The sequence below is a fragment of the Capricornis sumatraensis genome, chromosome 2 (assembly GCF_032405125.1).
Source record: "Capricornis sumatraensis isolate serow.1 chromosome 2, serow.2, whole genome shotgun sequence".
NCBI lineage: Eukaryota > Metazoa > Chordata > Mammalia > Artiodactyla > Bovidae > Capricornis > Capricornis sumatraensis.
The window spans coordinates 110,975,649-111,116,490 of record NC_091070.1 but is presented as its reverse complement, the minus strand read 5'-3'; the positions used below and the strand labels follow the sequence as shown (position 1 = coordinate 111,116,490).

Sequence of the window (140,842 nt, the reverse complement as noted above, 5' to 3'; positions counted from 1 at the left end):
GTCACCCGTGATGATAGAGCCAGCTCACTCCTAGCCCAGGGCCTATCCTAAGTGATCAGAGTAACTATCTGCCAAGTGGATAAATGTCCTATGGGAAAGTGACCCGCAGGTCGCAGGGTTATGGCTATGAGGTCCAGACACCCGTGCACACACAGAGCCTCTCCCTATGGTGACAGTGGTCAGTGGCTCAGGGGGTATTTTATTAAGGGAATTTTACCATCCTCTGCTTTTTCCCGGGCCCCGTGCTGGGCGCTGGAGCTTCTGAGACAAGTCTGGCCCCCTCTGTAACTGCCTGTCCTCTCTCCAGCTGTCCATCCACGAGCGAGAAGACAGCCCCCAGAGCCACGTGCTGGTGATGAAGGGGGCCCCTGAGCGCATCCTGGACCGCTGCTCCTCCATCCTGGTGCAGGGCAAGGAGATCCCGCTGGACAAGGAGATGCAAGATGCCTTCCAGAATGCCTACCTGGAGCTGGGAGGGCTCGGGGAGCGTGTCCTGGGTGAGGGGACAGCAGCAGGGAGCAGGGCTCAGGAAGGCCTCCCTGGGGTGAGAGGCGCGGGGGACACCCAGGTGACCACCAGCCTGCTCTCACTCTTCCCGTCTGCCCTTTTCAGGCTTCTGTCAACTGAATCTGCCCTCTGGAAAGTTTCCTCGGGGCTTCAAATTCGACACGGATGAGCTGAACTTTCCCACGGAGAAGCTCTGCTTCGTGGGGCTCATGTCCATGATTGACCCTCCACGGGCCGCCGTGCCCGACGCTGTGGGCAAGTGCCGGAGTGCAGGCATCAAGGTACCGGCCTCGCTTCACCCCTCCTCCCAAACACCAAAGGTCCAGGGGACGTGGGGGCTGCTGCCCTGGGGAGACCCGACCACTGGTGGCCTCCTTCCCACTGACCAAGAGGAGAAGTTGTCCATCTGCAAGGAAAGTTTCAGTCCTGCCTTAGACTCTCACTCTGGCCCTTCTGCTCAGAATAACCAGTCTCCCATGCCCATCCTCTCTCTCTCCGGGGCACAGCTCCTTCCACTCTGATTTCAAGCTGGTCAGGCACCGCTGTTTTGGAGATCTAGTTGTTTTCCCCTTCGCAGGCACTGCCCACTCCTTCTCTCTAGCTGTTTGGGATGAGATTAGGCCTTCTCAACAACCACTCCCGCTTCTGTGCTACGTGTGTGCTTCATTCAACAAATATTTATTGTTTACCAAGTATGTACTGTTGAAGGTGCTGGTGTTCAACAAACAAACAAAAGCCCCTTCCCTTTTGGTTACTTTCTTGTGTCCAAGATACAGCTCTTTATCACTCTTAGCCTGTCCAGTTGCCAGTTCTGAGGCCATCGTTTGCTCTTCCTTTTTCAACATCTCACCTACTCCCAAATCAGTTCAACTCGAGTCTGTCTGTTGAGGGCTGAACAAGGGCACTGGGGTTACAAAAACAAACAAGATACAGTGCCTGGCCTCCAGAGCTCATGATCCCTCTGGGGGAAAGATGCCTTGAAATTAATCACAGAACAATTTCAACAGCTAGGGTCTTTGCGCAGCTGCTAAGGGGCAGATACTCTAATAATAAAAAGAGCCCATTGTTTTGTGAGGCTTTATATTGGCGCCAGTGGTAAAGAATCTGCCTGCCAATGCAGGTGACTCAAGAGACGTGGGTTTGACCCTTAGGTCGGGAAGATCCCTGGAGTAGGAAATGGCAAGCCGCTCCAGTATTCTTGCCTGGAGAAACCCATGGACAGAAGAGGCTGGCGGGCTATAGTCCATGGGGTCACAAAGAGTTGAACACAGCTGAGCAACTAAACAGCAACCACCACCAGAATATGCATCAGGCACTATTCCAAGCACCAAATCTGTATGATCTCATTTGATCTTCACTACAACCCTAAAAGTAGGCACTACTATTTTCCCTCTTTTTACAGAAGGGAAACTGAGGCTTAAAGTAACATGCCCAAGGCCTCAGAGTTAGTAAGTGGTAGAGCTGGGATTTGAACCAAGGCATCTGCTATTTCTTAACCATCACACTCAAGCGCTTGTGTGCATATATGTACATATATGTGATTTCTGAACCCTGCCACCACTTTTTGTCTGTAGGCATCACTACTCCCATTTAAAAATAAAACAAGCTGAGACTCAGAGCGGTAGGTAGCTTTCCCAAAATAAAATTGCTATTAAGAGGGAGATTGGCTAGAGGAAGCCTGGCCAGCTCATCCGGAAAGCCCATGCTCCCCTTGTCACCAGGCAGCCGGTTGCCATGATCAGAACTGTCGCCAGGCCTGGGAAGGCATGTCCGGGAAACTCAGAGCAGCAGCGAGCAGTTAAGTCCACCTTGGAGAACTGGACAGTTTTACAGAGGGCATGATATTCGATCTGGTCTTCGAAGGGTGAAGAGCATTTGGAAAGGAGGGAGGGAGCGGAAGGCAGGAGCAGGGAACAGCGTGTACCCTGCTGTGGCTGGGCTGTTCAGGGCACGTGGGGGTGGCCGAGGAGCGGCTGGGATGGAGACTGGAGCCGGGGCCGGGGCCAGCTGGAAGGACTTTGCTTAAATGCCAGTCTTGGGCTTTACCCCACGAGCCACTGCGAGTCACAGGTATCACAGGACAGAGCTAGCTCCTAGGAGGCTAGACCTAGATGGAGGAGGGGCCGCACTTGGAGAAGAGTGACCTCGAGTCAGGGATACAGTGTGAGAAGGTAACACAGTGCACAGGCAAGGAAACGGCCCAAACGAGGGCAGCAACAAAGGGGGTGGAGGAGTTAACACTTGAGAGAGGTTTTGAGAACTTGGTGAGCAAACTCAAATCAAGAGGCAAGGAAGATCCAGAAGACAGAGGGACTGGATGAACAGAGGGATAGAATCTCAGGTGGGGAGCAGAGGGGCAGGCTCAGTGAGGGTGGTGGGAATAGATAACTAGTTCTATTTGCCCTGACATTGGAAGGGTCTGTAAGATGCCCAGGGGAGATGTTTCTGGGAAAGCAGGAATATGCCTACCAAGGGAGGACAGGGCTTCAAGGAGAGGGTGGCGGACAGTGCCAAACCCCTCAAGGGGTGAAGAAGATGAGGACTGCAAAGATGCTTCTGTCTTTCAGTTGGGAGGCCCGTATGGCCTTTGGGGATGGAAGAGAAGGCAGTGGGGCCCGAAGAAGCTTCTTTCTCAGATCTGTGGGTTTCACCCCCAAAACCCCCACATGCAAATGCTGTCCTAAGCCAGCTCTGATGTCCTGATGCTTATAAAAGCCTCTTATCCAGCCTCTCAGATGTTAACCACCCACCCCATCCAGCTGCATCCATTCTGCAACAGCAGCAATGAACGTCGTCGCTGTTGAGGCAGGGAACCCCCGGTGAAGGGATGGCAGAGGCAGAGCAGCATGAGATGGAAGGTAGAGGGAGGGACAGAGGAGGTCCCCTCCCATCCCTGCCCAGTCCAGTCGGGATGCCAGCAGCTGCCACATTGAGCAGTAAGAAAGCCACGTCCGTCCTGGCTCCTGGAACTTGCAGCAATGAAGGGGCTGCAACTGAAGGGGCTAAAACAAATGGCCGAAGCCTCTAGTTCCTCATCAGTGAAATGAAGGAGCTGTCAGGGGTCTTTCCAACTCTGACAACCTCGTATCCCATGAAATCCAAACTCCTAAACAACCTTAGAGGCTTCTCTTCCAGGGGACCCTCATTAACTCGTTACTCTATCAGAGAGGCTTTCCTGCATTTAGGCAAACGTTCTCTGTATCTCCTGAACATAACCTGCCATCTCTCCCTCTCACCCTCCCTCCCAAACACACACAGTTCAGTCATTTTGGCTGGGCCCACTTCCAGCCCCACTATCTAGTTGGAAGACTTTGGGGAAGGAATGAAAGGAGAAGAAAACGTAATGCTGCTTTCCTTTTCTCTTTTCTTCTTCCTGCCAGGTGATCATGGTGACCGGTGACCACCCCATCACAGCCAAGGCCATTGCCAAAGGTGTGGGCATCATCTCAGAAGGCAACGAGACAGTGGAGGACATTGCCGCCCGGCTCAACATTCCTGTTAGCCAAGTCAACCCCAGGTGAGGCTCTGCAGGACCCCTCACCATCAACTCAGCCTCTCCCACAGGACGCTCGAGCATCCCGGGCTCTCTGGTCCTAACCTGTGGTTCCCTGGTCCTGAGCGGGTGGCCAGGCTGTGCTGTGTAACCTTGAAGATGTCACTTTCCCTTCCTGAGCCTCCATTTCCTCAGCTACAAGATGAGGGTGGTCTCTGCCCTGCCAGGTTGCTATGGGAGCGAGATGCATGTCACCAGCACCTGGCCTAGCACACTGTGCAGATGACCACGATGATGCCACACGGGGAAGACTGAACACCATCCCCTCTAAGAGAGAAGTGGGAAAGGCAGGGCCCTGAGCTGTAGAAGGAGAGGAGGACTGACGCTGTGGGGGAGTCCCTGCAGCAGCGAGGAGGGGCAGGGGGTGCTCTCAGGCGCCAGGCAATCAGTGGGCTCTGCCCCTGCCTCCAGAGAAGCCAAGGCGTGTGTGGTGCACGGCTCTGACCTGAAAGATATGACGTCAGAGCAGCTGGACGAGATCCTCAAGAACCACACGGAGATCGTCTTTGCCCGGACGTCTCCTCAGCAGAAGCTCATCATCGTGGAGGGCTGCCAGAGGCAGGTGGGTGTTGGGGAAGGGGCTGGGGCCAGGCACGTGCAGGGGCTGCACCCCCAGCTCTGGCTGTACCCTCTCCCCAGGGAGCCATTGTGGCGGTGACAGGGGATGGGGTGAACGACTCCCCGGCGCTGAAGAAGGCGGACATCGGCATCGCCATGGGCATCGCCGGCTCCGACGTGTCTAAGCAGGCCGCCGACATGATCCTGCTGGATGACAACTTTGCCTCCATCGTCACCGGCGTGGAGGAGGGTGAGGGACTGCACAGGCTGGGGTGGCGCCCCGGATATCCGAGCTGGCACAGCTGCTTCCCTGCCTTTTACCTCAATTACAGACTCAACTAGGATTTCAGGCATCCACCTTCTGGTTTAGCTCCAATACAAAATCTCCCCCTACTGGGAAGACGGGCAGCCTTGCTTGCAGGAGCCAGGGATGGGCAGGGTCCCTCTGGCCTCCCTGAAGCCCTCAGGACCTCCCCACAGGCCGCCTGATCTTTGACAACCTGAAGAAATCCATCGCCTACACCCTGACCAGCAACATCCCCGAGATCACCCCCTTCCTGCTGTTCATCATCGCCAACATCCCCCTGCCTCTGGGCACCGTGACCATCCTCTGCATTGACCTGGGCACTGACATGGTGAGGCCAGGGGTTGAAGGAGGTCATGGGGCAAGGCAGTCATGGGGGTGCAGTGGGTAGGGATAGGCAGCAGAGGGAAGAGGAGGTGCAGCAGGGGCACCCGAGCAGGCTGGGAGGGTTGCCGAGAAGAGACGCACAGACAGGCCTGGAGGATGAGAGGGTTTGGGGAACTTACTAAGTGAATTGTGTCAAAGATTCTTCACTGCTGGTCATCCTCTGCTCCCACCCTCCCCCTTCAAACGCCCTCCCCCACCCACGGCCCCCTTGCACAGGTCCCTGCCATCTCCTTGGCCTACGAGGCAGCTGAGAGTGATATTATGAAGCGGCAGCCGCGAAATCCGCAGACGGACAAGCTGGTGAACGAGAGGCTCATCAGCATGGCCTATGGACAGATCGGTGCGGCCAGACCCCGGGTTCAGGAGGGAACCCCAAGAGGATGCCTTTCCTGGCTTTTAAAGGGATGATCCCCCTGCAAAATTCCAGAACAGGGGCCACCTCCCCAAGGCTCAGGGATGTCCATCTCTGGCCCAGAGGGGCTGGCTCCACCCTGCTACCTGCTCTGACCCAGGCCCTGCCCTTTGTCCTTTGCCCACCCACAGGGATGATCCAGGCTCTGGGTGGCTTCTTCACCTACTTTGTGATCCTGGCAGAGAATGGTTTTCTGCCTTCACGGCTTCTGGGAATCCGCCTGGACTGGGATGACCGGTCCATGAATGACTTGGAGGACAGCTACGGACAGGAGTGGGTGAGTGGGCCGCATAAGTGCGGATGCATGCGCATAGGGTGGGGCTGAAGGCCTGGCAGGAGTGGTCATTGGAGGCTAAGGGTGGTGTAGGTGCCCAGGGTTTAACGTCTGCCCCGGAGCACAATGAACTCTGGTCCTCCCCTTCTCTCTCACTCTCTCACCTCTCTCTGCCTGCCCTCCCCCAGACCTATGAACAGCGGAAGGTGGTGGAGTTCACGTGCCACACGGCCTTCTTTGCCAGCATTGTGGTTGTGCAATGGGCTGACCTCATCATCTGCAAGACCCGCCGCAACTCAGTCTTCCAGCAGGGCATGAAGTGAGCACCGCCCACCACCCGTCGGCCCCGCCCACCGGGCCGAGCACGCTCTGGGTGCACTCACTCAGCCACACAGGCCCAGATCTGTTGGAGTCTCAGACTGCAGTTGCCCAGCTGTATATCCGTAGCATTGTTGGAAATAGATGAGAGAAGAGGAAGGAGGGCTATGACCGTTTCTGATGAGTTTCAATTTGCTTCTAAAATCTCCTTCCCTATGGTCTTCCATCTTCCTTTTCATCTTCTCCCCATACCTCTTCTCTCCCTTCCTCCATTCCTTCCATCTTATACTCTAATCCTCACCCATCCTCACCCTTGGGCCAGCCCTAAATACAGCATCTTCTGTGCTCCCCTCCACTTGGCAGGTGGTACCAGTTTGTAGCACTTGCCTTGTGATGGTGGTGTTATTCTTGCAGGGCAGAGAGTTACTCGGAGTCAAGTTCAGGGCCTTGAGTTACAGGTGCCAGTCACTGTGCTAAGTGATTCACATACATCCTCTGACATGCCTGAGGTCACCCAGCTGGGAACGCCTGAGCCCGCAGCTGTTACACTGGGTGGCTCACCCATCCCAGAGCCTGGAATCCGGGGGGTACTCAGTGATTTCCTCTGCAATTCCAGCCTAGATAGTGGTCAGTGCTGAAGGTATCACCCTCATTTTCTTTCTTTTCTACTACTGCAAGCAATGGGCACAATCCCCATGAGTTTTGTCACAATTTCTTACTTTAAGAAGAAGAAGAAGAAAAAAAAGATGCCAAAACTCTGGTGAACTTAATAGCATTAAGATCCTAGGGAGAAGAAAGGGACGTGTCTGTTAGATAAAGAAAGGTAGCCCAAGAGAAGGAGATTCCACTGAGCTAAAATCACTCATGGGGACGAGGCAGGGAGGAGAGGACAAGGAGCAGAGTCCTTACTGTGCAGGGCACGGCAAGCAGGGAACATAACCATTCTTTATTGGATGTCTACGACCAGCAGCTACCAGGGGCTGCAGAAGACACTGAGACGGTATAAGACGTCCATGGGTTCTGAACTGAAGGGGAGACCACACTTTCAAAGGCCATGTGCCTGGAGCACTAACAAGATTATAAGATGCCTGAGGGCAGGCCCCCATTCTCTAGAAGGAAGCTTCTCCAGCACAGGGCTGTGTAGGCTGTGCATCACCCGACACATAGGAAGCATTTCATCAATGAATGAACCTATGTGTTATAGACAACAATCAGTGGTGAAACCAGCGAGAAGAAAACGTAAGACAATCTTTCTTTGGTTACATTTATCATCAGAAGAGGAGAAGGCAATGGCACCCCACTCCAGTTCTCTTGCCTGGAAAATCCCATGGATGGAGGAGCCTGGTGGGCTGCAGTCCATGGGGTCACTGAGGGTTGGACACGACTGAGTGACTTCACTTTCGCTTTTCACTTTCATGCATTGGAGCATGAGATGGCAACCCACTCCAGTGTTCTTGCCTGGAGAATCCCAGGGACGGCAGAGCCTGGTGGGCTGCCGTCTATGGGGTCGCACAGAGTCGGACACGACTAAAGCGACTTAGCAGCAGCAGCAACAGCAGCAGCAGAAGGCGTTTGAAGAAGGCATGGGAAGACATCGTTGGTAGTCTTTCCTCGGCATTTCTTCCCGCCTCTCTCCCTTCCACCACCAGGGGTCACCCTAGATCTCTGCCCCTACTTCTCGCCCTCCCCTCAAACCCTATTTACCCTCCTTTCTTTGCCTTTCAGGAACAAGATTCTGATTTTTGGGCTCCTGGAGGAGACAGCACTGGCCGCCTTTCTGTCTTACTGCCCGGGCATGGGTGTGGCTCTCCGAATGTACCCGCTCAAGTGAGTGTCCTCTCAGAAGGGCCCCCTGCTAGGAACCAAGTTCTGGACCCTCCTCGGAAGCAACTTCTGATGCTCCTGACACTCCTGTTTCCTTCAGGGTCACCTGGTGGTTCTGCGCCTTTCCCTACAGTCTCCTTATCTTCATCTACGATGAGGTCCGGAAGCTGATCCTGCGGCGATATCCCGGTGGTAAGCACCCCCGTGCCTCACCCCGACCCCCCAAAGTGCAGCCCCGCACTCCGGCTACCTACCCCGCCAGGGCTCTGAACGCGGACTCCATCCCCATTACGGATCGTTGCGCCTTTCGCTCCGGGCCCTCCATCCTGGGCTCCCTGGGCCTTGGAGCCCGGACTCCGCGGAACCTCTTCCTCTCAGATTCCGGTCCCACCTAACTGGTCTCTGAGGCCCTCCACCTTCCACCTGGAATCACAGTACATCGGAACTAGAAGGGCCCTCCGAGGCCATCTAGTCCCACCTCCACATTTTACAGACAAAGAGAGGGGCAGAGGTGAATTGATTCGTTCAGGGTCAAAAAGGGAGGAACGCAGAACTGGCCCTACGGCCCAGGCCTCCCAAGTCCCAGGCATCATCCAAGTGTTTTCTTTCCCCCACAACAAGCATTTTTGATCACTTAGTGGAGGTCGAAAATGGATGGCCTACAAGCCAAATACGGTCCGTGGATATTTGGTTTGGCTGCCCTGTATGGGCGGGTGTTTTTTGTTTGTTTGTTTTTCAATTGGCCTACTATCTAAAACTTAGAGGCCTTCACATAAAACCTGAATTTCTGACTTCTCCTGAAAAATCACAGGTGCTGTTGACCCCGGGCCCCATTTCTGCACAGCAGCCTTGGACAGCTGCCCTTCAGGAACTCATTTATTACTTGAACAGTCCCTGTTGGCATTTCTCTTTTCACCCCCATCCCAGTCTGGGCCCACCGGCCCCTGTGCTGAGAGCAGGTCTCTCCTCCCCCCTAACCCACGGCCCCACTCCCTGGAGTCTTCTTCTCCCCTTCCACCTTCCACAGCTGTTTTTCCCCTCCCCAGGCTTCTGTCCCACCTGGCCTCGGCCACCCACGCCCCTAGGACGTGTATCTCTTGCCTCTTTGTAAGCTCGTGCTGCAACCCCACCCCTCATCTCTCTAACAGGCTGGGTGGAGAAGGAGACCTACTACTGAGCCGGTCGGAAGAGAAGAGAAGACGGGGGCCCTGGCGGTGTCACCGGGGTGGCACTGGGTAGGGGTGGAAAACACTGGGGTGTGTTTGGCGGGGAGGCCGAGAGAATGAGGCAGCTCAGCAGGCCAAGTTGGGGGAGAGGGTAACTTAGCTTGGGGTGATTGTCCCAGAGTCCTAAGTAGGAGCAGTCAGCTTAGACATTACATGTCATGATCCCTCCCCAGATCCTGCTCCATTCCACGGGCTGCCTTTCTTATCCAAGGAACTGAGGGGTACCCCAGTCCTCCGCAGTCCCCGCCCCTTCACCCCCACCTCCCACTAGGACAGATCGACACTGAAAGGCAGGGGTCTGTCTAAAGCGGGGGAGGGGAGCTGTCTCCGATCACCAAGGTCCCTTTATCTCCCCAGCCTCATCCCACTTCCCACCTTTACCCCTCATTTGCTTCCTGCTCAACTCTGACCCCTGCTTCCCCTTCAGACCTGGAATCCACCTGGTGAGTGCTAGGACCTGAGGCCAGAAAGGGAACAGGTTGGAGAAGCTGGCCTGCCTGCCAGCCTAGGCTGTTCAGGAAACGCTAGAGGAGAGCTGCTTGGACAGATGGGAGGGTCGGGTATGGTGGAGGAGATGGGCAGGAAGGGAGAGGGGTCAATGACAGGACCTCTGACATAGACATCTGGGCCCCAGCTCTGAGTCCTGCCCTTTAAAGTACCCCGCCAGCAGACCAGATTCCAGGGCCACAGAGGCAGAGGCAGGACCAGGAAGCAATCTGGGAAGCTTCACTGAGGCTGCATGCTCAAAGTGCCTGTGGCGTTCCCCACAGACACTTGGTTTGTGGTCCGTTGGTCCCCAAGGCCCAGGTGTCACAGAAACTCCAGCTCTCTCTGTCAGCATCCTTGGTAATACCCTGGCCTTTTGAATGCCAAGTCCCTAGAAGTTCTGCGTGGTGCTGAGAGGGGGAGCTGCCATTCCCCATCATGCCCACCCTGAATGAACCTGCACCACTCCCAGGCACTGCCAAGCCAGCCCTGGAAAAGAAGGTCCCAGGCCATGAGCTGGAATTGAGGTGGAGAAGTTTCCAGAAACGTCCTGTCTTCCAGGGACACACAGAATGAGCTTAGGTCATGGACGTGGTTAGAACCTCTGGACAACAAGAAAGAAAGCATTAGGAGTCCTGCCTTGGTCTCTCAAGGGCTGTTCCGCCCAAACACCCTTCACACTATGATCATTGTGCCCACTTTCCCTTGAGACAGGGAGGTGGTTTCAGGTCCCTACAGGAAGATGCTGTTCCTCCTCAACCTCCTCCCTACCTGCACTCTGCTCTGTTGGCAGCACTGCCCGTTCTCTTAAGCCTGGCTTAGATTAGAAGGCATTGGGAATATCCTGTAGAGAGACACCTAGGTGAACCAAGAGTGTGAGAGAGACATCTAAGGAAAATGGAAGACCTAAGGCAGACAGGAAGGAAGCACAACAGGTAAACATCAGGCCTGCAAGCAACCTCCCAAGCGCTATTGCTTCAATACACTGGAAGGTACTTTATCCGAAGTACCTTGAAATAACGAGTCATTGTCTGGGGCTTAGAAAACCAAACGGGAAACCATATGAATTTGGACCTGATGAATCTGAGATTTATTGACCGTGGACAAAGGTTTACCTTGCTCAATGAATAAAATGGCATTTGTTTAGCAAATTAAGAGCATAAATGATACTGCTAGGGGTGGCACACATAGTCTCCTAAAACAGTACTTCTTGGACACTTTAGGAATATCCATTTAGAAATAGTGAATGCATGGGCTAATTATCATCTGCTGTGTTTGTTAAAGAAACATCTCCAAGACCTTTACTTGGTGACCTCTTGTAAGACATTAGTTTGAGGCAGTTTGTACGTACTTGAAAACAATAAAGTTGCATTTCTTTATGAAAGAAGTCCCTTCCACAAGTCTGATTTTTATACTTACCACTTGCCTCCCTCCCAGACTGTGGTGTTGAAGGGTGTGCTGTGGCAAGATTTGGCTTGTAGAGGAGGCAGTGGGGAGGGCAGGAGGTAAGAATCAGAGGGAAGAAACCTGGGAACAGATGATGTCAGTGGAGCAAGAGAAACAGGAAGAAGTTAGGTTGCAGGACAATGCGGAAGCGAGTAGAGTGCGGCCGTCCTTCCTGACGGCTGAACCCACCCCAAGAACCATCAAGGCTTTTCGAGGACAAGAAAGAGTCCATGAATCTACAGGCCCGAACCCTGAGGGCCACGCCTGCTTTTTCCATGCCAGACCACAAGCAGGCCACTCAATATGAGCAGCAGGGTCGGGATGGCGGGGAGGAGATGGTGGGCTGAAGAACCCTACTTGTCAACACCAGTCAACAGTCTGTACTGTTCTGGTTGCTGTCTTTGGAGGGGGAAGAATGGAGGGAGAAGCAGATGGAATCCTTGGAATCATCTAAGTAGTGGACATTGGAGGCTTCCCAGGTGGCTCAGTGGTAATCTGCCTGCTGGTGCAGGAGACACAGGCCAGGAAAATCCTCTGGAGGAGGGTATGGCAACCCACTCCAGTATTTATGCCTGGAGAATCCCACGGACAGAGGAGTCGAGTGGGCTGTAGTCCATGGGGTCACAAATAGTCGGACACAACTGAGTGACTGTGCCACAGCAGTAGACATCAGAAATCTTCTCGGACAGGGTGTGATGGGCAGTAAGGAGGGATGCTTCTGTGCTGGGGGTGGAGGGGTGGATGGGAGGGTGTGCGTTTTCCCACGAGTCCCTAACAACAGGACAGAGGAAGACGCCAAACTCATAGCCCTGTGCCAGGATCTTGGGAGGGAAGTCGGGAGTCAGCTCTTGGCCCCTTTATTACCACGTTAGCAGTGGTGGTGATGGTGATTATTGTGATAGAACTTGTAGGAGAATTAACTGCAGCTTTCTAGGTGCTGTAAGTATGTCACACTTTTAGTTGTATAGTCTCATTTAATCCTGCCTCAGGGCCTTTACTTTTGATGGTCCCTCTGCCAGGAATGGATTCCTCTAGTTCTTCACATGACTGGCTGCCTCACTTTCTACAGATTGCCCCTTAAACATGACCTCTTCACAAGGTCCTCACAGACCACAGCAAATAAATTAACACTTTTGGCACCTCTTTCCCCATTCTCTCTGTTTTCATTCATGAACACTACCTCAAATTTACACAGATAGGTGGATATAGGTAGTGTATAAACATATATAAATATAATTCACACACACATATATAGTTTTTTGCTTATACAAAAGCAAAAATGTTTGCCTGACTCCTCCAGAATTGTTTCCATGTACACAGAAGTATTTCTCTCTTCACCACCTTTATTTATCACCTAAAAAAATGATGCCTGACATGTATTGGGCAATTAATAAATATTGGTTGGATGATGAAAAAAATCCCCTTAATCCAGTGAAATGGAGACTATTGTTTAATTTTCAGATGGGAAAATTAGGGCTTGGAAAGGCAAAATTATGTACTCTGTCTCAAAGATGGTGAGCATCTGAATCAGGATTCAAACCCGAGACCAGCTCCCTTAACCAGCATGCCGTACTCATTGGCAATGGTGTGAACAGAAAACCCGTGGGCATGGAGGCAGCCTGATGAGTGCAATGGTTTAACAAACTGGGGAAGCTACAAAGGGAGCCAGGAATGCGTGGACAGTGAACGTTTGACCAGTAGAGGCTGGGCAGATCCAAGTGATTAGAGCCCGAGGAGGGGAGAGGGCATGACCTTAATGATGGGTAAGGGGTGAAGAGTCAACCATCTTAGGGGCTGTTACTGAGAAGATGAAAGACTCTTACTATGGGATGTAGTGTAAAAATCAAGGCCAACGTCTGACCCAGGCAGACAGGTTTTCCATGCCTTTTCCTTTTCCCCTGCAGAATAGTAAATATCAAGATTCATCACAGACAGAAAACAAGCTAAATACTCATAATGCTAAGAATGCAACATGACATAGGGCAAATGATTAGATCATTTGGTGCTGGTTTCATGGGATATCCTTTCTAGATTTTGAACGCAGCCCCTCCCCCAGACCTCTAGGGCACTTCATTAGGTGAAGCTGTGGGTCAACTGTGTCTCTGATCCCTGCTCCCACATTTATTTTAGGGATTAAAGAATGGGGGAAGTAGGAAATAAGGGACACTCAAAACATTTTCCTAGCTCTTTGGCCCCGGGTAGCATTAAAAACAACCGAATGCTGTACTGTCCATGGGACCTATGTCTATAAGCTTTCAACCATCAGCCTGCTCAGAGCACTGAGGAGCAGATAAAACTGCCAACAATTAGAACTCAAAGAACACCCTTATATTATTTCAACTCTACTAGAAGACAGAAAAAACTTTTATATTGCTCAGCCTATTTTATGAAACAAATAGTTTTGATAGAATTCAATAAAATAAGCAAATATATATATATTTGTTAATGTATCATCAAATAGTAGACCATTTGATTATCATCAAATAGTAGAATTCAAGGACAGTATATTATACAGAAACTAAACATTAACATTCACCAGAAAAATGATTAAGTAATTATTTCAAAAGATGTTAGAAGGTTATCAGTAAAATTTAACTGATTAAGATGTTTGATGAAAAAGCATTAAAGAAAATATAATTATGTTCAGAGAAGTGGGGAAGGATGTATAAGTCTAGAGAACTATAATGATAACAACTATAACAAAAGCAATAGCAGCAACATTTGAAATCTTGGATAAGAAGTTTGTATTTATATGGTCTAAATAAAGGGACAAGCTGGAAGAAATAAAAACATATTTTTTTGGTAGTGAATATGGTTAAATACCTAAAAGTATCCAAGTAAGCCAACCAAAAGAAAGCTACAGGAACAACAAAAAAGTCCTATAAGCAATGATTTCAAAATTACAGGCCCAAGACATCGTTTTTTTAAAAATAAAATTTATCTCTAAGTATTAGAAAATACAGTAAAAGAGCTTCTATTTACAACAGAACCAAAACACATTATACTCAAGATTTAGTGTTTGTGACATAAGGTACTTATTAAAGAAAATTTAAAAACACAATGAGAATAATTTTTAAAAAATGCATGTAAGACTAAACTTGACTGCTGTTTGGGAAGACAGAATATAGTAAAGATAAAAATAAGTTGCTATAAAGAGCCAATATAATACCAATTAAAAGCCTCACTGTGTTTTTATAAAACATGACATGTTGGTTGTGACATTCAGCTGCAAGAGTGATCAGGTAAGAATATCAGAGGGTTTTTTTAAAATAAGTGATTATGAAGCAAATGAGTAGACAACTGTAATTCTAGCGTATCAACCCTGACAGGTTTTAAAACATACCAGACCAAAATGATGGGTATGGAACCTTATAATATTAGGATAAAACCTGAACATTCATTGTCATCAACTTATTTTTAGGAACTGTCTGGGGATGAACCACTCTGTGCTATTCTAGGGCCTGGGTATAGAGCCCAAATAAGCCCAGAAAGGTCCTCACTGTCATGGAGAAACAGAAAACATAACAAGTCAATGGATAAGTGGCAGGATAATTTCAGAGGTCAAGAAGTGCAGTGAAGCCCACAAGTGATGGATTGAGGACTGCTTGTGAGAGCTGCTATTTTGGATTTGGCAATTAGAAAAGGCCTCTCAGAAGAGGTACACTTTTGAACTAAGATCTGTGGGACAGAATGGGGTTTTCGAAAATAAATTCACTTGATTTTATTGTCAATAAAGTTGCCTTGAAGGACCTCCTATGTGCAAAGCTGGGCTAAGTGCTATTGTCACATGGATGATGCATAGATTAACTTAACAGGTTTAACTTTAATTCTAACCTTGCTCTTTGGCATTTTATGATCTACATTAAACACAGAGACCGGGAGAAAATATTTGTAATGTATATGATAAGAGGTTGGAACCCTTTGGAACACATCAATAAGGAAAAGAACAATGGAAAATTGGGCAAATAATGACAATTCAGAAAAAGGAAAATGAAGCCCAGAAAGCCAATAAATATGAGAAAAAGCACTACCTAGAAAATAAAGAAATGGACATTAAAACTGTAAGATTATCAAAGTCTGCCAGTTATGATAGAAAAAATGAAAATGGTCAAGATCATCCGGTGTGGGAAGTGGACATTTCTATATCTTGGTGGTGGAATATGGGTAAGACAAGCCCTTTTGAAGAGCAATCTGTAGAAATTTTTTAAGATTTTAAACAAGAGTCTTATGATTCAGAACAGGAATCAGTTCTATGTAAACTGAAGCTCAAAGGCCTAAAAGTACTATATATAAGGATGTTGCTGCAGCAATGTTTTTAATAGTTAAAAAATTAAAAGGGAAATATCCTATAAATCAATTAGTAGTGGGAATGAGTGAAAGTGTCTGTAAAAAGTGAGAATCCACTTCCTTATAGATACTATCAGTATAAATGTAGAAAAAAGACTGGAGGGATGCACAGCACACTGCCAACAGCAGTAACATCAGTGGTGGGGAGTCTAAGTTTAGGGAGAGGGAAAGGGGACTTTCAGTTTCCATTTTGTATGCTTTTAGAAGAGAAGGAAAATTTCAGCCAATCTATTAAAGAAACAAACTATTACTTGTCCCAGCTGGGAAGGGAAATTTTCTATTTCTGAATACTAAAGGAATGTTACATCAGCCCCTAGGTGGATGTTTTCTGATCCAGTTATATTTTTGAAAAGCATGCCAAACCAAAACACAAAAATGTACGTGACATGAATAACTGAAAAAACGTACAAATAATATAAACATATAGCCACTTCAGATGTTTTTTTGGAAGGAGGCACAACATAATTTTCCATATAAAATATATATAAAGTTAATACAACCAAACAGCATACCGAGATGTCAATGAAGGTGAATAAAAGAGATAAATATGTCATGAGGAAATACAGGGTATTCCCATGGAAAGGGTATTTTCAGTCTCACTGAGAAGAGCTGTACATTAAGTGACAGATAAGACTCATAACATTTAATTCAAGCTATATGTTGAGCACAGGGCTTCCCTGGTGGCTCAGAGGGTAAAAAATCTGCTTGCAATGCAGAAGACCAGGGTTTGATCCCTGGGTTGGGAAGATCCCCTGGAGAAGGAAATGGCAACCCACTCCAGTATTCTTGCCTGGAGAATCTCTTGGACAGAGGAGCCTGGCAGGCTACAGCCCATGGGGTCGCAAAGAGTCAGACATGAGTAGGTGACTTTCACTTCATTTCATATGTTGAGCACATACTGTGTATATCAGATATGCTTTACATGAAGCACCCCACTTTAATCCTTACTCTTGCCAGCTTACAATGTAGATAGTATCCCCCTCTAGCGATGAGGAAAGAGAGGCACAAAGGGGTTAGGTAACTTAACCAAAGCTACACTCCTCTGGTAAGCAGAGGAGAAAGGATTCAAAGCCAGGACTGATTCAAAAGTCCAAAATCTGACCTAACCTGCTATCTGATCTCCTATAACCAAAAGCTCAAAATCAAAGTCGGTGGGAAGTGCACTTCTGGAAAAGCACCCTCATATACAGACTGCCTACTCTATTTTTTGAGTCAGCTATCTGGGGTACCTCTGGGTCTCAGCAGCTGGCAGGACCAGGCTGGGACCTTGCGCTAGTCTTGCTTTCAGACTACAATTGTCTCTGCGGCAGAACCTGCTCCAATTGTTGCCAAACCCAGGGACTAAGACTTGTGTATTCTGGGTTAGAACTTGGCAGAGGCCTTTGTGACCACAGGCCTGGGCGTTGCCTTGGAGCCACGGGGGCTGGGGCCGGGGGGCTTCCAGCATACCCTGAAGCCCACTGCACTTCCCACCTGCTCAGGGTCCTGTAGCATCTTCAGCACTGAGGCACATAACACCCTCCACGCTTCATTTCCCGGCTCCCTCTCCTTACCCCTTCTCCTTCCTGTAACTTAGGCCACAGGCTCCTCTCGCCCCTCCACGCCTCCCCTGACCCCATCCAGGGCTTCCATGCCGCTGCCCTTCCTGCCTGCCTCCCTTGGCCCCCCTTCCATGAGCCGCTCTCCCCAGTCTCCTCCTTCCTCTGTCCCCCCACACTCCTCACTCTCTTTGCTTTCTTCCCACCAGTTGATCTGGGGCAGCCATATCCAGGGAAAACCATGGGGCTTGGAGGGAAAAAAGGGACCGTGACACCTCATGAGCGGAATCCAAACCCAGGACCCACAAACAGTCCTAAGATGAGTAAAAAAAAAATGAAGAGGAAAAAAAAGAAGAAAGATATGGAGGAGCTGAAGAAGGAAGTAGTCATGGTGAGAACAGCTGAAGAGGGTGCTGGCAAACTGCCCTCCAAAGTCTCTGCCAGCCCTCAGCCTTCTCACATCTCACCCTGAGAATTCATCACGCAGGCCAGCGCCCCCTCTCTTCCCCAGAAACGTCTCCCCTGGAAATGACGTGTCACCACCCGTCCCTCAGTGGCTCTACTGTCTCCTCAGGATGACCACAAGTTAACCTTGGATGAGCTGAGCGCCAAGTACTCTGTGGACCTGACCAGGGTGAGTGGAGGAGTTCCCTGAGGGAGGCAGAGGCTCTCCATCCCCGACCCTGAGGCTCCCGGACAAAGGCAGAGCTGGAAATCTAGCCCCTGACTTGAAGGTCAATGTTCTGACCCTTAACCTGCACCTCGCCAAGGACACACATTCCAAAAAAGATGATAATGGTAACTACTCCAAAGAGAGCTCAGGATTAGATCAAAGAATAGGACGGACTAGGGCAGCACGTCTCAAACCTGTGTCCCGGGGACCCATTCACGCTCTTATAGATTGTCAAGGACTCCAAGGAGCTTTGGCTCACGTGGGTTACATCTAGCAGGCTTCCCCAGCGGCTCAGCCGTAAAGAATACACCTGCAGTGCAGGTATCACAGGAGACGCGGGCTGGATCCCTGGGTCAAGAAGATTCCCTGAAGGAGGGCATCAGTTCAGTTCAGTTCAGTTCAGTTCAGTCGCTCAGTTGTGTCCGACTCTTTGCGACCCCATGAATCGCAGCACGCCAGGTCTCCCTGTCCATCACCAACTCCCAGAGTTCACTGACTCACGTCCATCGAGTCAGTGATGCCATCCAGCCATCTCATCCTCTGTTGTCCCCTTCTCCTCCTGCCCCCAATCCCTCCCAGCATCAGGGTCTTTTCCAATGAGTCAACTCTTCGCATGAAGTGGCCAAAGTACTGGAGTTTCAGCTTTAGCATCATTCCTTCCAAAGAGCAACCCAGTATTCTTTCCAGGAGAATCCCATGAACAGAGGAGCCTGGTAGGCTGCGGTCCATGGGGTCGCAAAGAGTTGGACACGACTGAGCAACTAAGCACAGCACACATCTATCATGTATATTTATCATACTAGAAATTAAAATTAAGAAAATTAAAAAGTATTTCCTAATTCATTTGTAAGAGTAAAGCTATTATCTATTAGTACAAATATTTTTATGTCAAATATTTTTATGTTTTGCTTTTCAAAGCAAAAACAATTAGTGGTATTTTACATTTTTGCAAATCTAATATCTAGCTTTTTAGTAGAAGACTGCTGGATTCTCACATAGTTTCAGCATTAACTCTGTTGTGGTATCACGTGCCCTGTAGCCTTAGGAAAATTGTACTATATACTCAAGAGAATGAGAGTGAAAAGCAAACAACAATTTAGTGTTATTATGAAAATTGCTTGAGAATTCCTTCATGGTCCAGTGGTTAAGGCTCTACTTGTGGCCAAAAGGAAAAAAAAAAAAATGTTTGGCTTTGTGGATCCCCTCTGCCCAGAAAGCATCTCAGGACCCTGTAGGTCCCCAGGCCACACTTTGAGAACTGCTGGTTTAATAGCAAAACCGTATATTACCTCTGCTGTCACTTCACTGCTGCTGCTTCTACTCTGACCACTAATACAATGATCCCAAATAAACAAAAGCCCTGGAAATGTGAGTTCCTCTGAGCTCTAGAATCTCTTCATTGGAGGGTCTTAGGGTGACCCGCTGGTAACCAGAGATGAGCATAGGAGGCGGGTCCTGTTTTTATTTAAATTGTATTTTTCCAGGGCAGGTTGGGGAGTGGCTGATGGGTATTTAAGAGAGCTACTTTCTTCTTCTTCTTCTTTTTGTTACAATCCTCTGGCAGGTTTTGGTCTCACTGTCACTCAGAGGAAAAAGCACCCAAGCTTATGCACCAGGCTGGAGCGAGGATCTACACTTTCCTGTATCTAGCTGCTTGTTTTTTTTTTTCTGTTTCCAAGTTAAAGAATCAGAGTGTGGATGTCTGTATGTTATAAGCATATGCTTTGTGTCTCCTCATTCCATTAGCCTGGCACACTGTATTATAAGTCGTTTACACGCATCTCCTCACTGGAGGTGGAGTTCCCTTAGGCCCGGCATCCGTCTCACTCGCTTTAGTACTCTTCCATTGTGCCCGTCCCGACAGGTGTTCAAAAGATTTGTGAATCAGCCCATAACTGAAAATCCTTCCTGTGTAAGGAGGCTAAATAATACCCTTCTGTAATGCAAGTTTTAGAATCCCACTTCTGTAGGAAGAACTTCCAGGCTGACCTTCGGAGAACTTCACTGGTCTCTAGACTTATCCTGGGGCTATAAATGGCAGGTCTGAGTTCTGAAGCCAGGTTCTCCTTTGTGACAGCTGCTTTCTTCTAATGGTTCTCCCTTCCTCCCTGTGTCTTCTCCACACAGGGCCACAGCCCTGAAAAGGCGCAGGAAATCCTGGCTCGAGACGGACCCAATGCACTGACCCCTCCCACTACCACTCCAGAATGGGTCAAATTCTGCAAGCAGCTGTTTGGCGGCTTCTCGCTCCTACTGTGGACTGGTGCCATTCTTTGCTTCGTGGCCTTCAGCATCCAGCTGTATTTCAGTGAGGACGCCACCAAAGACAACGTGAGTCTGTTCAACCACCGCTGCCTAGTCTCTGCTCAGCCCCTGCCGCTCTTCTACTCAGCAGCCTAGCACTCCTGAAGTCCTCAGGTCCAAATTAATATACTCCCGGGGGTTGCTAAGAGAGCTTTGGTCCCTCCTGGTTTCCCTTTTATCTAGAAAGCGTCTTAAAAAAAAAAAAAAATCTTGGAAATGCCCTGGCAGTCCAGTGGTTAGGATTCCGCTGCACTGCAGAGCTTCCACCGCGGGGGGCACGAGTTTGATCCCTGGTCAAGAAACTAAGATCCTGCCAGCCATGTGGTGTGGCCAAAAAAAGAAAAAGAAAGCTTCTGACTCAGCTCCCTGAGATACAGAGCTCTCTCTAGAAACTTGTTCTCCTTTGATTATCTTCCCGACTGATCATCAAAGCACTATGTTGTCCATCCTCTTTCGCAGAATTTTAATCTCTCTCCTTCCTGTCCATCTCCCTTACGAGCCCCCTCTCCCTGTGAGTAGTCTTTCTGGAGAGGAAAAGATGATGCTTCTCGGATCTGGAGTTTTGCTGGCTCCAAACTGTAGCTCGGGGTTCCTTCAGCAGGAAGCTGAAAGAGCCAGGTTGTCTCAGACTCTGCTCAACCCCTGTGCTCTCCCACCAAGTCCCATGGTTTCCTCCACCTAGAGAAATGGCTATTACCTTTGCAAACTGACTTTCTGAGGACGAAGAGGGAGGAAAGACCCTATTGATGAGCCCTTGGTTTCCCTACCCGCAGCTGTACCTGGGCATTGTACTAACTGTCGTCGTTGTCATCACTGGCTGCTTCTCCTATTATCAGGAGGCCAAGAGCTCCAAGATCATGGAATCTTTTAAGAACATGGTACCTCAGGTAGGATTCATATGGAAGGATCTAGTGAGAGAATGTGTTAGAATACAGCCAAATATATGACTTTTATGTCCCTTGAAGAATTGTACTCTACCATGAGTGGACTGTGTGAGGCTGATAATGAGAGTGAATTTGTTTAAGTTTTGTCCTGTCCGGCCTTAAAAGTACCCTGAGAAAAACACATCACCTTTGAAGCTGTCTGGTCTGAAATGCATAATCTGAATCTAACGAGCATAATGAAAGTGAGAGTGTTAGTCGCTCAGTGATTTCTGACTCTGCGAACCCACAGGCTGCAGCCGGCCAGCTCCTCTGCCCATGGAATTCTCCAGGCCAGAATACTGGAGTGGGTTGCCATTCCCTTCTCCAGGAAATCTTCCCCACCCAGGGATCTAACCCAGGTCTCCCGCATTGCAGGCGGATTCTTTACCGTCTGAGCCACCAGGGAAGTCCAACGAGCATAATATGAAACCTCAGATCTATTGGGTTCTATCCCCCCAAAAGTAAGCTGGAGGCACGGGGGGTGGGGAAGGCAGATTCTTCAAATGTTGATGGTCTTAAAGGCAAAGAACAGCTATGGAAGTGATGCAGATTAAAGGAGGCTAAATGGACATGAGAGCTAATTGCAGTGTCTAACCCTAGACCAAATCCTATGCTGGAGCAGAAAATAATGCTGTAAAGGATATGTTGGGTCAATTGATAAAACTGGAATGCAGACAGCAGATGAAAGTATTGTGTCTATGTGAAATTTACTGAGTTTGATAACCATTTTATGGTTATTTAACACCGTCATTCTTATGCTTGCATGCTTAGTCACTAAGTCATGTCTGACTCTTTGCAACCCCATGGACTACTGTAGCCCACAAGGCTCCTCTATCCATGGAATTTTCCAGGCAAGAATACTGGAGTGGATTTCCATTTCCTTCGCCTAATTCCTGAGAAATGCTCACTGAAGTATGTATGATAAAAGATCATGACTTATGTGGGGACTTCCCTGGCAGCCAGTGGTTAAGACTTCACCTTCCAATGTAGGGGGTGTGGTTCGATCCCTGGTCAGTGAACTAAGATTCCACGTGCATTACAGTCAAAAAAAAAAACACAAAAGGTAAAACAGAAGCAATATTGTAACAAATTCAATAAAGACTTTAAAAATGGTCCACATCAAAAAAGGTAATATTTTTTTAAAAAGATCATGATGTATGTAACTTGCCCTCAAATAGTTTGGGGGAAAAAAGAATTCACATACACACATCCAGAGACAGAGAAGAAATGACAAAGCGGATAGGGTAAAATGTTAACAGGTGAATCTGGGTAAAGGTTATATAGGTGTTCTTGATACAATTTTTATTCTTGCAACTCTTCTGAAAGTTTAGATTGTTTTCAAATAAAACCTTTCTAAAGAGCCTGGAAAACATGATGGCAGAAGGATATTCCTAGGCACAGGGCTGGAAACTTGAAGAGGGACAGGCTCCAGATTTTCCCAATGACATGGTTGTGTTCTAGCCTTTTAGCCCAGGACTTCTCCCTTTGATGTCAACAGAACTTAATTCCTTCCTTGGGTAACAGTCCAGGGGAAAATGTTTTGGTAGAATGAAGTAGGAGTTTGGAGCCTATCAGGGTCTGCTGCCTAGCAAGCCACCCTAAAATCCTAGTGGCTCAAAACAACAAATATCGTACTTCTCACTGTGGCTGGGCGGTTCTGATCCGGGCTGAGTTCAGCTGGTGCTGGCTGGTCTTAGATGACCTCATTCACGTGTCTGGGGCCTCAGATGAGATGTCATGGACATCTGGGCCTTTCTCTTTATAATCGCTCTTCCTCCAGGAGGCTAGCTTGAGCCTTCATATGGTGACAGAGGGCAAGCCCCAGTGTGCAAGCATTTTTTAGGCATCTGCTTGCATTACATTTGCTAATGTCCTATGGGTCAAAGCAAGCCAAATGGTCGACCCTAAGTGTAGAAATGAAAAGATAAACCCCATTCCTACGTGCGGTGTAAGTGAGAGGAGCATCAAAGGGCCCTGCAGAGAGTGATGGTAAGAATTTGCAATCTACCAAAGTGATCTGCACAAATGATGTGGTGAGTAACCGTGGGAATCAGAGGACAGGAGACCAGGAACTGGATGGGAAAGAGAAAAGAGCTTTGGAAATGAACCCTACACTGTCTTCCCACAGCAAGCGCTGGTCATTCGAGGTGGAGAGAAGTTTCAGATCCCTGTACGCGAAGTGGTGCTAGGCGACCTGGTAGAAGTGAAGGGTGGGGACCGGATCCCCGCTGACATCCGGCTCATCTCTTCACACGGATGTAAGGTGAGGGGGTGTGAAACGCTGCAGAAGGAGGCCGAGTGTGGTCTCCGAGCACGGCGGTGACCTGGGCTCAGTTAACGAAGTTACCGTCTTCCTCGGAACCGTGAGAAGTCACAAGAGCAGATTTGAGGCTCCAGTGGTGTGCAGGTTTATGTTCCTGTCTGCATGTCGATAACGATGATGCTGGTGGCAGAAAGAGATGTGCTATCTGTGTAAGTCTTTTTTTCCATCCTCGCTTTATGACCCTCCTCTCTCCCATCCCAGGTGGACAACTCATCCTTGACAGGAGAGTCAGAACCCCAGTCCCGCTCCACTGAGTTCACCAATGAGAACCCTCTGGAGACCCAAAATATCTGCTTCTTCTCCACCAACTGCGTGGAAGGTGAATGTCGAATCATAAGCAGCCTAGATTCAAAAGCAAAGATTAATGGTGGTCACCTAAGGTGGTCCAGTGGTTAGGATTCCGACAGTCCGCTGGCGGAGGCACAGGTTTGATCTCTAGCTGGGGAGTTAAGATCTCACATGCCAAAAAAAAGGAAAAGGAGCAAAGGTTGAAACAAAGATTTCTAGAACTCTCTATCAACTAAAGGTAGTAAGGAATGTAATAGCCAGTAAATAGTCTACCTTCTTTGTCACTCGTGAGCTGTATGATCTTAAATAAAAGGTCAAAGCCGTCATTTCCACATTTGAACAATGATGATACTGGTGAACAATGAAAGTCACTGGTCCATAAATTTTTATGTGGGTTAAAGAAGATAATACATATAAAATGCTTAGCACAAGGCCTAACACATATTAAGTGCCCTGTAATTGTAGCTATTTTTATTCTGTGTAGTGACTGGACTGTGCTCTATGAACTGAAAATAGCATAGAAGGGAAGAAAATTATTCAGCCCTGCTAATTCATTCTTCTCCTGAAGTAAGCCCTAACTTCTCCTCAGCATCCCAAGAGAGGGTACTGACTTTAGAAATTTGAACTTGCCCCAGAGCAAATAGTTAGTATGTTGAAAAGTTGAAGTTTCAGGCATGAGTCTTTCTGATTAAAAGATAAGAGCTATCTCTATAATAGGTTGGTTTTCTGGGTGATTCTGACTGTAACTTTAATGGTAGGAGTTTCAGTCATTATGGTAAGGCAAGAAGAATTATTGTAAGCAAAGAACTTTGTGGGGCCCTTCATTTCAAGCCGCATACCCGAGTGTTCCACATCCTGTGTGTGAAGTTCGCCTCCTGACTGAGGGCCCAGAAGCCCCACTGTTATGGCCTGTGCCAGCCAGCAGGGGTCAGACTGGCTCCAGCCAGCAAAGTAGGGAGGGGGCTGCAGGCAGAGTGCTTCTGACAACTGGGCAGTGGTTCTTGCTGGTAGGGAAAGGAGGGCTGTCCTCTGAGTGCCAGGATACCTGGCAGCACCCTGCTCTCTGCCCATTAGGTGCCAGTAGTAACCCTCCCATCTTGTCTCAACTCCAGATGCTGCCAGATGAGTCCTGGGGGCAAATTGAGAAGACCTGGGTGAGAGGATGGGGGGTTTTGGAATGTTGGATTCCAGCAGAAGGGTAACCACTATTCCTGGGGCTCAAGAAACTCTTCAGCTGCCGAGGACAAAATGAGAAGCATGCAGGCAATAGGAGATATTTAAATTAAGTGCAACAAAGACAAATACCTTGATGGTGAAGGCATTTAGGCAATAAAATTGGCTATCTCTGGAGAACTGTGGAATCTGAGATTTTTCAGACTAGGAGCCCCTCACTTGTACAAACGAAACGTAAAGAGAGCAGAACGTAATAACCTCTCAGAGACCCTTGTTTTTGACCAGTGACAGTTTTTTCTATGTAGGAACCAAATCCAACAGCCTTCCTGATTCAGACTTCCCCCTTCATCCACAGGCTCAGCCCAAGGTATTGTGATCGCCACAGGAGACTCCACTGTGATGGGCCGTATAGCCTCACTGACCTCCAGTCTGGTGGTGGGCAAGACCCCCATTGCTATTGAGATCGAACACTTCATCCATCTGATCACAGGGGTGGCCGTCTTCCTGGGGGTCACTTTCTTTGGGCTCTCGCTTATCTTGGGCTATACCTGGCTGGAGGCTGTCATCTTTCTTATCGGCATCATTGTGGCCAACGTGCCTGAGGGGCTGCTGGCCACCGTCACAGTGAGTAACCAGAGTGGAGGCTGGCTCCAAGGCAGACAAACTGCCCCCAAGGAAATGAAATCACTAGTATGTTTGTTTGTGGCTGAGTCTCTCAAGTGCAGAGTACCCCAATGCATATACAGATGCCAAATTATTTAGTTCCCAAATTACGCTGACTTCCTCCACCCGTATTTTCTGGTGCCTTCTCTCTTTAATGAGAAAAGAAGTGAGCTATGATGCAGAAAGCATTAGATTATAAATCACCCGGAGGGAGTTCCAGTCCTGGGTGTACTGGCTGGTGAACCTGGCCAACTCGCTGCACTCCAGGGCCTCAATTTATTAGAATTATAGAATCTTACTGGTAAGATGTCAGAATTCACAGAAATTCAACCTTACAACTAATGCCAAATATCCTGTATAAAATCTGTAGGAGATGATGATTTCTAGTAATGGGAAGCTTACCCCCCTTTTATCTGACTTCATTTCATTGCTGGATTGGTCTAGTTAAATTTCATTATGTTGAATAGACATATGATTCTCTGTTTGGTCCTCGTTTTTTCATCTGAAGGAACACAAAATAAGTCAATTCTCTGTCTTCTACAAACCTACCCTTTTTTTTGCAGTAGCCATTATGTCCCCTCAAACTCTGCAGGTGGGGAGGTCAAAGAATCCCTTTTCCCTTAGCCCTTCTATCTGTGACATGATCGTCAGATACCTGTTTGGGGCCTGCGCTCCTTTATCAATATCCTTCTTAAAATGGAAATGAGAACAATATCCAGGGTGTGGCTGGACTAGCACAAAAACCTCAGGACTCATGATGTTATGTAAATAAAAATTCCACAGTTCAAATTCTGTACAGAACCACAGCCTAAGAATTTATTCGCTTTTAAAATAACCTTGCCACATGCCTGGTTTTCACTTGAATTATGGTTTACAAAAATCTTCTGGTTTAAGTGATTTCTCAAGTCCTTTTCAGCGCTGCAACAGTCCTCAGTTTTGTCATTCTCTCCTCTTCATTCTTTTTTTAAACTATTGGTGCAACCCTCCTCCACCCACAGCATCTTATACCACCGTCAAAGGTTAGCCTTCAACGTGGTCCTTGAAAAGGCTGGACTTGAGAAAGAGGTGTAGCCTGAACTTGATTGGAGAAGAGGCTGTGGAAGAGAAAAGATGAAAGGATAAAGCTGGGGGGAGGGGAGAGGAATAGCCTAGAAGGAATAGGAGATCATTCTCTATAATACCCTGGTAAAGGAATGCACTCTTTTTTTGAAACTCTGCCATAAAGTACAAACCAAACCAGAATCACTTTCCTAATTTCCTGTACTGTGGCCACAGATGGGATTTCTAAAGGCTAGGTGACAACGAAAGGGAAATAAGTACCCAAAATTAAAAGAGCAGTAAAAACGATCAGGTTTCCCAAACCACATAGTGCTGTGGGTGGCAGAGCTCTCCTCTTCATTTAACGCCGCTCCCCTCCTGGCCTCAGGTGTGCCTGACCCTGACGGCCAAGCGCATGGCCCGGAAGAACTGCCTGGTGAAGAACCTGGAGGCGGTGGAGACCCTGGGCTCCACCTCCACCATCTGCTCCGACAAGACGGGCACCCTGACCCAGAACCGCATGACCGTCGCCCACCTGTGGTTCGACAAGACCATCTACGAGGCCGACACCAGTGAAGAACAGATGGGTTGGTGACTGGTGGCGTTGGTGGTCAGAGAGTGGAAGGATGTGGGAGAGATGTGATGGGTAGCTGAGAGGGCGTGCTGAGTCCAGACAGTGAGGAAAGAGCTGGTGAGTGAGAGGGGAGCCAGGAGGCCTGGAGAAGAGGAGATGTCTCTGAGGAGTGTCTGGATGCTGAACGGGAGGTGAATAACCCCCTGCTTTAAACTCTCCCGTTCCCTGCCTTGCTCACACTTCTGTTCTCTTCTCAGGGAATACATTTGCCAAGCGGTCTGACACCTGGTTTATCCTAGCCCGAATCGCTGGCCTCTGCAACCAGGCTGATTTTAAGGCGAATGAGGAGAGCCTTCCCATAGCTAAGGTGTCAGGCCCAAGCGGGTAGAGGGGATTTCAGTGTCCAGCATAGAAGCCTAAATCTCTCTTTCCTGGCCCTGGGTGATGCCCCCAGCAGCCCTCCCCATTCTGTCCCTCTCCTTGCTACCACTGGCAAACCCAGGTGCCACGCCTCCCAGGCTTATTATACCAACCCCATCCTGGCAGCGGACAACAACAGGAGATGCTTCGGAGTCGGCGCTCCTCAAGTTCATCGAGCAGTCCTACAGCTCCGTGAAGGAGATGAGAGCGAAGAGCCCCAAGGTGGCAGAGATTCCCTTCAATTCCACCAACAAGTACCAGGTGCAGAACCGACCAATGTAGGAAATAGCAGTGGGGGACGGGCTCGTCCTCCGGAGGAAGGGGGAGCTTTACCTTTGCCTTTATGTCTGAACTATAGAACAAGATACAGTGTGTAACTGGCACCCCAGTTAGGAGGCAGGCTCACCTCAAGGGAAAGTGCGTGCATGTTAGTGTGCAAGTTGTTTCAGTCCTGTCCGACTCTTTCCACCCCTATGGACTGTAGCCCGCCAGGCTCCTCTGTGCATGGGATTCTCCAGGCAAGAATCCTGGAGCGGGTTGCCAGGCCCTCTTCCAAGAGATCTTCTCAACCCTGGGATTGAACCTGAGTTTCCTGCGGCTCCTGCATTGCAGGTAGATTCTTTACCACTGAGCCACCAGGGAAGCCCAAGGGAAAGCGGTAAACAGAAAAAGGCAGACGTAGATGATAAAGGAAGAGGCGTTCAGCCCTAAGCAGTCTTGAGGTTACATCAGTGTGCAGAGAGCTAGTCATGAAGTCCTCTCTGAAATGTCCACAGGCAGCAAGGGCCGGCTGCGTGTCTCGGTGGCAACTGTGAGACTTGCTGCTGAAGAATATGTTAGACTTGTCAGTCACTTCCTTGAGTACCTTATCTCACAAGTCATCAAATATTTCTTTTCATTCCATGCTTGCAGTTCTAGCAGCTGCCATCATCAGGTAGGCTCTCCTGACTGTTTTTGAAGCTGCTTTTCTAGGGTCATTGTGTCCGTGATCCAGGGAGATGTGACAAGAGAAGGAGAAATGCTGGGGGAGGGACAGTGGTGGCCCTCCCAGTAAACTTCATGAGAGGGACAGGGAACCCAGTACTTCCCTCCTATGTGGGAACACTGGCACACTTTTAGGAGGGCTTCTGGTGGAAAGGAGGGAACAGCGGCATCGCTGTTGGGGTGGGAGCTCTAGCAGCTAAGGGTTGATTTGCTTAGGACAGTGAAATTCTCTAAATTCATGCAATACTGTAAAGGTCATTCAGGTGTGGATAACAGAAAAGAAATGAGACTCCCAAAAGTCAGTTTGGGTTTTGAGTCTTAAAAACACGTAACAGGGCTCACTTCGCAACACATGGACTAAAACTAAATAATACAGAGATTAGTATGGCCCCCAGATGACAGGCAAATTCGTGAAGTGGTCCATACTTTTATATTTGAAAGTTGCTTAAAAGAATAGATCTTAAAAGTTTTTGTCACAAGAGAAACATTTTTGTAACTAAAAATAACAACAACATAATAAAAGCTATATAGATCTTTTTAAAACAAATTACCTACACTTTCACATTGAATGCTGAACAAGTAAAAGCTTAAGAAACAGACCTGTAGGTTTTTTGTCTCAACTGGCTTTTTATCAGTGAAATAAGATAGGTCCCCTCGGCCCAGACTGCAAACCTATTTCTAATTTTTCCTGATGTTTAGTGGCCTCACTAACCAGACAGGAATTTTGTGCTTGGCAAGACCCAATTAAAGCCTTCAACTGGAAAGAATTAGGTACCTCTCTTTCCACAAGATTCAAAATAAAAGCAAAACATAGTTATGACATTTGTTGGGATGTCCAACAAAATAGCAATCTTTCCCCTAGATGACTATTAGACGCCTTTTCTGAGCTAATGAGTATCAAGTTCAAACAGCAAAATCCTCCTCTATACCAAGTGTGCTCGGCCAGTCTGCAAGCCACCAACTCTGGTGGGGCTTGCCTGGGGCCCCAAGAAAACCCCTCTGACTCCTTTCTCTCCCTACCCATAAACAAGCTGCTTTATCGGCGTGCTCTGCTCTCGGGGCAGTCAGAGGCCCTGATATGCAAGGGACATCTTAGCCTGTTGGTCGTTTGCAAGGCCTGGTCTCTCTCCCTCTCTGAGACTGAAATGAAAGGAAGAAGCTTCTCAGTTCTGACATTTCACGTTTCTCCCATCTTTTTCATCTGTAATTTTCTATTAAGTTGTGATTTGTGTGTGTGTGACTAAATTACCAGCTTAAGCAGATCTTGCTGTCATCTCCAATAATCTCCTATTGGAGATAGTCAGCAAAGGGGGCTTTTTAAGTGTTCAGAAAATTAAGCTTTTAAATTGTTTTTTTTTACAGCTTTCTGCTTACGTGAGTTAAGGTTTTCCCCCTTTAACTGCTTAAGCATATTTTGAATAAAATAGTTTTTGGAAAGTTTCCCGAGGAGCTGTTGTAACTACATCTTACACCCAGGTTTCCCATCTGGCTTCTCCCTGGGCCAGTGCGGTCTGGCTCCCTCAGCACTGCAGGCTCAGTTCCTCCCAATGTGCTGATTTTGTTACCCGACAGGTTACGTAGCAGGAATTTCCTGTCGATCATTAGAGGAACATCAGAAATAGCTCCTTTGCTCAGATCAGATCACAGGAAAATGAAAACTGAAACTGATCTCTGTCCTTCAGGCTCCCTTCATGACTATGCCCTCTGCTCCACGACTGAGCCACAGGGACCCCCAGTCCCCTCTCAGGGGACTCGGCATGTTTCCAGGAGATTGGCCAGGGGCCTAGAATGGCTAACCGTTGTACTTCACAGTTTTCAATATATTCTTTTTTTTTCGGTTTGGAGATGTGTTCTGTTTATTGGTAAAAAAAAAGAATCATAAACACAAAATAATAGTATATTTAACATATAAATAAAATTACCAAAGGTGCGATTATACAAATTTTACTGGCAACATGTGGAAAATAGTTTATTTATCATTCCCAAAAGTGAACATAAAAATATTCGAAGCCACCACACCTCACTAGGTCTGACTCAGATTCACTCCTTCTTATGGCTGAGTAATATTCCATTGTAGGTATGTACACAGCTTCTTTATCCATTCATCTATCGAGGGACATCTAGGTTGCTTCCACGTCCTGACTGTTGCGAACAGTGCTTCAGTGAACACTGTGGTACATGTGTCTTTTAGAATGGTTTCTCAGGATACATGCCCAGTAGTGGGGTTGTTGGGTCACATGGTAGGTTTATTCCTAGTTTTTAAGGAAATCACCATATTGTTTCGGAGAAGGTAATGGCAACCCACTCCAGTACTCTTGCCTGGAAAATCCCATGGACAGAGGAGCCTGGTAGGCTGCAGTCCATGGGGTCGCGAAGAGTCAGACACTACTGAGCGACTTCACTTTCACTTTTCACTTTCATGCACTGGAGAAAGAAACGGCAACTCACTCCAGTGTGATTGCCTGGAGAATCCTAGGGACAGGCTGCCGTCTATGGGGTCGCACAGAGTCGGACACGACTGAAGCGACTTCAGTTCAGTTCAGTTCAGTCACTCAGTCGTGTCAGAGTCTTTGTGATCCCATGAATTGCAGCACACCAGGCCTCTCTGTCCATCACCAACTCCCGGAGTTCACTCAGACTCACATCCATTGAGTCAGTGATGCCATCCAGCCATCTCATCCTCTGTCGTCCCCTTCTCCTCCTGCCCCTAATCCCTCCCAGCATCAGAGTCTTTTCCAATGAGTCAACTCTTCGCATGAGGTGGCGAAAGTACTGGAGTTTCAGCCTTAGCGTCATTCCTTCCAAAGAAATCCCAGGGCTAATCTCCTTCAGAATGGACTGGTTGGATTTCCTTGCAGTCCAAGGGACTCTCAAGAGTCTTCTCCAACACCACAGTTCAAAAGCATCAATTTTTCGGTGCTCAGCCTTCTTCACAGTCCAGCTCTCACATCCATACATGACCACAGGAAAAACCATAGCCTTGACTAGACGCACCTTAGTCGGCAAAGTAATGTCTCTGCTTTTGAATATGCTATCTAGGTCGGTCATAACTTTTCTTCCAAGGAGTAAGTGTCTTTTAATTTCATGGCCGCAATCACCATCTGCAGTGATTTTGGAGCCCCCCAAAATAAAGTCTGACACTGTTTCCACTGTTTCCCCATGTATTTCCCATGAAGTGATGGGACGGGATGCCATGATCTTCGTTTTCTGAATGTTGAGCTTTAAGCAGCAAACAAATCAGAATGCTTGAAGAGTTTGGTAACTCAAAGTGAATAGATACCCTTACTCTTTTAGGAAAAAAATAAAGACAGTATTAATAAAGATGAAGCAACAATCATAAATATTAAGTAGACAGTCACCAAATACGCGATGACAGAGTTAACAAAGAATTTAGAACATAGGCTGGGTAAGAGAGCATGTTCTAAAGTCAGTCTATTTGGATTCTTCCCTTGATTGCTTCTACCTTCTAGCTATGTGATTCTGGACACAGCTTAAGCTTAGTTTTGTCATCTATAAAACAAAGAACTTTATAGTGCCTACCTCACAGGGAAGTGACTGGAGGGTTAAAATGACGATTTACGTAAAGCACTTGGAACAATGCCTGGCACATAGTAAGTGCTCAATAAATGCTACTATTATTATTCATCCTAATCCCATCCTTCAGGCTCAACCAATCATGGTAAAGAACTGTCAATGTTTTCCAATATATTCTTCATTAATACTCTCTCTCTTTTATAAAAGCCAAATGAAGTGGGCATCGCAGATCTTTCACATTTTCTCAAAGGAGCTAAGGTTTGCAGAGGTTAAATAGACAGACCTGAGGCCAGAAAGCTAAGAAAGCCTTCCTGTTGGTCCTAGAACATAGGTGTTTGGCTCTAAGCTTTCTTTCCTGTTCACTCTGCTGTCTCTGCTCACTAGCCACTCAGGCAGAGAGGAAGCCAGGGAAACAGAGTGCCTGGCGGCCCTTAGCTCCAAGTATGGCTAAGAAGATAACAGAGATTTGTGTGCAAATAATACCAGGCTGTGGGGTCCTACAAAGGAGGAAGGGGCTCGACCAAAGAGCAGATATGACTGCACGGAGGAGGGCTGTGTTGGGTCAGGGAACAAAGGAAATGGAGGTATGACACAGCTTAACTTTGCTTCTCTGACCCAACCCTCGTGCTCTCCTCCCATCGAAGCTTCCTCTCCTCTCCCTAGGTGTCCATCCACCTGCAAGAAGACAGCTCCCAGGCCCACGTCCTGATGATGAAGGGGGCTCCCGAGAGGATCTTAGAGTTTTGCTCTACTTACCTTCTGAAAGGGCAGGAGTACCCAATAGATGATGAAATGAAGGACGCCTTCCAAAACGCCTACTTGGATCTGGGAGGTCTGGGGGAACGTGTGCTAGGTGAGGCGGCTGTGGGAGAAGCCTCTGCAGAGTGATGTCAAAACTGTCATTATTTGTGGGGTGAAGAATCTAGGAGGTTGGGGCAAGTGGGTACAGACACAGCAGAATGACTACTGGTCCCCTCTTCTGTCCCTCTCCAGGGTTCTGCTTCTTGAATCTGCCTAACACTTACTCCAAGGGATTCAAGTTTAACACCAATGAAATCAACTTTCCCATAAATAACCTTTGTTTTGTGGGGCTCATCTCCATGATTGACCCTCCCCGAGCTGCTGTGCCTGATGCTGTGGGCAAGTGCCGGAGTGCTGGGATTAAGGTAAGTGCCAGAGCAATCCAGACACCCCTCACCTATCCTAACCTGGATCAACCGTAGGAAATCTTGGACAGAGTAGGTTCTTCATTTAATTGAGCTGATTTCTGCTTCCTTGAGCTTATAAGTTTTAGTCTTGAGAGAACTTTATAGTGTGCCCTCTGTAGTTAGAATCCTGTCTTAAATTAGAATCACCAGGGGATGAACACAACATTGTAAATCAACTATACTTCAATAAAATTAAAAAATAAAATAAGACAGGATCCCCAGGGGAGCTTTAAAACTCTGATGCCTTGGCCACACTCCAGACCCCTTCAAGTTTCTGATTGGGAGCCAGGTATCTGTATTTTTCAAAAGTCTCCTAGAGATTCCAGTGTGCAGACAGGTTTGAGAGCCTAAGCCCTAGGAGAGTGCTTCTCAAACTGATGTGCATTGAATAGCCTGGGGCTTTTATTGGAATGCAAATCCTTTTTTTTTTTTTTTGTAAGTCCAGAAGACCCCAAGATGCTGTATTTTTGACAAGCTCCTAGGTGATGCCATTGCTGCTGGCTGCAAGCCACACTGGAAATAGCAAAGTGCTAGAAGATGTCATAAAAATGTACTGCTGAGTGGGTTGTCAAAAGGGTGAAGCCAGGTGGGCTGGGGTCCTGGAGCAGACACTTGTGAGAATGGGAGACAGAGCTGGGGCCCTCGATGGATCTGACTCAGGGTGAGCAGCTGCCGTAACAGGTATATGTCCAGGAGCAAAAGCTAGAAGCTTAAAATGAAGTGGTCCAAGAGCAAACCCAGCGGAGAGCAAACCCAGAGATGGGAACGTCCCTTCAGTCAGAAGAGGACTTTGGACTTCATGGAATAGCAGCAGCAAAATTCTTCTAATTCTGAGATGATCTGTATTCCACTTTCCCAGGTCAAATTCTACCACTTGTTGCTGCTTGTTTGCTTGGTTTTGTATTTTGGCTGGTATGCGGGATGGTTCCCCGACCAGGGATCGAACCCAGGGCACTTCAGGGAAAGTACCAAATCCTAATCACTAGGCCACCAGGGAACTCCCTCCAAGGTCAAATTCTAAGACTTCTACACATTTTTATAGATTAGGTATTGTCACCTCTCTGCTCACATTGATATTCCGGAATGTTTAGGAGAGCAGGTTGGAGTTGGGGTGGGGCTGGAAGTATTTAAGGAGAACTGGATGCTCTGTGTCAGAGTTCACTTCTTCTTAACCTTTAAGCATTGGCAGTTCGTCTCTGAGCAGTCTGGGTCACGCTAAGTACAGTGATTGGTCACACCAGTGGGAACCAAGGAATGGATAGCAGAAACTACTCTGAGTGAATTCCCTGATTGCTACAGGATGCTTTGGGGTGGAACAGTACTTCATTATAGCACATCTGGCCAGGGTAACCATACGTCTTGATAGTCCTCCCCAGAGCTACAGCAGCATGCTATGGTAGCTGAACGGAGAAGGGGTTCATTGCGTTTTCTCAGCCTCCAGGTGGGCTGCTGGGATGAGAAGTATTGATCTTATGCAGGTGGTCGAAAGCTTACTTCATCGGGGAGTCTATGGATCTCTAGCAAGAGGCAGAGCTATAATAGTGTCCACAGGTGGGGAGGCCCACCCCGGAGACAAGAAGTGACCTGAGTCACGGCCTGCGAGGCTCAGCGATCCTCAGGTAACGGTCCGCAGGGGATTCAGGCGAGTCTGGAGCTGGCACCTGAAGCACAAAGGCTGGTGCTTCCTGGGCCCGTTCTTGTTCTGGGCACAGGTGTACACTTTAATTTCTTACCTCTTCTGGACCTGAAGCTGACAGAAGCTTGGCTGGCTTGGTGAGGAATTCTGCATCACTCCCTTTTCTCCCTATAGGGGAGTATGAGATGTACACAGGAGGCCACCCTTCAAGGAGGATGAAGTGTAGTGGCTAAACAGGGGGCTGGGTTTCCCAGGTGACTCGCTGGGAAAGGACTTGACTGCCAGTGGAGGAGACACAGGAGACTCAGGTTTGACCCCTGGGTCGAGAAGCTCCTCGAGAGAAGGAAAGTGCAACCCAACCCAGTATTCTTGCCTGGAAAATCCCACAGACAGAGGAGCCTGGGGGGCTACAGTCCCGGGGTCACAGGGGGTGGGACACGACTAAGCATACAGTATAGAGTGTTGTCCCAGCGGTGAGAACCTTCCAAGGTTAACTCCAAAGTGGTGTTGACGCAGAGCTGAGGGATGTGATGAAGCTGTTGAAAGAGGCTGGATAACAGCTGCGTGGCAGCAAATGTTTTTTACAATTGACGGTGGGACTGGTGTTTCTCAGATAGTCATGTGTTCAGGCCTTAAGAATGAAGGATTTTTAAAAAACTAAAATAAGGGACTTCCTTGATGGTCCAGTAGTTAAGATTCCACACTTCCCATGCAGGGGGTGTGGGTTTGATTCCTTAGGGAACTAAGATCCCACATGCTGTGTGTGGCATGGCCAAAAAAAGAAAACTGAAATAAAATTATCCCATTATGGAAGGGGAGTCAGCAGGGAAGGGATACATGTATATATATGGCTGAGTCTCTTTGCTGTCCATCTGAAACTGTCACAGCATTATTAATTGGCTATGTTGTTGTTATCTCTCAGTCCTGTCCAACTCTTTTGCAAGCCCATGGCCTGTGGCCTGCCAGGATCCTTTGTCTATGGAATTCTCCAGGCAAGAATACTGGAGTGGGTTACCATGCCCTTCTCCAGGAGATCTTCCTGACACAGGGATCGAACCCATGTCTCTTATGTCTCCTGCATTGGCAGGCAGGTTCTTTACCACTGAGCTACCTGGGAAGCCAATTGGCTCTACTCCAATATGAAATGAAAAGTTTTTTTTTTTTTAATGAAGAATACCAAATCATTAAAAAAAAAAAAATTTTATCCCATCGTATTTGCCACTACCTGAGGCCCTTAACAGTATGAGGCCATTTGGCCCTGGCTATGAATTCAGCCTCCTCTAAGCACTGCAGCTGAGCAGCAAGCACCTGAAGTTAAGGTCACCAGCGCTGGAAGCTCTCTCTCAATGGGTCTGATCTGGGGGAAGAGGGCCCAAGGGAACCAGGAAGGCAGCTTGCAAGAGTATGTGGGAACACCAGAGGTACAGACAGCATCAAGAAGTGAGACAGGAAATACCTTTAGCACTTGACGAATTCCAGAAACTACTAGATGCCTTTTATTTTGAAGGGAGCCATTCTCTTCTATTATGTGAATGCATCTCCATGTTCTGTGAAATTGTGTCCTAGGAACTCACTCTTGGGGTGACTGACTTTGTTTTTATTTCTCCGGGCTGGCAGAGAGGTGGTACTTCCAGAAACTGCTGTAAAACAGTAGTTCTGGTGAGGCAAGCCTAGGTACGACAACTGTCCTACACGTCATTATTAATGAGCTACTGGGAAATGTCCAGGACACGGTAAGCCTAAAAACCCATCACTGAGGGCTCAGTCTGAACCACACCTGGAATTTTTGGTTGCGGGTTCCTCCTACATCCTCGCTGCACCCCACAGGACGAGCTCTGTGAGGCCCCAGTGCTCCACAACCGAGCCAGGGCATTGGAAAGCAATGAGGGGGGAACTGCTCATAGCGCACCTTGCCTGAGTCCCTGGTAATGCCAGCTTAGTTAGCACTTCATCCAGCAAGCCAGCAGTGCCAGTATGGAATGAGGACGGCTCATGGGAAAACCCTTTCAAGGCTTATTTCCACGCTCTGGGAGTGAATAGACTGACCTTTCCAGGACCTCTGTTCTTAGTTCAGCCACAGTCAGATAGTTCCCTTCTCCCTCCCACCAAAGCCTGAGAATTATGTGCTTAGAGGGCACTTGGGAACCATGGGCAGCGGTTCCCAGGAAGCGATCCTTCCTTCATTCTATAATTGCTTGTTGATGGATTACTCTGCGCTAGAAATTATGCTAAGCTGGAAATTTAACATGAATCATAGGCATGGCCCCACACTCTCAGTCCAGCAGAGGAGAGAGACAGACAAGCCATCATGCACAGACAGTGTGAGGAGGGTTAGGAGAACAGAAGGCTAGAAGACCACACACATGGGCACCTGATCTCTGGGGAGGAACGGGATAGGACTAGGGCTGGGCCCAGGTACGTGGAAAAGGGCCAGAACCCAGGGACGCAAGGAGGCAGTGGGAAGAAGAGAGGGAGGGGGAGGATCAGAATGCGCTGGGTCTGGATGCAATTTTGCTAGGGAGATGCATTCTTCCAGGCGTCCCTTTACTGCGATTGTTCTAAGGGTAGGTGCTTCTGTCTTTGAGCTTAAAAAGGAAGTATAGCAATATGGAGAATAGTGTGGAGATTCCCTTAAAAACTAGGAATAAAACTACCACATGACCCAGCAATCCTACTACTGGGCATATACCCTGAGAAAACCATAATTCAAAAAGACGCAGGTACGCCAATGTTCGTTGTGGCACCATTTACAACAGGCAGGACATAGAGGCAACAGAGATGTCCATCAGCAAATGAATGGATAAAGAAGTTGTGGTCCATACATACAATGGAATATTACTCACTCATTAAAAGGAGCAAATTTAAGTTGGTGCTAGTGAGGTGGCAACCCACTCCAGTGTTCTTGCCTGGAGAATCCCAGGGACAGGGGAGCCTGGTGGGCTTCCGTCTCTGAGGTTGCACAGAGTCGGACACGACTGAAGCGACTTAGCAGCAGCAGCAGCAGTGAGGTGGATGAATCTAGAGTCTGTAATACCGAGGGAAGTATGTCAGGAAGAGAAAAATATTGTATATTAACACATATATTTGGAACCTAGAAAAATGATACTGATGAACCTGTTTGCAGAACAAGAATAAAGATGCAGACACAGAGAAGAGACTTAGAGAAACAACAGCGGAAGGAAAGGGTGGGGCGAATTGAGAGAGTAGCATTGAAGCAGCTACATTACCATATATAAAACTAGTGGGAAGCTGCTGTATAACACAGGAAGCTCAACCTGATGCTTGGTGACAACCTGGAGGAGGGGGATGGGGTGGGAGGTGGGATGGAGATTCAAGAGGGCGGGAGTATATGTACACTTATGGCTGATTTGGGTTGTTGTATGGCAGAAACCAACAAAACATTGTAAAGCACTTATCCTCCAATTAAAAAGATAAAATAATTTTTTAAAAAAGAGGCAGAATAGCTTCTGGAGCGATACATGATATTCTGAATATAGTGTGCTTGTGCGTGCTGAATCACGCCAGGCTCTTTGCAACCCCGTGGACTGTAGGCTGCCAGGCTCCTCTGTCCACTGGCTTTTTCAGGCAGGAACACAAGAGTGGGTTTCCATTTCCTTCTCCATCTGAATATAGCAAATACACTCAAATCCCTGATTTATTCATGGGCAACCGGAGAAGGCAATGGCACCCCACTCCAGTACTCTTGCCTGGAAAATCCCATGGATGGAGGAGCCTGGGAGGCTGCAGTCCATGGGGTCTTGAAGAGTCGGACACAACTGAGCGACTTCCCTTTCACTTTTCACTTTCATGCACTGGAGAAGGAAATGGCAAACCACTCCAGTGTTCTTGCCTGGAGAATCCCAGGATGGGGGAGCCTGGTGGGCTGCCATCTATGGGGTCGCACAGAGTCGGACACGACTGAAGCGACTTAGCAGCAGCAGCAGCAGCAGCAGAGTCCAATTTGTCCTATGTTTTATGGTCTGATGGCTTTGACCCCCTCCCAAGGGTTGAAGCTAGCATAGCAAGATTTTTGACTGACAGCCCAAGTTCTCGGGAATGAGCTACTTAAACCCCTGTGGAATAACAGCAGTGGTCTGTTAGCTCTTGGAGAGAGAGGTGAAGGACTGGGGACCTCTCTGAAGATGACTCTGCTCTCTTTCCCTCCCCTCCCAACCCAGGTGATTATGGTAACAGGGGACCATCCCATCACAGCCAAGGCCATTGCCAAGGGTGTGGGCATCATCTCAGAGAGCTCTGAGACAGCAGAGGACATTGCTGCCCGGCTCAAGATCCCTGTCAGCAAGGTCAATCCTAGGTGAGACCCCCTAAAGAACTCAGATATTTCCCCCTCCATCCTTAGCTTGCTCCACCAACTAAAGCTTTCAGAGGTTCTTTCTGTAGGTAGGTAAAACATAATAGGAAAATGACCAAGCGACTGTGTCAGTAGGTTTTCAGAAGAAGGTGGGTCAAAGAAGAAGGCAGAGCAGAGGGACGGAGAGGTGGGGGGCAGGGATACAGTGTGCCAGTCTCACGGCTGGGGACAAGTTAAGGGGATGGGGCTGAAAGGAGAAACATGCAGGGTACAGCAAAGATGAGTGTGAGGGTACCAGGATGCCTGGTGAATTCTCAACACCTGGAGCTAACCTTTAGCAATCCCTCTTCCTCAGGGACGCCCAAGCCATTGTGGTGCATGGCTCAGAACTAAAGGATATGAACTCTGAGCAGCTTGATGAGATCCTCCAAAACCACACTGAGATCGTGTTCGCTCGGACCTCGCCCCAGCAGAAGCTCATCATTGTAGAGGGATGTCAGAGGCTGGTAAGGGAGACCAAGGAGGCTTGGGAAATCACCCAGCCCCAAACCAAGCAGAGCAACATGTGGGCTGGGCTGGAGGAGGAGCCAGAGAGCATCCGATTGTGAACCCCTGAGACAGGCATCTATCTGGGGGCTCCCTGACAGTTTTGCTGTCTCAGGAGGTGCAGGAGAAGGAAGGGCCAAGAAGCCATATCAAGAAACAAGGGATGATGGAATCAAGCTGACCTTTGGGACGGGGCCTGAACCTGATACAGTGCTATTTCACTCCCTCTGTGCTTCCTCCAGGGAGCCATTGTGGCGGTGACTGGGGATGGGGTGAACGACTCCCCGGCGCTGAAGAAGGCGGACATCGGCATCGCCATGGGCATCGCCGGCTCCGACGTGTCTAAGCAGGCCGCCGACATGATCCTGCTGGATGACAACTTTGCTTCCATCGTCACGGGTGTGGAGGAGGGTGAGGAAGCTGGGTGCCCAGGGTAGGGACTTACTTGGCCCTCAGACTCAGGTGAGAGTTGATGCACATTATTCTCATTTCCTTTGCCCATCTTCCAACCTCCTGTACACACTGGGAAAAATCACTGTAAGTCACAGTTTTGCAAATTGGACTCAGCTGGCTCTTAGACCATCACTATGTGGAGCATTTATGTGATTGGAGGAAAGTCCAGATTGTCCAGGCAGCTCCAGGGCAGCATAGTTTGTTTGTTTCTCTCATGGAGAGTCAGGAGACCCTACTTGAATCTGCTGTAGGTTTCTACTGCAGGATTCTACTGTAGGTTTCAGGGTGTAGCCATATCCATAAGACTACTCTGTACTTCACAATTTCAGCAGGACTTTGAGGCAACCTGTTGTCTGAATGATGTTGACATATCAGGGTCATTTGGAGCCTGACTGAATGAGCCAAATCAAGTCCCCTCTTTCACAGAGACAATTCCCATTGGTGAAGCCCAGATTTCTGCTTCCTGGGCTCCCTGATTTTTGTCTGGAGCTATGAATTAAAACCTATTACAATCCACATAATAATAATGATTAACATTATATTGAAACCGTGAATGATCCTCAGTATTGAGACCTTGTATAATCCTCAGTATTGTATGTCCACTCAATTCAATAAACTTTTGTGCATCAACTATGTATCAGGTACTATTCTAGATGCTGGGGATCCAACAATGGGGAGTAAAAAGACACCTCCTTGCTCTCAGGTAACTTAATTTCTAGTTGAATTAAGATAGATAGAAAATCAACTGAACAGTATAATAAAAGAAGACAAGTGCAATGGGAAAAAAGTAAGTAAAGCAGGGAGTGGAAGGAGGGGTGACACTTTTTTTAAAGGTTGTCAGGGAAGGATTCAAGCCATCTTGCCATGCAGAAGGAATGAAGCTCAGAGAGGTGAGGGGTGCCCAAGATCACAAGTTAGTTATGGCAGAAAAAGCAACTGGAACCCACGCCCAGGGTCTTTCCATTTCAGCCTTAATTTTTTTTAATTGAAGTATAATGGACTTACCACATTGTGTTAGTCTCTGGTGTACAGTGGAGTGACTCAGTTCTACATATACGTAATTCTTCCCTTTGATAATCCTAAGTCTAGTTTTCCACGTCTGTGAGTCTGTCTGCTTTGTAAATTCATTCGTGTCATATTCTAGATTTTACATGTAGGTGATGTCATATGGTATTTGTCTTTGTCTGACTTACTTCGCTTAGTATGATAATCTCTAGTTCCATCCATGTTGCTGCAAATCCAGCCTTAATCTTCTTAGGGCTTTTATACTGGCATTCTCAGAAATCTCAAAGTATTAACCAGGCCCCAGCCTGCTTGATTTTCAGAGATCAGATGATAGTAGCCATGTTGAATCCAAGAATGCAGAGTATACAAATCTGACATGCTTAAATCATGGCTTTAACTAACAGTCACACAATTTAGAAACAAAACTCAGGCTGCCACGGCCCAAGACCCTTTCACGGACTGTGTGACACTGCTTTGTAGTGGCCTCTCTGCCCAGGAGCTGGTTTGTGGGAGGTGTGATGTCTCTGTGCTGCTCACAGAAGGTTGACCATCCTTCCCAGGCCGCCTGATCTTTGACAACCTGAAGAAATCCATCGCCTACACCCTGACCAGCAACATCCCCGAGATCACCCCCTTCCTGCTGTTCATCCTCCTCGGCATCCCCCTGCCTCTGGGCACCATAACCATCCTCTGCATTGACCTGGGCACTGACATGGTGAGGACCAAGCTGGGACCCAGCTCGTGGAACTCCTGTGAAATGGACTGAGTTGGAACAATCTATGTCAGGCAGAGGGGCAGAGCTTGAGTGACTTCTCTGAGTTTTCTTCTGAACTGTGTGTTCCCTGTTGCTTCCACCCTCCATCCTCCAGGTCCCTGCTATCTCCTTGGCTTATGAGTCAGCTGAGAGTGACATCATGAAGAGGGCTCCAAGGAACGCAAAGACTGATAAGCTGGTGAATCACCGTCTCATTGGCATGGCCTACGGACAGATTGGTGCGGCTGCAGGAATGAGGGGTGGAAGGGAGTGGGGAGAGGCTGCCCCAGAAGGGTCATGAGGCCAGTCTTGGTTTGGAAATTCAGGGAGCTATCTTCTTAATTATGAACTGTGCTAGGACTTGGCACAAAAAACCACTATCTCTGATCTGCTCTTGACTTAAGGATCCAGTCAGAAAGGCGCAAACACACACGAAAGAACGGCAGGTTGTTTTCCGAGTGCCACATACCGAGTACAGATAGGACACGCTACAGGAATACAAGGCAGAAGGACTCACCAATCTTGCGGACAGAGAGGCCTTGCGGAGGAGACAGGACTTAGACTTGGGGCCGGAAGATAGGGCTCAGCGAATGAATGGACGGTCAGACGGGGACCAGGCAATACCTGGTTGCTGAAGAGTGAATCAATCAAGTTGGTGGAGTGCTTATTCCTGATAAAGAAGTAGTGAGAAACGAGGCTGTGGACACAGATAGTATTTATAGTGGGTCCAAGTCTCGAAAGACACTTCTTTGTTCTTGAGTAGCCAGGCACAATGCGGGTAAAGGCAAGAGATATGGACAGAGGAGACACTTATCAGTATTTAGAGATGGAAACATATAGAGAAGGCACAGATTTAGGAGCCATATCTATGTTTGAATCTCAGTATCACAACTTACTACCTGTACCACTCTGGATAATGACTGAATCTTTTTCGTGCTTCAGTTTTCCCACTGATGAAACGTAAATGACAATTCAGAACTGCTGTGAGAATCACTGTGCAGGTATCTGCAGTGACAGCTCTGTGGTCAGTAGGCAAACATTAGCATCAGCCGGCTATGGTTTCCAGGCGTGGGGATGGAGGTTTTGACCAACGGAGAGGCATGGAGCAGATGCGAGAAATGCGACGGGCAGAGAGGACTTGATGAGTGTCCTGGTGTCAGAGGAAGTGGACAGGAGTCCAGCATTCACTCGGTGGAGAGAGAGAGAATGAACCCCCTCTCAGGTCCTTTCCAGTTTTACGGTTATATAACGCTGGGTTACAGCTTAGAAACCAGTGTCAGACTTTGGAGGCAAGTCCAACAGAGATGGCAGGGTCAGATCACTGATGGCATGAATCGTCAACATTACAGCTCAGACACACATCAACCCTGCTATAGAAGCAAGTCCCAGGCGCCACCTCTTCCGTGGTCTGCCTTTTGAGATCCTCCTCTGAGCGAGGTTCCCCTGACCTCTAACTATCATTGACAGGGATGATCCAGGCTCTGGCAGGATTCTTCACCTACTTTGTGATCTTGGCTGAGAATGGTTTTAAGCCTCCTGATCTGCTGGGCATCCGCGTCACCTGGGAAAATCGATACATCAATGACCTGGAGGACAGCTATGGACAGCAGTGGGTGAGTGAAAGGCAAGGCAGTAAATGCTGGCCAATAAGAGTGAAGAAGTAACCAGGAGAAATGGGTTTAGCAGAAGACACCAGGCAGACAGAGATGATCCTCATCTCCAGTCCTACAGGATCTTTCTAACACTTGACCTCAACCTCGGATCACATCACCAAACATTCTTCTCTTTGTTTACAATGACTTCATTTCTGTTCATTACTACTGTCTGTTGCCTGTTCATATCTTCCTGGGTCTTTCTGGCTTCCTTGGACCTGGAAATCTTCGTCAATCAACTTTTGGGAGGCTGATTTCCAGGTTCTAATCATCACTGCCCCAGAAATGAGTGCCGGATCCTCTTTCTCCTGTTATTCTCCTTTTCCATGGGAGTTCAAAGAATAGGATTTTAAATCTGAAAACTTATTTTCTTTGTATATTCTCTTCCTTGTCATTCTAAACTGTTTAAACTTAGAGGATGCCTCTCTGTATTAGTCCTTCTTACCAACCAAGATAAATGAGGTCTAAACTGAAGCCCCCTATCCAAAAATATGTATTTAAGAATTTTAGTAAGTATGTATTTGTGAACGCTTCCATCCCAATTTCTGAGACAGTGGGAGATGTGACACCAATTTTTGCTAGAATCATAGGACCAGAGACTTCATATACAGTCCGTGGAGGACAAGATGGCCTATTCTTCATCCTACAAATGAGGAATCTGAGTCTGGAAATGTTTAGTGACTTGCTCAAAGCCCCACAGTGAATCCCTACAAGAGCTGGACTAGAATTCTGGATTGATTCCTGCCCAGCACTTTCCCATGTCACCATGATGCCTCCAAACCAAGCTAACTGCAGGGTTCTCAAAAGTACGTTAAAATCAAGAACACTGTTGGAACGCTGGCTCGCACAAACAGTTCAGTTCAGTTCAGTCACTCAGTCATGTCCGACTCTTTGTGACCCCATGGACTGCAGCAAGCCAGGCCTCCCTGTCCATCACCAACTCCCGGAGTTGCTCAAACTCACGTCCATTGAGTTCGTGATGCCATCCAACCATCTCATCCTCTGTCGTCCCCTTCTCCTCCTGCCTTCAATCCTCCCCAGCACCAACAAGTCAGTTCTTTGCATCAGGTGGCCAAAGTATTGGAGTTTCAGCTTCAGCATCAGTCCTTCCAATGAATATTCAGGCCTGATTTCCTTTAGGATGGACTGGTTTGATCTCTTTGCAGTCCAAGGGACTCTCAAGAGTCTTCTCCAACAGATTTCCACTATCTGAGCCTCTCGAGGCCGAGAGATGTCAATATCCCCACTAGCAAGGTCCAAAGGTGCCCAGAGTCCTCCCTGCTGTGTACCTTGTCAACATCTCCTTAATTCTCGGATCAAGCCCCTTGTTAGTTTTATACCTTGAAACCATCTCCCTGCTACCAAGATGAAGCTTGTCATATGTTTATTTACAATCAACTAATGATAATTAAAATTAATTTGAATTAACATCAAATTATGTCAGCAACGTCTTAAGATATTGCAAAACAGATTGAGAACAACTGCCCTGCCAAACAAATGCCATAAAGGCGAGGTCTATGCCTCTTCCACTGCTGCAATCTTCAGATTATCAAGTATAGAGCTTCCTCCCTAGCAGGTACCCTACATACTGCTAATACCTCTGGCAGTAATTCAGTTGGTCACCGCTCATTCATTTAGCAAATATTTGTTGAGCATCTTCTATGCACTGGAGACTGTTTTGTCCCTGGGATATGGTAGTGAACAAAAATAGCCAAGAGACTGCTCTTGTGGAGGTTATATTCTAGTTAGGGGCACAGGGTGGGAAGGGAGAAAGATAATAGCCAAATAGATAACATACCGGGTTCATAGATTGTAAGCCCAAGAGGAGTCCAAAGAAGTGTTGGAATGGGGATACTAAAGTAGGTGAGATTGAAAGATGAAGATGGTGAACAGACAGAAAAGAGGTGCTTGAGAGTGAAATCACAGAAAAAATGTGGCTATTGAAAAAGACATCTGGAGTTTAATCATGGGAGCAAGCAATCAGGTGGGGAAGGGAGAATACCATCAGAGTAGAAGATGAAGGCACTGTGAGACCACGGTGTGGGAAGGATCGTCAACATGGATATTTAAATCTCCAAAGATGAGGACAGGCGCTGTTACAATGACAGTGAGTCAGAAACTAAAATTTTCGTGATGATGGGAGTGGTTTGGTTTTGGTAGCTGGCTGCAGAGGCAGGGGTGGCATGATCTGATGCACAGAAATGTGCTGACTGGTCTCATTCCAAGTTCAGCGCTTGGCTCATCAATTTCCAGCTTTTGTTTTCTATTGTTTTGGACTCTATGGTGGTGGTGATAGTTTAGTATCTAGGTCGAGTCCAACATTTGCAACCCCATGCACTATAGCCCTCTAGGTTCCTCGGTCCATGGGATTTCCAGGCAAGAATATTGGAGCAGGGTGCCATTTCCTTCTCCAGGGGATCTTCCCACCCAGGGATTGACCCTGCGTCTCTTGCCCTGTAGGCAGATTCTTTACCACTGAACCACCAGGGAAGCCCTTAGAGCTCTGTATTTCCCTCCAAGTACAACTCTGACCACATCCCATGAAGTTCTATCTGTAGTATCTCATTATTGTTCGGTCCTACACATTTTCCAAGTTTTTATTCGAGCTACAAGTTATTTATAAACATGCTATTTTTAAAAAAGACTTTGTTTGATGTTGACCACTTTTAAAAGTCTTTATTGAGTTTGTTACAATATTGCTTCTCTTGTTTTTTTGTTTTGTTATTTTTGGCCGTGAGGCACGTGGGATCTTAGCTCCCCAACCAGAGGTTGAACCCACACCCCCATGCATTGGAAGGTGAAGTCTTAACCAGTCAAGGAAGTCCCACAAACATGTTGTTGTTGTTTTTTTTAATGAGCTTTTTCTCCAATCTAATTTAAATGCACCTCTCCTGTGCTTGCACAGCCCTCTGTGATGTTCCTCTTATAACCAGCCTACTGTGCTGACATCGCATATTTATCTTCCCCATTGGACTCTTAACTTCCTTCTGTGCAAAATGTGAATGAAAGAATGAATGAAAAAAAAAAAAAAGGATGAATGAATGGATGAGTGAATGCCTCCCATCTGGGCCCACTCTTCGGGTGTCCCTTCCCCTCTGCACGCAGATTCCCTACAGTCCCATCTTCCTTACCTGTTTCCTCAGACCCTGCTTTCCTTTTGAGTCCACCTTCTTTTACACCACTCTTCTGATTAACTTAGTAAATATTTATGAGCCATCCTCCCTACCACTCACTGAACAAAGCACGGGGAGGGAGGACCCAGATAAAAATGAAGAGGTGCTTGCCCTTGAGGGGCTCTCAATCAGATAAGGAAAACATAAACACACAACACAAAGTGAAAAGTGCTATGACAGAGATATGTGAGAAGGGCTGTGGGAACCTAAAGAGGTCCCCTAATTCAGCCTTGGGGTGTGAGAAGGCAGAAGAAAGAAGCAGCCTCTGAGGCATAGCTGAATCCCTCCTGACGCTGATGGCTCCCCTCTGCCCATCCTTCCCCAGACCTACGAGCAGCGGAAGGTGCTGGAGTTCACATGCCAAACGGCCTTCTTTGTCAGCATCGTGATCGTGCAGTGGGCTGACCTCCTCATCTGTAAGACCCGCCGCAACTCAATCTTCCAGCAGGGCATGAAGTGAGAGCCGCCCCCCAGCCCCAGCCCCGCCCCAAACTGCACCCCCTATCTCTCCCTGATCACCTCCCTCACCCCATAAACATCTCCTCTCAGAAACAAGATCCTCATATTTGGGATCCTGGAGGAGACAATCCTGGCCGCTTTTCTGTCCTACACTCCAGGCATGGACGTGGCTCTGCGAATGTACCCACTCAAGTGAGTAAGGGGAGGGGGGCAAGGCAAGGCTTCTCTGGGCACAGGGGAAGCATATGGGAGGAAGTGCGGTTGAGTGGGAAGTCGAGTAGGGCAGGCGGCACTCAGTGATGTAGAGAGGACCGCCTGTGCTCCCGGAAACGCATCTTATTTGAGGAGGGATTAGGGATGAGTGATTGCACTCACCAGACATGCAAATTTAGTGGATTCACTAGTGCTTAACAGAGTGGTTTCTTTTCTATAATAATGCATGGTATAGCTGTCCTAGGCCACGTATTGCTCGGAACTGATGCAATCATAAAATAGTCTAATCTATGCAAGGCTAATTTTGCTGTACTTCTGCAAATATGTTTTCATATGTATGTATGTATGTGAGTGGGCACACTGAAATTCTTACTGTCTGGTACCTTGTTTGGTTCAAGTCCTATGTTTTCATTTTTTATATTAGTATATGCTTATGAAATTTTTTCATTTAACAGTTTTGTAGAGAAAGAACCAAAACTCCCATTTCACTCCCCCTTCCCCCAACTCTGAATTGGCAGCCTCTATTAATGATTTAGTGTGTATTCTCCCAACTGATTTTCTACGTGTTTATTCATTTTGCTCACCTTTCTGTTCCTTGCAGTGTTTTACACAATGTTTTGCATTGTGTAGCTGCTAAATTAATGTTTACTAAGACACTGGCACTGCCCTTAGATGCTGATAATTCCAGGTTTGAATTTCAACTGTACTGTATATTATCCTATGATCTTGGACAAGTTGGTAACCTTTCTGAGCCTCAGCTTCCGGGCAAAGTCTCGATAACACACATCTGGCAGGCTGTCCGAGAATTACATGTAGCGATGCATATAACACATGGAGCATGGCACCTGGGGGGCACTTTGCTAATAGTAGCTCAGCTGATGTTGCTAATCATGTCAACATACAAATGCTAGTAAGTGTGGTTGGGCATTAACCATGCTCCCAAACACGGTGTATAAACCTTGACCACTGAACTCATCACCTAACACTGTGATTACTTATTCTGTGTGTTTCTCTCTTTTCTCCAATCACTTGAGCTTCTTGAGATCAAAGACCATCATGTCTTCAGTTTCATTTCCACAGGACCTAGCACACAGAGTAGACATATGGTACCAGCTGTTGAATGGCTGCGTGACTGTATGTATGTAACTGCTTCTATCGGTTGAAGGGCATGTGTGTGCACACATAGTGAGCCATGGCCTAGGCCTGCTCTGTCCAACAGGGTAGCCACCATCCTTATGCAACTATTGAGCTCTTGAAACGTGGCTAGTGAGACTGAGAAATTGAATTTATAATTTTAGTTTACCGAAAGTTAAAAACTAAGGCTCTGTCAAATATTTTTCTATTAAACACAACTTTATTGTTTTGGTTGGACTACATTTTCCACCAAAAATTTACTGTCTTACTTGAGACACACTGTAGTGTAAAATACTCACTGGATTTCAAGGGCTGGGGATAAAAAAGGGAGGTAAAATAACTAATTAAACATGTTTATATTGATTATGTGTTGAAACAATAATCTTTTGGATATTTGGGGCTAAATAAAATATTAAAATAACTTTACTTGTTTCATTTTCATGTGGCTACTAGAAAATATAAATTTCACATATGGCTTACAGTATATTTCTATCAGACAGTGCTGGTCTAGGCCATCTCTCTATCACTCAAGGGACAAATGTGGTCCTGACCCTAGCTCTCTCTGGAGTCAGCTCCTTGGTCTATTGAAGAGGTTCAGGAAAAAAAAGATTTCCCCATCTGTGCAATATGGAGGAGTATATATGTTCCCTGGCAAGATATCCCCCACATCTCGTCTCAGACGGACCATCCTGCTTGCGGGTGCAAGAGCTAGAGGACCCGGAAAGCAAAGGGGGCTCTCCCTCAGTGACTCCATGGAAACCAGTATATAATCTCCATGAACACAGAATATGCCTCTTGGATGGCATTTATCCCACTCTGTCCTCATTGGCTTTTTAATATTCCTGTCCTGGGCCCTCCACCCTCACTCTCCAGGCTCTGGCCTCCTCAAAAGGTAGGAATCAACTTTCCACACCGAAGCAAAGTTACGTGGCTCAAAATAGCCTCGAGTTAAAATTCTCAGATCCTCCCCACCATTCTATGCAAAACAAAGAACTCTCTCACCCGAAGGAAAAAATGGACATTAAGGTTGGCTACCCTAGCTCCCGGCTGGTCCAGCCGCTGGCCGATCTCCAGAATTCCTTGCCCCAGCCATTTAAGAGATAACTACTGCAAACAACCTTGGAGAGGAACAGGCCCCCTTAAGCCAGTAGATTTCCACATGAATGCCTACATATACTTACTCTTCTCTTGGGTTAGTGCAGCAGCTCACCAACCTGACTGCTGCCCCGTTTCGCCTCATTAAAGGCAATCTGCTCCTGTAAAGTGCCGGTCTCATTCTTCTTCCGAGCCTCCGAACCTCGCCTTCTCTAACTCCCTTACCCCACATACACAATAAACAAAACACTCGATTCCCAGCCACGCTCTCTGCGCCTGCCTTTCTCAGGCGCCTCTCTCCTCCTCTACTGACCAGCTTTTGCTCTCTTCAGGATAACCTGGTGGCTCTGTGCCACCCCCTACAGCCTCCTCATCTTTGTGTATGATGAAATAAGAAGACTCATCATTCGTCGTTATCCCGGCGGTGAGGCTCCCCCACACCTTGGCCTGGGAGGTTGCTAGGCTCCTGACTGGCTGTCCCACTGCAGATGGTTCCTGCAGCCCCATGGCCCCTCTCCCCAGGTCACTGCCTGGCCTGTGCAGTGCCTGGACCCTGCCCTCTAGTCCTTGACCCCACCACGCTGCGCCTTCCACTTGGGGCCCTGCCTTCCCCGCTCAGGCCTCCCACCCTGTCCTGGCTCATCTTTCTGTTTTTCTCCCCTTGATGCCTTCCCCGGTTCACTCTGGTCTCTTCTCTTCCACAGGCTGGGTGGAGAAGGAGACCTACTACTAACCCCAAAAGAGGAGGCGCTCACACGACATCGGGGTGTTCTGTGGGCCAGGTGGGGGAGGTTTAGAGGCAATGAGCTTGGGAAAACATCCGAGAGAGCGTATTAGTTGGGGCAGAGAGATGCCGAGAGGAAGAACCTTGGATAAGAGAGACAGGCGATCCTAGGGCTGGGTCGATGGCACCATGGGTAGGAGATGAGGTGGGGGTGAGGGGAGCCCAGCCTGTGTCTTCCTGGAGCCCAGCGAGGGGCTCAGTAACCAGTCAGGAGAGTAAACATTTGCATCGGCCCTCAGCTCCTGGATGTGTCGCATCTGGTTTTCGGAGATGCTCTCTCCCTAGACCTTCATTCAGGGTGGCCGGGCAGGGGGAGTCTTTCAGGGGCCCGGCTGGGAAGGGGTCAGAATCAAGCATCCCTGCCCGCTGAGGGTATCCCCTCAAAGTTACTCTCCATTTCAACTGATAGCAAGGACAGGACAAGTCAAGCTGGGATCAGAGAAACGGAGGGGATGAGAAAGGAGCAGGATGCCACACCTTATAGCTGGGTCGCAGCACCCACTCAGGTCCTCAGATAACGTACAGACTCGTAGAATCTTCATGCTCGAAGACACCTCATTTCATCAGGAAGGACAGGAGGTCCAGAGAGGTTAAACAATTTGGAAGGGGCTGTGTGGTGCGAGGTGACTGTGGAGGCTACCACTCCACCTCTGAGGATGATCTGGTGTCCCTGCCCTCAGCCCTAGGCATCAGGGCATCTCGACCCCATCCCATCCCTTGGCCATTTTCCCTGGTGTAGCCTTGCAGCAGAGACTGAAACGATGCTGTCTGGATGCCTGTAGCCTTTGCTTCAGGCATAGCACCCGCCCCTCATGCTCCAGCTCAATACAGGTGATGGCCGCTCCCCAAAGCTTGGCCTCTGAGCCTGAGCCTGGCACTTGCTGCATCTCAGGTCACTGTGGAGTCCCCAGGAGCTTTCTCTCCTGCCCACCCTCGGCGGCAGCTCTTCCTTCCTCTTCACCCACTCACTGGCTTTTGCTTTGTGAGCTGGTCTACTCTGCCCTGTGGTTCGGTTCACTCTCAGGCTTTTTTTAGAGGAGGGAGTTGGCTATGCCAAAAAGCAGAGAGAGAGAGAAATGCTGAGAAAAGCTGGGGGAAATCGTAGACTGTCACCAAAAACAAAGCACATGTGTTAAGTGACTGCACATTATGTCTGGCAGTGGACAAAGGCCTTAGTCACATCATCCATTAATCCGTACAACAAACACATTCTTACCACCCGACCCGGTTTTTTAGATGATTCTGATTCCAGAACTTGTGCCCTTAACCACTTTTCAGGCTAGTCTTACAATGAAGGCTGGGCCAAAAATCTACAAATGCCTCATGAAAAAGGACTCTGGCGGATGAGAGGCTGTGGGCTAGCAAAGAGAAGGCCCGTCTGTAAGGGACACCAGCCACTTTCCCCCTACACCGGGCACACCCTCCTCAGAGGTCTCTCTCCCACCTGCTCCCCTCCTCCTCCAACACAAGGTCTCCTGAGGACAGAGCTGTATCAGTCTGGGGTCCTTCCCTGCTGCTGACAGGGCTGAACCAGACCCTGGGAGACAGGGGGGCCAGGTTGTGTGTGTGTGTGTGTGTGTGTATGAGGTAGGGAGAGGGGAGTGTGAAACCAGCTCCTCAGGTTTCAGTAGCAGGAGCTTCGGGTGTCTGGTGGGTTAAAAATACAGAGGCCCCAACTTAGGGTCATTTGATACCAGTGGCTGAGCCTGAAGGCAGGGGCCTAGAGGGAAAAGACCAAGTAGAAAGTAGAGAGGAAAGCGTCAGAAAGGAGGACAGGGAGGAGAGGAGGGCTGCAGCTGCTGGAGAGGCTCCGGGTGTCTCTGCAGAGCCAGCGGGGAGGAGAGGGAGCAGGACAGGATGAAGCAGCCTGGTAACTGCAGGAGAGGAGGGGAGAATGGAGCAGGCCTGGGCCTTCATCCCATCTCACACCTGGGGGTATGAAAGGTCAGATTCAGGATGAACTGAGTCTAATGTCCCAGTGTCTGTCTCAATGTCCCCCCACCCCCACCCCCAGAGTGCGCACGGCAGGAGGAGTTGGGGCTGGACGTCATCTGGTCGTGGACTTCTGGGTGGGTCTGCCCTTCTCTCCTGTAGTCTTTGCGCGGTGGTAGAGCGCGTTGTTTGGCCTCCCTGACTTCAGGAGATGGGTTCTGGGGTCTCTCCAGCTCCAACATGGCCTGCTTAGCGACATCTGGCCTCTGCTGCTCAACGACAGCTGCCTCTCTTGGATGCACTCCTGCCACATTCCTGAGATATTTTCCTGGCCTTCCTTGCTTAGCTGTGTAAGGTCTGCCCCACGGGAGAGGGGAAAAATTCCTCCCCTAACATAATTTCATGGTACAAAACACATGCTTGCCCCTCCACCATCAGAGATACCTCCGGGCAGGAATGGGGCTTCTGACTTCGATCTGGCTAGCCTCTCTCTGGCCTCTCTTGTGCCTCAGTTTACCTGTGCATGAGCCCTGGGTGGTGATGGGGCCATGAAAAGGGTCCCTCCTTCAAGGTACCCAGAGTTGAACTCATCCACTCTGCCCTCACCCCCAAGCTGGGATCCAGGAAGCGAGAGGCCCATCCTCCCAGCTCTGCTTTGACGCTTAGTGCACAGGATTAATCAACATCCTTGGTTCAGGGCCCCACCTCCTCACGTTTCCCCAGTGTTAATTTTTTCCCCTTATTCTTTATACCTGGTCCTTTTTGTCTTGTCAAAGACGTAGGAATGAGTAGTCGCAACTTGCTTTCCTTGGAATCATTCATCCTGGGGAAGCCTCCTTTCCACCGTGCCCTAGAAAACCAGTCCCCATAGGATCAGAGTAGAGAGTACCAGCAGGAGGCCGCAGCCGAATGACTCTCTCCTTCTCATCTCAGGGCTGTAGGCAGAGAAGCCCCAGATCTGCATCTCCCAGGGTGGCTGTGGGCCAGCACTTCACGCCCCACGCCCCGTCCTTCCCCTGCATTCTCCAGTTAGGAGTGTTGAGTGAAGCAAAGGAAACTGGCTGGAGCTGAGCCAGGGCGCCGGTCCTGGACGCGGCTCCATCTTTTATTCGGGGAATGATCTCATCCTTGGTCTTGGTTCTTTAAAGGGAAGTGCAAGGGGTCTCTTTCCTGCAGCCTGGATTGCATTTGTACTCCCCGCCTTCCTCCACAGGATCAAACAAACAGACTTGACCCAGAGGAGAGCCCCAGGTTTTAGGACTTAGAGGCAATACCGTTCCTGTCCCTCCTTTACGAATGTATCACCAGTCCAACCTCTGACCCGGAATACAGCCCAGTTTCCCTCTCTCTGAGTACCCTTGCCCTCCCTCAACTCTCCCTAATTACCCCCAAGCCTTCCCTCCCCCAGCCCCAGCTTCATTTACCTCCGACTCATCTCATCTTATTTTTAGCTCCAGCTCTTTCCTTTCTTAATATGGTGATGAGCTCTTAGGCCAGTGTGGGGACAGGGGCTGAGGAGCCCTGGACATTGGCTGCGGGGGAGGGGAAGGAGGCTCTGGGAGCCTGGGTGAGAGGTGGTGGAGGTAGGAGGATCCCGGCCCTTGTGGAGCCGCCCTGGCCTCAGAAGGTTATCCGTCTCCCCTGCCAATCCTGGAGACATATTTAGACGGGACCAGGTGGGGGCCGAGCGGTGCCAACCTCGGGGGCAGCTCCGGTTCCCTCCCCGCCCCCTGCTCCTATTCCTCCTCTGACCCTTTTTCTCTTGGCTCTGTCGGCAGTTTCTCCAGGGCCGGCAGGGTCCTCTGTCCACTGCTCTGGGCCATTCCCCACCCCACCCCCACTGTGAGCCCCCAACTCAGGATTTGGGACCCAGGGGCCCCTCCCTACCCCAGCTGACCTCTTCTAGACGAGACGCGCCGACCCAGACCCCACTACCTCCATGAGCACTGCAGACAGGATGGGGGCCAGAGCTGTGCCCGGCCTGCGGCTGGCACTGCTGTTCCTGCTGGTGCTGGGGACACCCAAGTCAGGGGTGCAGGGGGAGGAAGGGCTCGACTTCCCTGAGTATGATGGCGTGGACCGTGTGGTCAATGTCAACGCAAAGAACTACAAGAATGTGTTCAAGAAGTACGAGGTGCTGGCGCTGCTCTACCACGAACCCCCTGAGGATGACAAGGCCTCACAAAGGCAGTTTGAGATGGAGGAGCTGATCCTGGAGGTGAGTGATGGTCTGCAGGTTGGCAGAGCAGGCTCAGCCCCTCTCTGCACCCCTCTCTCCTACAACACCACATGGATCTTTGAGGGTGGGGTTGGGGGGGAAGGCAATGCAGCAGGATCCTGCTTCCACTAACAGGACACAAGTGGCATATGACCTTGGCCAAAAGAGAGAGGGATTCAGGAACCCCAAAGTACCCCCATAGCCAGGCAATGGTAGCAAAGAGGGGAGCTGCAGGGAGAATCTCTCCTCCATGCTAGCGGAGGCTGGAAGTACTAGGTTTGGCTAGGACTGGGGTGACCTTGGGGGCACCCCAAAGGGGGTGCAAAAAAGGAAAAGAGACTTTCTTCATGGGAAGGAGAGGAATTGTCATGCATCCCCAAATCTACTGTTCTAGCCAGAACGTGCCCGTGCCCGTTCTCTACACACTTTAGGGGCTGCACTCCAAAGAGTTCCAAATGGTATAAATAGAAATGTCAATGACATTTTATTTGCATGGCATTGTTTAGTTGCTAAGTTGTGTCTGATTCTTTTGTGACCCCATGGACTGTAGCCCAGCAGCCTCCTCTGTCCATAGGATTTCCCAGGCAAGATACTGGAGTAGGTTGTCATTTCCTTCTCCAGAGGACCTTCCCGACCCAGGGATGGAACCCACATCTCCTGTTTGGCAGGCAGATTCTTTACCACTGAGCCATCTGAGAAGGCTGCATGTCAGTGATTTCATAGCTAAAGGTGCAATGGAGCCCACCATGCCTCCCACTGGCCTCTCAGGCCCCTCTCTCCTCCCCCATCCCATCTGCCCCTACTGGATCAAGCTGGGCACGCGGACTGGAAAATTTTTGTGTTTGGAGGCGGCTTCACCAGGCCTTCCCCAAATTGTCTTTGTGGGAAGACTCTCCTCACCCGCTAGCTGACCTCAGGCATAAAGGAGAGAGGGCCTATTGTTACAAGAAAAAAGCCCGTGTTTATAAATGATTGGAGACTTGGTCACACAGCCCTCCTGGAGCTGGGATGTATTGGAGTCTCCTTGTCCAAGCTGCTGCAGCTCCTCCTCTAGCTTGACAGCACAGAGGCCCCAGCCTGCCCAGAGCTTGGAGTATTTCAGGGCAAGACACCAGGATTGCAGGCTCTCAGTTCTGTGTGCCCCTGCTGCATGCTGAAACCTGCCATCTGATTAATGAGCTGAGTATTTTTATCCTGAGTGCTCAGCATCCCTGGCCATCCACCTGCCAACCGTCTCCCTGCCCTGTCCTCCTGAGAATCTGAGCACAGACTCGGGCACTCAGATGGGTAAAGGTGGGGGGTAAAGCTGCAAACTGTGCCCCATGCAGAGTGCATCAGGGTCGAGAGCCTGCCGGGAGGGGGTGGGGTGGGCGTGGCCAGGGCCAGGGGCCTAGGGCTGACACTCCATAGCCTAAGGACAGGCTGAAGTAGTCGGTGAAAAGCAAAGTCCCACTCCGTTGAGGAAAGCCGGGCCTACTTCACCTGTAGTCTCTCCGTCGGTCTCTTTGCCTCTGAGGGTAACCAGTGTTTGCCCCAGTGACCTCTGCTCTCAGCTCCCCATCTCTCCTCGCTCCTCAGCAACATGAACAGACCCCATCACTACCCTCTTTCTCTCCAAAATTCTCCCCATTGGGAGTCACTCAGAAGAATCCAAGGGATGCAGAACATCACCCCTACACTGAGTAAGGCCTTTGTATGGAGGACAGGGCTCAGCTCTGAAGGAGGAAAGGGCCTCAGGCATTCTGAAGATCCCTCAGCACCCTTAAGGAATCCATAAGCACATGAACAGTGCCTTCAAGTTCAACATAATAAGCACACTGTAAACGAGCAATGGGCTTCCCAGGCAACCTCCAATTAAAATAAATAAATTTATATTTAAAAAATAATAAAAATGAAAAAAAATTAAAAGAATCCACCTGCCAAGCAGCAGATGCAGATTTGATCCCTGGGTGGGGAAGATCCTCTGGAGAAAGAAATGGCAACCCACTCCAGTATTCTTGCCTGGGAAATCCCATGGACAGAGGAGCCTCATGGGCCACAGTCCATGGGGTCCTAGAGTCAGACATGATTTAGCGCCTAAACAACAATACATGAGCAATAAATGTTCAAGGATTAAATTTGAACCAAGGACCAAAAAAAATGGGGGGCGGGTGCGGGTAGAAGGGAAAGGAGAGATATCCTGGATCCTGGAACAGCGTCAAGGTCTCATAGTCCCAGAATCCCAAATGACCCAACTCAAAAGAGTGAGATGGGAACTCGTGGTTATTAAGACTTTCAGGGGCTGATTTTAACCCTAACTCTCCCTTCAGTTAGCAGCCCAAGTGCTAGAAGACAAGGGTGTTGGCTTCGGGATGGTGGACTCTGAGAAGGACGCGGCTGTAGCCAAGAAGCTAGGTAAGGGTAGGAGCCGGAAGCGGAAGGTGGCAAGTGAGGAAAGGCTGAAAGTTGCAGGGGTATGGCTGGGGGTTCCAGGCTCTCCGTTATTCCTTACAGAGAACCATGCTCAAATCTCAGAGAGAAGTGGAGCTGGCCTTTTTTATACATATCTAAAAAACAGGGCTAGGTGCTGGAGGAAAGGGGGAATCAGGGAACACAAGTGCGGCTAGAGACGCCTCCCGCAAGCTCCGCTTCCAACCCCTCCCCCACCCGCAGAGCTGCGGGCCGGATGTTACAGCACCAGCCGCCAGGGGGCAGCACAGGCTGGAGACGGGACTCCGGATGTGGATGGGGGAGGGCTGGTCAGTAATGAAGTCATCCGGGCAGTAATAGCAGAAGGTTAAAGGGCCCGGGCTGGGAATTAGTAACCAGAGTTCTCAGAGGCGGTAAAAGGAATATTTGTCCTTGGTTATGGCAGATAGAGAAAGGGAGACATCTTGCTAGGGTCTGTATCTCCCTTTGGCCTCCCCCGCCTCTGACCTCTTTCTCTCTGGAGAGCCCCTGGGGCCAGACTAGCCACCTAGGCTAAAGCCAGGGGGTTGGGCCTCAGGGATATACGGGCTAAGAGGCAGTGGAGGTGAGCAGGGCTGGGGGCAGGGGAGGTGAAGGACGGGAGAGAGGGTCCAGTGGGATTATGGAATGGGCTGTGGCCCTGGATTTGGACGCTCGGATCTGTGGGAAGGCTGGAATCACGGCCCACCTCTGGCTCCCTCCCTAGGACTGACCGAAGAAGACAGCGTTTATGTTTTCAAGGGGGATGAAGTCATTGAGTACGATGGCGAGTTTTCTGCTGACACCCTGGTGGAGTTTCTGCTTGATGTGAGGACCTCTTGGACCTAATGGCCTTGCTTAAAGACCTCATGCCCGTCGGACCAGCTCCAGCCTCACACACAAACACACACACAAAGGCAACAGAGAGCCCTTCCTCCCCAACAGAGAGCCCCTTTCTCCCTGATCCCTCTTCCTGTCTCTGCCACTGAGTTCAGAGACTCACTCTCATTCATTCAATGTCCTTGCTCTTCCAGGTCCTAGAGGACCCTGTGGAATTGATTGAGGGTGAACGAGAGCTGCAGGCATTTGAGAATATTGAAGACGATAACAAACTCATTGGCTACTTCAAGAACAAAGACTCAGAGCGTGGGTAACCACCCTCAGACTCCACTGTCCCCCCCGCCCCCCACTTCATCTGCCCTCCTCCTTCTCCACTGGCTCAGACCCCTGCCACCTCACCCCTCTTGCCGGGGTGGGTCCAGCGACTGCTCTGATCCCCCTGCACTCTGCGAGTTTCCCAGACAGGCACCAAGGCATTTCCCTTCCCCGCCCTTCACCACTGTATCTCCTCTTGGAAAGCTAGAAGGAGTGGGTCTCAGAATGAACCCATTTGCCAAAGAACTGGGGAGACAGAGCGGAGGCGGAGGTGGTTCCCTGGCAGACCCTGGTTGCCCCAGAGACTGACTCTGCATTCCCTCCTCAGATTACAAAGCCTACGAGGACGCCGCGGAGGAGTTCCACCCCTACATCCCCTTCTTCGCCACCTTCGACAGCAAGGTTCTCCTCCCTGTGGCGCCCTGAGTCTCCCTCACTCCTGTCAGCTGCCCTCCAGAGCCCCCTCCCAGAATCGATGGGGGCACCTCCTCCCTCATTACACACCCGTATTCCCCACCCCTCCCCACCCCGGCTTCCCCCACCCCACAGATTTCAGAGGCTCTAACCCAGCCCTCTCAGGCTCAGCCGAAGCCCAGAGAAGTTGAGACACGTGTCCAGTGTCACAATGGCAGTGACGAGGGCCCAGGTCGTCTGACTCCCCGTTTGATACCAGCTCCCCCGCCCGCCCCCGTAACACTCTCCACTAATACTGCTTCTCCCCTGACCGCATGTCCCCTGCTCCAATCCCCCACCCCCTTCCCCAAAAGGTGGCAAAGAAGCTGACCCTAAAGCTGAATGAAATTGATTTCTACGAGGCCTTCATGGAGGAGCCTGTGACCATCCCAGACAAGCCCAACAGCGAAGAGGAGATCGTCAACTTTGTGGAGGCACACAAAAGGTGGGCATGGGGGCAAGCCCCTGAGCCGGGTGGGCTCCTCCTCAGGAGCACGTCTGGGAGATGGGCTGGGGGAAAGGCAGCTGACCAGGAGCCTGGTCTCCCCTGGAGACAAATACCTCTCTGGGGACCAGTGCTCCCTGGCGCACTGATGGTTTTGCACCTAGCCAGAGCCTTACACACAGAAGGTGCCCCATAAACCTGTATAGTTCACTGTGATGTGGCCTGAGACCAGCGTTGAGTGCCTGTGGTCTGCTGGGAACACTGAAGTGCTCTCTTTCTTATTCTATTTAATCCTTTAACAACCTCAGTTAGAGAGAGTCCACAAGGAGTGTCAGAACAGGGATCCTAAGCCAGGTCTGACACATTGCCTACAGCACTGGTTCTCAACAGGGCTGGAGGGAGTGGTGACGTAGGGGGACGATTCCGTCCTCCAGGGGATATTTGGCAATGTCTACAGACACTTTCGGTTGGAGAAAGAGCTACTGGTGTTTAGTGGGTGGAGACCAGAGATGCTGCTTACTATCCCGAAGTGCATAGGACAGCCCTCCCACAACAAAGAATTATCCGGCCCCAAATGTCAAATGCTGAGAAACCCTGCCCTACACTCACGCATTAATTCTCTTCCTTCACAGTACTCCACAGCTGGGAACACCCATTCATCACTGTGAACACTACTTGCTCTCACTCTCCCCCACTAGAGTACGGTTTTCTCCCTCAGGGCAGGAGTATGTTGGCCTCGTTGGATTCTGTCTCCACAGCACCTAGCACAGCTTTAGAACATCTCCAGCACTCAATTTGGTGAATGAATGAATGACCATCCAGATGTCCAGTTCTTTCTCCCAAAAGTCTCTTTTCCAGTCCCCTTGCCCACCCTCTGCTCTCCCACCTGCTTCAACCATGCAATGATCTGGGCCTGGTGCCCAGAGCTTAGTCTTTTCCAGATGGCTTGGTTCTGGGCTACAAGCTGTCTGTGCCCTAGGTGTGACCCTGTGGCAGCCTCTGCTCACAGGGATCCACTGGAGCCAAGGGTGCCCTTCTCTCTCTTCTAGATCAACCCTGAGGAAGCTGAAGCCTGAGAGTATGTATGAGACTTGGGTGAGTGCCCCTGGATGGGGCCAGGCCCTGGGCGAGCATGGGAAAATTCAAGTCCTGGGAACTAGCCCTGCTGTTCCTCATGTCTTGCTTGTAGGAAAGACAGTGCACCAGCCAAGGTTGAGGGTTTCTGTTCTGAAGAATGTGTCAGGAGCTGGGGGACACACGTAACTTGATGACGATGCCAGAGGAGGAGCCCTAAGCTCTGGGGCTGAAGGGTTTGCTCGAGGAGTGTGGGTGACAGGAACATTCCTGCTTCAGAAGCTAGACTGCCACAGGACTCAGGTCCAAGATCTAGGGTCTGTTCTGGGCTCACTAACTTCAGGGAGTATAGCTAAGGTCTTCCTCCCCACACCCTTCAACAGGAGGACGATCTGGATGGAATCCATATTGTGGCCTTTGCAGAGGAAGCTGATCCTGGTGAGGAAGGAATACTGGGTTGGATTTGGGAGGCAGGGGCACTGGTGAGAGGGGGAGATGGGGTCTTAATTGGAGCGTAGGCTTTTAACACGCAAGATGTGTTTTCTCAGAGCACAGTTTACAAGCTAGACATGTGGAGCTATGGGAGGCGGGAACAGAGAGCTGGACTCCAGTTCCCTCTGTGCCCCGTCACACCCTTATCACCTGCGTTTCCTCCAAGATGGCTATGAGTTCTTAGAGATACTCAAGTCCGTGGCCCAAGATAACACGGACAATCCTGATCTGAGCATCATCTGGATCGACCCTGATGACTTCCCCCTGGTAAGAAACGTCACTGGGCACTGCTGTCCTTGGCAGGGCCTTAGTCTGGGGCATGTCCTGAGGGGGTCCGTTTCAGAGTTCCTGTTCCCATCTCCCAGTGGAGGACCCTACTGCATGCTCAGGGGCACTAAGGGCATCCTCAGAAAGAGGACACAGGGTGGGACGTGTGGAACAACAGGATTCCCAGAGCAGAGGCTGAGCAGCTAGCTCAGGTGCCCAGGGGCACCTTTCTCTTTCTAGAGAAATCCGGAGTTTGGGGGAGCAGGGGGCACATTAACCCTGCATGTGGGTGTACATAACCACAGAATCAACGCACAGAGACTCCATGTCTCAGGGCGTGGCTCTGTTACCAGCCGAATCCCCAACACCTAACAGTCTTTGTTGAAAGGAGAACTAGATAAACAAACAGAAGTGTGAGGACCAATGGCAGTCACTGATTATAACTACCTTAGAGATGCAGGAACTGAGGGCCAGGGAGAAGTGACTTGCCCTGAGTCACAACGTCAGTCAGTAGCAGATCCAGGCTCAGAGCAGGCTTCCTACCTATCAGCAGCTTTCTTCAGAAGGAAGTGGCCAGTGTTCCCGGCTGACGCTCCCGATGCTCTCCTTTTGGTATATCTACTCTTTCTGAACTGCTTAGTTCTACCGATTCCCTTCAGGGACTGTAGCTAGACCCACCGTCCACCCCCCACAGGCTCACAGTGTCCTCTGTCTCCCCACTGCTGGCCCTCACACGCACCCTCCTGGACTCAGGTATTCCTAGTCTCCATTAAGTTTTACCCTATGTGGTCTCTCCGCAGCTGGTTCCATACTGGGAGAAGACATTTAACATCGACTTGTCAGCCCCACAGATAGGAGTCGTCAATGTTACTGACGTGAGTCTCCTTCAGTCGTCCCTGGCTGACTCCCACCTCTGCTTCCCAGCATAGCTAGTTCTCTGCTTTGCTAACCAGAAATTGAGGGCCCTTCCCAGGGGAATCAGACCGGCTGGAAAGTGGGAAAGATTCCTGCCCTGAATACACTCCTGCTTCTATCTGTTGGAATTTGGCTGCTCGTCCTTCAAAGCCCAGTTCAAATCCTCTCTTCTCCATGAAGTCTTTCCAGATCTCCCATTTGGAATCATTTTCTTCCTCCCAGAGCCCATTTGGCGTCGAGAACATGACTTTTATACAGCTATTATGTATCATGTGTGTCTCTTCCAGTAGTCTTTGAGCTTTTAGAAGGCAGAAGTCTTCTCTTTCACATACATATAAAGAATAAATTATTTAAATCTAAAAAATTTAAATACACTGAAGTTCTGGGAGTGAAAATTATGAGATGTTATTTCCAAACTGATGGAAAAGTTACAGCAAAAGGTCAAAAAGAAGGAAAATGAGTATCAGGCCTGGGAAAAGGCAAGTCAGATTTTACGGCTTGAGAGTCCAGAGATCTCTGAGGATGATGCCAGAAAAGCAGGTTTTAGAAAGTCTGGAATGCTAGAGATTTTGACTTTATTTTCCAGGCCATGAAGAGTCACCAGTGGTTTTGCATCAAGGGCATGATAGAGAGGTCTGTTTTGTGAAGCTCAGCACAGCAAGAGCTTGTTAAGAAAGACCAGAGGGAGAAGGTCTATTTGCTGACCAGCTGCCCTTTCTACTCCCACTGTCACTGTTCCAACCTACATCTTCACCTGGACAGTTTTCCTGCCCAGGGACAGACGCAGAGAAGGGGGCAGAGGATGGACAGAGGCCAGAGAGTGGGCGGACCTGCCCAGGGACAGACGCAGAGAAGGGGGCAGAGGATGGACAGAGGCCAGAGAGTGGGCGGACAGGTCTGGAGACCTGAGTCAGGCTTAGTTCTGATCCCTGGTCTGTGCCATGTCCTAGGCGGACAGCGTATGGATGGAAATGGATGATGAGGAGGACCTGCCCTCTGCCGAGGAGCTGGAGGACTGGCTGGAGGACGTGCTGGAGGGCGAGATCAACACAGAGGATGACGACGAAGACGATGACGACGACTAGTTGCCGTGGCAGCCGTCTCCCGGCCCCACTCGCTCTCCTCCTGCTCCCCTCTCCTTCCCTGAGCTCCCCCAGGGACACTAGGTCGTCCTCTGCCATGGGGCTTGTTGGGGTCTATATGCTAGGTGCTGAGATTTCCCGACACACCAGCTCAGCTGTCTTCTCTGGCTTCTGTTTCCTGTCCCACTGCGTCCCTGTATCAATTGTTTCTTCCGTCACTCCCTTCATGCTTCCTTGTGACTCCCCCCTTGCCATATCCATGGGTCCCCATCTCTTCTGTTCCCCCCACCTGAGCAACTCCTCCTTACTCTCTCAAGTCCTCTGTCCTTCTGATTGTCCTATCCCTGGCCAGAGGGATGGGAGAGTACTGTGTTTGGGGCTGAACTTTAGCAATCTCTTGTTGATGTATTTGGGTCAAATGAGACCTCAATAAAGGATCTGGGGCAATATTAGCAAGTGTCTGCTGATGAGGTCTCACCCCTACGGCAGGAGGAAGGCCGCTAGAGGGTGGGGGATTTAGGTGTGGGTACCTTCTTAGGGGACTGTGATCACAAGGGGGTGGGGCTCTTCCCTCCAGACAGTTATCCCAGAGAAGCTTGGGTTATTTATCTGCTGCAAGTCAACAACGCTTTGCTGAACACACGGTGTTCCTCTAGCACCACTGTCAGGCTCTGGGAGAACAGAGAGTGCCGAGTCTGTCCCTGCTCTCCGGCTGATTAGTCTCACTGGGAAGTCAAGACAAGCACACTAAACAATTGAAGAAAAATACAAAGCAATATATAATTAAGTGATTATGTGCCACTTGATAGCATCCTCCCTTGCAGCTCTTATTTGAACAGCAAGATTGAGCCCAAATAACACTTCCTCAGTTAGGCCTTCCCAGAGGTGGCCTTTCCTGCAGCTCCCTTCTCTGGGTTCCCACCACACTCTCTCCATCCACCTCCTGCCACCTGTATTCTAGTGTCTGTCCTTCCCACCAGACTGTGAGCCCTTGAAGGAAGGAAGGACCCCAGGCTTCTTCTCTGTGTCTGCAGGGTTTGGTACACAAGAAGTCCTTAGTAAACGTTTTTTGAAAGAAGGAACAAATGGATAGAAAAGACTCGAAAAAGAGAGATGAGAATAGGTTTTGATGGCTTCATAACGGAAATGAGTATTTTCTAGGTCTTAAATGAAGAGTGGAATTTGATTGGGGCAAAGGAGTTGGGGAGGAGACATTTCAAGTGGTGAAAACATCAAAAGCACTGGCAGAATGTATGTGCCATGCTAGGGGTATAGAGAGGAGACCACATAGACAAGAAGAGTTCAAATGGTGGCTGTGAGGTTGGTGTGCATCCAGGCCTAGGTCGCAGAGGTGTCCTGTGAGCTAGGAAGAACAACATGTAATCTGGCAGTGATGAGCAGGATGGATGGGGGAAGGAAGCTAGCTGATGGAGATACCAGAGGAAGGGAGTCCAGCTCTTATCAGACTGTTACAGTAATCAAGTAGAGTTAGGAGAACGTGGGCTGGAGCAGTGGTCAAGGGAATACAAAGGAGACCTTTTAGTTTGTACAACGGGGATTCCCCCAGACCTGGGTGCCCACTGGCAATCCTGGCAGGAAGGACCCACATTCTCTCCAGCACAGGCCCAGGCTGGGGTAAGTGTAATGGAGTCAGGAGTAGGCATGAAGGACAAGCAACTGAACAAGCCCATAACTAACAGATGTTACAGTTTGCATAGCCTGAGTATAAAGACATTGCTGGACAACTTAAGAGGATGTCTGAGCATGGATGAATGAGACCTAAGGTGAGAGAAGTTTTCACCTTCCACAGACAAATCCAGGAAGTCTTCCTGGAGATGGTGGCAGAAGCATAAAGTAGAAACCACCTATTCATCCAACTTGTACCCATCTAATAAATGTTTAATACATGGTATGGGCACTAGGCCATACGAAAACATTGCAGAACCTACTCTCTAGCACAGGTCAGTGGAAAGCCCCGGACTAAACGATAGCTCCCATGTTTTAAGCATCCATCCGTGCCAGTCACTAGGGACTTACCATTTCTAAATCTCACCAGAACCCTGTGAGACAGACATCAGTGTTCCCATCTTACCCACAAGGACACAGGCTTTGAGGCATAACCTGCCCAAGAGAGGAGCAGAGCCAGCATGAAGCCTGAGTCCCCTTACCTGGCTGCCTCTGAAAGATCTGGATCTTTCACTGACTGTACGCAAGTCATTCAGTTTTTCTGAGTCTCAGAGGTGGGTCAACAAAACAGGTTTTGGCCCTACAACTCAGAACAAAGGAGACATATGCAAAAGCATGTTAGAATATGTTGCTGTCACAGGAGCAGGGACAGGGCACCCTGGGGAGAGGATGCCATAGCAGAGAGAGGCCCAGAGCAGCCAGCCAGAGCCTCTTCTAGGGAAAGTGTAGTCTCAAGAAAGGAGGGGCTCACCTGAGGCTTCCTGAGGGGTCCCCTGCTGGAACCCAGGTGAAGGAACCGAGGCTGGTACTTAGGTGAAGCCGGGGCATTCCCAGGGGTGACACAGACACTGATGGGGCTCAGACCTCATCAGCAGGCTCTGCCAGAGTTGAGGAGAGACCCTTTAGGCTGGAGAGGAAAACAGAGGCTTTTCTACTTCTTCCTTCCCGCTTGCAGTCTGCCTGAGAATCTGAGGGAGGAAAGTCCCTAGGGTGGAGGGAAGTGAGAGCGGCTTCTGGGCCTGGGCAGAGGGGTAAAGCAAAGAGACAGAGGGAAGCACGGCTCTGCAAGTCGTCTATATTTGCATGCTGAGCTCACTGCTGCTCTTTTTCTCCCCAGAAAATAAAATTACATCATGATGCAGGGGGGGAGGGGGAAGGCTGGAGGGTGGTAATTTGGGAAAGGTGAGAGGAACACAGGGGGCGGCCGGCATCATCCTGGCGAGAGAAGATCTGTAACTCCGGGACAGGCGAAGAAAGCCCCCACCTTGCTTCTGGACTCCACTCCTCCCCCCTCTCCCTCCTTCAAGGTGGATAAATCTGAGTGGTCATTTACTACGGCTCCCCTGACCCATAAAGGGAAGAAAAAGGTTTTTTTCAAACACGGAGTCAAGCAGCTGAAAGGATCCAGAGGCCAAAGGCCTTCCAAACTCTAACTTACTCTTTGCTGTCCAGGGTCCCAGCCACTGTGGTCACCGAAAGGTCTTAAGGGGAGGTGTGTGTTCCTTTGGGAAGAATTAAATCTGAGAATGGGGGGGAGGGGGTTGGCTGTTTAGGGGAAGAGGCAGCGTCACTAGCCCGGTCCTCCCTTACTTCTGCCCCCATCCCGAGTCTTCCAGAACCCCAGCCCCCTCCTGCCTCCCCTCCCCCTCTCCCGCTCCTCGCCCCTCCCCGGCTCTGACATCACGGGCCGGCCGGGTGGGGTGAGGCGGCGCCGGGCTCGGGCTCAGGCTCCGCGGGCGGAAGAGGCGGCGGCGGCGGCGGCGGCAGAAGCGGCGGCGGCGGCGGGAGCCGAGGAGGAGGCTCCGGACGCTGCTCAGGAACCGGGGACGCCAGAGTGCCCGCTCCCTGAGCGCTCAGCCCCGGAGGCGGTGAGAGGGCCGCGAGGGGACGTGTCGCGGGGAGGGGCAGATCTGGGGTCTGGGCTTGGAGGGGCGTCGATCCGGGACGCCTGGGGACAGATGCGGGGCGTGGGGGCCCCGGACGGGTTCGCTCCGTGTCAGGCCCCACGGGCTCCGTCTCTGTCGGTGTGCTCGAGCGCTGAGTGCGTGCTGGAGGCTGCGTGGCTCCGGCCGCCCGTTCCACAGTGGACGGCAGTTTGGGAGTCGGACCGGGGCCTGGGGATTGGGATGCAGCCTGCTTCCCGCCCAGCCGGCTCGGCTGGGCCAGCTCCCGCCCCTCCCTCCCCTTCTCTGGCTTCGGACTCGCCTCGGCTGGCGGTCCCCCTGCTCAGCCCTGCCTCAGTTCCGCCAGCAGCCGCCCCTACTCCGAGGGCTTAAATTCGGCAGCTGGCACCACGTGCCTTCATCCAGTCTCTGCACCTGGGGAAGAGGTGGGATTGTCGAAGGCTCGTCCAGAGGGAAGGAGTCGGGAACTGGGGGGTGTAGAGGAGTGAAGTAGCTAACGTAAAACCTATTCATTTCATATAATCCGTGTCAAAATTGTCAGGGACACACACACACCTACAAGAGACACGCCAACACACACGGTGACACACAGCCATGTGACTCTTACACACATCAACTGCACACAGCAAATCACAAACAGCCCTGCACTTGGGCATCCAAGCCCCCACCTCATCCCCACTGCCTCCCTTGTGTGAGTCTCCTGGAAGAGTATCAGTCTAACAGGACAGCCGAAGTCCACCCTGATTTTCTGGATATTTTCTCCCAGCCTTAGGCTTCGGATTGCCCCTCTTTAAAACAATGAAAAAAAATAAAAATGGTAGAAAATCCTGGTCACATTCCAGAACAGGGAGACAGGATCTTGAGGGTGAGTGAGGCTGCTACTTTGAAACTGAGTGAGGGTAGGGGCTGCTGATGGCCTCTCTTGCTGGGTCCACTTGGAGCTTAGGGTGCTGGGAGTGGCTGGCTTCTGGGCTTCTGAGTGGCCAAGGGATGGAGGAGGGGGTGGAAGAAAGGGAGAGGGAGAAAAAGAAGAAATGAGTATGAGTCAGCCAAGGATGGAGCCCAAATCAGGGAGAGAGAATGAGGGGAATGTGTGTGACAGGCAGACAACATGGAGAGAGGGACACAGGGACGGAGATACAGTCAGGGAACAGGGAGAGGAAGGAAGTGAGAGTCAGAGATGGTCAGAAGAGTGGGGACAGTGCTGGGGAATGGACTACAGAGGCTCAGAAATTAGGGAGGATGAAAGCAGGATGGTGGTGAGACCACTGGGAGTTAGGGGAAACATGCTGAATATGTATGTTTTGTTTCCCTGTGTGTCTGGCCTCCAGGCTGTCAGAGCGATTAGCTTTAATTGCTCTTCCCTTTGTGGTTAAACACTCCATTGGGGAAATTGCCAGAGATGCCCTAGGCTGCTGGCTGCCCTGGTTGCCTACTTCCTCACTTCCCTGACACCTGTGCCCATCATGTGTGCATGTATTGTCATGCACGTATAGGACCAGAGTTACACCCTGCATGCCATCCCCTCACTCTCTTAACAGCGTCACCCACTGTGCAGTGGTAGACATCACTAACCTGTGTGCAAACTTATTTTCTTTATAGCAGGGACACTCACTCCTTCCTAGTATAGCTATAATAGTACAGTAGCTCTGTGTATTAAAATGAGGACACCAAGTCACAGAACCCAGGAGTACTAAGGTATTCTCGGCTACCACCAGGTAGGATAGGATGAAAGCCCATTTAAAGACCAGGGACAGAGGTAATAGATGAGGAAGAGAGAGAGATGGGAGAGAAATACAAGTAGGAAGAGATAGAACCAGATGATTAGAGAATGGTGCAGCCCCACGCCCTCTGCCCTGCCCTGCCTGGTGTCTCCTCTCGCTCTCATCTTGGGCCCAGTCTTTCTTCTCTCAGACTGAGGGCTAGAAGCTTCGCCTGTCTCTGTGCTCAGGCGTAGCCCATTTTGCTTCTTGCACTGAACATTTGGAGGTCCAGGTGCCCTACCTCACCCCCTCATTCCCAAGCTGGCTATGGAGTCCTAGAGTCCTTTTCTTCCTACTTTATAGATATAGATGCATCCTCTGCACCCCACAAAAGTTTGAATAGAAGCTAAGGGGAACAGTTGTGTATGACTGTAAAGGGATAATTAGGGATGGACTACAGGACTGCTTGAATTTGGGGCCCAGATCAAACTTAACCGGGCACTTGCCCACCCCATCCCTCTGCTTTGCTGTGAGTACCACCCTCTCAAGCCCAGGCAGTAAGACTGACAGACCTGAGTGCCTACAGGCCCCCTTCTGCCTGCTGCAGGGATCTCCAGGTCCTTGCAGCTTCCCTCAGCTTAGGCAGCTGCAGCAGATGTGAGGGAGGGAGGGGTAGCAGCTCCTAATCCTAAGGCTTCTTAAATTTACTGAGGATTTGGAACCAAATGCTAGGGAGTGGGGATAATCATGAGTTAATGTCCAAATGCATAGAAATTCTTGGGGTGCTGCCACCTCCTCCACAGGAGGTTACCCCAGTTTGCCAGACTTCTCCAAGTGCCCCCAGGGCCTGCCTCTCCCTCCCCAGTGCCCATGGAGCACCCACCTCTCATGTTCCCGACCACTGCCATCCTGGAAGGTCAGAATATAACCCTTACTTCTTGCCCCTCTCCCTCAGCATCCTCAGTTGGTTTGACTTTTGTAAGGGCCCCACCTGCAGCCAGCTCAGGAGGAGAGGGAGGCAGGAAGGAAGGTGTGAGGAAGCGGTGAGCAGAGCGCAGAATGATCTGGGAGGGAAGGGGACTGACTTCCTGGCAGCCTCAGCTCCGGTTCCCGGTTCCTGCCTGAGTATCCTGTCCCAAGAATGGCCTCCACCCAGGCCGCCTGGTGTTCTGGGCAGCCTCTGCCCTGTTCCAGAGATCAGGAGGACTTTCTGAGCTATGGGGACAGGAGAATCTCTATAGGCCCTATGGAATTCTGAATCTTGGGTGAGAAAAGCAACATGGAGAGTGAAGGAGCCAAGCTTCTGCCAAGCCGCACCCATCATGGCCAGACTACAGCTGAATAATGGTTGACCAGGGAGACTTGAGAACCAAGTAAGGAAACTCCCCCCACAATTCCCTGCTGTTGCACCTGCTGCCACACCCAGGCCTGGGCAGATGGCCGTCTCCAGGGAGGCAGGCCACCAGGCTGCCTTTCCCAGCTCCCTCATGGGGCCTTTCCCCTATCCTTTCTGTCTCTTCTTACTCACCATTCCCCACATCCCTCCCATCCAGTGGTGTCATTGTCCTGACAACTGGGAGGGGGGGGACCAGAACTGAGGTTGCCATGGTAACCGCTGAGCTCAGGCTGCAGCCTTCTCATTGTGGACTCTGTGCTCCCTGTCCCCTTTGCCGCTGCCGCAGGATTCCTCATTTGCAGCCTCAGTCTCTCCCTCTCCCAACGCCAGTTTGCTTCCTCCATACTGTAGGCCCCCTCTTACCCTTCCTCTTTTCTCTGGATGTAAGCTTGTGATTATCTGCCTGCTTTCACATACTCTCAGCTGGTCAGACACACACACTAGACCACATACACTCAGAACCACTCATCCAATGTTGGCTCATACACATCCGTTACCAGAACATGCACACACACCCACAGACAGCAGCACCGCCGCCTCCCTGCGCCTGTGCCCACACTCAGAGCAGCACCCACACAGGGTTCTGGCGCACACACCTCCCCACCCCATTTCTCTTAGGGGCCTGCTTGCATCCATTCCACTCTCACAGAAAGGTCCTACCCACCGCCCCCAGGCTTAATACACATTAATCCCTTCCCACCTACCTCCCCTGTAAGTCTGTGTTTGATTCAGAGTCCTAAATCTTAACTCCTCCCAGGAGCTACACACACACACACACACACACACACACACACACACACACACACACTCCTCCCTCCCAGGAGCTACACACACACACACACACACACACACACACGCACACACACACACACACCTCCCTCCCAGGAGCTACACACACACACACACACACACACACACACCCCTCCCTCCCAGGAGCTACACACACACACACACACACCCCTCCCTCCCAGGAGCTACACACACACACACACACACACACACACCTCCCTCCCAGGAGCTACACACACACACACCTTCCTCCCAGGAGCTACACACACACACACTCTCTACCTCCCAGGAGCTACACACACACACTCCCTCCTCCCACAGTATGTCTCATTTACAAACTTCTTCGATATGAAAGCAGGGTGCCGTGATCCTAAAGTCTGTCCCATTTTCTAGCTGAGGGCTTGGTCCCAGAGGCTCCTCGGTGGGGGCAGTCTTCTTGAGGGCCTCCCTCCCACGCTGCCCTTTTCCTTTCTGCTCTTACCCCCCTTCATTATTATCCCTGTCTCTGAACCCTGTCCCCGTCATTCGCCTGTCTCTGTACCCCACCTCCTGTCCTTGGATTATCAGTGCAGGGGGCGGGGGCTGAGCTCGAGCCTGCTGCTGTGACCTAGATTTCAGGGCGGAGACGGTCCTGGTGCTGACAGTCGGAGAGCACTGTTCCTGGCCCAGCCTGGCAGGGCCACCGCTGGGCCCTTCTGTCTGGCTGCACCTGGGTGTGCAAGTGAGCATGCATATAAGTGCCTGCTTCTCGTGGGGGTCATGCTGGCCCTGCCGCCTGGCTTATTGTGTGTTTGTGTCACGGTGCCTGCCGCCAAGGGAGGCTTGTTTGTTCTGGTCCAAGCAGGGGGCTGGGAATGGGGCCTTCTGGGTCCACACCCCTTACTATATAGTGGCCATGCTTCTCCGCCTCAGTGTTCCTCCATATAAACAGAAATAAGGAAAATGGGGTGTGTCAGCCAGCCCCTTTCTGCAGTATTCCTAGCCCATCCTTGGAGAGATTTCTGGGCAGTTTCGTACAAGGTCGTCTCCCTCCTTGCTCCACCCCTTGGTCTAGCTACAGAGTGTTTACGGCATAACTTATTTTTGTAAATGCTTTACTTTTCTAATTATAAAAGAAATATAGTCCTGGGGGGAAAAAGCCCCTTTTTAAAAACCTACCACTAGAGTTGTATATTTTATCAAATCCAGAAAGTTCATTCTAAGGTCTGACTTTTTTTCTGTCTTAGCCATAGTCCCTATCTTAGTGGAAGGAGGATCTTTGATGTCCTCTCCCTTTTCACCCAAGAATCATGCAAGGGGCATGGGGTGAAGGCCTAAATGAGATCTAGCCTTCCCAGCTTTGGGGAGGTCATGTGGAAGGTAGTGCCAGCAGGATGTTGATGGAAGCAGAAGTGGCAGCCCCCTTCCTGCCAGACTTTCCCAAAGCAGCATCTGAACCCCTTCCCTCTGCCACCCAGCCAGCCTGAGAACTGGGCAGGGGGCCAGAGCCAGCCGCTTGGTATTCGTGGGCGTGGGGGCTGTAGGCATAGCACAAAGGCTAGGAGAGAGGGTTGTGTGGAGGCCTGGCAGCCATCAAGGGAGAAAATGGGCTCTACAAAGGTGGGGCTGTGGCCCATTGCTTTACCCTCCCCACCCCCACCCCAATGACTGAATACAGGGCTGAGCATGGAGGGGCCAGGGGACCATTAGACCAGGCAACTAGGCATCTGTCCAAAAATGAGTCACTAGTGGGGTAGTGGGGAGTTGAACTGAGGGACCCCATTTGCTTCTGGAAAAGAATGGGAGCTAGAACATGAGCCACCCCGCCCACCCCAGCCCCTTCTTTTTAGCTTCTTACTGCCACAGCAAGCCTTGCCCTGGCAGTTGTTTCCAAGTATTTTGTTTTGTTTTTCGACAGGGGGAGGGGTTGCAGGTGGGTGGGGCGATCTGGGTGAGAAAGTCAGAAGCAGGTTGCTATGGTAACCGCCTCCTCAGTCAGGGAGCTGTTGCCAGGGTTACTGTTACAGGGAGGAAAAGGAAGAAAAAGAGATGGTGGGAGAAGGAGGTGTGGTTTTTCACTCTAGACTCGAGCCTGGTCCCTAGTTTTCCAGTTACTTCCTGTCTGCTCTTGTCTCCCTTGGGTCTTCCTTTACTCCCTCCAGCCCTGGCCTCCCCAGCCTGAGTTCAGGGCACATGCCTGGCAGGGCTGAGGAAGTGGGCAGTGCCAGTGAGTGAACCAGATCCTGAAGCTCAAGTTCAGCGTCCTGTCTCCTTGTTCCCCCTACTCCAGTCATGGCCGAGTACGGGACCCTCCTCCAGGACCTGACCAACAACATTACCCTTGAAGATCTGGAGCAGCTCAAGTCAGCCTGCAAGGAGGACATCCCCAGTGAGAAGAGTGAGGAGATCACTACTGGCAGTGCCTGGTTTAGCTTCCTGGAGAGCCACAACAAGCTGGACAAAGGTGGGGGAGGGGCCACAGGCGTCTGACCGCCAGCCTCTCAGGCTCAGGTCATGCACCAAGTAGAAATCAGACCTCCTGTACAAAGACCTCCTCTCTGAGAAGGCAGGGTGAGAGGAATGCTCTAGGAGAGGAGACTGGCTCTACGGCAGTGGTCTTTACATTCTTCATGGTTCCCTTGTCAGTAAAAATATTAATTCAGCAGATGTTACTCAGATCCTATTATCACATATATAATAGAACATTAGAAGTCCAAAGTGATAAAAATTTAAAACCATAAGTTCTATCATTTCCTTGTCTACTTTTAGAGACCACTGCCCTGGAAAGGGCTTTGGGGAGGAACTCGTGTTTAAGATGGCCCTGAAGGGCAAGGGGGATTTCAAAGGTAGGATCCAAAGGAAGACCTGCTAGGCAGAGGGACACAGTATGTTTAGAAGTGGCTGGAAAGGTGAGTTGAGACTGTGCTGTGGAGGGCCTTGAGTGATGCAGCATTTGATAGGTGAGGTGAATGACCTGAGGGCCCTTTCGGAGAGATGAACCTGTAGCATGGAATATAGGGAGGCTGAAGGAGGACATGCTGCACTCAGCGGACTACTGCAGTAGAGGGGAGGAGCCAGGCAAGAAGGCCTCGGCAGTCTCCTAGAGCTGGCCAACTCACAGACACCATCCCTCTGGTCGTGTCCATACCTTCTTGTTCACAGTTAACCCTTCTCACTAGGCCCAGAATCTCCCCCAGGTTGTCTCAGATCCCACCCTTTCAGTCCCACTTGGGCTGCGAGGAAATTCTGATGCATGTTGTGGTTCTGTCGCTAAGTCACGTCCTCTGTCCATGGGATTTCCCAGGCAAGAATACTGCAGGGGGTGGCCATTTCCTTCTCCGGGATCTTCCAAGTCCAGGGATCGAACCCGAGTCTCCTGCATTGGCACGCGGATTCTTTACCACTGAGCCACCAGTGAAGCCCCCGTTCTGATGCTTACTTGGAGGAAAAAAGGAAGAGGGACAGGGCAGATGATGGGTATTTGGAAGGCCACTTCATTTTCTCTGCTCCCCTCCCCTCCCATGTGGAACCTGGTGTTTCACCTACATCTCACATTCAAAGTCTGTAATCTTGAGACTTAACTGATCAATGACCTGTCCTTCCCGGCAACAGTCCTCTGGCTTTCTCTTCCTGGCTTAGTCACCCCTCGTCCTCCAGGGAGGCCTCCCTCTTCCGGGGGGAGCGCCCAGCCTCTGTTCGTGAAGCCCAGTCCGGTAGTGTAGGGGAAGCCGACAGCTACAGTCTGGCTCTGACCCTGTCTCCTGCCTTTCTCTAGACAACCTCTCTTATATCGAGCACATCTTTGAGATCTCCCGCCGCCCTGACCTCCTCACTATGGTGGTTGACTACAGAACCCGTGTTCTGAAGATCTCTGAGGAAGATGAGCTGGACACCAAGCTAACCCGTATCCCCAGTGCCAAGAAGTACAAAGGTAAGAGGCCATGCCTTTCATGCGCAGCTCTGCCCCTCCCACGGACTACCCGTGGGATACTTGAATTTTGGGAGGACAGAGGCTCTGTTGGCCTACCTGCTGTCTCCCATGACTTCTGTCCCTGGACATGTCCCTTTTTGCCCTCAGACATTATCCGGCAGCCCTCTGAGGAAGAGATCATCAAATTGGCTCCTCCACCGAAGAAAGCCTGAGCAAGGGGGAGGAAGAGGAGGAAGGTTGGGCCTTCATCAGACTACTCTTTCCCCATCCTCCAGGGGAGGGGCAAGGGCAGCCCTCCCCCATCTACCCACTTACTAACCCGGTCCTAACCCCTTACTGTGCGCGTGTGTGTGCGTGTGCGCACGCTCTGGCTGTCTGTCTACATGTCTAGCTCATCTAGTTCCTCCTCCTCGTGAGGGGATGGGGGTCAGGGGCTGGGGGGGGTGGTGGGGCTCAGTTTCCCCACTCTAGGGGGAGTTGAGGGCTATTTCTATGCAAATAGAAATAGACACATTCTCTTACTTCCCTTTCCTCCACTCTTCCCCCACCTCCAAGTGTGGAAACAGAAAGGACCTGTCTTTTCCTACATTGAGGAGGCAAGGCAAGAGTGAGGCGTGGGAGAGCTGGGTGAATCTAATGAAAAGCAGTGAGAGGGAAAATGAAGAGGCCACCCAACCCCCACCTGGAAGGGGCAAAGAGAAGCAAGGGGCAAAGAAGCCAGAGTTTGTGTTTGTACCCCAGTGCTGGACTGGCTGAGGAGTCCTGTCTCCGACCGTTCCTCAGGTTAGAGGGCCTGGGCACCAGCAGGTCCCCTTTTGCTCCCCTTTCATAGGCCTAGGGTGGGTATGAGCCAGGGACCTGAAGAGAGACATCACTGGATCCTTCCCTGGCCCCAAAGTTCAAACCCCATGGAGAACCCAGCACTAGATTCCACCCCCATCCCCCACCTCCAGAGAGACTATGCTGGGAACATGCCCCCACCACTGAGCCTGAGGGGATGAAGGCAGAGAGGAGTTCTCTTTTCTACTCGTTTATTCCTACTCAGACTGTTGCACATACTAACCTTGGGAGTTCCTAGAATAGAAATCCTTAGGTTTTAATTCCAGCCCTGTTTCCACCTACAGAGTCCCAACGTGGTTATTGCAGGCAAAGTTCCCTCTCTCCGTGGTCTAGAAGCCCCTCCCCCAAGGTAGAAAGAAGGGAAGAAGCTAACTACAGTGTTTCCGTTGCACTGATCCCCAGTTCAGTCCAGGAGGGGGCTTGGTAACCCCTCTCCCTCAATATCCTGGCACCTTGGGCTTGTGAACGCCTCCTAGCCAAATCACTAGAGTACAGTGACCCCAGCCTCCTGCCTGTCCGAAGTGAGCCCTCCCCACCCTGACCGTGCTAACTGTGTGTACATATATATTCTACATATATGTATATTAAACCCGCACTGCCATGTGTACCCTTCTTCTGTGGTGTCTAGCATTAACTTATTGTCAAGGCCCGGGTGGGGGTGGAAGGAGAATGCCACACTGAAGGGAGTGGCAGAGTCAAATTGCTATATAGTCAAAAAAGAAGACTTTTTTAAACTTTAATTTCACATGTAATCTCAAGAGACTATTTAGAGAGTTTAAGTGAGGTGGGGAGCTTTTGGGATGTTGGGAACAAAACTTCAGTGGGAGGCAAGGGCTGGCTGTTGGAGAGGGAAGAAGCCAGACTGGCTGGAGAGCACCCTCTACCAGCCCAGCCCAGCCCAGCCCAGCCCAGCCCAGCCCAGCCCAGCCCAGCCTAGCCCAGCCTGTCCCCTCTGGCCACTGCTGCAGACACCTGCCTTAAAACATACACCTCGAGTACTCCACAGTTTTGCCTTAAAGGACCTTCCCAAGTTTCCTCAGCCCTGTCTGGCTTTCTCCTTCAAGGAGAGAGAGATACTTGTAGAATTGGGAGATGGAAAATGAGCGTGAATTGTCCTTCCAAGCCAGGATATGTTATGTGCGATAGAGTCTGAGGAAGAGAGAGAGAGAGAGAGAGAGAGAGAGGGAATAAAGAGGCTCTTCAAAGTGAGGCTTCCTTTGAAGAGAGGAGAGGATGAGATGAGAGAAGGGAGACAGGGTTCATTTTCACCAGAGTGTAGTAAATTTCTCTGTAAGGCAAAATAATCTAAAAAGACTAACCTGCCCCCCACCCGCATACTGCTGTGAGATTGCCCCATTCTCTGCTCCTGTCTGCAGTGTGCACGGCCTTGTTCTAACCCTGGAATAAAGGTGATTGATTGTACTGTACCTAACTGATTTTAGAATTTCTGTGAATGACCAAGATTTTGGAGACTTTGGATGACTGGGAAGGGAGGGAGAGCAAAATTTACCCCCAAATCCTTAACTGCAGCCTGGAACAGAGGTCAGGAAAATACCCCTAAATAGTATCACTCCCTTCCCTCATCTTCTAAGTTATCACTGAACTGTGAGGCCTATTTCACTTATACAGTCTCCAACTGGAGCCCAACTGCTGGAAACACGGATATACCAAGCTGGACTTCCTAAAATTGTAATAAAACTAAGGTCAGGCACCATACTGAAAGGAGCAAAAACAGCCCATCACAGTGAATGGCTCACATATCACACACAGAGCAGCAGTCAGGAAAAACAAAAAAAAAGCTTTACTGAGAGAAAATACACAACAAATTCCAGAGTGCATGGTTTCAGCCCACTCCATCACCCTACCAGCAGTAAAGAACACAGACCACTCTCAGTCACCACACATTCCCTACCCCTGGAAGGAAGTGCAGCAGCTAACATCTGGTCTGAGAGCTGCTAGGAAAAGGGACAGGAGGAAGGAGTATCTGGGAATTCCATCCTTTCACTCTTCCCTTCCTTCCTGGCCTGTTCTAGTGGAATCTGACTGTCCCAGGATGCAGAATTCCTAGCTGGGGACAAAGAAATAGCAGCAAAAGCATTTAAGGGCAAGAATTCAACTGGGACTTTCCTTTTTATTGACCACTGACACAATCCCAGCCGCCTTAATTAATCCTTAGATTAACTTGTCCTTCAATCCCAAGATATAGGAAGGTGGACAAGGTAGAAAGTCAAACCCAGGAGGTCTTTCCCTATACTCTTCCATTAGGAAGGGAGCTGGTGTGAAGCTGGATAGCTTAAAGAATCAAGCAGATAAAGGTCAGAGTGAGTGTGTCTTTTGTCACACACGGTACTAGGGGAAATGGTCTGCAGTGGCAGGACCCTTCCTGAAGTCATAATTCAGTCAAGTTTTAAAGATAAGCCAGTCTCTGGCTAGAAGAGCCATCCTAGGAACCCTTACAAGACTTAAGGAGAGGTAGGATATCTGGGGCAAAAAGCTGAAAGGGAGTTCCTCAACCCTGCAACCATGGTGGGAAAGCACGTAAGGGCAGAATTCAGGATCCTTCCATTCCGGAGCCTCATAAAACCTAGAGTTAAGCCCCAGTCTCCAATGGCCATGCACAGAGGGTAGGGTGACCCCAGGTGACACCTCCACACCATTACTCTCACTCACTCTCTCCTGAAGTCCCTTTATTGCAGTCATAGAGAATATATAGGTATTTAAACTTTGACAATAATTTTAACGTGATACATCCAATTTTGAGTTGCTTTTTAATATATTTATAGATATAAAATTAGGCCTCTAACAGTGATAGGGACAGGGAGATTGCTGCCACCAAACAACTTTTTTTTTAAAGTAAGAGAAGAGGTAACATCCTTCCTATGCTTCCACTTCTGCCCCTCCTCCCACCTCCCCCCAACCTCCCTCACGAAACCTACTGAGGGGATGATGGGAAAAAGAAGAAAGTGAAGGATACATAATCAAGTGCAAAACACTGTGATAAGTTCAGAGAATGAATGGGGTGGAAAGGAAAGTGAAGAGTGTAGGATGGTTAGGGACTCTTATTAAAAAGACTTCCCAGAAAAACAGGATCCTGGGATGGGGTTGCTTGGGGGTTGGGGGGCAGGCGGGCGGAGAAAAAACAATGCAACTGTCATAGACTTTTAAAAAATAAAGAAAATAAAGTCAAAAACCTAAACCAAAGAGAGTGTGGCATTTCTGCCACCCCCAGTCTGGCCCCTCGGTACTGAACAGCCAGTTGTCCCCCCACCCGCCACCCAAGAAACAAGGGAGACCGAGGAAAAGGAAACCCCACTCCCTGCCCCAAACCAGTTAGCAGAACAGGCTCTCCCTTCCCCCGAAAAGGGCTGGGGAAAAGCCACTTCCGCTGAGTCCTCTGCACCTCTCCACGGAGCCCCATTCCAGGGCTCAACTCCCACGCCTAGATACTCTCTGTAGGTTTGCTCCCCTCTGGCTTGTCCTCCTGGGATGTCTTTTTTTTTTTTTTTTTTTTTAAATCTAAAGCAAAAAAGTCCAAAGTGCGTTTCTGCTGAATGTTAGGGCCTGGCACAGGAAAGGGCTGCCCAGGCAGGATCGGGTTGGCAGCCCCAGCCCACCCCTCCTGGGTATGAGGCCTCAGGATGGCATGCACTGCACCCGGTCAGGACCCTCCTCCTCGTCCGATGTGTCTGAGGAGCTGGGAGACTCATCAGAGTCGGCGTCTGTGGCCCCAACCCCAGGTTCTCGCCAGCGCTGTAGGATGGGAAAGGCTTATTAGTAATTTCCTTGGAACAAGGTCAAGCCTGTTAGGCCTTAGCTACAATTTATATGCTCTAGCCCAGGGGTCAGCAGAATTTTTCTTAAAGGGCCAGATGGTAAATATTTTAGACTCATGGGCCATATCTCTGTCACAACTATTCAACTCTGCTTTCTTGTTGTAGCATGAAAGCAGCCAGACAATACATAAATGCATGGGGGTGGCTATATTCTAACGATACTTTATTTACAAAAAGCAGGCACTTGCCAAAACTGCCAGTTTGCTAAACCCTACCCCAAGGTCTCTTCTGGCATGAGAGAAAAAACAGAAGACAGCCTGAGATTTATTATTTCTTCTCAACTCCTTCCCCGCCCTCATGTGTTCGCCTTTTTGAAGACACCCTGGCGCATGCATGGTGATGGAGAACACAGAACAGACACCATCTATTTCCACTAGTGGCTTGGCCAAGGCTACAGGAAGGCTCTGATGGGGATGGGGAATAATGGATAGGAAACCCAACCAACTTCACCTGATTCCTCCTAAAGCAATGAGGAAGTATGCACTGGGATGTTTCCCCATCTTGAGAGGGTCACTGCCCTTGGGAGCTCACTTTCCACTCCCGCTTACCCGGTGATGGCGTCTCTGTCTCAGGTGGTGCATAAGGAACCAGAGCATGTGGCTATCAAACAGGTCAGTGTGGTGCAAGCTATCTTCATCCCGTTCCCGCTTGTTCTTCTTAATCACCTGGAACCGAAGAGGATGAGGGGATTGGGTGATGAATATAAACCCTAGACTTGATCAGAAAAGGCTGGTGTTCCAGCCCAGTAAAATCTTCCCTTAGAAGCTTATTAAACTGGAGTGAGCTAGATGAGATTAAGAAAGGATGCTCCAGGTTCATCCATTGAGAAGGTGGATGATTTTTCCTAACGATGTCCCCTACCCCACTCTACCATTAACGAGAGGCACTTAAAAGCTGTGCCATGGACCCCTGGACTGGGACTATTCCTAGAGAGGCAATGACAGGAATGTGGGGGATGGTGTTAGAGCAGCGCCTTTAAAAAACTGTACAGCAAGTTATTCCTTCCTATAACAATGAAAACTCCTAATAGTATTTTGATAAGCAGAAAGAAGAAATCCTTAGTCAGTTACTTACATCCTTTAACCCTGTAAGTTCAGTGGAAGTTTCAGCTGTGGGTGCCCAGATTTTGACATCATGGTCTAGGCCACTGGTTGCCAGCACAGGCAGGTGAGGGTGGGGCTCAAGACAGTTTACCTGGTCAGGAGAAGAGGAAAACATAGGCTTAGGGGTACGTGGGAATAGTCTAAAAATCACTACATATTTTGCACCAATAACTGTCCTTGATAAAAGTTAAGGTAGCTGCTGGGAGGACGTGCCCACCCATCATGAGCCTAGGCCAAAGGGCCCTGGACACAGACTGGGTATAAGATCAGGCCTATCTCTCATTTCCCATGTTTAGGTAGGGGTAGCCTCATCCCCAGACATAGCTCCAGGGGTGGGCGGGTGACTGGCCAAGCCTATGCTGCCTTCACAAAAAAGCAATGAGGTCCAGATGACCTCATTCTCTCCAGATTCCAAAGCTTCAACTCGCCCAAGGCTGGAAAAAAACATCCCAGTGGCTTTTACCAAGTGGCAAATAAATTTTTTAAAATGAAGAAAACAGCAGCAGCTGCTGAGCCCCTAGAGAAGGCTCAGAGAACAATTACATTCACTTGGCACTGTTTACTAGAACTGGAAGAAGGCATGGGCTGGGAAGAGGCTGAGCCTGAACACTGGTGGGGTAGTGGAGACACTTGTCTGCTTGAGACCCCTGCATACCCCAGGAGACGGCACCCTGCTGCCTGCCATGAAAGCGTAACAGGCTCAGCTGCAGGACAGCAGAGTACAGCAAGGCAGTTTCCTGGGGCACCGACCGCCTCAAGCTCAGCCACCCTCCGGATACTATTCACTGGGCAGGAGGAAGAAATTTCAGAAGCTGGGACGAAGGCCTTCTGGTTTAGGCAGCCTCCTATCCAAAGGCACCCATGCCCCCTGCTGTCTGACTTGGAAACATCAGCCTTCCTCAGCAGAGCAGGGTAGCTACTGTCCCCACCAGAAGAGCTGGTCCTAGTGTAGTTGCTAAAGGATTTTTGGGCTTTTAGTTAGACGAGGAATAGACAGCAAAAGGAAGAAGGTGTGGTCCCGTCCACTCCTCATTTCACCCCACCCCACCCTGTCTTGCAGCTGCCATACAGTCCAAGAAAACCACCTTGGCAAACAGCCTCTCAGCTCTCCATGGACCAGCCTCTGCCTCACCTGCACATGCAGAGTGGCTGGCGGGAAGCCAAGGTCAGCATGGAAAACTGACATACACATTTCTAATTCTGAGAATAGACTGACGCTAAGTCTGAGTGTAAAAGTAAAGCAGAAACCACATTTCCCTTTCTCCTTTTATTCCACATATCAGCTCATTGCAAAGTTTATATCTGAGGTTTAGGAAGTGTGGAAGAAGCTCCACCACCTGGAGCAGAGAAGGCACTAAATAGAAAAACTCCACTGCCAGAAATATTATCAAGATATGTGATAACACATACAAACCTGAACTCATTCATCCATCTCCAGATAAGCCCTGGATACTCTTCTAAAACTCTGACCTAGCTTTGCTTGACAAGTCAGTAAAATAAAAAAGCACAGGAAGGAAATTCCGTGGAACTTGAGACTTATGGACAAAGTCAGTGACAAGAGAACAAGACAGTAAGTTACACATAGTACCTGAGTTGGAGCTTGCAGAGGGAGCCGACAGAGAGCTTCTGGGCCAGAAGACCTGGTCGTTTCACCTGACCTATCTGAAGGTCAGGGCTTATCCTGTCAATAACGCCTGAGCAGAGAAAAGAGCTCTGGCCTTAGATGACTGAGTTAGGGGATGCAGAGGATGGGATAAAGGAGCAAAGTGCTTTTGGGAAACTAAGGATTGTCCTGTGACAACCCTTGGCCCTGAGTGGAAACAATAAAAGGCCTAGATTTTGAGCCAAATACAAAATCAAGAGACTTGGGCAAGGTGGATGAGAATTTCAAAGATCCCTATCTCCTTTATGATATATTCTGCATTCAGGCTGGTGCTGTGACCTCACTGCTGGGAGGTTAGCACAGAAAGTCAGAAGGAGCCACGTGAGGACCACACGGATCATTCAGCTTACACAGAGGCAAGAAAAAAGCAGGAATCTCACTGCAGGGTGCAGTCTTCATACCTCCTGTTCTAGTGCTCCACTCTTACGACCACTAAAATCAGGCCTGGGGCCCGCCCATCCAAAGCAAATGCCCTCCCCATCTGAGCCCCGGGATTAGTCATCAAATCCTGACACCGGCTGAGCTGACAAGAGACTGGCCTGTGGAGTGATCTGGGCAAAAGACAAGTACTGGCCTGTGGGGAAGGCATTTAGCCCTGCATTTCTCTAGAACAGAATGCAAGACAATAGTTTATGATCAAGAAAAGATCCACTGGCTTCCTTTGACTTCCTTATGGCTACATGCCCACTACAGAATTCTCATTAAGACCCCAGTGTTTTGGGTCTGCTGCCTACACATGGAAGAGGGCCTATGGAAGAGCAGGAGATGAGGCAGGCAACAGTGACACACCCCTGTAAGTTCTAGACTCTTCTCTGCTCATGTTCAAGCCATATAAGCCTTGGATCTATACTGGCTCCAGGTCCCCCACATTTAGTGGAACCAGAAAAGTCTGAAATAGCCTCGTACCACGATAAGAGACACACAAGAAGAAATGGGAACCCAACTGCAATGAACCATTCTAACTTTTAATACTACTCTCAATAAACCTCATCAAGGGATGGCTGGGTTCTCTTACAGCTCCTCAGCCATTCCTGAGATGCTCTTAACCAGACTATCTTGGGTAGTCAGGACAATGCAGCTGCCCCAACTGCCTCTTTCTTATTGTCTGTAGTCTGAAAACCTTATCATAGAAAGCTACTGAATACTGAATCCTTCCTGACTCTAGGTCTCAAAGGAGGAAAAAAAAATTATGGTTAGCTAGATATATTTTAGGAGGTGACCACCTTTCACTCCCAACTCAAGATCCTCGGGTTTCCTTTTTTGTCTTATCTCTGTGGAGGTTGTAGAACTCAAAGGACAGGCAGATATGATACGATAATGGGTTGTATAGCAGTAAAAAAAAAAAAAGGGTGGTCGGGCAGGGGGCGCATATTTTCTCCTATGTATATCATGTGTGTTTGTATCAGTGTACAGACTATATATCCTGATTTTCTCAACTGTCAGAAAAAAAAATTCTCCTAGCTTCTATCTGCTAATCCAGGATGTCATCAAGATTACTACTAAGCTACTTACTACACTGTGTAGGATGGTGTGCCCTTAACTCTAATGTTTTTGTTCTGGGAAGTCTACACATAAAGATATCTCAGTCGGGCCAGAGATTCTTCCCTAAAATCCCTCTCTCTTAATAAACCATGCTGTAGAGTTACAGAAGACAGGAAAAGGAAAATAATTTCATTAAAACCTCAGCATCCCCATCCCATAGTATAAAAAGACTGTACTGTCCTTTTATTTAGCTGGCTAGACCTCTAAGACATGGTATTATGTTGTCAAAGTAAGAATTCTGCGGCCCTGCTGAAACCTACCTTAATGACTGGAGAGAGTAGGGAGTCAGCCAACCCAGCAAACCATACTCACCACGCCTCCCTTGTCCCCCTCCATGAATTGAATGATCTGGCAGGATGATTTCTCCCAGAGGAAGATGTGCCCACAGTCACTACCGCTCACCACAAACTCACTCTTGGGGCCGTAGAAATTGACGCCTTTTACTGTAATGATAAATGAGGGAATAAACCGCATGAGAGCTGCTGGCATTAGGCCTAAATATTTACCTCACAGGAAATTTATTTACAAATCTAAATCAGCTAAGAGCCAAGAATTTCTTTCACTTTCACAAAACAAATCAAGGGATTATGCATGTAAAATAGACAGACAGAATAAGAATCACACCAAGTCCCAGAGACGATTTATAGTCTCCCAAAGAGGTCCACGGAGCTGAGAGGTTTACAGTCCTCAGCAACAGCCTCTATGGAGCAGCCACCAGCCTTACCAATGCCTCACCTGTCCCAGCCTGAATGGCCACAGCTTACCCACTCTAAAGCAGCACTGTCCTATGCCCTACAATTATCCTTGGTATCTGTGATTCACTGGTACCCTGTCCATGCTTCCTGGGTCATTAGATGACCTAGGACAGGTGGAAGTTTACGCTACAACTGCCTGAAGCACCTGAGGTGTGCTTGCTACCAAGACTGAACAACAGGACTCCACCCTCTGAAATTAGTAAGAGGATCCAGGAGTCCCAACTGCTATGTCTAGTTCCGTATCAATCATAAAACTGAAACACTTCCTTCTGTATGCCCACGGACCAAGATTAAATATAGCATTTCCCCTCTCTTCTCACAGTTCAAGAGAAAAAGGAAAACTAACTGCTCTCTCCCAGTCAACATTATAACAGACATCTGTTATGAGCACTAATAACAACCAAGAGCAGTGATTCCAACTTGTCTGTACAAGAATCAAACAGGTAGCTTTTTAAAACTCCTAATCAAGTTGTACCCTATACCAATTAAGTCAGAATGGATGGGTGTGGGAGCCGGCTTCAGGTGACTTCATCGTATAGCAAAGTTTGGGAACCACAGACAGAACAAAAAGCGCCAACCATCACTGCAAACCTGGGTGAGGTGCTATTGCCATTCCTCCTCTTCTATCTCATGCAAAAAATTACTTCTTCCTCTTCCTTAAAAGTACAAGCTCACCCCCTATTTTAGGCAATTAGTCTCAGTACCACTAACTAAGGAGGGCTCTCCCAAACTCCCTAGTAAGTCTTTTAATCCTGAAGTTACCTGAAATCATGTTTTCATATATATATATATATTTTACATATAAAAAATAAAAAATATAGTCAGTCTAGTTTCCTTACACCCAGACCAAGTCTAACGTCACTGCTGTGGTGAGAAATGCTCCCGAGCCCTCTCTCCTCTAGCACAGGAGGGCCGATGAAAACTCCAGCCCACTTAGGCTTGTCCCTTGGTGATGGGTAGCCTACTCCTTTAGGTAGTTCTTATTTGCACAACCTAAATGAGATACTGTGGTTCTTCAAATCAACAGGCTTGGGGTACAGAAACCTAGAAAGACAGCCTCACCTGTGGCGTTATTTCTGTGGCCCTTATATCTCTTAATATACTGGGCCCCATCACTGTGAGAGGAGTTGAAGAGGTAAATGTCTTCATCATTGTAACTGGCCAGGAGCTCTGCCAAGAACAAGCACACAGCAGTGAAGGCAAAGGCTGAAAAAAGCTAGGACTGGGAGTTGGGGGTTGGGGTGGGGCTTCTTGCCAGTAGTGCCCCCTCCTAACACCCAGGTATAGTGCCCATCTTACTCAGTTGGAACAGCAAGCAATTCAGGTGTCTAGGGTAGACGAGGAACACGCTGCCAACTCAGGGGTAGCAGAATGCTCAGGAAGATCATACCCATTACTTCAGGAATGAGCCAAAGGCGTAAGAACCTGCTCAAGCAAGTGGCCTGGCCTTCAGGACAGGCCCTGCCAAGGATCAGCTGTGGCATTCTGCGAGTGCCTGCCATCTCCAAGGGTCGTCTGCTGCGTCCCCCCACTGTGTGCTCACCATCAGCGACGACTCCCCACGGCTCCACTTGGAGCCACAGCACAGTGGTGAGCACGGGAGGGCACATGCCTCACTGGCTCAGCAGCTCCCTAGACAGAGGGGGCACGCCAGCCTAGGAGCTGGGCCCTGCTCACGTACCTGTGCCGTCGTGGCTGTACACAAGACAGGTGATGTTTGCTTTGGACTCACTGTTCACCTGCAATAAGGAGCAGATACTGACTGATGCCCCACCCCCCCATTTATTATACCACCTTCAGCAAACAGGTTTTCCTTAAAACTCCCCTATATCTTCTCCCAGAGTCTGAGAGAGAGACAGACAGAGAAAGGCAGAGAGACAGATAGACAGGAGTATAACTGATGAAACTTGACCAAACTGGGGGAGAGGGCTTTCTACTAGCTGTCTTCTGTATGCTAGCCATTTCATATGCACATTATCTTGTTAGGCTTTACCACTGCGGTACAAGGCAGTTATCTCTATCTCTTTTTGTTGGTAAGAATACTGACGCTAAAGGAGGTAAGGTGACAAAACTGCTCAACGGTAGAGCCAGGATTCAAATCCAGGTGTCTTTTGACTCCAAAGTCCAAGCTCTTCCCACTATGTCAACAAGTCTGGTGGCAGGCTTGGGGTTGAGTCAGGGAAGCCTGGAGCCACTGGCCCTTCATGAATCTTACCAGGTGATGAGGGCAGAATTTCTTGAGGACTCCATTGTTTTCATTCTCATCAATCTTCCTCTGGTCATAAATCCTACAGAAGCAGCAATGAAAATGTCAAAACTTACAAACAACCCTTGAAGAGCTGAAGTTCAATGTAGTGACTAGAACAGCAGTCAGCTGGATGTCAGAACAGATAAAAGACATTTCCCAATTCAGCTTCTGACTCAGGCTTTTCCACAAAAATCTTCTCCTACCCCTCTTCCAAACAAAACTCTTTTATCCAGGTACTTCTCATTTCAAGTAGTAATCCTAAATTACATTATTTTGAAGTGGCTTATCTCCTCTCTCAGCTTTTATATCACTTACTATTTATCTACACTGAAATAACATTACAGATCCTTTTCTATGTATGCTGCCTCCCCAATACGGTTTATTACTCATGGGCAGAGACCATGCTTTTTGTAAGTCAGGGGGTCCTCAGTCCCAGTCCCTTCCTGAAATTTTATTTGGCTAGTTCTCTCCACAACTATTACAAGCTACCACCTATATCTCAAGACTCCCTCCATTCTTCCATCTTTCCCATCAAGCACCAAACCACCTTCACCTTCCCTCATCTTTCCAATCCAAACTTTAATCATCCGTGCAACCACTAACACAAAGATTAGGTGCCAAGTATTATACCAGGTGCTAGAAATACAGTGAGGAACAAGCCACATCTAGTCACTGTCCTTGCACATCAGTGTCCTCCAATCTCAAGCGTCTCATCCCTCCAAGGACCCTGTTTGCTTAATTAGCCCTCTTGCTCACCACTGTCTGCCCATTTTCTAAAAATCCTTCCACTGACCTTTCCTACTCTTGCTTTTTCTGTCCCCCCACCACGCCATTATGCCATCAGTTAAATTATGGAAAAGAGCAATCTGCTCTTAACATTTTCATTCTCTCACCCCCTATTCATTTCTCAATCCATTCTAATCTAGCTTTGGCTTTCACTTCACTACTGAAACTACTCTGGCTAAAGTCATCAGTAACCTAACCACCAATGCCAACAAGATACTTTTTTTGGGTCTTTCTCTCTTCTTGACATTATTCATTACTCCTTCCCTGAAATACTTTCCTTCCTTGATATCCAACCACAAGCACATGGGCTTGTGTTCATCCCTTAAATGCTAATGTTGTTCAAAGGTCTAGTCTTAAGTTCTCCTCTGACTCTATGCAAGGAAATTTTAAAACCTAGAGTTCAAGTATATGTGAATGCCCAGAAATTGTGCTTACATGGATTCTTCCAAGGAGACGGGATCATAGTTCTCATACTCTCAAAGAGGCCAGAGACTCAAAATGGAGGAAGACTTCTGCACTATACTTTCTTCTGGGGATCAAATCCCATTACCAACATTTTAACTGCCACCTATATGTAGATACATGTCCCTGAGATCTGTGTCTCCAGCCCACACTTGTTCTGAGTGAGCTCTACATTTATAGCTACATGCCAAATGAGTGTTGTAATGGAATGGCCAAAACAAAATCATTCTCCTTAAATTAAGATCATTCAAGATTTACCCTTTCCCCCAAATCTTTGTTAATGGCACCATCCTAAATTCAAACCAAAAATCAGATCCTTTCTTCTCCTATGTTCTTCCTGTCAACAATTTGACTTCCTGGGTGTATTTCTTCACTATATCTGCTTTCTCCACTCTTATTCATTTTTCGCCTACATTATTTGTAGTAACCTTCTAACTGATTTCCTTGCTCATACTGTCACCAGAATTACGTCTAACATGAAAAATGCAATGTAAATTCCATAATTAAATCTCTTCAGTGATTTTGTACTTTCTAGTAGAAACTACTCAATATGGCTGCCCACCATTTCCCAAAGATCCTATGCATTACACACACACACACACACACACACACACACACACACACACACAGCTATGCTTTCTTGAATATACCATGTCTCATCTTGTTATCCTAATACAACTGTTCCCTTTACCTGAAATATTTCCCGTTTGTCTTTAATTTTCTTTTGTGAGAAAGAACAGCATAGTTAATGGTTTCCACCATATTGAAGGAGTCTGAACTGAGTTCAGAAACTATGCTACTTACTAGATGAGTAACATTGGGTAAGTTACTTAATATTTTTAATCTTATGTATCTGTTTCTTCAGAATCCTCCTTGAAGGCAGAAACTGTATCTAGTCAACTGTGTATCTAGCACACAACAAATGCTCAGTAAATGCTAGGTGAATAAACAAATGAATCAATATGTTTGTATTCTCCACGATTCATTAACAAATATCCTGCATAAACAGACTATCCAGGAAATGTTTTTTAAATGAACCAATACAAAAAGAAGACAAATAGGAGACTGCTGTACTACCAATTACTACTCTTCAGCAAATATAGCTGCTAACAATCAGATTTGTTTCCCCTCTAAATCTAAATCAACAGCTTTCAAATATCACTAGGTCATTATTATGTTCCCAAGTCATCAAATTAATAAAAAAATTTTAATTAAGTATTTAATATTTTGGTGTATGGAACATTCTGTGTTCCTCAATATCTAAAGCTCTTTGCCCTTCTTTTATCTTCCTCTTTCTTCCATAAGTATTTATTAAGAACCTACTATATTCTAGATATGATGCTTGAGACAAGGGGTTGGCAAATTTTTTCTTAAACGGCAAGGCAGTAATTATTTTAAGCTGGCAGGGCCATCCAGTCTCTATCACAGTAACAAATGGCTATGGCTATGTTCCAGTAAAACTTTATTTACAAAAACAGTGTAGACTGCTAACCCCTGTGCTAGAAAGTGGTGATACAAAAATACAAAAAATTTCTCTTATTATCTGAGCATAGGACAGAAGCTTGTCATTCAAAAATTTTTTTTTTGATTTATACTACTTTATTAAGCAGTTTTACGTATACAACAAAATAGAGAGCTGTATAGATATTTTCACACACTCCCCGCCCTCACACATGTACAGCCTCTCCCATTATCTAAATCACTCACCAAAATGGTAGTTTTCTTAAAAACCTACACTGACATACAATAATCACTCAAAATCTACAGAGTTTACTCTACATTCTACAGGTTTGGATAAATGTATAATGACATATATCCATCATTAACATCATAGAGTATTTCCACTGCTGTAAAAAATCCACTGCCTATTCCTCTCTCTTGGCCCACCCCACCCCTGGCTATCACTGATCCTATTTCCACAGTTTTGCCTTTTCCAGAATGTCATACTGTTAGAACATATAGTATGAAGTCCTTACATACTGGCTTTTTTTCCCACTCAGTAATATGCATTTAAGATTCCTCCATGTCTTTTCATGATGTGATAGCTCATTTCTTTCTAGTGGTGAAAAATGTTTCACTGTCTAGATAAACCACCATTTCACATACTGAAGAACATGCTGGTTGCTTCTAAAGTTTGGGAATTATGAATAAAGCTATAGACGTCCATGTATAGGTTTCTGTATAAACATACGTTTTCAACTTCTTTAGGTAAATACCAAGGAGCTTAACTGCTGGATCACAGGGTGCCAGTTTTGGAGACACTGTCAAACTGTCTTCCAAAGCAGCTGTTATCATTTTGCACTGTATGCATTTTCCTGATGGTCATCTTTCCATTCAGTTATCTGAATATCTTAAGTGAGGTGTCTGTTAAGGTCTTTAGCCCATTTTTGATTGACTTTTTTTTTGCTGTTGAGATTTAAGAGTTATTTGTATATTTTGGATAACAGTCCTTCATCAGATGTGCCTTTTGCAAGTATTTTCTCTCAGTCTGTGGCTTATCTTCCAATTCTCTTAAAAGATACTGTCACAGAGCAGAAGCTTTTAATTTTAATGTCATCTAACCTATCAATTTTTTCTTTCACGGATGTCTTTATAATGCAAGGTCTTCTAGGTTTTCTCCTATGTTATCTTTCAGGGGTCTCACAGCTTTGGGTTTTACTTTCAGATGTATTATCCATTTTGAGTTAACTTCTGTGAAGGGTGTAAGGTCTGTGTCTAGATTCAGTTTTTACACGTCGATGTCCAGTTATTTCAGCGCCATATATTGCAGACACTATCATTTCTCCATTTTTTGCCTTTGCATCTTTGTCGAAGATAGCTCAACAATATTTATGGGGGTCTATTTCTGGGCTCTCTATTCTGTCCCTTTGATCTATTTGTCTCTTTCACCAATATAATGCTGTCTGAATTACTGCAGCTTTACAGTAAGTCTTGAAGTTGGGTAGTATCAGGCCTCCAACTTTGTTCTTCTCCCTCAGTATGGTGTTGATCTTTAGTCTCACCTCACAAACTTTAGGATCAGCTTGTTGATATACATAAAATATCTTGCTGGAATTTCGACTGGAACTGCACTGAATCAACAACTCAAGTTGAGAAGTGACATCTCCACATTATTGAGTCTTCCTGTGCCCCTGACACTTTAAATCAAATGAAGAATAGCGTGGGCACTGTCTCAACACCCTCACTGCATGTCTCTGCACAGGCCTCCGGGCCCTCACTGACTTTAAGCGCCTCTTCCCCCCTCACCTCCTCTTCCTGCCATGCGCCTTTAACCTAGTGTTCTCTCAGTATCACTGATAACAACAGGGAAGCAAAGGGACTATTTATTGACTCTGTTTTATAAATCTGGGCCTATACCAAATCCTTTAGCAATAAATTTACATGTCAACCAATCACACTGCCAAATCTATCACCACAAGACTCATTTATCTGATGTAGTCTCCTTTCCTTCACTCTTGTAAATTCTTACACCAACTCAAAGCAGGATTTAGTAGCAGAGACTCAAATCGCTATCACCCTTCACTTGCCTACCTTTTTTCTTTCTCTCTACCTATCCCCGCTTTTTGATCATATTCCAAAAAGCATGGCTCTCTAAGGTTTCCCTTAAATGTTCCTTCACAATCCTAATAAATTCTGTATTTACGATGCAAAAGCCTTGAGGATAAGTAAGCGATTTCTCTGTACTCCCTTAGAGGTTTTCCTTCAGACTAGTGAAAGCTAATAGTGTTATGATATAAAATATTCAGCAAAAAGATTTTCAGATTCATACTGTAAGGTGAGCCTAAAGTTCCGTCAAAGAAAGAATCAGAAAGGAGGAATTCCAATATACTCAATGAACTGAAGAGGTGCCAGAGAAATTGAGGATGATGAGAGACGATCTAGGGTGTTGGAAGGGCCATCTGCTCATAGGTGATCAGTTCAGTCACTCAGTCGTATCTGGCTCTTTGCAACCCCACGGACAGCAGCTCGCCAGGCTTCCCCGTCCATCACCAATTGTGCCTCAAAATTTACATGTGCTTCTGTCAAGTAAACAGCCTATGACATGCTGAGAATTTGGCACCCAAAAAGGGATAAAGAACACAGGCTGATAAGAGTCAGAAGATCTGAGTATTTCTCCTTGTGTCGAAACACTGAAACAAATTTCCAGCCCCATTTTAACCCTCATAAAGTATCAGCTTTGGATAAAGGCATTATCAATTGCAGTTATCAATACAGACAATGGCTCCATTTTCCTCCAAACATCAAGGTCCTCGTGGTTGAATTATCTGAATTCACAGACTTTTTAACGAATCCAGAGCTCAAGCAGGAAATCCAAATTAGAAATTTCAGTAAATGCTTTTATTGGAGGAAGTAGCACATGAAAGTTCCAACAACTAAACCCTTTTTTTGATCAACAGCTTCTTATCTTTAAAAAAAAAACCTACCGTTACATATTTGCTACTGGTCAACAGAGGAAAGGAATTTAGAAGGCAATGAAAACGGGAAGAAGAGAGTAACAAAGTTCCCCAATTCTCCTGCAGGGCTCCTCAATAAATTAAGATCGCTTCTCAGGGATTTCTAAAGATTTAGTCCATCCCTGTGATTATTAATAAAATTAATTACAGAATACACTTATAAAAATGGAGAAGGCAATGGCACCCCACTCCAGTACTCTTGCCTGGAAAATCCCATGGACGGAGGAGTCTGGTAGGTTGTAGTCCATGGGGTCGCAAAGAGTTGGACACGACTGAGCAACTTCACTTTCACTTTTCGTTGTTATGCACTGGAGAAGGAAATGGCAACCCACTCCAGTGTTCTTGCCTGGAGAATCCCAGGGATGGCGGAGCTTGGTGGGCTGCTGTCTATGGGGTCGCACAGAGTCGGACACGACTGAAGTGACTTAGCAGCAGCAGTAGTTATAAAAAATACCCTCTCATTTAAAAAGGAAGATCATGTATTTCACCACTATCAGAAAAACATAAAGTCATTCATTTTCCTATAAACCTCTCCTTCCTCCCTTTCAAACTGGTGATCCCTTGGCAACTAAAAAATATACTTGAGACAGACCAACTGGGTAGGGATGGGATATAACTGTGACAAAGGGTCAAGGAAACTAACTGCAGTCACATGTAGTCATGGACTGAATCCATAAGCTGTTTCCCTTAGGATATGCCTCAACAGACAACGTTACAAGAAATGTTCAAAACAAAAACATCACTAAGGGTAAAGAGAAGTGGTTCAGGAGACTAGGAGCCAAAAACTCTGAGTTCACAATGAGCATTTCCTAGTCAAATAAATCATTTCCGCATCTGAAACCAGTATTCAAAATTTCTAGTGCATGTTAACTTACATATGAAAAATGGTGGAAAGTATTTACTAACTAGAGCACTTGCTAGTAAACCTGGGTTTACGCTAATTACTAGGTGGAGACCTCGATCAATTCATCAAACTTCCTTAAACCTGATAATATCCGCAACATGTCAAGCCATCCCTCAGGGAATGTTAATTAGGGAACAGAATATATCACAGAAGTTTAAACTCTTTGGAAGATGGCAAAAAATCAAAGATGGTGGTTAATGGATTTCTAGGCAATTCATCCCTTTCCAAAAGGGACAGCTGGCAGTACACAATGCATCACAATCTCAAACTCTCAAAGACACAAAACAGCCACAGACTCACCTTACAAACTGGTCTCGTCCACCCACTGCAAATTGGTGGGTGTTGGCAGGATTCACATAGATTGTATACAGCCCCACCTTCTTCTCCTTTTCTTTTGTCACCACCAGTTTCCTTCAAGAGTAGAAAAGTACAAATTTATATTCTCCCAAAGATTCAGACAGTCATGCCAAGTGAGAACAGAGAGTAATGCAGACACAGCTAGTAAGAACCCAAACAGATGTTCATTTGGAAAGAAAGAAAAAAGTGGTTTTGTTTGTACATTGCAACAAGAAAAGAAAAATATAACCCGCTGTCTTATATATTTACTAAGTGCTACTTTGGAAATGGAATAAAACATGTAGTACTTTTATGGTGTTCCTCAAGAAGTATAAAATTAAAGGTGTATGAAAGTATATCACTCCCCAGAGTCTCAGCCTGAGTCCAATATGATGATAACCAACCATTCAAGAGACAATACCCGCATTTTCCCACCTTTTACTTACAAATATATCTTTCCAATCATTTGGGAGCAGCGAGTGAAAGGAGGATGAATCACAGGAACAGTGGACAGAAAAGACTTTAAGGTCAGAGTCTACCTCCCAGATTTCAGAAAAGTATCACTTAAAACACAGTTTTAAAATGCACAAAGAAAAATGGCAAGCAACAGTTAATCCAAAGGGAAACAATATTAGTGTTCCCTTATTTGAAGAAAACTAGGAGAGGAGATTCCTATGAAGACAGCTATTTATAAGGCTGAAAATAATTTCTGAATTATTCTTCTGGTTGTACTACAAAAACAGGTGATTCATGGGACCCCCAAGGAAACCTTATAAAATTTCCATAATTTGTCCCACCTTAAGGGTGGCCCTATGACTACTCTTCTCAGATTGAAGTGTCCAAACTGTCAAATATGACATCATAAGGATTAGTAAATTTACGGAAGACAGGAAAGGAAGGGTTGGACTTTTTTTTTTTTTTTTAGTGCCAGATAATACTCTATTATCTGGGTGTACCATAGTTTATCCATTCACCTACTGAACTACATCTTGGCTGCTTGCAAGTTTTGGCAATTATGAATAAGAGTTTTCATTTTTAATTCTAAGCTTTTGTTCATTTCTGGTGCTTAGAGAAAGAACTATAATTATGACAAGTTTCTTTGTAAATGGTGTTAGCATCCTTTCTACATGGTCAAAGTCATTCCAACCTAAACTGTTCTAGGCAAAGAGGAGAAATTTTATTAATATTTAATTTTAAAATCTCTGTAGTTTTCCACTGAAAGAATAGTGTATAGAGGTCATTAAAAATAAATGTTATTAGGGAAAACATAAATACACGTGTACCCAACCCTCAAAAACACAAGGCAGAAACAAATAAAAAAAGAGTTTCAGGAACAAAATTAGCAATGGAGAAGAGGCAGCTCTGAGTTTTAGATAAGGAAGAGGAAGAGGAGTAGATACTGCTCTTTTCCAGAGTACTGTCTCATCTCCTAAGCAATCTGGATTTTTTCAGAGGGAGAGGGTCAGACAAACATAAAGTTTACCATGCAGAAGCAAAATGAGGAAACTGATGTGAAAGACTATGAAGTTATTACGACAGCTCCACTGTCATCTAATCCTGACAAAGAACTCAATCTTTCCATGCCTCCATATATTCACCTAAAACAAACAATTCTCTCTCCCAATATATAAATACACAGAGTACCCTGAACTCTCCAGGGAAAATGCAGAGGTATAAATATGATTAATAATGGTAGCAGGGGAAAAAAAAAAAGGTTTGACACCAGAGCAAGGTAGCAGAAAAAATCATATGAAACAAATTTACCAAATTTTGCCTTAAAACTTGCAATTTTAATGAGCAGGTATGCTCTAAGAAAAAGGGAAATTATGGATCAAACCAAAGGATTCTTTTGAAGAATATCTCAAACCAGCTTCCACTGGCTAAAGGAATACCCCCCCTCCCAGCTCTAAATCTCTTTTCCTATGACATTAGCCATTTTCACCAGCTTCTAGAGAGTCAGCTATTATGAATACAAAAAGGAAATATTCCTCTAAGTTAATCTCATACAAAAATGCCTAGCATATAAGCAGATGTTAAGGCACCAGCTTAAGATATTCTAGCCATGACCTTCACATTCAGTCCTCCGACCTCATTCTAGCCTTTCACTAATTCAACCCCTAAAGCAAAAACTTTTTGAAGACCCACTGTCTCTTATTTTCCCAGCTCAGAATCTGGACCCCCCTCCTACTGTAAGTTCCTCCTATGTTCCCCTGTTTAATTTCTATCCCATCTATTACTGCTTGCATCTGGATTCACTGGTCAACTCTCAGTCAGATTTTCTGCCTATAACATCTCATCACACATTCCATTATCTGCCAAAGTCATGTGCTCTGCCCATTACTTGAACCAGATTCCCAATTTCTTGTGGGTTAATAGTAGTTTTCCTCTGAACCTGATTCAGAGGATCTCGTTCTGCTTCACAACTCTCTACCAGAGCAGACCAAACAAACTTCTATCATTTTTTCCATCTTTGTCCTTCCCACTCCTCTCTGGAAAACCTGCTAATGTTCCATTATTACCACAGAACCACAGAATTTTAGAACTGAAAATAACAAACATCATTCAGTTTAAGAGCTTAAATGATTTCTCAAAGGTAGATAACTACATGCTAGGACTGAAGGTAGCACCTTTATCACCCAGGCCTGTTCCCTTTCCAGTAGAAGTCCATTCATTCTCTCTCAACCTTCATCCTCTTGAAGTTTTATATAAATAACCAACATATCCTTTCCACAAGCCAAAAACATTTCCATCCTTTAACCAGTTATTTTAAATTCTTCCACTTTGTGGACAACTTTTTCTATACTAATCTCTCTAAAAGTCTGATAATAATCAGCCTTAAGATTATATCACCTAATTAACATTTATTTTACTTGTTTGCTTTGTAAAGATCAGTGATACCCCTTACTCAATATTGGTATTCACTTATAAGATTTAAGATAATTTTTAAGGGGGGAAAAGATCTGTTAAGTTGAATACTCTGTGGTCCCATAGTAAACTTCCAGTATGGCATATTAAATATATATATATATATATAATTTTTAAAACAAACAATATCGTAAATAATCTAGATAATCTATCAACTAGGTCATCATTAAACAAACTGTGGTACACCAATGTTATGATATATATGACATGGTTAAAAATGAGGTAGGCCTTTTTGGTCTGACGTAGAAATATCTCCAAAATGCATTATAATGTGAAAAAGGCAAATTGCAAGAACATAACATACACGCAAGTTTATATATACATACAATTATCCCACACTGGAGGGAAAAGTGTATATGTATATAGTAAAGATACGTGAATGTACACAAAAAGGACTGGAAAGGCACTGAAAATTTTTAACAACAGTTGTCAAAGCCAGGCAAGTGGGAGGCGGGGGAGGTATGCACGAGGTAGCGTTTATATTCTGCCCACGTGCTTCACTACTGCATCCGTACATGTTTTATTACAAGCACAATAAAAATGGAAAAAGTCAACTAATTAGTAGCTACAATTTAGCCAGGTATAACCACGGTGCCAGGCTTCCCTGGTGGCTCAGTGGTAAAGAATTCACCGGACAGTGCGGAGACACAGGTTTGACCCCTGACCCAGGAAGAGCCGACATGCCACAGAGCAACTAAGCCTGTGCACCACCACTACTGAGCCTGTGCTCTTGAGCCCAGGAACCAAACTACCGGGCCCTCGGACACAACTACTGAAGCCCACGTGCAGCAGCGCCCGTGGCCCACAGCAAGAAAGCTACCACACACAGAAGCCTGCACACGCAACCAGAGAGCAGCCCCCACTCACTGCAACTAGAGGAAAACCAGTGCAGCAACAAAGACACAGTGCAGTCAAAAAAGAAAAACCACCGTGCTGCCACACACTATGCTGAAGCACCAAGTACACTTATCAGTAATCCTCACAGAAATCAGAGAGAGAGAGTGAGACTGATTATACCCACAGTGAGGCCGAAGAACCTGACGTGCAGAAAGGTCATATGGGGCACTACTAGGAACACCCAAGTTAATATCTGACCTAGGGCTGCCTGGATACAAACAAGATGCTATGCTCTTTCTATGGTATCACACAGCTAAAAGCAGATATAATTTACCCATCAGTCTCAGATTCATGTAAAAATGAGCTATGATATGATGAGTTCTACTACAACTACCAATATTTTTAAGAATCACCATTTAATTTTTATGTTTCTATACATAACTGAAGTGAAAATCACACACGAGCATATCTCTAAGCTGCCAGTAACGTGCTTCCTGTGGGGAAGCTCAGCGGCACCCAAATGAACTAGAAGATCATCCAGTTTTTACAGCTCACAATATAATAAGATAACTGAACTCTGCTTTAGAAATGAAGCTAAGTTGAATAGCACTTTATTGCTGAGAAACAGATAAACAACAAAGTAGTACGGAATTTCCCTAAATTAATCCATTTCTTATTATAGACACAAAGGAACTATTCTTTGTGCTTAGTTGAGAATTATCTAGGACATGTGCAGTATCTTCAAAACCTAGGACATCTGCAATCCTTTCAAGGTCAAGAAATTCAAATTGTGTAAAAATACTCTTGCTACACTTACGAAGCGGGTCGGTCTTGTCTGAGGTCAATGGTGAAGACCACCGCGTCCTCACCGGCAGACAGGAACGTACAGGGAGAGTCTGGTTCCAGGGCCAACTGAAGGAGAAGAGAGAAAGGAAGCGGTTTCTGAAAGATTAACATTAAAGGCTGTCTAGTTCATTCCTTTATATTTATGAAGGGCTGCATTTAAAATGGCTCAGCAAGACAAATAGCTAGCTTTTTTTGTTGTAAAATCCCAGGAAAGAAGGTAATTTAATAAGCCCATTCTCTCTTGTGCGTGAATTACTTACAGCTTGTTTATTCTATACAAGTCAAAAGCACAGGTGACTTGCTACTTTGTCTCCAGGGGATCTGAACAGTGACACCAAAGGAAAACACTGCCATTAGGGGTCATTCTCAAAATCAATTCCACACCCTCACTCAGGTGGGGAGAGAAATGGCACCCAAGTTTCATTCTCTATAGCTTAGTTCTAAAAGTTAGTTATCTAACTAATAGTCTTAAGAATCAAAGAAATAGGTAATTTTCACATTTCTTGAGTCATCTGGGCAAGAAAAGCTATATATTTTATATACCTTCAGGTCCACCTATATATTTGTGGAGGGTTTATAAAAAGAGAGGATCATCTTTTCATGGCATGGAAGAAAACAGTGCCTACTCTGAGACTAGGCAGTTCTTGGCTCCTCACTGCCTGCCACCATGACTATTTGGCCTATATTCCCAGCTCTAAATAGGGCTTCCAGAAATAGTGCTGTTTATGCACTGAGTGTTGTGAACAGGAAAGTTGGAGCGCTCACATATGAGAAGCCAACAGCTAGCACCTTTGAACTGTTAAAATGTTCAAAATACAGTAAGAGCAAATTTTAAATGCTTGGGAGGCAAAGGGGGCCTCAGGATCTCCAAACCAACCATGGCTCAGCTTAGGAGTTAGAATAATCAGGTGAACGCTGCATGTGCAAGATTCTGAGAAGTTTTGGGAGACTGCTTTTTCTCCAATCTTATCTACAAGTCTTAGGACTGAAAGAAGTGATGCAGGTGTCCATAACAAAGGGGACACAATGGACAGAAATACTGGAGGGCCTTGGCTGAGATCCATGGAAGAGCTAAAATGTACAACCTTTGGGACAAGGGCTTACTTACCTTGTGGGATGCTCCCTTGTGCTGGGCCACACGCTTTGTATTCTTGCAGCACTGTGTAGCAGACAACTCTGCTACCCGAACCTGTCCATCACGGGCACACATGGCCAGGGTGGAATCACCACTGTTAGGAAGGAACTTGGCCTGGATGTTAATTAAAAAAAAACAGGACAAGAGAAATTGAAGGAGTGAATCTGAGAGGTAAAAACGTGATGACAACCCCAAATCATCCCCTTTTGCTATACAACAGCTGGAAACTTAGACCTCCTGCTCTCGTACAGCTGGCTCAAGTCCAATTTCTTCCGAGGGTTAAAGGAGAAGAGAAAGAATTTCTAATATAAGAGAGCATTTCTGTTGACTCTGGAAGGTTGAACTGGTTTAGGATAAGTACTCAGGTGAACTAGGACTAACCCAGCAAGAAAGAAAGGTAAGGGAAAAACAGAGAAGAATCTTCCTTGATTCAAGAAGTCAACAAAAATCTGCTACAAAGATAAAGGAAACCAGAGGGGATACTGGGGAAGGAAAGAGAACATGCTTAGGGATAAATGTCTGGTACTAGATGATGGATGGGCTGATAAGTAAAACTTCCAGAGAATAAAAATGTTAACTTTATCTATCAATGGTTTATTAAGTACCAGGCACGGTTCTAACTGCTTAGCTTCCATTGTTATTTAATCTTCACAACTCTGTACGTTATCAGGCCTAAATTAAAGGCAAATCAACTGAAAGACAGAAGTTAAATAAACTTGACCATAATCACACAGCTAGTTAAGGGTCTGGGCCAAGATTTAAACTCAGCAGTCTGGTTCAAGAGCCTCTGTTCTTATATTATATGCCTCCGAGCACGGCATTAGTGCCTTCCTGATGATTTCCAAACACCCTTCCTATATAACGAGGCTTCTACCAGTTTCTGTGCTCAAGGAAACAAAAGATTACCGCGGGTCTTTCAGTGTATTTAACTCTTCTAAGTCATTAAGGGAGCCAAGGTATGACCAACTCCTGATATCTAATTCCTACCACAACTCACTATCACTCTTCCTTCAGCAGCAGCTCAGGCCTAGCTCACGCCTGACTTTCTCAACTGCCGGTCTGTCCCCTGGCCTCACCTGGAAGACATTGCTCTTGTGGCCGCTCTCAAAGTCCAGCACTGGCTGCCGCCGCACCCAGTCCCAGACCACCACTTTCAGGTCGTCGCTGCCACTGGCCAGCCAGGTGCCGCGCTGGTTAAAGTGCAGAGTATTGACACAGCCAGTATGGCCTTCAAGCCCATGCTGCAGGCGGAAACGCTGCACAAAGACTCTTGCCCCACAAGCCTCATACACAAAGCGGGCACTTGAACCCAGCTCCCGCTCCCGAAGGGCAGGAAGGGCTTGCCAGCGAGGTCGGGGCAGGGCTGATGTCTCTGAGGACACCCAGTCTTCCAGGGCCCGCTCATCGTCTGATGAGTCCTGGTCACGATTGGCCCGCTTGCGCTGCACACGACGACGAGGATGCTCCTCCTCCTCTTCCTCCTCCTCCTCCGAGCGGTCGTGGACTTGGCTCTCATCGTTGACCGAGTAATGGCCGGTGTCCTCCATGCTGTCAGAGTCCTTGTCTTCACCTGAGCTCTCTGTATCTGTGCCTCGACTCTCTGTGCTGGTGCGGTTGGGGCCACCATCGTCCCCGGTCAAGCTCAAGCTCAGGTCTGAAGCCTCCACTTCAATGCCTGAGGATGTCTCCCTCCCCTCCTCAGCACCAGACATCTCCTCTGGACTGCTAGAGAGGCTTCCTGCATGTTAGTAAGGAATGGGTAGGGGAGGGGCAAAATAAGGAAATAAGATAGTGACCACAACGACTTCCTCTCCATAGTCTAAAAAAATCATCACATCATGAGACCCATAAACCAAAACTGGTCAAAAATGTTTTCATTACAAATGCTTATAAACAGTACCTTCTAGAGGGAATCCAACAACGATTAAAGCCAGAGATATACACAAAGAACTGCAGGGCACACAAATGAGAACTGCAGGACAACCAAAGATTATAATAAATTCTCAAGAAGCAAAGCACTGGCAGATTTTATTAAAGTAGGCCTGAGCCTAACTACCTTAGGCGCTGTTTTGCTAGATGGGCATCCATTAGTTATAGCAATTAAACTGAATATAAGGAAAAAGAACAGCCATCCCCAGCATGAGTTGGTTCGAAAAGAAAAGTTTATCACATTCTAGGTCGGCCATACTGGCAGTTATACAATAACTGGGTCACTTTGAGCAATATAATTCCCAACAGTCAGATACAAATTCTCCTATCTAACAGCCAAATTATATACCAGTGAACGAATTATATACCAGATACAAATTCTCCTATCTAACAGCCAAAACACTCAGGCAATGTTCTGGAGCCCACAGGGCTACAACTTTCAAACTAAGGTCAAGGTGTAAAGAAAGGAGGGGGCAAATGAGAATTTTAAACACTGCTTATGGCCTCCTTTCCTCAGATGACTACAAATTTTATCCTGCCAGAAGTAGAGGCTATGACGAAAGGCTGACCAGCTATGTGTGACCCTGGGATAGCTATTCAACCCCAGTACCACACTGATGGTCTAAGGGTTCAAAGCGGGAGTGTCCTCTTGCTTAGTCATCTGGGTAAGAGCAGTAATTTCTGAAGCTCTTTGAAGCAATGATATCTCGTCTCAATGAACTCTTAGACAAAGTCTATTATGGAAAACAGATAAACACGTATGTTTTTGGTTTAAGTAGTGACGAAAGGCTGGAAGACACATAAACATCTGTTTTCAAAAAGCACTTCAACTAGAGTACAGTGTGAAAACGGCTAGGAACTGGAAGGAGGAAAAGTGCAGCAATTTGCTCCTAGGAACTACATTTGCTGAGGTTCCTGTGTGCAGTGAGAAAGATTAATACATGTGGTTTTTGAAATGAAATTGTGTTTGAGATTGAGAGTGGTGAGAAGGGATAAAATTTCACACCCATCACTTCTGGGGAGAAGAAAAAAATAATACATCAAACCTCCTAGCGCATATTGTTAAAATTATGATTAACAAACAAAGATGACTTTGGGGGCCTTACCACTTTAAGATAAGGGCCAGAGCATATCACAAGCTCAGTAAGAGGACCCTAACAGTCAATGACCAGATACAGCTAAGAGTTGGCAATTTTTTTCTATAAAAGGCCTGATAATAAAAATTTTAGGCTTCATGGGCACAAGTACTCAACTCCATGTTGTAGCACAAAAGCAACCATAAATACTATGTAAATAAATGGGGCTTGACTGAATTCCAATAAACTACAAAAATAGCAGCCTGCAGGCCATAATTTGCAATCCCTGATCTAGCTAATGGCCAAACTCCAATTTTATATCTCAAACCCCTCTAGAATCCTGTGTCTTTCAACTAAGCCCAGTGAAAAATCTTAATCACTCTCCTTTACAGAAAATAAATGAGCAGCGGTGGTTAAGAAAATAACAAAAGGGGTAGAAAAACAGCATGTTGAAGATATCCCCTTCCCTTACTCAACACTTTATTGCTCTACCAACTACATCAACTAGAATTTAGCCTATAATCCTAACCTACAAGGTGCTAAGGAATACTGGACTCTGTACTGCCCAGCTGTAACTATTCTGAAGGACTTTCTCTAGCTTGGAAGTTGGCTCCGAGTTGATGCACTGGTCAATGACCTAGTGGTAGCTGTATTCTATTAGAAATTGATATTCTGCCTTCAAATATGCCCTAATATGCTATGCTATGCTAAGTCACTTCAGTCGTGGCCCTAGACCCAATGATTTAATAGTTTTTCCTAAGAAAAGAAAAAGAAATGAAGAAAAAGGAGCAAAGAAAAAAAGCTCTAATCCCAGTTATTTATAACCATCTCTTATCTAATCTATTGAACTATGATCTACCATGGAAAGAGACCTCTCCTTGTAACCGGGGAGGTCTTGCCTTCCCAACAACTACCTTGGTTCCACCACCAATTCGATCTTCTTTTCCTCTTTTATTAACAGCATCTCCTACGTTTTGTCCACCCTTACAAACTTTCAGAATTCCAAACCACTTGACCTCTTAGAGGTACAACTCCATTACTGATCTTCTGAAAACAATCAAGATGAAAGTTGAAGTAACAAAAGTATCAGAAACAAAAAGGTGTTTCCTATGTACTTCCAACACTCGGACAGCACAGGAGGAGTTCACTCCCTCCCTGAAAGTCCAGGTCTCCATTCTCTTTGCAGTCGACAGCAAAGACAGCGGCACCTTCGCTCTGGCCCCTTACCATTAGCTAAGTCTGCCTTGCCATCTGCGCTGCTCCCTTCGCTGGACATCCTGGATGATATTTGCTGTGGCCAGCCTGGATTGAGGAGAGAAAGAAAATGAAAAAATCAGGAAGCAATCTGCGAAAGATGATAAAAGGCACCAGGAGATTTAGCGATGTACAGCCTTTGTCATTTTTATAAAAATGATTTTTTGGTGTGTGCTCAACAGGGCTTCTCAGTTGCTGAAAATTATGTCAGATATTATCCCCTCATGTCTAAATTCCATAAAGGGACATATCTTTGGGAGGCCAACTGCCATCTCTTTACCTTAACAAGTAACTGGCAGTGATTTTTCAGATGGGGAAGAGGAACTGAAACAAATCCTGGAATAGCAGGTCTATATCAAGTGACAGGTATTGCAAGCAAGCAGTCTTAATACAAAGAAAGTTAGCTCCAGCACTACCCTCTTAGGCAAAAATCTTGCTGTAAATATTCATCGTATGTATCCACAAAGTTTATACAACATTTGTCTTCACAACATGAAGAGGGGCAGAATGAGTATCTTTTTACATACAAAACAGCCAAGATAGAAGAGACTGAGCTCTTGCTATAACACCTTGAGATTTATGGCCATTACAGGCACAGATACGAACTAAGGATTATCAAAAACAGAGTCAAATTAGAACCCAGGGGCACCCTACCCCTAAAAAAGAACCTAAAAGTTTTTCTTTCCCTTACGACTAGTCATCAAATGCAAAGCTGGAGAAGAAAAGAGCAACATTTCCATTAAAACCATCTCAGTCCATTTCATAAAATGGCAAACACTATTTCACCTAGTTCCACCAACTTTCACCAGATCTGTCTGTTTAGCAAGGCCCTAACTAGGAACTGGGGTACCTAACTTTATTCCTTTTATATTCCTTTAATACAGTCATTATTTTTTCAGGGCTTCACTCCCACCTTAAGCAAATTCCAAAGAGCAAAGAATATTATTCAGACCAGAATTCTGTTAAGCCCTTTCAGTGCCTTGGACAAAAGGCACTGGTAAAAGACAAAGTATGATTATGATTCCAGTCCTTGGACCCAGGCACACTGGCCTCTAATCTTTCAACAGCCCTTTCATTCCCATAACAATTATCCCAGAAGCAGCCCCATCCTTTTCCTTACCCCCTACTCTCTCTACAGAAATCCAAGTTGCTTCAGAGAAAAAAAAAGTGTCCTCTGCCAAGAGACAGCTGCCCAAAACTTGCTCACATTAGGCCAGGACGAGGCAGTAGAAATAATCCAAGAGCAGGACTGAGGCTGAATTTGAAGGAGGGACACCTGGAAGGGTGATGATGAAAGACAATGTCAACAAAAAGCAGATCTGTGAAGCCACATAAAGGAAAACAGAAGAGCTATTTGCAGAGCAGGCTGTTTTATTCCTCCCACTTCAATGATGTGTTTTTGTAGTGTTCTCCTCACACAACACTTTGTTTTTTCCTCTCAGTTGTCCCTGTGTATATTCTTTGGTAATGCAGCAGTACCTTCTTCCCCACCTAGGGCTTAAATTAATTACATTAATTGCAAGTGTCTATGGAGCAGGGAAAAATAGTTGTACTACTTTAAGGTTAAAATCTAAGGTCATAGACGTACCTTATGGTCAAATGCTAACAGAGTTGTTTTTTCATCTCAAGAATCAAAACTGTCAACCACACCATACTTCCCACCTCACTAATATCCACTCCTAGAAAAGTAGTAAAGCAGCTCCAGAGACCTTTATCTCAAAACTCAGTCTCATCAACTTCTACAGAAGCCCAGACTGCTTGAACTTCAGTCTCATAATGGCTCTAGAAAACATTTGCTGGGCCAGAGGAGCCAAATGCCTAATGCTTACCTAGCTCTGAGAACCACTTCTCAGAAAAGGAGAGTCATGGGGTTCAACCTATACCCAGAAGTTGCAGAGAACGTCTGCCTTTTGGGAAATTGATTTAAGGTTCTTGCAAGGAGGGATCTTTTCCTTGAAGAAAAAAGCTGACAGAATTTACTCCTAAATTCAGAACAGAACATGGTCTATGTCAACTCTGTTTAATCAGTGAGCTGATAGCTTCTAAAGGTCACATTTTAGGGGTCACAGAGTCTAGTGAAACTAGTCATAGGCTGAAAATTGGAAGTGCAGGGCTCTAGTACTAGCTGAGTTTATGAACAAACTTTGTGACATGACTTTGGATGTGCTGCTTAATCTTCTCTGGGCTTCACTTTCTTTTTTTGTAAAATGGTAATTACAGAGATGGTACAGTTAAGCAGAATTATATGTTAAAACTTCTGCAGATGATGTTCTTAGAACAGTGATCTCAAAACTGATTATGAATGTCTATCAGTGAAAACTCTGTGCATGAACCCACACTTAATCAATTCACATTAATTACTGAGCTTGCTTTTTCTAGAAAAAAAAAAACCAAAAAACAAAAATTTCAATGTTCTTTCCCTATACACCACTGGATCATCTTCCATACCCCATGTGAAGTGAAGTGAAAGTTGTGTCCGACTCTTTGTGGCCCCATGAATTATACAGTCCATCGAATTCTCCGGGCCAGAATACTGGAGTGAGTAGCCTTTCCCTTCTCCAGGGGATCTTCCCAACCCAGGGATTGAACCCAGGTCTCCCACATTGCAGACGGATTCTTTACCAGCTGAGCCACAAGGGAAGCCCTCCATACCCCATGGGGTACACACATTCCCATTCTGGGGGACTGCTTTTCTAAAAAGCCAAGAAATGATGACAGTGATAAAACCACAATTACTTTTGGGATGAGTTGTCTGTCAAAATGAAACTTAAAATCATCGCAACACAATGGCAGAAATTAGAGTAAGTGCCCAAATTAAAGCAGGCTAAAGTGCTACGACTGTTCCCTAGGTCTTAAGTATATGAGTCACTCTAGAATTTCTACCATCACCAAAAAATGCAATCTTATTTTATAATCTGAGTTTGGGAACCATATCTGACCCAAACGTAAATTACTTTTATTCTTTAATGCTCTCCATTCCCAACAAATACACTGTTTTTACCTTGATCATTTTCCATGTAAAATCCAGTCCAGAGCAAACCAATCTGAGTTTGGAAGAGCTCACTGGCCCAGGTAGCAGGGGGAGTTAATCAGACTAGCTCTACTGCCTGCGCTCTAAAAATAACCATAACCCCTGCCGAAGGGAAGGTTAAAGAGGAAACTATGGGGGATGGTGAAAAAGACCCAGGGGTCATTTTAATTTCTACCCAAGAAATTCTAATGACTGAGATTTTTCCTGTCTTAAAAAGGCCTTAAAGTTTTGACCAAATACATGATAAAATATTAGCTAAAAATCAAGAAGAGGGGGAGTTAATCCAGGATGTAAGAGTAGTCTGTGGAAAAAGCACCAAACAGCTCTGTTTAAAACCATTGGGGCTGCTTTCTTATCCTAACACTGATGCAAGAGCTACACAAGAGACCAGGTATACTAGAACAACAGGACATCCAAATGTAAAAAAAAAACTCAATTTGCACACTGAACGATATACAAAAACTAACTCAAAATGAATCACAGACCTAAATGTAAAAGCTAAAACGATACAACTTCTAGAAGAAAACAAAGTAGATAAACTTTGTGACAACGGGGTAGGCAGATATTTCTTAAGACAAGGCAAAAAAGCACAAACCATGAAAGAAAAAGTTAATTAACTGGCTATATCAGAATTAAAAATCTACTCTTCAAGACACTGTTAAAAAATGAAAAGATGAGCTATGGACTGGAAGAAAATATCTGCAAAAGACATATCTGACAGCAACAGGAACATATTTACAGAATCTCACACCTAAATATCAATCACTTGAAAAAGATGATCAACATTATGAGTCATTAGGAAAATACAAATTAAAACCACAATGAGAATCCTCTACACACCTATTAAAATAGCTGAAATTTAAAAAATAATAATAATGAAAGTTTTCTTTATCAAGTGCTAACAAAGGGTAGAGTAACTAGACTCTCACACACCGCTCAGAGAAATGTAAAACGGTAGTTAGTTGCTTTGGAAAATGGTTGGTTTGAGTTTTTTTAAAATAAAGTTAAACATACACTTACCATACAACCCAGGAATCCTACCCAGGTACATACTAAAGAAAAATGAAACTAAGAATGAAAAGATCCATCTAAAAATCTAAATGTAAATGTTTTAAGTGACTTTACTTAGATCCATGAAAAACTAAAGTGTTTTTGAGCTAGGTCATGGATAAACAAACTATGGTCCATCACACAATAGGCTACAGACTACTGATACACAACATGAATGGATCCCAAATGTTACGCTACGTGAAAGAAGCAGGACTCAGTTACGTGGTATTACTTCATTTACAGGACAGTCTGGAAAAGATAAACTACAGGGACATAGAGTCACTGCTGGGATATGGGGGAAAGGAACTAACAACAAACAGTCACGAGAAAACCTTTTGAAAAGGTGAAAATGTTCTGTGCCTTCATCGCAGTGGTGTCACATGACTATGCATTTGTTAGAATTCATAGAATAGGTCAATGAAACAAAGGGCAAATTTTACTGTATGTAAATTATCAATCAATCTGGCCAGAAAAGAGAAAGGGGGTGAGGGGGAGGAAATTCACGCAAAGTGTTAAATGACAAGATACAACCCAACAATTAAAAATACTAGACTCTCGAGCTTGTGATTATTAACAGAAGCTACCTAATAGTGGTCAATAAGTCACAATAAATGAGAACAAAATGTCAGGTCTTCTTGCCTGAAAATTAAAACATGGAAGAATTTTTGTTGCAAACAAAGCTGCCTTATCAGAACCCCATTAAATGTAAGATAAATCCTGAACTCATAAAAGTCTTCAACCCTATTGTCTAGGTGACAACTAAGAATATGAGAAGCTTAAAGTAGTCCAAAGTAGTTATAGTAGTTGTACTATTAATTTGTATACATATGCCTTCTACCTTGATAGAAATTTCAAAGATTTCTCTTTCAAGTTCACTTTAATCCATTTGGAGTCTAGGGTCTATAGAAAACGATCTGATTACTCTACCTCAGTTTCAATTTCTAAACAATATTACTGTTCCTGATCCCTTTACTAAGACCTGAACTTAGGTTCAGTGAGTTCTCTTGAGTTACATAATCCCAGCATTCTCTTGGGTCCATCCAGCTGTCTCATTTAGCATGTCTCATTCTGCAACATAAGTTCCCAACTTTCTTACATAGACACCCATGTTTAAATGAGACAAGGTCTCAGAACTTCCTCTGAAAGTGAAAGGTGACGGTAGAAACTACTTCAATTATTAGTAAGACAGATATCTGAGAGCCACACAATCCCTAGTTCCTCTTGAGAGGACAGATGTCCCATACCACTCATGACTGAACAGCTGTTCAGGGTTGATCTCCATCCAAAGCACAAATTTGCTTTTCAGTCTTGGGTCCCTACAGTCTATCTGGAATCAACCAGTACTACTTTCTCCATAACCAGTTTTTGCTTTCAAACTGAAATGACTCATTTAAATTCATTCTCTTTACCTTACTACTCTTTCTCCAAGTCAACCTTCCCAACTCCAGCTGCCAGCCCAACTCTTAACAGTACAGTGTTTATTAATCAGACAGAGAACCTTAGGCTCTGAAATTCAAGGAATGACCCCAACGAAGCTGAAACTCATACTATAAAAAACATGTTTATAGCGGGGCTACTCTCTATTAAAGTAGTTGGAGGTGTTATTAATAAATACACTATACTGTCTCCTCTGGTAAGCTGGAATGAGGAGCAGAAACTATAAATGTTTCTGGGATTAGGGAAATCAATCTCTATTCCTATCCTGCAGAATATGCAACAGCACTGGCTAACCATACAGCAGCTTGAGCCTCCCTTTTTTATCTAAATTATAGGCCTCTGGCACCACCCAGTGGCCCACTTGTACTGAGACATGCTAGTAATACAACAATGTACAAGGCAATACAGGAGCTACAAATACAAATAAGGCAGTCATAATACCTTTTGTAGCCAATAATCGATTAAGAAAAACAGGTATACAACTACGATGTAAGAGACACAAGTGTTAGTACCATTAAAAAAAAAAAGGAAATTCCATGGTGGTCCAGTGGTTAGGACTTTGCTCTTTCACTACCATAGCCCTGGTTCAATTTCTAGTTGGGGAACTAAAATCCCACAAGCCACATGGTGCAGCCAAAAATGGGGGAAAAAAAAGAAAAGAAAGAAAAAAAAAGTAAAAAAAGAAAGAAAAAGAAAAGATAAATAGAATATTGTCATAGTTCAACAGAATAAGGATTATATTGTTTCAGGGGGAAACAGTTCATCAGTTAAGAAGTGCGTGTGTGTGTTAGGCATCAGGAAGATTTGGTTAGAATAACAAGATGGACAGAAAAGGGAGAAACAAGTTTAAAAGACTTCCCTGGTAGTGCAGTGGAAGAGTGAGTGAGTGAGTGAGTGAGTGTCAGGCATCAGGAAGATTTGGTTAAGAATAATAAGTGGAAGGGTGTGTGTGTGTGTGTAAGTGGAAGAGAGTGTGTGAGTGTGTAAGTGGAAGAGAGTGTGTGTGTAAGTGGAAGAGAGTGTGTGTGTGTGTGTGGAACAGTGTGTAAGTGGAAGAGAGTGTGTGTGTAAGTGGAAGAGAGAGAGAGAGTGTGTGTGTGTGTGTGTGTGTGTGTGTGTTGGGCATCAGGAAGTTTTGGTTAAGAATAATAAAATGGACAGAAAAGGGAGAAACAAGTTTAAAAGCTATCAGAGGACTTCCCTGGTGGCACAGTGGGTAAGAATCAGCCTGCCAATGCAGGCGACATGGGTTTGACCCCCAGTCGAGGAAGGTTCCACATGCTGATGCACAGCTGAATCTGTGCGCTACCACCTCGGCCTGCGCGCCTAGAACCTGTGCTCCGCCGCAAGAGGCCCTCGCATGGCAGCAAAGAGTAACCCCGACAGAAACGCTGGCATGCAGCAACCAAGACCCAGTGTAATTAAAAATTGTAACAAATGAATAATTCTTAACAGACACACGTGAAATATTTTCTTTAAAAGCTATCACAAAGTTGCCAAAGTTAGAAGCAACGAGACCACAGGTCGATGGCAGAAGAAACGAACAGCAGGGGATCAATGCGAGAAGCACTGCATAGAGGCAGGACTGACTGTCTAGCTCAGTGAGCCCGCTGCTTTTCTGGAATCACCTCAGGAACTGAGGGAAATGCTGGTTTCCTCCCTGTTCAAGTATCATAAAAGATTCAGCCATCTCTTCAGTTAAGCCCATTAAAACTATTTCTATAAAAAAAACTTATTAGGTTACCAACTAATGATAATCTGAGATCTATGTGTAAACAATTAAAGAAATGTTTTCATTCATATTATCATTTGGACAGACCTTTTATATTTTAAATATACTTTTATAAGCAGCACTGAATTCTACCTTTCAGCTCAATTTGCTTCATCACTTGGCATTGAAGAGCCCTGGTTTTTAAAGACAGCATATGGTATAATGAAAAGAAAAGGGCTTTGGTGTTACTCAGACTTGGGCTTGAGTTTTACTTCTACCACCTACCTGTGAGTTTGTTTCTCTTTTTGTAAAATGGGACAATACCATTATCCTGAAGAAATGGTTTAGAGGATTAAACATGGTATTTGCAATTGACTATCTATACGTGTCAGGCATTTATATTATTTTTCTAGCTTCTCATCTCTGGTTCCAGACTGCATTTTCTAGAGAAGCCTAGGCATCTTCACCACTCGACAATGATCCTCCAAACACTGTACACAAATTAAGACATAGTTCCAAGTCTATGAAATCTGCTTACGTGCTATATCACTGGTCTTTTAAAGTATTCAGAGAGGGACTTCCCTGGTGGTTCAGTGGTTAAGACTCTGGGCTCCCAATGCAGGGGGCACAAGTTCGATCCCTGGTCAGGGAACTAGATCCTACACACCACAACTAAGAATTTGCATGCCATGACTAAGACTGGCACAACCAAATTAAAAAAAGAGAATTCAGAGAGCTCTGTTAATACCTTCCTTTGAGCACATTCATGTTCTATGAACTAGGGTAAAGCAATATACCCAAGAGCCCACCACATTAAGTCTCTTTAATTTCTCCTGCCTTTTGAAGTGTCAGAAGATAGCCAAGGTGAAAACTTCAAATCAATCATCACAAATGATGAGGAGGAAGATAAGTCCTACATCAACTATATACTAAAAACAAGGAATTCTGTTCCTCCACTGGAATGAATGCCTTCTCTCCCTGTTGGTAACACCAAATGCCCTGTGTTTATAGTTTACGGACTTTAATTCTACTAACAGTATTTCAGAGTATGTTAGGAATGTGCTAAGTGCTATCTCCAGCAACAGCAGAGCTAAGGAACTTTTTATAATAACATTTAAGCCCATTCACCTCAATTTAAATAATTTTAAGGAAAATCACTTAGGAAATTTCACTGTGTTTCTATGAAATGTTTTATATTTAAACATTTGTTACTAACATTATTAAACATAGTGTTACTATGAAATGACTTGTATTTACATCTGAATCCAGTCCCCATTACCTGTTTTTGCCTTTCACATTTCAAATTTTTTTCTTAAAACTGTTCAAAAATATACCAGAGAGATAAAAGGGTACAACTTAAAACAATAAGGAGAGGCTAAAAACATCAAGACATGCCCTCCAATCTGAATGAAACTAGAGGCGAGAGTATAATGTGGGTCCTGAGTAAGGTTACAAACATACCTGAAAATGTGGCAATGCTTAAAACACCAGAGGAATATAGCCTCTTGGCTACCACTAGAGGTAAATCCTATAATAGCTTTCCAGATGGCTAACTTAAAAAAAAAAAAGACACGTGAGGCAACATGGATGCTTCACATTAGAACTTGCCCAGACCTCCTTAAATAGTATCCTCAGAGGATAAGAGCAAATATTTAACCTCTTAGATATGAAGAAAATTTCTGCAATAACCCAATCCATTAGACATACTATGTTTCATTAATGTCACCTTTGTCAAATTAATCACTTATCATGCCCTATTTGCAAATTCAGGACAGCTTTAGTTCATTGGCTTATCTTGGGCATATACCTTCCTTGGATAAAGGTAATACTTGAGAAACTGAGCTTTTGGCCCAGAAACTGTGTTCTGTAGAGGCAGAAATTAAAAAAAACTGCTATATAAAGAAGTGACAAATTCATAAAATGCATCACACTCTATTCTTTACCTTTCAAGACTTTCTTCTCACTCTAAGAATAACTGAATCAGTAAACAAGAACAGGTAACCCCCTTTTCTGACCAATTTTAAGAGTGATGAAGTTTACTCATGAAAATGAAAGATGAAAAGTTTTCAGTATTACCGTAAAGCTATTCTAAAATCACTGCCTTTGGGCTCTGAAACTAAGATATGCACAGTCATTACTTCCATGATTGCCGCTGATTCAATTCCTTCAGTTGCCTGGGTTCCAAATGGGTGAGGGCAAATAACAGATTATCTTGGCTCACCAATAATCTGCTTTAAAAAAAAATTAATTCAATCTTAAAAACTAACACCAATGTGATGCAATAAAAAGCTGTTTGGATAACTCTTTTATAGAAACTCTGAACATTTACTAGATATGTTTAGAGTAACTTTTCCACAGCAGAAATAATCCAGGAATAAACCTATCTGAAAACAAAGGTCAACCAGTCACTTCATTATTTAAAAGCCTTTAACTCATCTGATAGAACACAGGACCTAGAGCATGAAACTCTGAAGACCTCAGTCTCCCAAAACAGGGCACACTTCTACAGAATGTCTTCTACTAGAGTACGTCTGCTTTTGAAATGCCAGTACTGTTTTTAAAAGGTAATAAAAAGACATTTCAAGGTCATGGAGACTGATTCTTATACATTTAATAAGTTGCTGTATAAAATGCCCTGTCAGGTTGGTGGTGGGAACTAAGATCATAAGCATAACTAGCTTCCTACTGCAACCACGGAAGAAAATACTTACTAGGAAGATGCAACAATTCTTATGCAATACCCTGAAATATAAAATATCCTCAGAAATACAAGGATTTTAGAATTCTGGTCCACAGACTACAAATACTGATTCACTGTATACACAGGTGTCACCTGGAACATAAAATGTGAAGACCTTCCTGATAGTGTTGATGGTGGGAGAAGGATCTTACCCAGCACATACAGTAATAAGGAACAAAGTTATGGCTCTTTCAACATATTTCCTTTTCTCCTCCCACACCTGCTCCTGCCCTGCTCAACACAGAACTCAAGATCTCAAAAAAAAAAAAAAAAAAAAAAAACCAACAAAACACAAATAATAAAGTGCATGTTACTATCCTTCACCCCAAGAGTTTTTACCTTTCAAGAGAGAGCATTTAGACCCTAGATGGTAGTAATCAAAGTTGGTTAACTTTAAGTTGATCATTGGCTTGAATGAATACAGTTGCTTTCATCGTAATGTTATCAACATTTTCTTAATTTTCATGTGCCCTTACCACACTCAAAAATATATGTCATGTCAATGTATGGCAAAACCAATACAATACTGTAAAGTAATTAGCCTCAAATTTAAATAAATAAGAATTCTGATAAAATTTCAAAAAAAAAAGTGAAATGAAAGCCAACAAGAGAAGGTTAAAAACTTTTCATCTCTGCTGTCATATTATTAAGATGGCCAAGTTGGGGAGATGAAATAAACTGCATTCCTGACTTCCTAGCCCAGATTCACTTCAAAAAGAAAGGAGACTTTTTCATGGTCCAGGGTTGTTTTTTTGGCCATGGGGATCCTAGTTCCCTGACCAGGGATCAGACCCATACTCCCTGCAATGGAAGTGCAGTCGTAACCACTGGACCACCAGGGAAGTCCCTCATGGTCTAGTCCTTTGATAAGCTATTGATGAGGATCACTGAGGATCACTGCAGAGCCCAACAGCTTGGAAAAAATGTATTCTTTCTGTGGCAAAACCAAAAAGGCATAAGCGGGAGCTGGAGCTGAGGTGGTGAGCAACATTGAATCAGGTAGGGAAGGAATTATATAAACTCTGATTAGGTGTGCTAAAAGGGAGACCAAGAGGTAGGAGCAAAGAATAAAGGAAAGTTACTGATGCTTAGTTTAAGAATGAATTCAGAAAGACACTACATCAACATCTAATATTCCTGCTGTTCTCTGGTCTTAAACTCTCACCAGAATGACCTGAATCACGATCAAAAGGCAACCCTAGGTGGGCACCTACAAAGAACACATCTAAGCTGGCCAATTAAAAATGAATCTGAAAAAATTACCAGGAAAACATGTTCAAAACTAAAATGCAAAGAGGAGGACACTAACGTACAACTTATTTAAAGCTATATCAATGATGTATAAAGAAAAAATTTTCAGTGTCTATCTTGTGCTTGGCATAATATAAGACCTTTATATGAGTTTCCTCACACAATACTGACAATGACTCTAGGACATAAGCTGTATTATCCCACTTACAGAGATGTGGAAATTAAGAAAAGACTCAGAAAAGTTTAAGGACTTGCCCAAGGTCACATGGCTAATAAATCTTAGTATAATATTTAAACCCAGACCTATCAAGTTCTAAAGACTGTATTTTTCTTTTATCTGATTAATACACATACATACTGCCAATTACCTTATTTCAGCTCCTAATAAGCCATTTCTACACAGAACACCAAGTGGAATAAAACTCACCAGTGTCACACTCAACCTCTTCCTACTACAAATCATAAATATATTAAGAATCAGCCAGGTCTACCTTCCAGAGCCACTCAGCTCTTCCATCACATCCCATGAAACTCAACCATAGTACTATTCTCTGCTACCAGGAATCCAAAGTCTTTACAAAATTTACATTTGCCAGTAGTATGTCCTAACTCCCTCTGTGGCACTGGCCCATGCTGCTGAATGCATAGGATGATTCCTCTGCTAAATAAGAACTCCTCAGACCAGATATAAAAGAGCACCAGTGTTTTGTGGGGTCTTTTTTCCACTCAAAATTTATCACGAAGTCCTGAAAAGCAGAATTCTAAGGTGGATGAACTCAGACACCAACAAAAGGCAGTATCACTCAGGATTCACTAGCTTTTAGTTAAAAGTGGCTAAATGTTCCCCTAAATAGCAAGAAATGACAATCCAAAGCCCTAAGAGGCAAAGAGAACTGATTTGACAAAGGGCTAAAGAGAACGCTGGCAAACGAATTCCCAGCTTTTAACAGTGTAAGAAATAGGATCTGCACAAAGGCAAAACAGGGAGGCAAATGAAGATACATTCACTTCTAGGCTTAACTGGAGTCATGTGAAGATATGCAGCAACCATTTAGGATAGAAAGTCAAGAAGCCTAGTCAATTAAACTTGCAAAAGTAATTTTACCAGAGGTGGAACAAAGCCAAGAACAATACCCCAACTCTTTGGAAACACTGGCAGGAATTTTATGACTTTAGTGGTCAGCACTTGAGCACCAGGGTAGGGTATGTCTTGAACTCGAATTTAAATGCCTTCAACTCCTACTCACCTTTCCTCCTTTATCACTGAAGTAGGGTCAGGCTGAGCTCCTGAGAAAATAGGTCTGCAGATTCACTGAAGGGCTGAGAAAAGTTAAAGTTTAAATGGCAAAAGTGTCTCTTCTACTAAACATAATAAAAAATTGTAACATAATAAAAAAAAGTATTAATACATGCTAGTATTTTTCAGACCTCCTCAAACTATTTAGAACCACAGAAATTTATGTTACTAAAGAAGTAACTTTCAAACATTGTTACAGAAATGAAATGAACCAGGCAAGTAATCTCCCAGTTCTGCTAAAATGTAAAACTCATTGGAAAGTAAAAGCTGAATCTTTTCAAAGCTAACCCATAAGCAAACCTCTCAACAAGCAGCCACAGGGCAGGGGGGAAATCCCGCAGAGAGCGTGATCGCGCTGGTGCCGGTTTGTTTACAGACTCCAGCAGCAATCGCATGAGTCAGAAATTCAAACCACCAGATGCTTTCCAACTAACAGGGACCAAACGGCACCGTTCTAGGGTGTCCTCAAAGATTTAGGGGTGAAAGGAGGCAGACTACGAGAATTACATTACAAAGCGGACAGGAAAAGACGGCAACAACTGACTCCCGGGTTCTTGAACCTCGGCCTTCCGTACAAGGTGCTGGGCCCGAGAACTCGAGATGGGGGAGGGGGGCACACTGCGCGGTGGCCCCGAGGTTACGGGGGAACTCGAGGGGCGCCGCGTCCCTCAACCTAAAGGTGGGGGGGGGGGGGGAGCGCACACAAATGGGTCACCCGATGAAGCAAGAGGTCCTGCAGATTGTGGGGCAAGCTCCTAGGGGCAACCCTGGGGCTGACCTGGCGGAAGGGCAGCCAGTCCTCCCAGCGGTGACTCGGGTCATGGGGAGAAGACCTGAGCCCTGGGAGCTTGGGAAAGGAGTCAAACCCATCCTGGAGGGGTCTGGGCCAGGGGAGAAGGGGTCAGGCCAAGCCGGAACGAGACACGGACCGGGTAGGTCAAGGGGGGGGGGGATGTCCGGCTGGGGCAGTTACAAGCACGGGAGCCGGCGAGGCTCAGCAGCCCGCTTCCCGTCTTGGGTCATCCTTCTGCCAGCGGCTGCTCCAACTGTTCCGGGCCCAGCCGCCCCGTCCACTGCCGCCACCAACGCCGCCGCCATCTTACACTGGCCAGCGGCCGCCACCACCACCGCCTCCGCTCTCTGCGCTTGCGCCTGCGCCGCCACGCTTTCCGGCCCCTTTGCGACGCTGTGCTGGAGAAGGCTGAGGGAAGAGTGGTCGCGCGAGTTCTCGGCTCCCAACCCTCCTCGAAGGACGCATAGGGGGCGGGGCTTAAAGTCAACGGAAAACGGAGCGAGGGGCGCGTGCGCATTACTGCGGAGGGAAAGTTGCTTTTCGTAGTTTTACTGGGGTTCACTTTCCTCGTGATACTCAAAAGATAGACGGCCTCCCAGAATTGTGTTGGAAATCAACTTCATTTCTAACAGGCTGGCAGGCAACCTTCTGAACGACCTCCATTTTCCCCCGTTTTTGAATACTTGGAACAAGCAGCTGTCTCTAGATTTCTTCTGAAACTCCATTTCCTTTGAGGACGTTGTTAAGTGGTTTCTATACCTCTGAGAGCTATTTACCCCTGGGAGCCTCTATTTTTTAAGAAGCCTGAGGTGCAGCTAAGCTATTCAAGAGGCTCTCTGAAGCAGGGTAGTGCGTTGAAGACTCCCAAGAATGGGACTGGAGGTATTCACTCTGCCTACTTCTGACACCTGAAGGAAGCGTGCAGAAGATCCGTGAAAAGGTTACACCCAGCTGCCAGGCCGGGGGTGAGGGGTGGGGCGGGGGTGACCAGAAGGCCCAGGGTGCAAGGCTCCTTGTCATCTCTTCTACCGCTACATTCCTATTATAAGTCATTATTACAATACGTGGACTTTTGCAACAGATGCCAAGCTGGTTTGTCTACTTCCATTATTGCCCTACTAGTTAAATAAAGGCAGTCAGACTGACCTTCTAAAATGTAAGCCCAGAGCACTCGCTCAGAAGCTTCCCATCACACAATAAAAATAAAAATGCTCAAAAGGGCCTCCAAGGAAAGCCCTACATGATACTGCACCTATTTCTCTGATTTCATCTTCTCCCATACTACTTAGCTTTACCCCTGCTCTAGCCCTTTGGCCTTCTTGTTGTCACTCTTGACCAAAGTACGAAGAGCCCCAGGGCTTTTGCACTTGTTCCCTCTTCTTGGAATGTTCACCTACCCGATCTTTACTAGACTTGTTCTGTCCACTTAATCAGATCTCTACCCAAATACTCCTTCCTCAGAGAGACAACTCAACCATTCCAGCTATAATAGTATCCTACACTATCATCATCCTCTGTCTTTTCACTCTGCATTTTATACCGTTTTTTACATACAATATCTAACCTCTAATTATATATTTGTAATCTATACTACTAGAATATAAGCTCTATAAGGGTAATGGCTATGTCTTTTTCATCTTCATAACCCCATTACCTAAGAGGACTTAGAACACAAAGTTAACTATCTAATGCCTTAACATTCTATTCATTCTTTCATTCACTCCATCAACAACTGTTGAATTCCTGCTACATGTAAGGCCTCTTCTTACTGAGGTAAGGTACTGAGGCTGCAGGAGTGAATAAAACAAACCAAGATTCCAACATTCGTGGAACTTATTAGTGCAGGGGTTGGGAGTGTAGGGGGAGAAGAGGGCCATGCAGACAATATTAAATATTAAATGTAAAGAAGAATAAAGCAGGGTAAAAGTGGGTTACCTAAGTAGGTGTGCTCTTTTACATATGTGGTTAGGGAAGGCACCTCTGCTGAGGTGACATTTAATAGAGATGAGGGCTTCCTTTATAGCTCAGTTGGTATAGAATCCGCCTGCAATGCAGGAGATCCCAGATCGATTCCTGAGTCAGGAAGATTCGCTGGAGAAGGGATAGGCTACCCATTGCAGTGTTCTTGGGCTTCCCTTGTGGCTCAGCTGGTAAAGAATCTGCCTGCAATGCGAGAGAACTGGGTTTTAAGCTCTGGGTTGGGAAGATCCCCTGGAGAAGGGAAAGGCTACCCACTCCATGATTCTGGCCTGGAGAATTCCATGAACTGTACAGTCCATGGGGTTGCAAAGAGTTGGACACAACTGAACAATCGACATGAGTGAGCAACTTTTACTTCACTTCACTTCACTTCAAACTACTATCCACATAATGATGACTCCCATGTATTTACTTCCAAACCAGGCTTCTCCTTCAAGTTTTAGACTGACACACCTGACAGCCAATGGCACTTTTTAAAAAACAGCTTTATTGAAATGAAATTCACATACCATACAATTCACTCATTTAAATTGTTCAATTGAATGGCTTTGGGTACATTCACAGATATATGCAAACATAACAACAGTCAATTTTCAATAATTTTCATCGCCTAAAAAACCCCACAAAAACCCAGTTTCCTTTAGGTATCACCTCCCACCCCCATCTCCCATCCCCCTCCAACTCTAAGAAACCACTAATCTGTTTTATCCCTATAGATTTCTCTATTCTAGACTTTCATATGAATGGAATCATATAGTATGTGGCCTTTTGTGACTGGCTTATTTCACTTAGCAATGCTTCCAAAATTCACCCATTGTATAGAATGTAACAGTACTTCTTTTAAAACAAATATTCCATTGTATACTTTCAACCATTCATCTGTTGATGGATGTTAGTGTTGTTTCTACCTTTCAGCTATTACAAAAAATGCTGCTATAAAAATGTATATACAAGTTTTTGTTTGGACATATGTTTCATTTCTTTGGGGCATATACTTAGGAATTAAATTGCTGGGTCATATGGTTAACTCTATGTTTAATCATTTGAGGAACTGACAGTGCTTTTTGAAGCTGTTGTACCATTTTACTTTCACACCAGCAATGTATAAAGGTTCCAGTTTTTTCCCATCTTTACCAATGTTTAATAACTTTTTGATTCTAGACATCCTAATGGGTTTGAAGTGATTTTTGATTTGCACTTCACTCCTTGGAAGGAAAGTTATGACCAACCTAGATAGCATATTGAAAAGCAGAGACATTACTTTGTCAACAAAGGTCCATCTAGTCAAGGCTATGGTTTTTCCAGTAGTCATGTATGGATGTGAGAGTTGGACTGTGAAGAAAGCTGAGCACCGAAGAACTGATGCTTTTGAACTGTGGTGTTGGAGAAGACTCTTGAGAGTCCCTTGGACTGCAAGGAGATCCAACCAATCCATTCTAAAGGAGATCAGTCCTGGGTGTTCTTTGGAAGGAGTGATGCTAAAGCTGAAACTCCAGTACTCTGGCCACTTCATGCGAAGAGTTGACTCATTGGAAAAGACTCTGATGCTGGGAGGGATTGGGGGCAGGAGGAGAAGGGGACAACAGAGGATGAGATGACTGGATGGCATCACTGACTCGATGGACGTGAGTCTGAGTGAACTCCGGGAGTTGGTGATGGACAGGGAGGCCTGGCATGCTGCAGTTCATGGGGTCGCAAAGAGTCGGACATGACTGAGCGACTGAACTGAACTGAACTGATGACTAACAATGTCAAACATCTTTTCATGTGTTTATTGCTCATTTTTGTTTCTTTTGGAGAAATGTCTATTCAAGTCCTCTGCTCGCTTTTTAAAATAGGTTTTCTTTTGAAAACCCACTGCAGTATTCTTGGGCTTCCCTGGTGGCACAGCTGGTAAAGAATCCACCTGCAATGTGGGAGACCTGGGTTCGATCTCTGGGTTGGGACGATCCCTTGGAGAAGGGAAAGGCTACCCACTCCAGTATTCTAGCCTGGAGAATTCCATGGACTACAGTCCAGGGGGTCGCAAAGAGTCGGACACGACCAAGGGACTTTCACTTTTCTTAAAAAAAAAAAACATTTATGGCTGTGCTGTCTTCGCTGCTGTGCGGGCTTTTCTCTAGTTGCGGCGAGTAGGGCCTAGTCACTAGTTGTGATGTGCAGGCTTCTCACTGCAGTGATGCAACGGCTTCTCTTGTTGCACTGCACAGCTCCAGGGCTCTTGGGATTCAGTAGTTGCGGCACCATGGGCTCAGTAGTTGCAGCTCCCAGGCTCCGGAGCACAGGCTCAATAGCTGCTCTGCAGCATGTGGGATCTTCCTGGATCAGGAATGGAACCCGTGTCTCCAGCACTGGGAGGCAGATTCTTAACCACTGTGCCACCAGGGAAGCCCTCCTTTGCTCATTTTTAAATTGGGATACTTGTCTTTTTATTATGGAGTTATAAGAGTACATAGTTTTTCTAGATACAAATCCTTCATCAGTTACGTGATTTAAATATTTTCTCCCATTCTGTGAGCTGTCTTTGGCCTTTTTTGATGGTGTCCTTTGAAGCACAAACTTCTCAATTTTGATGAGGTCCAATTTATCTTTTTCATTGCTCATGCATTTGGGGTCCTATATAATTCTTGGGTTTCCCTGGTAGCTCAGACAGTAAAGAATCTGCCTACTATGCATGAGACCTGGTTGGATCCCTGGGTTGGGAAGATCCCCTGGAGAAGGGAATAGCTACCACTCCAGTACTTTTGCCTGGAGAATCCCATGGACACAGTTATTACTTTTAGCTGTCTGAGTTAATTTTTTTATATGGTGTGAGGTAAGGATTGAATGTATTATTTTGCATGTGGCTATCTAGTTGTCCCAGGGCAGTTGTTGAAAAGACTGTTCTTTCTCATTGGATGGTTTTGGCCCCTTTGTACAACAAATCAGTTAACCACAGATACATAGATTTACTTCTGGAGTCTTAGTTCTACTCCACTTGTATCTCTGTCTTTTCTATGTGCCATCACCACATTTTGTGTTTTTGCTTGCTGCCTGCAGGCTTCCTCTCATTGTAGAGGGCACAGGTTCTAGGTGCTTAGGCTCAGCAGTTGTGGCACACAGGCCTAGCTGCCCCATGGCATGTAGGATCTTCCTGGACCAGGGATTGAACCTGTGTCGAAGTCCTCATCATTATTGTTTTGTAGCAGTTTTTCAAGATTAGTTTCTTCTTTTGAGTCCACTGTGATGCCATAATGAATTTTAGGATTAGTCAGTCAATTTCCACAAAGCAAGCTCGGATTCTGATAGAGATTGCACTGAATATGGAGGTTAGGGAGTAGAACAGTTCCAAACTGACAATGGTTCAGCTCATGATTTTTTTTACTTTATGGTGGTGTGTAAGAGATAAACATTCTGTAAAAACTGTACTTTGACTTTTGATCTTTTCCTGGGCTAGGGATATGTGGTAGGATATTCTTTCAGGATGTTGGGCAGCAACAGTGAGCCACAGATCCCAGTCAGCCACACAATCATGAGGGTAAACAACCAATACACTTAAAATCATTCTTTTTCACTTTCAGTACATGAGATATTCAACACTTTATTATAAAACAACAGGCTTTGTATTAGATGGTTTTGCCCAACTGCAGGCTAATGTAAGTGTTCTGAGCATGTTTAAAGTAGACTAGGCTAACCTATGAGTTTGGTAGGTTAGTGTATTAAATGTATTGGCTTAAGATATTTTCAGCTTACAATGGGTTTATCAGGACATAACCCCATGGTAAATCGAGGAAGATCTGTAGTGACATTTTAACAATGTGCTCTGTGAACATATTTAGATCTTTCTTAACAATATTTTGTAGTTTTAACACTACTTCTTTTGTTAAATTTATTCTTAAGTATTCTTCTCCCTTAATCCCAAGTATTCTTTTTGATGCTTTTGTGAGGGGAATTGTTTTCTTAGTCTCACTTTTCTGGACTGTTCACTGCAAATCATAGGAATATAATTGATTTCTGTATATTGAACTTAAGTCCTGCAACCTTGCTGAACTCATTAGTTCTAATAGTTTTTTAGTGGATTCTTTAAGATTTCCTATATCTGCAAATACAGTTTTATTTTTCCTTTCCAATCTCAATGTCTTTTCTTTTTCTTGCTTAATTGCCCTGACTAAAACCTCTGACTAAAGCCAAAGCCTTTGACTGTGTGGGTCACAATAAACTGTGGAAAATTCTTCAAGAGATGGGAATACCACACCACCTGACCTGCTTCTTGAGAAACCTGTATGCAGGTCAGGAAGCAATGGTTAGAACTGGACATGGAACAACAGACTGGTTCCAAATAGGAAAAGGACTATGTCTAGGCTGTATACTGTCACCCTGCTTATTTAACTTCTATGCAGAGTACATCATGAGAAACGCTGGGCTGGAAGAAGCACAAGCTGGAATCAAGATTGCCGGGAGAAATATCAATAACCTCAGATATGCAGATGATACCACCCTTATGGCAGAAAGTGAAGAGGAACTAAAGAGCCTCTTGATGAAAGTGAAAGAAGAGAGTGAAAAAGTTGGCTTAAAGCTCAACATTCAGAAAACGAAGATCATGGCATCTTGTCTCATCACTTCATGGCAAATAGATGGGCTAACAGTGGAAACAGTGGCTGACTTTATTTTTGGGGGCTCCAGAATCACTGCAGATGGTGATTGCAGCCATGAAATTAAAAGACGCTTACTCCTTGGAAGGAAAGTTATGACCAACCTAGACAGCATATTAAAAAGCAGAGACATTACTTTGTCAACAAAGGTCCATAGTCCAGGCTATGGTTTTTCCAGTGGTCATGTATGGATGTGAGAGTTGGACTATAAAGAAAGCTAAGCACCAAAGAATTGATGCTTTTGAACTGTGGTGTTGGAGAAGACTCTTGAGAGTCCCTTGGATTTCAAGGAGATCCAACCAGTCCATCTGAAAGGAGATCAGTCCTGCGTGTTCATTGGAAGGACTGATGTTGAAGCTGAAACTCCAATAATCTGGCCACCTGATGCGAAGAGCTGACTCATTGGGAAAGACCCTGATGCTGGGAAAGATTGAGGGCAGGAGGAGAAGGGGATGACAGAGAATGAGATGGCTGGATGGCATCACCGACTCAATGGACATGGGTTTGGGTGAACTCCGGGAGTTGGTGATGGACAGGGAGGCCTGGTGTGCCGTGGTTCACGGGGTCGCAAAGAGTCAGACACAACTGAGCGACTGAACTGAACTGAAGACCTCTGGCAAAATATTGACTAGAAGTGGCTACAGCTGATATCCTTGTATTGTTCCTGATCCTTAAGTATGCTGTTAGCTGTAGATTTTTTGTGTAGTTGTACTTTACCAGATTGAGGATGTTCTCTTCTAGTCTAGCCAATGGCACCTTAACATTCCCAAACTGAACTCAACACTTGCTCTTTGCTCTACTTCTGTCACACTCAAATCTCTCAGTTGACACTATTATTCTCCTATCTTAGATTGGAGTCCCTAGAAGCAGAGTCCAAGAAAGGGATTCTGTGCAAGTGGTTTATTGAGGGAGTGCTCTCAAACTGGTAATGGAGTGAGTGAAGCAAGACAGGACAAGAGGAAAAGTTAGGCAAAGATACAGGTTCAGCTGATAAGTTTAGCCTCCACTGGGAACTCTTGGCACATAAATGGCTCATCTGTTTCACCTTGAGGAAAGCAACAAGGAATTTTGTACCTTAGTATCATTTGCTGACAACACAATTACTAATTACATATCATCACTGATAATGCAATCCCTATCAGAATCCTGACTGACTTCTGAACAGGAACTAATATCATACCATTGACTCTGGTGTTATCCCTGGGAAGGAACAACAAATTTCCAGGAAATTTCCAGAAGTGGCTTTTGTTGGCAAACAGTGATTCCCAAGAAGATGTAGCAGTGAGCTATTAGCAGCCAACACTCACTTCCTGGTAAAGAGGCTCTGGACAGAGTACCAACAATGTCTACTATATTGGGGCCATTTGTGTTGTACATTAAGTTCTCTATATCTAAGCAGTTTCTCCGTAAGTCAAGTTAATCACAATTTCTGGAAACACAAGGGGGACTGCAGTTGGTCCAGAAATTGCAGATGACATTCATCATCTTCCTTCAATGACACCTATTTCAGAGTCATCTTGTTGACTACAATTTTTGTTAGTCTAGACGGCTTACCTCTGGGGTGATCCAGACCTTCACCCCTGAGCGTTCTGGGCCCCTGGAGATCATGCCCTCCCAGGCCGTAAGTGTTTAGCTATTTACAGTTAAAATTGAGCACAGGAGAACCAAAAGTTAACCCAGGGATTACATGTGCATCAAATACTTTTCTGCTTGTATTCATACTGTAAATGTGATCCTAACTCCTCGTAACAGAGCTAATTATCCCAGACAGTATGGCAACTTCTTTTTCTGCCTGATAATTTGCTGGCATTAGGAGCCCAAAGTGACCAGATGACAGCCATACCTTTAAGTTTATTAAGATTCTTACACTGTGCCTGGTAGAAGCATCTCCACTCTGGGAAACAGGAGCTCCAGACCCACAGAATGTAAAGTTGCAAGGACAAAGTACAAATGCCTCAAGTGGCTCACGGAAGCGATATTGAATAGGGTCACACCGATCTCCACCCCTTGGTTCCAGAACCCATGAATTCTACCTTTTGTGGATAAAGCACCCTATTATGGTCATGTAGGTTTATACTGTATTGTGAAGGACAGCACTCCATCCTCAATGGCACCACAAATGCACCTTTAAAAGGCCATCCCGCTACTCTACCAGGCCAGAAGCTTCTGGGTAAAAAGGTATTTGATAGAAGCAGTGGGCCCCGCTGTCAAGTGCCCATTACTGTACTTGCTTTGCCATTAACTGAGAACCTTGTTCCAAGGCATTCTTATGGAGGACCCAATGCCAGCAAATGGCTCAGGCACTTACAGGCAAAGCAAAATATATATCAGTCCTGATCAGAATGTTAAACTATTGCTTTTTCCAGAATGGAAAAGGTTTGATGTAATCAACTTGCCACCAAATGGTAAGCTGTTCTGATTGAACAGTGGTACTTAACAAGGGGATCAGCACTGCTCTTTGATGCTGACAAGATAGACATTTAGAAACAGCAGAGCTCAGTCAGTCTGGGTAAGAAAGGAGTTCATGTTAACAGGCTGAAAAACAGCCTCCATTTCTGCCACCACGGAGATTCTATTTATAAACACACTATACACGAATCAGGGTAGCTGAAACTGTCCCAGCTAAATTATCCTATCCATACAGTTTATTTATTTAGTGAATACAAGTCCCACTTCTGGTGAATACAAGTCCCACTCTTACAGATCCACTTAAACACTCTTTACCAAACCCCATTTTCCAATCTTGCTCCTTTTGGGCCCTTGACCAACCAGCCCACTGACTGAGTTCATTTCTATCTTCGCCTCCAGCCACTTCTTTCTCCAAAGTGGATGGTCAAGTAAACTGCCTGAAGTCCTACTAATTGAGAGAATTTCCCCTCATCACTGTCTCTCAGGATTCAGGACCACTCAGGAAAAGGCTATTGAGAAGCAGCAGTCCTTACTTGGCTTAGTTTGCCCTAACATGATCAAACTAAGCCATCCGCAAACCAGACTTGGACTTTTTCCTCCTCTGTCAAATGGTTGAAGGAATTCTTACGTTACCATAGGTATGAGCTACAAGAAAGGTTTTCGTGCAACAGATATAGGTAATATGAAGGCCTGGGGCCCTTTTAATTACTTATGCCAAGTTTGCTTGGGCTTCTTCCAAAGTGAACAATTTCCACTGTAAAATATAGTTATTGTATCCACCCAATCTTATGACTTGGCATGTCTGACAATTACATGCTATTTATATGGGCAACTGGTCACATAGTCACTTGATATTTTGTGGTCAGACACTGAATTTCTTTCAGGACCTAACAGTATGCCAGGAGATGCTTTGCAATGGTGAAACTTTCTCTACTGCGGAAACAACCACCTTACTCCAGAACCCTAGAGATCTGTGCTGGAATTCTCCTACTGTGGATTGCCAGACAATTCACACATCTTTTCTTACCACAGGTACCTCTAGTACCATGGAACTTTCCAAGTGTTATGACCCAAGCAGCAGGACTGCTTGTATGGTAGTCTGGACCTGCTGTGAAGGCCATTATTGTATTCGTAAGCTCAGACTATGCTGCCTCCAAAACTGTAATATGCCTACCAAGGTCTTGTGCTTCTTAGGGTAAAAGGCACAAGATACAATAACTTATATTTACTTTAGGAAGGATCACTGGACACGTAGAAACTTAACCAACATGGCAGGGCCCTGCATCTTTTGAAGAATTTATCTTCTACCCTCTGGAGTGTATGTGTCTCAACAAGGAATCCAGAATAATTGACACTGTTTGTTCATCAGATCTGATTAGCACATCCTCAATACCTGAGTAGCAATAAGCTTAATAAAGGAAACAAATGGGATATATGACAGCATATCCAGATTCTTTTGGACTGTATGTGACAGGGAGAGGAAGAACTAACGTAACTCTGTATTAAAACCAAAACATATATTGTTGACCAGCAACTGCAGCTCCAACTACTTCTGATACTTTCTCCTGATTAATATTGAAAGAACATACTCACTAGATTGGGAAACTTTTTTGTTAAAAAAAAAGGCCAAATAGTACACATTAAGAGCCACATACCTGTATCAGAGGCTGCATCACTCTCCAGTAGATGTGTCCAGCCTCTTATGAGATGGCCCACAAGGGAGTGTGTTTCTCTCGTGGACTCAACATGTGTTTGCAGGTGAAGCATCTTGTTATCTCTACAAGCCAGAGATGAAGCTCATCCAATGTAAGATTTGTTGTGTTCAACCAGAATGCCAAGTCCTAGTTGTAAGGGCCAGAACAGACCCTACAGTTGTAAGGGTCAGGACTACTAACTGCGCAAGTTTACAGCAGTCCGTTTTAGCCCACCATATCTCACTCAGTGTTTGCAAGGGCCAGATGGTGAGACTAAACGAGGATATGATGGGGACCAACACCCTGTACCCTTTTTAACTCTTAAAGAGTATAACTAATTGCTGCCATTTTCCCCAGAATGCAATAGTACTTATTTACTATTTTCGGCAGAGGTGGTGGTGTAGTTTTAGGGGTTCTACTTGGGCTTTCTGCCGACTGCCAAATATGTCCATTCGGATTACCTATGGCAACTGGAAAAATAACTATAGATTTTTGGACCCACTGTGAGACAGACTTGGGGAAGCACTCCATTTATTATCTGATCCCATATTTTCCTACTGTAATTGGGTTGGGGTGGGGGGATGCAGGGATAGGAGGTGTGTGGCAGTGCTTGTATTCCAACTAAAAAAATGTGGACAGTCTTCTTTCCTGAGTGTGTGGTTAACTAAGTAAATGATGTGGTCAGCTGAAGAGTTTAGTCTGAAGACTGTCTCAAGCCTAGAAACTGGGCAAGGAATTGTGACCTTTCATTGAAGTTACTGACCTCAGTCATCTGTTCAACCATTCTTGGCTACTCTTAATTATATGTAAATTGATTTATCCTCCTTGACTGTCTATCTATGGCCTCTAGGACTCACTTTCCATTAGTCTCCTCCTCTTTGACCATGCTGCCCTTATGGAAATTCATTCACTCTGCTTCTGAGAGTGAAGTGTTGCCATTTGGTCTCTGCTTTCAGAGGCAAATGCTAGGATCGTATCATCCCCACCACTACCAGGGAAACCAGTTCTTAAACAACATCCTCTTCTATCAGCCTCCACCCAGAGACAACCCTTCTTAACTTCTCAAACATGCTGGTGACCCCTTCATCAGGGCCTTTCCTTTATAAAAAATTTTCCTAAGGCCTTCCTGAAAAACAGGCAGCAGGTGGATTTTCCAGTGAAATATACATTCATTCTTGCATGCATACTTCTGCTAAGACTTTTGATCACTTCTCATATGGTCTGTCATCTTTACCTGATTTAGTGTGGGCCATCATTTCTCCTAAGCTCCCCAAAAGCCATCTCAATAGCATATTATAAGTGTCTCATGGTATCCCTGGGCTGTGGGTTCAATCCCTGGGTCAGGAAGATCCCCTGGAAGAGGGCAGGGCAACCTACTCCAGCATTCTTGTGCCTGGTGAATCCTATGGACAGAGGAGCCTGGCAGGCTATAATCCATGGGGTCGCAAAGAGTTAGACACGACTGAGGCGACTTAGTACACACACATGGGGCCCTTACCAGGGTGTTCCAAAAATCATAGGAAATTGACCCCATTATCACAGTATTAACTTGATTCTTAATTCATTAAACCATCTAAACAACCACGAATTTGTTTTCTAACGTACAGAATTTTGGAACAAGGGGGCATTTCCTTCAAAGTCTGACAGTAGCATAAACACTTCATGCACAACTGAAAGCTAGGCTTTGTAATGGTTATTTTAAGTAGCAAAAGGAAGGCTAGAAAAATACTAGAAACTTCCTTACAGTGACACATTCTTGCTAAAGAAAAAGTTCATTAAAAGCAACACTCAGATGGAACAAGTATAGAAATGTATCTATTTGGCTGATGCAGCTGTGGAGAGACTGAGGAGGGCCCCAGAGCAGAGCTACTCAGGTGGTTAGAAATTTGTGCTGGTCCGTGAGTAGTTTCCCACTCTGTGACAAGAGGAGTTAGAAATTCAGTTTTTAGAAACTTTTTAGCATTTTATTTTTTTCATATTTATTCATTTAGGCTGTGCCGTGTGGCATGTGGGATCTTAAATCCTTGACCAGGGATCAAACTGGTGCCCTATGTATTGGCAGTGTCGAGCCTTAACCACTGGACTGTCAGGGAAGTCCCTACATTGTGACATTGCTATAATATCTGAATGCATAAGGAGTGGCTTTATCAGGCAGAAGGGATTTGGTCAATTTGGTGTTGTCAGACTTACATGGTGGGTAGCCCACAGTATGAACTGTGCACATGGAAAACATACTGGTGGGCAGAGGACAGGATACTTGTAAAACAAAACGCCTGGTCCTTTACCAAGGACCTTTACTAGTTAGAGAAAGACTGCTCTATCTTTCCATGAGCCCTAGAATAGTTCAAATAGTATTTTTGGAACAGACAGTAACCTGAGGCCAAGCTATTCATGTTCAATCAAAATCAAAATCAAAATGAATGTCTCCGGAACAAAACTAAGGTGGTACCTGTTTAGGTTCATGGAGTAAGTCCTGGCCAGGCTGGCAGAAGTGAGAATGTGTAAAAGGAAACTGGCACATGGGTCAAGGGGCAGGGCCCTTTTGCCCTTCCCAGCCCCCTTCCCATCCTCGTTCAGTTTTTGGCTGGAGCTATAGGGAGAGAATTTTGGCCATTCATGTCCTGTGACCATCAGCACAGGTCTGCTTGTACTCTCCCATCTCTTGCAGAGGCGAGGAGTCTCAGACTCAGGCCTGGGCTCTTCCATACTCTAAGGTACAATAGCTGGACCTTCCTAAACAGCCTGAGGTCTTAAAAATATTTCCTTCCTCACTGATACCACAGAACGTGTGGGGGATCTTAAGGGGAGAAAAGTCTTAACCCAAGGGAAAGTGTCATGTCAGGTGATCAGAGTGCCACAAATGGTCTAAGTACAAATTTGCTCTGGTGGCTATTTTCTGAGTGCTGAACCAGGACAGCCAGCTGGTCTGAACCAGAGTATTTACCAACATGTGGTACCCAAGATCTACAGATCCACTGGCTCCCACAGTGAAAAGCAAGGTCAGCTCCAACAAAAAAAAGTTTAGAAAACATGTTAACAATACATTACTAACATTAATATAATAATGTAAAATGTTAAAATACAATACCAACTGAAAGGCTTCAAAACCAGAGAAAATGAGGAAAGATGGTCATTCAGTCTACTCTGCCAACTGAGGTGCAGACTGAGCTGGGAAGAGACGTGATGGCAGAACCCAGCAATGTTAAGCCAACATACCTCACATAGCAGCTTAGAGAGGCTGAGGAAGATCAGGAAAAGAGTTAGATGAAATACAGGCTACTGTCCTCACTCAGAATATTTATTTATCAGGAAAACGGGCGCAGGCTGCATCTCACCTCCCTTTCCCCAAGCTACCTCCCTGAATCAATGGGCAGCATTCAAAGAAATCAGAAGTGAGAATGTGTTAAAGAAAACTGTATGCAACTGGGGAAGAACAGTCATTCATTTCCTAGACATGACACTATAATTATACACGCCTGCCAGCGAGACAGCAGGCCTGGTGAGAGTGGTGGATGGACTGGAACAGGGGAAACAGGACAGGCCCTTTTTCTTCACAGTTTGGGCTCAGAGAAGGGTTGGAATGAAGAGGTATTTAAAGTAGAGAGATGAGAGGTGAGGTAGGGGGTAAAGGAAAGTCAAGGGCTGAGTTCACCCAGATCACATAGCATTATAGAAAGAACCAGGGCAGCTGCTTGAGTTCTCAGGCTGGACAGGGAGCTGAGGACTCTGTACCTGGAGAGAGGAGAATTCCAGCGCTTCTCTTTCAACCTGTGATTAGATACACTTACTTTGGAGAATTCACAACAGTCTGAAGGCAAGAGGGTGTGGTGACAGACCTACGGCCCCAGCCCAGGCTCAGTTTCTCTGCACTCATTCCCAAAGGCCCTGCTTAAGAGAAGTATAGAAATACAGAGTCTTAGGACTCTGTCCCTGCTCCCCAGGTCCAAGAGAGGGAGGAGAGGCAAGGCATGAAGACCCCGGGTACAAAAGTGAACATCAGTGTGGCCCTGTGTAACATTACTTTGGGAGAGGGAAAAAGGTGCCTGCCCCAAAAGAGTTGCCTTCCTTTACTTGGAAGGTAGCTGGGCCTTTGCTAGCAGCAGAAACCACAATGGGAAGGGTTCACAGTAATGATCTGCAGAACAGGCCTTATTCCTACAAAGAGAAAAAGCCTCAGCTGGTATGGCACAATCTTGGGTGGGATGACAGATGGCAGTGGGCAGCCACTCCGGTAGACGACACTCCTGCCTCAGTTCTCAGTAGTTCTGCTGACTCCAGACGTTCCCCCACGGCTGGGAATCAGGGAAGAAAGCGTGCTGTGTTTCACATGATCAGACACTGTTCACCATTGGCACCTGGTGGGCCCGATAGATTAAGGGCGTCCAGGTCAAAGTTGAGGCCAGGAGGCTGGAGAAGAGATGAAGGGACTCAGATAACTCCTCCCATTTCAAAAAGTTAGAGCTTTTGAAGGTCTGTCCCCTGCAGCCACTATTATTACCTTGGGTGGAATCACTAAAGGTTACAGAATAATAGAAACTTGGGCTCAGATTAAAGTATGCAAGATGGTATACTCACCATCTCCCCAGCAAGCTCTTTTGGAGGATGGCCCAAATCTTGTAGCTGGAAAATAAAGAAAGAGGAACACGAGATAAGACCATGCTTTGTGGCCTCCCCTGTGCTCCCTCCTCCACTTTGGTTTGGCAGTGTGGCCTCCTTTCAGGATCCGCCTGCAATGAACACTCAAGCAGACAGAAGCAGCGGGCAGACAGCAAACGGAGGCCTTACCTGCTGCATAAGATCCAGCACCACCTCAAAACGAGCCTTCTGAGTGGCCTCAGTGTCTGTGGGGGTCTCTGCCTCAAACTGCTCACATATTTTGCCCATGACGCTATGTTGTTCCTGATATTTTTCAAATTGCTCTGGAGGCAGAGAGTCTCGGTGAGCCTGCAACCATTCTGGATACTAAATGAACAGAGAATGGGTGGTGAAGAATTAAGTGAAGAATGCATAAGTAAGGGTAATAAAATACAAAGAACACAAAGGGGCCAGAAACAGAGGAGAAGGAAAAACTAAATAAGTTCAGCATGAGAAGCAGCACTGACTTCAGTCAGTCAGATCACCTGGCTATGCTACCATTTATGGTCACCATGTATGGCAAACTTTTTCTGTGACGAGCCAGACAGTCAATATTTGAGGCTTTAAGGGCCACATATGGTTTCAGTCACATATTCCTTCTTTTGTGTTTAACAACTTTTAAAAGTCTCTCCAGTAACACTATAAACCCTTTGATGCCAGAGACCATCATTTAAACTACTCTTAAAATTGTTCACAGCATAAAGTCAGTAAACCATCAGTGACATCTTGTTGGAGAAATGAATGAAATTGGAAATGCAAGAAGGAGTTGATCAGACAACAACAGAGTCTTAGACTAGTTTACAGAAAACTATTAATAGAGCTGAAGGATTTCTCCTTCTACCTTAAATATCCTCAGTAAGGTAGCTTTATTCTCTTGGAGACACAACTCCCCCCTAACTCTCCCCTTCCAAATAAATAAACAAAGGAAAAAAAAAACAGATGAACTTGTACACTTGAGTTACTCTGTCTTTACAGTCTCTAAATAGACAAAGTAGCCCATGGGAATTGATACAATGAGGAATAAGGAGGAAAAGCATAAACAGAAGCTCACAAACCTTTTCTGTGATTTCCTTCAGTGATGGGTACAGCACATCCTTGGACAGTAGGTTCTGCATGATACTCTGCATGATGGGGAGAATGGTCCCTTCCCCATCCCCTTCATCCATGCCCAGCCCTTCCATGGCCTTGGTCAGTTCCTCTTCTGACATGCCAGAGTTCTAGAAAGAACAGAAGAGAAATGAGCAAGTATACCACCTTCTTGGGACACTAACCAACTTTTCAGGTGGGAAAGAACTATTTAAACATGCCTGTAGCAAAATAAGCAAGAACAGACTTGAGATGATACCCAAGAGAGTCTGTCTTTTGAGACTCTGCTGGTGAAGTCTCTGTGAGTGGGACCCATGTGGTTCCCTATCTTCCCCCTCACCTGAAGGTCAGTGGCATTCTTGGCTAGTCCACTTAACGTCTCCTTTAGGCAAGAGGTGAATTCTTGTTGGGAAGTCGCATCACTGCCTAGGAGAGATGAAAAGAGCCTAGGTCATTCAGGATTTTAACTGTTTGCTTGCTTAAGACTGACCTGGTTACCAGCTTGGACATGGAGCATTTACTAGTGAATTACTACACTCCAAATCTTTGAATACTCTACATTTATCTTCATAGTTATTTTCATAAATCTACATGGACTGTGTCTCAGTTTGTTTTCTACAATGACACCCACATTAACACTGATCTTTAAAATTATCACTTTCCAATAATCTTTTCTGTTACTTTCCAACCTATCTCACCCCTTTCATTAAACAGGGTCTCCTTTTTCCTTCCATCTCCTCCCCCATCCCATGGCAGTGGTATCATAATTACTGTCAACTTTTACAAAAAATTTTGGTGTTGTCAAGGGGCAATAACCCAAGAGGTTTGTTCAGATATTTCCCACTGTTTCTCCTCCTTACCTACTCTCCCAGCAGCCTCTGAAAGCTTTTGGAACTGCTCTACCAGGTGGGGCTCTTCCTCAGCCAACTCTTTCATTGCTTTCTCAAACTCTGCAGTGGCTTGGGAAGCCAGCTCGCTGTCAAACAGTTCCTGGAAAAACTTCTCCTGGGAGGCGAAGAGGGCATCCTGCAGGGGAGAATGTGGCCAAAGCGCATCTCTTACTTGGCACCCCAGTGTACATGGTTTCTGACAGAAGCCACAGGCAGTGGCTCTGGGAGATGCAGTGCTTCCCTCCTACCCACCTCCATTGGGCATTCTGACTACTTCTCTTCATGAGAACAGCAAAAAGGCATCTGGCCACTGAGGGAAGGCTATGGGCTGGTATTCCTAATCCAACCATTTAAATCTGTTGTTTTCTTAAGGAACTTCCTTGAGATCCCTCTACTCAACCTCAAGTCCCTGTTTCACAAGGACTGAGGCCTGCAAGAGCACTCAGCAATGTGAGGCCAAGGCACCCTCCCCGACTCCCCTCTGGCCCACAAGGGCCTGCCCCACCTCTGCTTGGAGCTGCACGCCCATACCCTCCCCATCCCTTAAGTGGGTGGAATTTATACTTTGGCAGTGTCTCCTGGCGATCTCTTCTGGGGCCCTGAAGCATCAGGGGCCGTGGTGGTAGGAGGGGGTGCTGGGGAGGGTTTGGCCTTATCGAAATCATCAAGAGCACCTTCAGAGACAAGAGACACAGTGTACGTGTTGGTGATGGATGAGAATGCAAGGCTAGAGGGGTTTCTGAGCAAAGCATTAAGAAAACAATCTTTCAAGCTGCCAACCTTCCTAAAATGCTCTCCTTTTTTTTGAGTCTCCCTCTCCTGACCCACTCCTCAATAAGCTTCTCCCTCCCCCTCCCCATTACCTGTAATCACAGGGGAAGAAGTCTCTTAAGGTGTAAATAAATATCTCTCAAAGCTGTAAGAGGACAGTTCATCTACACAATGCCTCTTTGCCATACTTTAATGGTTCCTAGAAATCCCATACAGATATTCAAGAGAAACAGAGAACACAGATGTCCTTAACCCCCCTAGAACTCACTCTGGAGCCCTACAAGGAATAATCTTTGGCAAGAGAGCAGAAGCCTTAAGATGTTTCACCCAGCTTCCCATGGGTCCTGGTACAAACTGAGGGACTCCATATTATACTCCACGGGAGGGCCCTGAACTCTCTTTTCTCTTTCAATTTAGGTCTCCCCAGAGTTGCTAGAGCTCCCTGTGGTCTCATCTCTGCAGACTCACACAGTCACTTAGCACTTCTCACCATTTCTGTTCATCTTTCCGCCTGCCCACTCTGTGACTGAGCAAGAGACAATAAATATTCACTTCGACCCTGAAAAGCCTGTGTTCTCACCACCACTATATTTGCCAGGCCTAGGGGGAAAGACACCAGCCCCACTCTGGACAAGAAACCAAACCAGACAGGAGTGGATGGCAGGGCTGAGAAGGCAAAGTACAGCCACCTTCTTTCCAGAGTGAACTGTCTTCCCCTGAGGCTGTCTCATCCTGTTTTTCAAACTAATGGGAAGGGTTTGAGCTCTGACATGATGAAAGAACTGGAAAGGGGCCTGGTGGATGAAAGGACTGGGAGAAAAAAAAGAGTGTCTTTTCTGTTAAGGAGGGCAGGACAGTTAACAGAAGAACGCACTACAGGCTTCCTAATAGTTAATGGAAGCAATTCGTGGTTGTTCGGTTCGCTGCCCCCTGAGGACCAAATGCTGCTGCTGGTGGGGAGAAAGTCAGACTTCAGAACTTACTAAAGTAAGGGGAGTTTGGAGAGGGAGCGTGAAACGTCCTCTGGGTTAGCTTCCCCTCCGGCAGGGCGATCAACAGTGTGGGCCGTTCAGGGACCCAGAGAGAACTCCTCAACTACCGCTGCAGAGGAAGGAGAGGGTGACCCAGAGATTTTCTCGAGGGTCGCAGTCAGACTCTCCGCCCCCGTCCAGCCTTTGGAGAGCCTTTCTTACTCCGCCCCAAACATCGCAGGTTTACTTAACCCCCTGAATGGATCCTTACATCCGCCCTCTTTGGGGCTTTCCCATGACGGGCTCTTACTTTCCAGAAGCTCTTCCAATTCCCGGTCGGCTTCGGCCCGGACACCACCGTCCCCCTCAGCCGCGGCCATCTTGCCACCTCTGACTTGCCGTAGGAGGTGGGACTCCGAGCCTCCGCGCGCCCCGCCCCCGTGCCCGCCCCCTCTGCTCGCGCAACCAATGGTATTGTTGGTCCGTGCCGGGCCGCCATTTTTAAAGGGACAGGAGGCTCCGATTCGCACCCCCGCCACCCCTCTTCTTTCTACTGGCACGCTGACCTTAACAGAGGTGAGTTTACTCTTACCTTCTGCCAGGTTTTTTTTTTTTTTTTTTTTTACTGGCCTGGCTTCCTTTCTTTCAACTTCCCACATTACCTGGCTTCCTTATTATTTTTTTCCAGAGCTGTGGGTATGCCAAATTGGGACAGACTGCCCCACGAGCCACCAGAAGCTGTGCGTTTGTAATCAATAAGGTGGTTACGGCGTACCCAACGTGGTAGTTTTCTCTCACTTCAGTATTTTACTCACATGTCATCTTCTCTGAAATGCCTTCTTTGGCCTCATTAAATAAAACTGCAACCCTTCCCACGCACATACATATACAAATCCTGCCCACTTTCCCTCCATTTCTCTCAACCCTTACCTCTATGTGACATACTATATGTTTTACTTATCATTTTTATCTCCCGTTAAGCCCTTTGCAATTTAAGCACGATGATGGCAAGGATTTTCATCCGTCATCTTCACTGCTGCGTCCCTAGCTCCTGGGCTGGGGATTAAAATTTAGGCATTCATTGTCTACTCTGCTCTCTCAGATCCTAAAGAGGCATGTTTCTCTGCAGAATCTACTGGCTATCTCACATTTCCTGTACCCCATTAAAACTATCACAGGGCCAAGAACTTAGAACTCGATATTAGTCTAATCAAATCGGGTAGAAAAGCGACTCTTGGACTTTGGATTAAGCAAAAAGGTACTGTAGAGTTCCCTTCCCTGAACAGAAAAACATCTACTTGTGCTTTATTGACTACGCCAAAGCCGTTGACTCTGTGGTTCACAACAAACTGTGGAAAATTCTTCAAGAGATGGGAATACCAGACCACCTGACCTGCCTCCTGAGAAATCTGTATGCAGGTCAAGAAGCAACAGTTACAACAGGACATGGAACAACAGAGTGGTTCCCAATAGGGAAAGGAATCCACCAAGGCTGTATATTGTCATCCTGCTTATTTAACTTATATGCAAAGTACATCATGAGAAACGCTGGGCTGGATGAAACAGGAGCTGGAAACAAGATTGCCAGGAGAAATATCAATAACCTCAGGCATGCAGATGACACCACCCTTATGGCAGAAAGTGAAGAAGAACTAAAGAGCCTCTTTCACTTTCTTTCTTTTTTTTTTTTTCTTTCACTTTCTTGATGAAAGTGAAACAGGAGAGTGAAAAAGTTGGCTTAAAACTCAATATTCAGAAAACTAAGATAATGCATCTGGTCCCATCTGCTGCTGCTGCTGCTAAGTCGCTTCAGTCCTGTCTGACTCTGTGCGACCCCATAGACGCCAGCCCATCAGGCTCCCCTGTCCCTGGGATTCTCCAGGCAAGAACACTGGAATGGGTTGCCATTTCCTTCTCCAATGCGTGAAAGTGAAGAGTGAAAGTGAAGTCGCTCAGTCGTGTGCGACTCTTAGTGACCCCATGGATTGCAGCCTACCAGGCTCCTCCATCCATAGGATTTTCCAGGCAAGAGTACTGGAAGTCCCATCACTTCATGGCAAATAGATGGGAAACAATGGAAACAGCGAGAGAATTTATTTTCTTGTGCTCCAGGATCACTGCAGACAGTGACTGCAGCCGTCTGCAGTCGGCTTGCTCATTCGAAGAGGACACTTGCTCCTTGGAAGAGAAGCTATGACCAACCTAGACAGCATATTAAAAAGCAGAGATATTGCTTTGCCACAAAGGTCCATCTAGTCAAAGCTATGGTTTTTCCAGTAGTCATGTACAGATATGAAAGTTGGAGTATAAAGAAAGCTGAGCATTGAAGAATTGATGCTTTTGAACTGTGGTGTTGGAGAAGACTCTTGAGAGTCCCTTGGACTGCAAGGAGATCCAACCAGTCCATCCTAAAGGAGATCAGTCCTGGGTGTCCATTGGAAGGACTGATGTTGAAGCTGAAACTCCAATACTTTGGCCACCTGATACGAAGAACTGACTCCTTGGGAAAGACCCTGATGCTGGGAAAGATTGAAGGCAGAGGGAGAAGGGGATGACAGAGGATGAGATGGTTGGATGCATCACCGACTCGATGGACATGAGTTTGAGCAAGCTTCTGGAGTTGGTGATGGACAGGGAAGCCTGCGTGCTGCAGTCCATGGGGTCACTAAGAGTTGGACATGACTGAGCAACTGAACTGAACTTCCCTGACCTATAGCCTTTGCTCTACACAAAAGTCAATCATGTGTAGTTGGGGGAGGCTCAGATAAAGACAACTCCAGACATCCCTTCCCTTCTCTGGAATTGTTCTATTTAGATCTGCCAGAATGCATCAGCTGCCTAGACAAACCTACTTTACCACTTAGAGGGCATCTACTGGTGTTCAAGATCCTATGTGGGGCACCGTGGAGGACAGAGAGATAAATCAGGACTAGCCCTTGCTATTAAGGTAGTTGACTGGGCATTAGGCTGGAGGTAGGTATAGACATAGACACAGTAAGTATGGCCAAGGTCATTGTCTTATAAGAATTCAGGATAAAGTATCATAAAGTTTAAAAGGGAGAAACCACATCTAAATGAAAAAAGTTACTTCCTGACTTTCATCCTTAGCTTCCTAAACACACTCGAGTACTATGTCAAGCACCAGATTAGGTACTTACTCTTTCCTTGACATATAAGGCACATACTTTTAAAGTCATACTTGTGCAAAACCAGCTGTGATTGTCCAAGCACACGTACTGTAACTTGGGGAAAAACACTCTGAACCAGAAGTCAGAAGACCTAAATGCTAGTCTCAACTCTGTTATTGCTTTGTTCAAAACCTTTCTCCACTCAAGGACTCCTATTACAAATATGATTTAAAAAAAAAAAAAATTAAAGTTGAAACTCTAAGGTTGTTTTCACGTCTAAACTTCTGTAATCTAATTCTTCCCTGATTAATCTTTCTCCCCAATAGCTGTAATATCTATTCCAGGTTAACTCCAAACTGCTTACATGTGTTTCACTAATACAACTGTAGTTATAACAAGCATGTTACAGGTATTTCTATTGGCTTCACATTAATATAGTAATATAAGTATGCTAATAAGGAAAGTATCAGATAGTAAATGAACGGAGTTGAAAATCGGCATGATTGTTCTACTTCTTAAACTTGCTTTACTATTTTTTATGAGTTTGTTTATTGGTTGCACGGGGTCTTTGTTGGTGTGAGCACTTTCTCTAGTTATGGAGAGCGGGGGGCTGCGCTTCAGTTGCGGTGCATGGCTTCTCTTGTTGTGGAGCACACACTCTAGGTGTGCAGGTTCAATAGTTGTGGTGCATGGGCTTCATTGTTCCGTGGCATGTGCAGTCTTCCCAGACCAGGGATTGATCCCGTGTCTCCTGCATTGGCAGGCGGATTCCTATCCACTGTACCACCAGGGGAAGTCTGTTAAACTTGTTTCACTACTGAAACGCCTAACACCTCATCTCAGTATTTACTCATCTCCTGCCTTTCATGTATAGTGAACACTGCTGCAAGAGTATTTTACAGCGTTTTGTTTGTATCACTCTTGATTAAGGACATTTTTGGTTCTCCACTGTTTATTCAGTTCAGTACAGTTTAGTTGCCCAGTCGTGTCCGACTCTTTGCGACCCCATGAATCGCAGCACACCAGGCCTCCCTGTCCATCACCAACTCCCAGAGTTCACTCAAACTCATGTCCATCGAGTTGGTGATGCCATCCAGCCATCTCATCCTCTGTTGTCCTCTCCTCCTCCTGCCCCCAATCCCTGCCAGCATCAGAGTCTTTTCCAATGAGTCAACTCTTCGCATGAGGTGGCCAAAGTACTGGAGTTTCAGCTTCAGCATCAGTCCTTCCAAAGAAATCCCAGGGCTGATTTCCTTTAGGATGGACTAGTTGGATCTCCTTGCAGTCCAAGGGACTCTCAAGAGTCTTCTCCAACACCACAGTTCAAAAGCATCAATTCTTCAGCTCTCAGCTTTCTTCACAGTCTAACTCTCACATCCATACATGACCACTGGAAAAACATAGCCTTGACTAGACGGACCTTTGTTGGCAAAGCAATCAGAACACTGCCGCAAGGGTATTTTACAGCTTTTTCTTTGTATTACTGTCTTGATTAAGGACATTTTTGGTTCTCTACTGTTCATTAACCAGCTTCAAATTCTTGTCTGGTATTCAATTATTTCACATTTATCAATTGTTTCCCAGTTGGTGATGGACAGGGAGGCCTGGCGTGCTGCAGTCCATGGGGTGGCAAAGAGTTAGACACGACTAAGCTGAACTAAGATTATGTAAGCTTCATGAGGATTGTCCACTTTTTTCATATCCCTTAGTTCATTATGTTGATATGCAAAACTAATTTTATAATTTAAGTTTTAAACTTAAAAAAAAACTTACCGAAATGATCAACTTGCCTAGGTTACAGTAAGAATGTTTATAACTTGAGAAACTATTATAAAACTAGTATGCAAATTTTTTGAGAAGGCAGACTTATTTTGGGGATACTATGTTTAAGAAAGCATCTTTAAAAAAAATTTTTTTTAATGTGAGATCTTAGTTCCCCAACTAGGGATTGAACCTGTGCCTCATAGAGTGGAAGTACAGTCTTAACCACTGGACCACCAAGGAAGTAGCAAGAAAGCATCTTTTAAAGCTAAAAAGATACACAGGCCTGCCCTCTTTGA

At 46.4% G+C, this 140,842-nt stretch overlaps 6 protein-coding genes across 10 annotated transcripts in view; 4 read left to right on the top strand and 2 right to left on the bottom strand.

Moving 5' to 3' along the window:
* LOC138074251 (sodium/potassium-transporting ATPase subunit alpha-2) overlaps positions 1–9,395 on the top strand; it is a 23,118-nt gene extending 13,723 nt beyond the window's left edge. The window contains exons 12-23 of the mRNA XM_068966326.1: positions 308–497; positions 613–788; positions 3,888–4,024; positions 4,472–4,622; positions 4,700–4,868; positions 5,099–5,253; positions 5,526–5,649; positions 5,853–5,998; positions 6,184–6,314; positions 8,039–8,140; positions 8,238–8,329; positions 9,286–9,395. Of these exons, the coding sequence (XP_068822427.1) occupies positions 308–497; positions 613–788; positions 3,888–4,024; positions 4,472–4,622; positions 4,700–4,868; positions 5,099–5,253; positions 5,526–5,649; positions 5,853–5,998; positions 6,184–6,314; positions 8,039–8,140; positions 8,238–8,329; positions 9,286–9,314 (1,602 nt within the window). The 3' untranslated portion in view covers positions 9,315–9,395. The remainder of the gene's footprint in view (positions 1–307; positions 498–612; positions 789–3,887; positions 4,025–4,471; positions 4,623–4,699; positions 4,869–5,098; positions 5,254–5,525; positions 5,650–5,852; positions 5,999–6,183; positions 6,315–8,038; positions 8,141–8,237; positions 8,330–9,285) is intronic.
* An 8,026-nt stretch (positions 9,396–17,421) lies between these two features.
* LOC138074429 (sodium/potassium-transporting ATPase subunit alpha-4) lies at positions 17,422–50,450 on the top strand. The gene is made up of 22 exons (XM_068966567.1): positions 17,422–17,571; positions 17,755–17,814; positions 19,981–20,184; positions 20,931–21,044; positions 23,209–23,343; positions 23,605–23,722; positions 25,220–25,488; positions 26,954–27,152; positions 27,397–27,506; positions 27,686–27,820; positions 32,741–32,930; positions 33,071–33,243; positions 39,100–39,236; positions 39,589–39,739; positions 40,022–40,190; positions 41,798–41,952; positions 42,107–42,230; positions 43,459–43,604; positions 47,142–47,272; positions 47,366–47,467; positions 50,050–50,141; positions 50,422–50,450. The coding sequence occupies exons 1-22, from the start codon at positions 17,422–17,424 to the stop codon at positions 50,448–50,450; spliced, it is 3,093 nt and encodes a 1,030-aa protein (XP_068822668.1).
* Positions 50,451–54,372: 3,922 nt separating this feature from the next.
* Positions 54,373–63,336, top strand: CASQ1 (calsequestrin 1). Its single transcript, XM_068965068.1, has 11 exons — positions 54,373–54,651; positions 56,961–57,045; positions 57,806–57,906; positions 58,113–58,224; positions 58,562–58,635; positions 59,001–59,131; positions 60,181–60,226; positions 60,589–60,643; positions 60,864–60,964; positions 61,765–61,839; positions 62,830–63,336. Exons 1-11 carry the CDS (start codon positions 54,373–54,375, stop codon positions 62,962–62,964), a joined length of 1,194 nt encoding a protein of 397 aa, XP_068821169.1. The 3' UTR covers positions 62,965–63,336.
* Positions 63,337–66,394: 3,058 nt separating this feature from the next.
* Positions 66,395–76,606, top strand: PEA15 (proliferation and apoptosis adaptor protein 15). 2 transcript variants are annotated; one of them, XM_068965993.1, is made up of 4 exons: positions 66,395–66,515; positions 72,709–72,882; positions 74,194–74,349; positions 74,497–76,606. In XM_068965993.1, the coding sequence occupies exons 2-4, from the start codon at positions 72,711–72,713 to the stop codon at positions 74,559–74,561; spliced, it is 393 nt and encodes a 130-aa protein (XP_068822094.1). In that variant the 5' UTR covers positions 66,395–66,515; positions 72,709–72,710; the 3' UTR covers positions 74,562–76,606. The 2 variants fall into 2 exon arrangements, with proteins under 2 accessions (XP_068822094.1, XP_068822095.1); XM_068965994.1 differs by lacking the exon at positions 66,395–66,515 and having other exon boundaries at positions 72,711–72,816.
* On the bottom strand, positions 75,127–116,989 carry DCAF8 (DDB1 and CUL4 associated factor 8). Of its 3 annotated transcripts, XR_011144438.1 has the most exons (15): positions 116,898–116,989; positions 115,745–115,817; positions 103,251–103,325; positions 100,095–100,756; positions 98,992–99,132; positions 97,855–97,949; positions 93,240–93,350; positions 86,301–86,373; positions 85,767–85,824; positions 85,148–85,255; positions 83,643–83,773; positions 80,097–80,216; positions 79,571–79,687; positions 78,458–78,939; positions 75,127–78,405 (listed from the first exon to the last, which is right to left on the bottom strand). XR_011144438.1 is itself a non-coding variant. In XM_068965988.1 (14 exons), the coding sequence occupies exons 3-14, from the start codon at positions 103,297–103,299 to the stop codon at positions 78,823–78,825; spliced, it is 1,782 nt and encodes a 593-aa protein (XP_068822089.1). In that variant the 5' UTR covers positions 103,300–103,325; positions 115,745–115,817; positions 116,898–116,989; the 3' UTR covers positions 75,127–78,822. The 3 variants fall into 3 exon arrangements, 2 of the variants coding, with proteins under 2 accessions (XP_068822089.1, XP_068822093.1); XM_068965988.1 differs by having other exon boundaries at positions 75,127–78,939; XM_068965992.1 differs by lacking the exon at positions 116,898–116,989 and adding an exon at positions 116,573–116,657 and having other exon boundaries at positions 75,127–78,939.
* A 12,468-nt stretch (positions 116,990–129,457) lies between these two features.
* PEX19 (peroxisomal biogenesis factor 19) lies at positions 129,458–136,034 on the bottom strand. Of its 2 annotated transcripts, none has more exons than XM_068965034.1 (8): positions 135,965–136,034; positions 134,477–134,586; positions 133,883–134,048; positions 133,363–133,448; positions 132,992–133,153; positions 132,087–132,263; positions 131,877–131,921; positions 129,458–131,708 (listed from the first exon to the last, which is right to left on the bottom strand). In XM_068965034.1, the coding sequence occupies exons 1-8, from the start codon at positions 136,032–136,034 to the stop codon at positions 131,625–131,627; spliced, it is 900 nt and encodes a 299-aa protein (XP_068821135.1). In that variant the 3' UTR covers positions 129,458–131,624. The 2 variants fall into 2 exon arrangements, with proteins under 2 accessions (XP_068821135.1, XP_068821136.1); XM_068965035.1 differs by having other exon boundaries at positions 129,458–131,656.
* Between the last annotated feature and the right edge of the window lie 4,808 nt (positions 136,035–140,842).

Bases quoted from the DNA above. Each gene is read 5' to 3' on its own strand.
- CASQ1 (XM_068965068.1), top strand. From the start codon at position 54,373: ATGAGCACTGCAGACAGGATGGGGGCCAGAGCTGTGCCCGGCCTGCGG. The intron at 57,907-58,112 runs GTGAGGACCTCT...TTGCTCTTCCAG, and splicing joins TGGTGGAGTTTCTGCTTGAT to GTCCTAGAGGACCCTGTGGA. The intron at 60,227-60,588 runs GTGAGTGCCCCT...ACCCTTCAACAG, and splicing joins AGAGTATGTATGAGACTTGG to GAGGACGATCTGGATGGAAT.
- DCAF8 (XM_068965988.1), bottom strand. From the start codon at position 103,299: ATGTCCAGCGAAGGGAGCAGCGCAGATGGCAAGGCAGACTTAGCTAAT. The intron at 85,825-86,300 runs GTAAGATTCATG...TCCTTATTGCAG, and splicing joins AATTCTGCCCTCATCACCTG to GTGAACAGTGAGTCCAAAGC. The intron at 79,688-80,096 runs GTAAGTAACTGA...CTTCGGTTCCAG, and splicing joins AACTTACAGGGTTAAAGGAT to GTGATTAAGAAGAACAAGCG.
- LOC138074429 (XM_068966567.1), top strand. From the start codon at position 17,422: ATGGGGCTTGGAGGGAAAAAAGGGACCGTGACACCTCATGAGCGGAAT. The intron at 23,723-25,219 runs GTGAATGTCGAA...CTTCATCCACAG, and splicing joins CTCCACCAACTGCGTGGAAG to GCTCAGCCCAAGGTATTGTG. The intron at 39,237-39,588 runs GTGAGACCCCCT...CCTCTTCCTCAG, and splicing joins GTCAGCAAGGTCAATCCTAG to GGACGCCCAAGCCATTGTGG.
- PEX19 (XM_068965034.1), bottom strand. From the start codon at position 136,034: ATGGCCGCGGCTGAGGGGGACGGTGGTGTCCGGGCCGAAGCCGACCGG. The intron at 133,154-133,362 runs GTGAGGGGGAAG...TGTTCTTTCTAG, and splicing joins AGAATGCCACTGACCTTCAG to AACTCTGGCATGTCAGAAGA. The intron at 131,922-132,086 runs GTAAGGCCTCCG...TTTATTTTCCAG, and splicing joins TGCTGGATCTTATGCAGCAG to CTACAAGATTTGGGCCATCC.
- PEA15 (XM_068965993.1), top strand. From the start codon at position 72,711: ATGGCCGAGTACGGGACCCTCCTCCAGGACCTGACCAACAACATTACC. The intron at 72,883-74,193 runs GTGGGGGAGGGG...GCCTTTCTCTAG, and splicing joins CCACAACAAGCTGGACAAAG to ACAACCTCTCTTATATCGAG. The intron at 74,350-74,496 runs GTAAGAGGCCAT...TTTTGCCCTCAG, and splicing joins CAGTGCCAAGAAGTACAAAG to ACATTATCCGGCAGCCCTCT.